Source organism: Pungitius pungitius, chromosome 7 (assembly GCF_949316345.1).
Source record: "Pungitius pungitius chromosome 7, fPunPun2.1, whole genome shotgun sequence".
Taxonomy (NCBI): Eukaryota; Metazoa; Chordata; class Actinopteri; order Perciformes; family Gasterosteidae; genus Pungitius; species Pungitius pungitius.
In genome coordinates, this window is record NC_084906.1 from 16302511 (window position 1) to 16424406 (window position 121896).

Genomic DNA, 121896 nt, shown 5'->3' on the forward strand with positions numbered 1-121896 from the left:
GAAATAAGATATGGAGGAACATTTAACTTTGATAAATGGCATCTTTACCTCTGGACAGCGTGTTCCTGTCTTCATATTTGATGTCTTTGTCCCACTTGGCCGCTTGTCATTTGTGTGTGGTGATGTTTAAAAAAAAAAATATATATATATATATATATATATATATAATAATAAAACTGTTACAGTATATCCATGAATAGAAATAGTTCTGACATGGTAGCATTGCCACAAAATTGAGTTATGTGTTAAATAAAAAATAATGAAATAATGAAATAAAAAAGTTGTCACTCAGTCCTCAACTCGGATCGTCTCTGATTATGCTGTTACTGCTTTTCTCACTGGTTTCATCACGCTTTCTTCATTTCCTGTGTGCAGCCATCAGCTGGATCTGGCTGTGGGTTACGGCCTCAGTGCGTTATCTGTGTGGAGCGAGAGAGGAGCCTTCTGGTAGCTTCAAAGCCAGCACGTTTTGAGCTTCCTTAACCCCCCCCCCCCCCCCCCCCGGAGAGCCCGTCTTCTCAGTCATGAGTACGGTTTGAAAGCCAACAGCAACATGTGGTTCGTGTTCCCGAGGAGAGATCAAGTTAGCGCCCCACACTGATATCGGATCTATTGATAAGCTGTGAGTCAGAGCTGAGGTATCTACAGAGGAAAAAGACAGCAACTGTCATTTCACACACGTCTGCAAACAGAGGCAGAAGGAAACCATTCACCCCCCCCCCCCCCGCCCCCCCCCCGCGAGCCCCGGTCCAGATTACTTCCTGAATGTTCACTAGAATTTCAATCACACACCTCCCCCCTCCGCAAACGCAAGCCGATGTTTATATTCATAACAAACGATAAATCCACAACGACAAGAGGGAATAGTAAAGAATAACTCAGGCAGCATGGCAGCAGCCACAGAGCCACCATGCTGTGATGGGTTGCTGGCATAATAAACCTGCTCATGAACCTCCACAAGCCGGCTGGACCTAAGAGAGCCGAGAAAACTGTTTGCTCAACCCCTCGGCATCATCCTTACAGCTGCTCGGCCAATTACAAACCAGATGTGGAAAGGCCGAAGGGATCAGGCCACCCTGATTGAAGCAGATCAGAAGCTCTCGTTTGCTTCTGGTTCTTGATTTGATCTGAGGCCCTTGGAAGGGACGAGAGATCCGGTCCTGGAGTTGTGCCCTGCTATGAATATTTTGGCCATGTTTGTTTGCGTTACAGCTTCTTTTTGATCAGTTGTATTGATCAATATAGAAACAGTTTAGCGAAGAGTGGTTAAGGTTAAGCAGCTAAAACAAGCTCGGCATAAACCAATCACCCCTTTTTACTGGTAACATAAGATTTAAAAAATACAGTGCAAATGTTAATAATTCAAGTTTAAATGACTGAGGGTGCATTTTTGCGATAAAGCCATGGGAAATGATGGTTATGTGGTTTTGAGTGGTTTTAAGTGGTTATGCTCTTTCTTGTTTATATTGATACAGTTAATATATATATATATATATATATATATATATATATATATATATATATATCTTTTTTTTAATCCGATCTAAGGAGAATATTTTCGGGACAATTAGGAGAAATGGTCTAGGTGAATAGCGACGGGACATAAAACATTGAGCTCTAGATACGTGACCGCACGCCACGCTCGTCTGTATCCCTGCTTCTTTATCGTCACCTGAACAACTCAAACCTGGCCGGCAATTAGCCGGCAATCAGGCCGGGCAAACAACCAAAAACAAACAGCAGGAGTGTGAGCGATGGTCGGAAAATGCTCCCCCCGGGCCCGGCGTGACCTCTGGAAGGGGCGGCCTCATGACTGATTGGTGTTTAAGCTCACTCACAGACAGCACACTTCCTACTCCTGTGGGCCGGCTAAATGGCTCTTTTCTCTCAGTTAAACCCCCATTTCTCTCCCTCTTTTTAGCCCCCCCCCCCCCCCACCCTTCCCTTTACGTCTGTCTGGGTTAGAGGGAGGCACCGTGGGAGTATAATTGCCTTGTATTTCCATGAAGCCAAGTTCATTACATTAACAGCTCCGTCCCACGCTGCATACTTCTAACCTGCTGCAATTAGTTTTTTGTGTTTATTAGGCTGACAGAGAGGCAGCTTCTCGCTCAGCTGGGGGAGGGAGAGAGGGAGAGAGAGAGAGAGAGAGAGAGAGAGAGAGCGACCGGGTGAGGGAGAAGGTCAGAAGCGGCTCTGCGGGCACAGGCGTCCTTTGTGATGCAGCAGCAGGGCGGACAACAACATGACGGGGAGGTGCAGACGAGCAATGCGGGGCTCCTCCGGTGGGGGTCGAAGACGTGACGCAGTGAAGGGACAATGGGCCCCCGCCCACTGACCAAGAGTACTTTTAGGGACACGCAATAACAAAGTGAATATTGGACTCACATTTGTCAGGTGGACAAAAGAAGAAAAAAAAACCTGGCTCCAAACGACGTTGTTGTCCTGCATCTGATGGGTGTGTAAATAGGCAAGTCCTTTATAGGCCATAACTACTTTATAAGGTGATGATAAGTCAATTTTTAACGTTTACAGCTTGTACCGATGCCCCTCGTGGCCAATAAAAAAGAACAACGAGCACCTACTACATTGGATATAAAGTTTAAAACCCTACGACTGGTTTTGGTTTACCGGATAAATAACCAACAACAACAATCAACAGACAGACAGACAGACAGAAAGGCAGATAGATAGATGGAGATAATGCACTTAAATGATGTAAATAAAATAGCATTTCGTAATGTCTGTTATGGGAACCAAAGAACACGACAGACTGACAGGAAAGCCTTGGACAAGCTACTCGTCCTGCTTGCTGCTTACATTCCCAGCATTATGTAGAAAGTTATTGCCACACTCACACACACACACACACACATGTCTCCATTCATGAATTCCGCTCTGTTCTGCCCACTACCCATGTGCACAGTACACACAGTTCAGACGGTCAGTCCATGACTCGTTCGTTCCTCTTTCTCAAGCCTGGAGTTCCTAGTTTGCCACACATACTACTGTGAGATGCTCGTAAAGCAAAACAACAGCAATTTGAGAAAAGGGCCCTCGAACAGTGTTAATCAACCGCAAATCCCCCGGTGCAGTGGTTTAGAGACAATATGTACTCTACTGCTGTTCAACCGCTGGGGTGATACCACCAACTAATCTGAAGCAGCCACACATAATGGATCTGCTCAAAGCCTCCCAGAAATCATGGAAATAAGAGATAAAGACAAAAAATACTGAGCGCGAGGGAGGACAGAGTGTAAAGGATATGCAGTAAGAAAGTAAGAGGGAGATAACTGTAAGACAACGGCGAGGTAGGACCATCCCAGTGGCGAGAATGAGTGAGCGTCTCTGAAAGTGGATACGAAGGCGGATGAGCCCCGCCAACCTCCTCTGACCGCATTAACGAAACCTAATGGAACGGCTGGCTCCACAAGGCCTCGTCATCCATTATCTGACTGTTGCCCCGCGCAACCAAATAGGCTCACGGTCTCAGTGGCTGCAGCTCAGTTGCCATACACTATGGTCTTCCTTTTTCTTTGTCTGATTTCCAATGGCCTTAACACAAATGATTGGAAAGTACATACGTAAAGGAGCCAGGGAAGTATTGCCCTACACCAGGACTGTGGCCGCAAATCGAATGCGAATCAGCAGGAAAAGTTAAGTATGGTGATATTTTGTGTTGAGTCAGCCATTATCGCAGACCCATCATTACCTCGTCCTGTTGAGGGATCGACCACGGCTTTATGCTTCAGACTGAATCCTCCAGTTACACTGTGACAATTAAGTCTTTTTCTGGTATTAGCGTAAATGATTGGTAACTCCATTGTTTCAGGTGGTATCTTCCTTTGCTGTGTTGACCAGTTGTCCAAATTTGGTGATACATCTTCATTCGGGGCGTCGCATACCAGTCAGTGTCAGATTTTTCTCCATATATTATTTGGGTATAGGATCTAGAGAACAGTACTAGATTTGTAAAGCTAAATATTACGCGTGAACTGGAACCCAGAAAAAGAGACAGCTTACTTTATGTTCAGGCAGGGACAAAACAGGGAGATCAGGCAAAAAAAATCCAAAAGGGACACAGAGAAAAATCCTGGTCCAAACGGGAAGGCTGATTACGGAAGTAAAAATACGCCGCAGCGCTTATCAGAGTAAGAAATCTGGCAGGGACCAAGTGCAGGTGGACCAATATAAATAGCGAGGGACTAAAGAGAGAAATGAGCAGCAGGTGAGACAGGCGTGGAATTCCAGGTCAGGGGAATGAGGGATTGTGCTGAGTGGAGGACCTGAATAAACAGGAGAGCCGCTGAAACCAACAGAACTGATGATCAAAACAAACTAAAAAATGGTGCGGTTTGTGAGAGGATTCTTTTCTGAATAGCAATAATCAGCGTAATGGGGCTTGTGCCTGATGACATGTGCTTACTTGCTCAAAAAGTGTGAAAGTAGTGTGAAGCATAGCCCCTTGTTTCCTTTTTTCCAGCTTCTGCCCATCAACAAGGGGATTACACGGCGGGTGGTGTGTTTTAAGGCGTAAATAACCTGCTCCGTGGGTCTTGGTTAGAAAGCCCACCCTTGTGTGCTGATGGTGGTGCCTGTGTGCAGCCAGTAATCACTCCTCCCTACGGTGTATCTTTGGGATTCTTTGATTGTGACCTTGCCGTTGAGCGGTTTGAACACTTCAGTGCGGCCAGTGTTTGAGCAGCCAGCAAAATGACAGCATCCTCGGAGAATGACAAGGGGCAAAAAGCTAAAGGGGTGGAGGGGCTACTTACATAGGCATCCTACACAGAAATTGCTTACTTACTGGTAGGTAGATAATCTCTCGTTAATCCGCCGTACGACACACACACACACACACACACACACACACACACACACACACACACACTGACTGCACCTTTTGTGTGGTTGCACAGAGAAAGTGTTTTTCCGTGGCCGGGGGTCCGGGAGCAAAGGCTGGTCTGATTCAGGACATTCCCAGGAGCACTGGAAAGAAAATGAGGACACGGAACAGCTCGTGCATTGTCTGTGTGTGTGTGTGTGTATGTGTGTGTGTGCTCTTGAGTCTACACTCTAGTGCGCACACAGTCATGTTTGGATTATTTTATTTTTTGGGGGATGAAACGACATCAAGTATAAAACAATGTGCCTTTTTTGCTGAGCTGGTGAGGATTTGGGGATAACGGGGATGCTACGAATTTTGAGGAATCGCATTCATGTGACTTACGGCGGCCATCCGCACAAGAGGGTTTTTTCTGTTGAAACAACTGTTCTCTTTTACCGTTGTCTTCATCGGTGTGTTTTCCTTCAGCCAGACTGCCGGTCATGTGAGCGGATCTCCAAATGATCATTTCTTCCGTAATGTGAAATCATTACAATGAGCTTCAGCGTCCACACCAAATTGGTTTTGTGCTTTGTTTGCTGCTTGGCCTCTCTCACCAGCCTGTGCACGGATTACTCATACAAAAGGAAATAACGACGCCAAGGTCCATTAAGTGGGATGGCAGGACATCATATCAGCATTAATCTGCCACTTAGCAGAGCAGCCTCAGGAGGGGGAGACGGGGAGAGGAGAGAGAGCGAGAATAGGATTTTGAACTCCAACTGGTTGCAGGCGTTACATTTGTATTGGTGTTTTTTTATGATATAAAACTTTAATGAAAGCTCTCGTTACATAGTTAAAGGATTTAATATATCTAAGTGTATTTTCAAATATTGACTACATAAGAAGATGCATATAAATATTCAGATATGTTTGTCTTTGCTTTATTTTGTTAGGTAAACTCAACAAATGTCACAAAGCCAGAGATGAAGTTTACCAAATCTGGAACGTTAAACTTTCTCTCGTTTTAAATAAAAATGTTATGACCATGCCAAAAGCAATTGTAACAACAAAGTATTACAAATGTGTTATGTTTCATACAAATCACCAAGTCAAAGCTCTGACTGGTTAAGGGGGGTATTGAATCAGTTAATAAAAAGACAGATGGTCGAGCGGTTATCTTGGTATTCTTGATGTTACCTGTGCTCTTGACTCGAAGCAGCGGGTCGTGTCAGGTCAGGTCAGGTCTTAACCATCTGCTAAATAGAGGGGCGTCCATGGGATGTGATGGACTTATTTTTCAAACATACATTTTTATAACGTAATTAAATGCACACTCGTGCCCTGAACAGGAAAATAGAAGGAAAAGAAAATATTTGCTTTGATTGCAAGACTGATTACAAAAAGAAGGTGTCCAGCGCCATCTAGCGTCAGTAAATAGCACACCCTTTCGATTATAGCTGCCCTGGATGACTCCTGGAGGACCGCTGATTCAACGCAACTCAATTTTAAATGTATATATGATTGTGGAATAAATAACATACATGAAAACGTATTTTTTTCACAGAAAATCTTCTTCTTCTCCATTTTCAGGAAGTAACAACGATGTTGCGTTTGCTCTGGTCCCAGCGCATGGGGAGAGTAGCTGGTCGCTATTTGCCTGATCAGAATGATCTGTCATACGCTGAGGTTGAGCATAGCGGTTGGTTAGCTAGCTAGCTAACGCTAAAACAAGGGTCCCTGCCTGTCAGTTGCTGAACGCAGTGACAGCTGAACATATTATTCTAACTCTAGCTGTTCGCACAATAACATCGCCACAATGTTTGAGGAGGCTAGTGAAGTTTTCGATAACATGTTTAAGTCTTCGTTCCCCTTAACCTTCATTGTGTTTATCCCCGCGGTGTTGATCCTGGTGTCGCCGCTCCCGGCCGAGGCGGCGCACGAGTTTACGGTGTACCGCATGCAGCAGTACGACCTCCAGGGACAGCCCTACGGTGAGTCTGCTGTTTCTTCACTTTTTTGTATTACGCGAACTTCACCAGAAGCTAAAGCGATCGCCAACGTCAAAACTCGTAGCTGTCTGGAGCTAACCTTAAGCAACAATTCAATGCAGGCTAGCAGCAGCTAGCTTGGTGCTAATGTAGCTTAGCCTTGCTAGTAATGAAAGACAAGCTAACGTAAGTTAGCTCATTCATTTGGAGACAGTTTGGGTCAATTATGTTACTCCTTAAAATGATATCTGAACATCCCTACTACGTGTACTCGGTAACGCATTCCAATTTACGAGTATCGGTCTAATAAATGCTGTAATACGTTAGCAACATTACAAACGCAGTCAGTCTTAAATTCCAACGCCAACAGCATTTGTAAAAGCAGAAGTACGAATGGCTCTTTCTATCTCACGTCTTAGAGGAGGATTCATGAAAGTTACCTGACTTGACAAAAGGGATCAAGCAAACCTCAGCTCCTTGGTGTGTCTACAGAATGGATCAGAACCGATTGGACCCAGTCGGTTCCTATCCATTCTGTTTTAGCCTCGGCAGCGCAGTGGCTTTTCATCTTCGTGTCTAACCGTCTTTGTGCTCTAATAGCAGGATAAGGCATCTTGCTCTGTTCTCAGTTCTTGTTTCCCAGCTGATGTTCGTCGTGTCTCCTGCCCTCAGGTACCAGGAATGCCATCCTGAACACGGAGGCTCGTACTGTGGAAGCAGAGGTACTAAGTCGCCGTTGTGTTATCATGCGGCTGGCAGAATTCTCCTTTGAGGAGTACCAGAAAGCCCTGCGCCAGTCAGCAGGAGCTGTGGTCATCATCCTGCCCAAGAACATGTCTGCTATGCCCCAGGACATAGTGCAGGTGAGGACACTGAGATCAAAGACCTTCAATCTTTGCTCTTTCCACTTTATGAGTAAAGTCAAGTGCAAAGGAGATGGTTGGTGCAGTCAGTCAATGGAACGTGAGCTACAATTAGAGCCCAACATGAAGGAATATTTAAGCTGTGCGTGTATTGTTATCACACTAAAATGCACGGTACAAGTAATCATTGCTTATTCCATTATTGCAGTATCCAAATGCATAACCGGCAGTTTGCCATATTTTCAGCTTTTTCTTTCACGTCCCCAAGCTTAGTGGGACTCAAACAAAGAAAGGGGTTTAGATGTTATGATGTTATCCCACAAAACCCACTGCCCAGTTGTATGGATGGGATTATTAGATTAGTCCTTCTGGGGAGCACAAGTAGTGGGCACTTTATTACTCTTTACGTGACTAAATTCAGTTTTTGGTGAGTAATGGTAGTAACAAAAGGTTAATTTGCAATGCTGCTTCTCTCCTGCTTCCCAATGAGCCTGTCCCAAAATATGTGCTGTGTTTAATTTGCAGAGTTTAAAATATTTATTAAATAAAATAAAATGTACCCTTTTTAAGTTTGATTGGATCCATCAGCATCTTGAGCTAACAAACTGAGGTGTATGCCGGCGCTGGTTAAAACACACGGTTCCCCTCCTGTTTACCCTGTGCAGCAGTTCATGGAGCTGGAGCCGGAGATGTTGGCCACGGAGACCATCGTCCCCGTCTACTTTGCCATGGAGGACGATGAGCTGCTGTCCATCTACACCCAGACCCTGACCTCCTCCTCCTCACAGGGCTCGTTATCAGCAGCAGAAGGTATTTGTTCTCTCTAGATCGGACATGTGGTCGGGCTCAATGTGTCTTCTAGTCTGCATTATACGCCTCATTTGTACATTTATAATGAAAAGGCCATCCATGATTGGAAAGTTGGTAATGTGGTATTGGCAAGTGAATTCTAATGCTTTTTTTCTGTTGGTTTTTGTAGTGCTGCTGCACACGGCCACAGCCAACGGCTTCCAGATGGTAACCAGTGGAGCTCAGAGTAAAGCTGTGAGTGACTGGGCCATCACCAGTCTAGAGGTGAGTCACTTAAGCATAATCCAAGACTAATGTGCCACAACTGGCTGATAGGAACACACACATTTAAATTTTGATCATTATCTAAAGTTGATCATCACCTCTGGAGAACAGTTTGAGTCAGCGCTTAAATTTGAACACACGGAAAAGGTGTCTCCCTTCAGGGAATTAGGAGCTCCTGAGGTTGAATGTGACTGTAAGCTAATGGCGGCCTTTCTTTTATTGACCAGGGTCGTCTGGCTGGAGTCGGAGGAGAAGACCTGCCGACTATTGTGGTGGTCGCCCACTACGACTCTTTCGGAGTTGCCCCCGTATGTTCACAGCCCCTTACAAATAAGCCCATTTTACAGTTTTCTGAAGCAAAACTTGAATGCAACGGGAGGGTAAACCACTGTTTGTGTGTCTGGTTTCCAGTGGCTGTCGTACGGAGCGGACTCAAACGGCAGCGGGGTGTCCATGTTGCTAGAGCTGGCTCGTCTCTTCTCAAAGCTTTACACCTACAAGAGGACACACGCTGGGTGAGTGATGAGGACACCTTTCAAAGCTCTAAGAGGATCGGACGGAAAAAAATCGTGGCAGACTCGGATGTGCAGTTTACCGGGGTCTAAATAAAAATGAGTTGCATTTAAAAAAAAAAAGCTTTGATTTCTATTTTGCAGTCATGTTAAAGACCCCCTCCGCTTGGACTCATTTTATGCATTATATATAAGATGAAACAAAGTGGTCTTGAGTGCTGACATCAGTGGTTCATGAACGTAAGATCAAACCAAACCTTTTTGGCCCTCACATTTGTCCGGGTTAGAGTCTTACTTTAAATGCTTTAAGTATCTTGAACATCATCGGTGCACTCTGCCGGCCGTGAGGACTTAAAGCGGTCAATAATATGGTGCAGGCTCATTCTTATGTCAAAATGTAATCAGCCGTAGCTGAGTGGAAGGACTTGTGACCGAGTGGTTTGTGAAGGAGTAATGGACTCTACTGTTTTAATGCCGTGTGGCCGAAGTTTAACGTCAGCACTTCCCACCTGATTCGTCCATTTATATTTAACATTGTTGTTGTCATTTATCATCACCCATCCATCAGGATATTTCCCTTTTTAGATTTGACCTGTGTGTGAATCACGTTGTGTGTGCAGGTACAACCTGCTGTTCTTTGTATCTGGGGGGGGGAAGTTCAACTACCAGGGCACCAAGCGTTGGCTGGAGGACAATCTGGACCATACAGGTACTGATGGATTTGGTTCAATATGAAATTTGTTTGAACTATGTGCGTATTGTATTACAATAGAACCCATCTGGAAAAATAACACTATTTTCATTTGGTTTCTTAGTTAGATATTACTAGTCTTCTTTTCACTAAATACAACATTTGGATATTGATCTGTGTTTTAATGTGCCCCTTTTTCTTTTTTACCCCCTCGTATTTTTGAATTCCATTGATATATTCTATTGTATTCCCTCTCGTGATAGACTCCAGTCTGCTGCAGGACAACGTAGCCTTTGTCTTGTGTCTGGACACTCTGGGGAACGGAGACTCTCTGCATCTCCACGTGTCCAAACCTCCTAAAGAAGGGTCTCCTCAGTTCTCTCTACTTAAAGAGCTGGAGCTGGTAAGAACCTCGAGGCTCGTTACACCTCAGTCGCATTATTTTCCCATTCATGTCATTGTCATATCTCACTTAACCCATGTCATGTATTAGATTCCAGTGTATCATTTGGAACTGCATCTCCTCTCAGGTGGCCGCCAGTCAGTACCCGGAGGTCAAGTTCTCCATGGTCCACAAGAAGATCAACCTGGCCGACGACATGCTGGCCTGGGAGCACGAGCGCTTCGGGATCCGCCGTCTGCCGGCCTTCACGCTGTCCCACCTGCCCTCCCACCGCCTGGCTCAGCGCTTCAGCATCATGGACGTGCGGTCAGTGTCCCCCTCCTCTCGCCACGGAGCGGGAGAGCCCCCTGCTGGGTGGGTTCACTACTGCGAGTCTCCCAATCACCCCCAGGGAAAAGCGTTTCCATCCCCGCTGCCAGTCACCTGTGTTCATGTCATAGGCGTTGTTGTCGGCCCATTCCTCCCCATCTCTACCCCCCAGACACCCCCTCCCCCCTCCCCCCGGGTACACCTTCCACCGAAAAGACCGCTGTGAGGCCGCAGCCAGTGCATATTATACACCATTCCTGACCGTATTTATGAGAGCGTGAAGTTGTTTAAGCTTGGCTGTGACATCTTTTGTCTCCCCCCCCCCCCTCATTTCTCTGGCTGTTCTAACAATTTGAAACTTGAAACCTTTCCTGTCAGTTTATTTGATGTGTACTCTTCTGTCAAACTTTTAGCGTATCGGCTTCCCTGGGTTAAAATGGATCCTCTTTAATTGGTGCCCCCCCCCTTCTTTTGCTCAGCTTTTTGTCTCTGGGGACTCGTTCCACCGTCTCTTAACTGCCTGCACACGTGTGTTTGTGTGTTCACAGGCCTCATGTAGACGTGAAGAAGCTCAGCAGGAACACCAAGCTGGTAGCAGAGGCGCTGGCCCGGGTCATCTACAACCTCACAGACAAGGTAACCGCGCAGGCCCAGGGCGCAGGACACTGTCCCCTGTTTCCTGCCCGTGTTTTGACATTTCTGTCGCTGTGTGCACCAATGCGTCGCAGGGGGCTCCCGGGGACCTGCAGATCTTCACTGAACAGATGGTGAGTCGCACAACTACAAGGGCAGGGGGGGGGGGTTACCACTAGAGAGCCCACCAGTAGTAACCTATTTTTCATTTTCAAGATTACTGACACCATTATTATGCTTTTCATAATAAGAATTTCCAACGCACAGCTTTGCTGTAACGCCGTCCGTCACGGACCCCGACGGTCACATCCGGTGTGTAGCTCGTAATGTGCGCCGCTGTTGTGATGCAGTTTGCGCGACGTGTTGCGTCAGCAGGTGCAGGACGAGCAGCAGTCGGCGGTGGTGGACTGGCTCACGGCGCAGCCCCGAGCCGCTCAGCTGGTGGACAAAGACAGCAGCGTGGTGTCCACTCTGGAGTATCACCTCGGACACTACCTCAAGGACGTCAAGAGACACTACGTCAAAGCGGACAAAAGGTAGAGGCGGGTGACCTAGAAGTTCTTGAATGCCTCATGAATGACGGCAGAAAGTTCATCAATAAATAAATATGTCGTCTCAGACCGTTTCCAAGTCTCTCTCGTATCTAACGGCGACTGAACGCTCTCTGTCTTGTCCTCAGGGATCCAGAGTTTGTTTTCTACGACCAGCTGAAGCAGACTATGAACGCTTACAGGTAACGGCCTCCTCACCGCTGTCCGGGAAGCCCCCAAGGCCTCACTTAATTTCACACGTTTCTTTTTGTCCATACTACTGAAAGGCAATATTATGGGCTCTTTCTCTTTTTTTGATAATCCCCCTGTATTCCACTCACTCTAGAGTGAAGCCGGCTATTTTCGACTTGCTGCTGGCGGTCTGCATCGCAGCCTACTTAGGAATGATGTACCTCGCCATCCAGGTAAGTCACTATGCTCATGCAGCAAGCACTCTCTATTGTCTTTCAGGCTGTAACCAATGTTTTACAATAATGCTGCATCAGATTGCTTGGTCAGATATTTCCTCTGAGGAGATCAATGTGAGACTTAAATGATGATGTCGACATTGTTGATGTTCCGTGTCAGCTAGTGTGCGTCTTGAATGGTCTCAAATATATCATGAACTTTTGTCTCCTGCTCCCTTTCTGCAGAACTTTGGAGTCTTCTACAGTGTTGTACGTAGAATCACCCAACCCAAGACCAAGGTTAACTAAGAAGCATGAGGGGTTTTTTTGTTTTTTTTCCTCTATCCTGATCCCTCATTTTTCTTTTAACAAATCAAGGAACTTTTAGCAGTAGGTTGGCAGCTGCTGTTCTCATTATGGTGTTCAAAGCCAGCAGAATCCCTTCCATATCCTTCATCCTGATCCACAGACTCCGACGTCAGAGCCTGTCCTGCTGTCAACTTAATCCATTTGGTCTCACGCACCAGAATAATCAGGAATCATTTTTCAATCTTCCTGTCATCGTGAACACCGATGTCTCGTCATCCATTTCTAATGATCCCTGCGCCGGACATATTTCATTATTTCACTCTTGTGTGAAGCATTTGTCAACAACTGTGAGATCTAGATGAGATAAACTGTCCTCATTCCTCCTCCTCGGTGTAAAGTTTGAGGGTTCGTTCTGCCAAAACTGATGTCATGTGTTGTCTCGGGCAGCTACAGGGAGAAACCGACCAAGCAGAGTTTAGCCAAGAACTTCTTTTCAGATCACCCAACCTGGTTGCCATGGAGAAGTTTGAATTTGAATACTCAAATTTTCATAAAGACGTTCAAAGGTATTGGTAATGGGTTGTTTCTTACTGTAGTGACTTCCTCTTAATTCCAGTCTGTAACAACACCTATTGCGCAGTGAAAGACGTTAACAAGATACAAAACAATGAATTGTTTTTCTGCACAGAAATGAAATGCTTCGATTAAAATAGTAAAGAATGACCAGCGCAGGTCATGAGAGTCCAAGTTGATTTTTAATCCAGAGGCAACAACACTTGGATATCTCGGCGGTTGTGCTTTGCTTAACAGCAATCAGATTACAAATGATTTCCTGTCAATGGGCTAATTATTTCATATAATGGTGTATATGAACATTACATCCAGACGGATTTGGAAAAAAACTTCATTTTTAAATGCACATATTAAGAAATAGCTTTTATGGATAATAAGTAATTGTTTACATTATCCTCATTCAATTGCCTTGGTAGTGCATTTATTAGAAACACTGAATTCAAAATAATTCTTTGCCAAATTATTGTATGTATTAATCCCCCTAATCCTGTTAAATTAACCATGTAGAAATCTACAACAGATTACACCTTTTTAAGATTTCCCCTTTTGTGCCACATTTTCTGTAGATGGTTTTCTGTTGCTGTGACTTATTTTTAACATGAATGGATAAAACAAATCATGCTAAAGTTGACTGACCTTAAGACTCGTGTCAAAAAAGGTCATGCGCATCAAACATGTTTGTCTAATCGAAGCACAGGTGTGTGTTGAGTGTCAGATTACATATCAACACATGAGATAAGACTCCACACCTTTTCATGAGTGAAAAACATGTTTTGTTCAACGTGACCTTTTGCTGCCTGCAGCAATAATGTGATTTGACCTTATCTGATTTTTTTGTTTTAAGCCATGTCAAAATGCTGGTCCAGCACTGCACTATTTGTACACTGGACGTCTTAAAAATGGGCAATAACACAAAGGGGGTCAGATTAGATGGGGTCATACATCTTTAGCGCACCGAGATTGTTCATTTCATGAGATGTGGGTGTCTGTAAAATGAGTCCTGCAGTGTTTCCTTGAACTTTTCTCTGCCATAGTCTTGTTGTGGGTGAACGTTGTGTTTTTTGCCTTTCGATATTTTCCACTTTTTACTGCATGACCAGTGTCCTGCCCCCTTTTTTTTCCTCCTGTTTTTTATATTACCAACGTGAGGGAAATACTGTGTGGTACATAAGAATTTTTAATTTATTGAAGCTAGATTTCATTTATGCACTGAACTGAACTCTCCTCTGATCTGAACTCCATTTGGCCTCATCCACAACACTTGATCTTCGCAATGAAAAGGACATTGGTTGTGATTTAAAAAATAAAAAAAATCACAAGGAAAGCGACTTATTTACTGACATGTTTGGTTTTATTATGGGAAAAAAATGAAACTAACATTGGCTGAATGGTATTAAAATAGCATTTCAAAAGAGAAAATAGGTCTTCGATCCTGTGGTCAGATTTGGAAAGGTCAATAACAAAGTTGTCAACTTGTGCCAATTACAATAATTAACAATCAAGAAAATGTCAGAAAATCCACTTTAAATGAACATGTCTAGTTACATTTCTTTGCAGAAAGTCATAAAAATTCCCCAATTCTCCTTTTCCGAATGTCCTAGAGAATACTAATATTAATAAATTACAGTGCAATTTAGAAGAAATACCGGCAGGGCTTTTTCAGCCCGTCACTCTACAAGCCCTCCTCTCTGCTCTTCACCAGCTCCCACGAACACTTACGTCTAGTAATTTTGGACGGACGTTTTGGCACAATCAAAGCACTCAATGAAAATACTTTGTCATAATGGAGGGAAGCCTGCAAGTCTGGTCAGGTGGAAAACTTGCAACGTCATAATACTCGTGCGCCAATGATCACGTCATCGTCACTCCCTGCTCTCCTCTCAGCCGACGTTAGTCCATTCAAATGGGAAAAGGAGGCGTTCAGACACTAGACAGCAGGTAATCGACTGTGCTCGAACAAACCGAGTCGTCCGACTGAGCTGGGCGACGTGTTTCCAACATTTTGGACGTTTAAATAAGAATCAGCGAAATAAATACAAAGAGAAAATGAATTCAATTTTGAGATGGGTCTAGGTAGCAGTTGGGGGTGTGTGACGCGGCTACGATGTAATTCACATGTGACCGATTGATTCGTATCTGATGCTGCGGCTGCTTCAAGTAAAAGTACTTGCGATGCCAATTTACAAAATCCAATTATCCGTAGAACCTCGTGTGGATTTACAGAATTGACCCCACGTTGTTTTAGAAACTAAATATTGTATTATGATGCATTTCATCACATCGCCCGCCCCCTCAAAGTTGCTTGTCCACACGTGGCATCGCGGGACAATGTGGCTCAGCAGCAGGACAGTTGGGGAGAAGCCGAAAGGTGCTCCTTTCGCACACAGACCCAAACCAGACTAGAGGTAGGAGTAGCATCGAATCCTAATCACAGGTCTCTATCATCCGTCACAGAATCACAGGACGATATCAGTGAGTCTGTTTCTAGTCGCAGGGCTTTAACTGTCTGATCCATTAAACACAGCAACCAGTAGTGCGGTACCTTGACCAGTAAAATGAAGGTGAGCCTGAACACAGGCTGAAACTGGAAGAGGGTTGAGAGCAAAGCCAGATGCTTGTAATGTAGAGGAACAAAACCCCACTCCCCCTCACCGACTTGTACACAGCAGGAAAAAAAAACAAAACAAGACAGGAATTCCAACAGTGTTCTCAGAGAAAAAAGAAACAAAAAAACAGCAGCAATTCCCAAAAAGAAAAAAAACAACGATGATAATCTAAAATACAGCAATAAAAGTTAATAGTTTAATATAAAATTTAAGAGTTATTTGTAACTCCCCTCATGTGCTGATTTGGGGATCGTGGAAGACAAACAGATTAACTAAAGCAGCGCGACATCTGCGGCCCGCTCCAGCAGCACAAGCATGCCGTTTCATCCAAACAGAGCTTAAAGTTGATCGAGAAGGTAGGAACAATAGAAATATCCCTTTTTTTGTACAGGTGCAACAGATGTTTCCACTGACACACACACAAACGAGTTGGATCCAGGGTAACACCTCAGTTAAAGGGAAAGCCTTTTGCTGTAGTCTAATATTTATATTGATTGTTTTGTAATGACAGATATTTCCCGGGATAACGTAGACTCATCAGATCTTTTGATGCGTGTCTAAAGTGTATCACACACTGGTTTGTGTGTGTGTGTGTGTGTGTCTGTCAGCCAACGTTATGTGTGCTCAGTGGTCACTGCTGCTTCAAAGAATGAGTTCATTAGGATGATTTTTAGACATTAATAAAGACATTATGATTACATTGCCAGAGGATTTTTTTTCTTCATTGTTTGGAGGACAACTTCATAGCATATTTCCAAAATCATTTGATGTCATGCAATCCTGAATACCACAATGTGTGCATACATTATTCTCCATCAAACTGATCTTCATCTTTACTTAAGTCCTGGGCTACAATTCAAATTTCCTATGAACCTGATAGTCGCCAAGACAAGCAAAATGGTTATAAATGTGATTTAAATCCATAATGTTTCCACAAATTAAATAATGAGGATGATACTAAAAACCCAGTCAATCAATTTCAGCTATTTGCTGTCATTAAACCAGCAACCAGCTTGTACGCCTTCATGTCAATGCAGCAACAGATGCTTTGCAACACACGTAGGAAAGACAAAATAATAAGAATAAAATGCTTTTTACATACAATTAAATATTTGCAATGCCTCTTGATCATCAGTGCAAGATAACATGTAAAAACAAAAAAAAACTAAACTAAGAGGTGAAATGTTGTGACGGATTTCAAAGATTCAGCTACATCCATCCTGGAACACCTAACGCACACATACCTACACACACCAATGTGGCTTTTTCGATTCATATCAATGGACGCCAGAGCTGTGCGGTCACCACCACTGATTTGTGCAATGATATGAAAATCAATACGTGTGGTCAAACGGCAGCTTGTAGTGCCAGAGAGGCTCTTATGCCTCTCTGCAGCCGTGGGAAAGGATACTGAGAAAGCTGACAGCGCGATGTGTCCCTTTGGAATCATGATTGTGTTTCTTGTGGTGGTTTAAAGGAGACGAGGAGTCAAACACACAGCTCCCTCTTATAGAACTAGCACGTTGCTTGTTCACCAGGTCGCTAAAGGTTGCTCTGGGACAATCACAGTCACCCAAACTGGTTTCCGTTCCTATCAAAAGTAAAGTTTGCAACAATAACACAAACCTGAAATAACATTCACAGCGCTCTAATAAAAACAAAACAAAGTGACAGCGATGAAATGAAATGTTCTAAAAACAAAATGCGTAAAAACCAATTGCAACGCAACTTGCAATCTTCCTCCCTTTTTTCTTTCCATGACGCTCTCGCCTTCAGCCACGGTTTTTTTTTTTAACGAGGGCGCCTGGTCTTGCTTGCACTTGTAGCCCAGTGCCAGGTGGTGGCAGCGGAGAGCCTGTTATAGGTGCTTCTCTTTGGTGACCCCGTTCTGCACCGGCTTCCTGGGAGGAGGGAGAGAGAGACACACGAGGGGGAGTCAACGAGCTGAGAGGGCGAAGGACAGGACAAGAGAATAAGCTTGTCAGGTAAGGTGATCGGGTTGGGAGGCATTAGCACGCAGAGAGGATATCGGCGGTAGTCAAGGCCCGGGCAGATAAGGAGTACCACATAATCACATCTCCATATGGCCCTCCGGCTCTTTGATCCTATCTACCAGGGAGGGCCGCTAGTTCAACCAGCTCAGGGGGGAGATCTGCTCTTTCCGCCTCCACAACTGAGCTTCAGCAGAGGAAAAGTGTCCGGGTGGGGTCATGGGTTCGCTGGGATTGCTCCGCGACACGACAGCTAACAGACCGTGGTTCTCTTTCCACAGAACACATGAGTGGATTTAATCGACGTCTTCAGAGCGTCAGTGGTCAAAGGTTGCCACAATAATCAGCATCAGATAATAAAAGTACAAATGACGATCAGGAGGGTAAAGGGGGGGTTGCCAGATAAAGACGGATCAACCAGGAAGTTCAGATGAAGGCACAAACAGATATACTTTAGTCAAGTTGACAAATTCTTGTAACTCACCATCGCTCCAGGTGTTGAGTCTGTATTCTTACATCAGAAGAGATTGTGATGGTTTCAAAAAGGACGCTAACAGTTATTTTTCCACTGACTACAAAATTGATCCAAAACCTAAATGAGTGTATAAGTTGTAATAAGTGGTAATAAAGGGGTATTCCTAAATGAATGCTATAACCCCTCGAAAAAGCTGCACCTATGGGGTGTTATGGCTTTTATATATTACAGAATATAATATATAGAGCTGATAAGTCCTTAAGAAAGAGCAAATATTAGCTTGCTGAAATACTAAGATGTCCCTGATCATCCCTTTAAGGAGGTAAAAATTATTCCTTCTAAACATTAGCATGTTAGCATTGTCATTTTGAGCTTTGCTGATGTTAGCATTAAGCAAAAGCAACATTCACAGCTGTTAGCAGAATACACCCGGCTACAAGTGTATACAGAAATGTTCAATATCCCAGTTCTCCGTCGGGTAGCATTACAGGCAACACTGATGTAAAAGTCTACACTGTATGAGGCCTTCGCTTTACAGTAGCTCAAGTCTTTCAAGTAAAGATTCATTGATGTGGAAGGCCCACAAATACAACCGTAAACCAGAGGTTTGGTGTCAAACTCAACCTTTACAGTAAAAAAAAACCTGCCATCCATTGTTATAAATCCACTCAGAGCCTCGGCCTCTGTCAGATTAAAAGACAAGGCGTAATGCAGTTAGCTCACCCCCGGGCAGAGATGTGATGTCCAGCATCTCCATCGTTGTTTTCTGCCTGAGGTTCTCTGTGCAGCCCGGATGCCGCCTTGCTGCCGTCCTCGTCCTCGTACTCCCTGACGTCGTTCACCTCTTTCACCTTTAGCACTTTCACTACAAAAACCACGATGAACTACACAAGGCAGGGGAGGAGGAACAAGAAACACACAGACATCAGAATATGCCATTGCAGTAATCACTTTACAATCAATTATTTCTGGGTTTGAATTGATAAACCTGTGTGTCCCTACCAAGAACCAGTAGATGTTCATGAGCAGCAGAGCCAGGAGAAGCGTGTTGAAGAAGAAGTAGAAGGGGATGTTGGGGACAGACTGAAGGCTGGACACACATGTGGCGTACAGCACTTTAAGAGGGAACCAGTACAGACGGAACCAGAACCTGAGAGAACACGATAGAAACCGGAGATAGAAATGCAGGTCAAGCCATCTTCATGTACCTTCATGAGCGAATGAGAAAAAGACAGGCAAATAATAATAGACCAACAGAGGGGGGGACTGTTGGTGTGTTTGTTGCGCCTCACCAGGTGATGCTGAAGCTGACGGAGCCCATGTTGGACAGCACGTCGTTGAGCAGGTGATAGCCTCCCTCTCTGGACTTCATGTAGATGTTGAGCTTGGTGAACTCCAGCTGGATGTCGTTGATGTCGTGGAGGAACAACACCAGAATGCCCACGTTGTGGTATCTGCGGGGGCAGGGGGGGTCACAGTGGGTGCACATTTTAGCTTAAGACCTACACAAGAGTCAAATCAGCAACCGGTCTAAAACGTGTCGTGTAAAGCTGCAACTGTCAGTCTGCCAAAGTATAAAGGAATGTGATACAGTCTCCTTTGCTGTTTACTTTCAGTTGATGTGCACTTATTTGATTTCATTTGAGTACAAAAGCAAATCCATGTCTAAAAATAGCTACATTATTGTCAATTTATGTTGATGGCCTACAGTGAGCGCCGTTTAATCCAGCTCAGGAAATACTCATTGCATCAGCCATCCGTCATAATGGCTTGATGATCGAACAACAAAGTGATCGCTAGGACGCTATTGGAAGATTCAGAAGATTTGCCGAGTACCTGAAGGCGTAGGAGAAGCTGATGAGTGCTAGGGTGATGATGTGGTGCACCACCATCACGGCGGAGTCCTTCCTCCACGCGTCCATGTAGAGTGTCGCGTAGATGGAGTGACCGTAGAAGCTGCCCTGGATCAGGTAGGCTATGGCGATGTCCGCAGGCACTGACATGCCGCTCTGCCAGTCTGGAGGTAGCAGGCGGGAAGGAGAGACAAGAGGTTACAGGCAGATTACGGATCTCTGCTATTTCATTAAAATGAACATTAGTCATAACTGAAGTCAAAATGACGAATGAAGGGGATACTTTATGCTTTACTTTATGTTTGATTACCAAAAGATGTGTTTCATTAAAAGAAACGCTGCGAAAAGAAACATTTTGGATGTTGAAGGCCTTTATTCCTGGAGGTTTCACAGCTGTCGCTGCTGCAAACAGGTCACGCCACAGATGACAGTGAGATAAAAATAGTTTTAAGGGAGGTTACTTGTCCACATTAGTCCATATCATGATTTTGTGACTCAATGATGAATCAATCTTGTTGAATACACTTTAAAAAAAAATTCACTATTTAATTAATTTCTCCATTTAACTATTAGGTCTGTGAAAACTTTAATCGAACGAATGTGCAAGTTTGAATGTGAAGGCGTCCAGAGGATTCCCGTCGTGTAGATGATGAATACTTCCGGTTACCAGACGTGAAGGGTCAGCTGGGTTAGTTAGCATGTGAAGCAGGCCGCAGGGATCAGGTTCAAACTCGGGGGAATAAGAGAGGGTTTCTAAAGTACCGCAGGCAAAACATCAGATGTTGGACGGAAACTTTCTCCTCTAACGTTTGAGTAAGGCTTGTCTCCGGTGGGATGGGGTTACATTTGGGCCGTAATGTTTATTGATCGGACCTTCTGTCATTAAACATTGAGGAGAAGGCTGTTAGATGGATCACATAGGAAGAGCTGCCAGAGGGAGGCATGGGAACTGAAAAGCCCACCCCCCCCCCTTTTGAATTCCGACCCCTCCTCGCTTCTGCCCCTGTGTTATTTCACCCTCATTCTACAAATACAATTCTTCTCTTTTTAGCTTTCACATATCTCTCGCTCTCTGTCTCTGGCAGTCACATGACAGCACAGTGCTTTAATGCACATCTCAGGCTGACGGCTATTGGAGGTGATGAACCTGGCACTGTCTGCCAGCCTTAGCTGTCTCCACTCAGTGGGATGGAGTTCGACCCGGACACCTCCACGTCTGATGGAGTACGCACAGAGACCATAAATGACCATTAGCAACGCAGTGATAGTCCTCCTTAAGTACAATTATACTGACAACAAGTGTTGGGCGACACCTACTGTGTTTTATCTTAAAGCTTTGCTCTATTTTCCATTAAATTATTATTATTTAATTTCTTTTGGGTTTTTTGCTGTGTCATTTCTCAATTGAATGTTTAGCTCCTTTGCAGGAAATACTTTTTTGAGGTTCACATTTAATATGGAATATTAGAAGCAGTCATTCAGTGAATCCCAAAGACATTCAAAAAACATTGGAATCTGTTCTAGCTGCTGCGCATCTTACTGTAGAAGACAGACGGCGGGTCATGGAAAAAGGAGTAGGAGGTGAAGAAGAGCAGGTAGGTGCTGTATGACCACGACATGGTGTAGAAGACCAGCTTCCACGCACTCTCCGGCATCTTGGCAGCATCTTTGGGCAGCAGCCTGCACCACTGTGCTAGAGGCTGCAGGGGCAGAGCAGAGGAAACCAGACCAGATTAATTCAGCCGCCTATCTGCACATGCAGCGGGGGTGAGCTGCCGCGAGGCCCTTTGTGCACCATTACTGGTTCATTTAGGTGGTGTCCTTTTACGGAATTGTGAAAGCCAATACACAGCTCTTAATTCAATAGACGCGCGGCGCAGAATTCACCGCACCGGATTCTGTTCGAAGCAAAGGCTGAAATACTTGCCCGGACCACAGATGTTTTTGAGGGATTGTAATTGATGCAACAATTTTAAGCACATTTTTCTAAACTAATAAACACTGACTGCAGGAAACAAATGGATGCATCACTTCAAATACGCTTCTATCGCTGTGGACACAGTTTAAACCAATTTGTGTCAGGCTGATAAGATCTGTGTTAGAAGATGAATAACATGATTCTTAGAAGCTCGTTTATTTAGTGGTATGTATGTGTAAGATGAACATTGGCCTGCTTGGATGTTAGATTACAAATATATCATGTGAGGTTTTTTACATTACTGAGCCAACACGTACACATACGCTCTCTTCCTCTCTTTGGGTCGCTCTCATGATACACACGCCTACAGCATCACCAGCAAACTATAGCACATGTCAGCCATGTGGCCGTCTACCCCAGCCACACGTCTGCTTTTGGTTCGGTACGCAAGCACAAATAGAGGAAGTGAAAAAAGGAGGCCCCCGACATGCTGATGCTGCCTGATAACATGAAAACTCCACCTACTCACACATGTCATCTACCACCCCCACCCCTGTCACCTCCCTTATCTCGCTGCTGCCTCACTCCCCACCTTCTGCCTCCCTTTCTTCAGCCCTTCATGTGTCCTGTGGCGGCAGAAACGCCGCCATAGGTGAGACAGGTGCATCAGCTAAGTAGTGAGACAGACAGGTGTTTCACGGTGTCTTTGCTCTGCCAAGACAGGAAACCAAACGCCTCATTTGCAGCATGCCATGCCCCACGCACACACACACACACACACACACACACACAACTGTGGAAGGCAATGAAATGGTGTAACAGGAGGCAGGAAAGTGAAAGTTGCCGGGGTCAGTGATACAGTACGTGTCAGTCCGTTGTTACTAAGCAGCCAGCCTCCAGCATGTGATACGACAGGGTTTAGTGACCAACTGCATCACAGACTAATAGAGATAGCTGTGTGTAAGCCGTGCCTTCTCAAAAAGTCAACTCTCTGTGTGACAGAAAAAGGAACACCTGTGACACACTTTCATTATAAGATAAAATTGCTAATCTTCCTTTGCTTCCTTTTCTCACAGTCTTCTCTTTCTCTCTGCCTCACTCTACTGGTCCCGTGCCGTCCTCTGTCGTTTCCTGCGTATTAGTCACTGCGTCGCACACTGCAGAGTTAAAACAAGACAGGGAAGGAAGCTGATGGGGCAACACTGATGTGAGATAAAAACGCAGCGGCAAAAAACTCCTCATGTCGCGACACATGGGCGACGGGATAGGCCGCCGCGGGGGCACGTGATCGCTGACGCGGCTGCTGATTGGCCGGGAGCCGGAGGCACATGTGGTACGTGCCTGGAAAATTCACGACCGGGTCTCAGAACACTCAGTACATCTCTATCAGCCCTCCCTCCCTCTGTCTCCCATCCCCCCCCCCCCTCCCTCCACTTTATTTCTTGCTATTCCCAGCTCACTCGCTCTTTCTTTCCCTACTCTTGTGTCTCCCCCCTGCCTGCAACATTTATTTGTAGAGGCCAGCTGTCAGCACACAGCCCCCCCCCCCCACCATCTTCCACCAAATCACCCCCTCCAAAAGACAACAAAGTACCTACGCACACTCATGCAGGCCGAGTCACACTAGTGGCGCATAAAGGTTACTGCAGTAACACCAGCCTCGACTCTGCAGCTCATACGTTGCTCGTAAATCAGTATTACTGCTCAGTTAATCCCTTACTAATGACCCCATAGCCATATGTATTCTATCCACCTCTATATTCCTCTATTCTTTCACTCCTGCTTGTACCACTGTGTCATTGTGATGTAGAACAGAATAATTGCATATCACTGTATGTGGCAATAATACAAGGATAAGGGTCCCGATAACTCTGTGGGGTTGTCGGGTCCTTCCTCGCAGTAACACACACCGCTCTTTTGGTGTCTGATGAGCTTTCAAACTCATGGATCCGTTACTCAAACTGCAGTCCCAGGATCACATTTCCTCTTCGAATCTGTAGCCACATGCATTTTTTAATGGTGCTGGTCCTGGGTTATCACCCAGCATACGCTACAGAGCTAAAACGTTCCAGATTACATCAAATTGTACTGTTTAAAACTTGTCTAGAACAGTTAATACTCCACAAACATGTACAAAGCCTTTGCCTGCAGTGACCCAACAATATGTGTTAGCGGTCTTTGAGGTCACTCAATTGTTTTTATTTACTGACTGATTTTTTCTGACTGGTCTCTCTGGCCACGGCCTTTAAACAACCAAAACCACACATCAGTGACAATTCTTTTTGTTTCAAAAGCAGATTTTGAGTGATTATACAACAGACTGCCCGTGGCTCCATCATAGTTGATCCGTACCAACCAGCCCACCAACACACAAGGTTCTGTCCACCCACTCCATGATATACCCTTTAGTTTTCTGTGCCAGCCTACAAAGTGGGACGATAGTGGAGCAAGGACAATGAGATAATCCACTCGTCCTCTGACGCATAAATGACAGGGCCTGAGTTACACTCAGCTGGGACCGGCGACCATTCAACAGCTTCCCCATCTCTCTCTTTCTCAGAAATACTGAACCTGTTATATTGCTACAGAAGAAGTATTTTTAAAACAGAAGAGAGAAAGGAAACGGAAGAAAAACAGAGAGCGTGTATGAAAGGAAAAGAGTCGGCATGAAAGAGACGACGACAAATAAGTGGTTTCCATAGCAACCATGCAGGGATGCTGGCAAAGGCCTCCAGTGTGGCATCCATCTCTCCTCCACTACAGCCCTCCCTCATCCACCCTTTTCCCTGCCTAACTGCAGCTGCACCCTATCGCCCTCCATTTCCCCCTCCACCCCCCCCCCCCCTCTGCCCTTCCCCAAAGCAAGTGATGAGAGAGGAGACGGGGCGAATGGACTCTACTGGCCTGTTGCGTAACGAGATAAACAGGGCCTGTGAGTGAGGATGCTGGTTTGTGTGAGGGTCTCTTCTATAAGGTCCACACTTCCACTCTCGTTGCCCCTCTTTCAGACCTTCTGATATCTTTGGTTAATCCGACGCCAGTGTGTCCGTCTCCGTGTGCCATCTCTGTCCCTGAGTCCCCCTGTTCTTTTTACATCTTTGACCACACTTAGGACCAATGGGATTAACAAAGACTAATACAATTGACGGGCAGAGTTTTAGACTATATTTATTTGTGGTGAATGATTTACCCAAAGCCATCAGTGGTGTCTTTCTGACATTTTATCTCCTTCATTACACATCTAGTGTATCGAAGAGAGGTCTAGAACTTGGTTTTATTACCATCAGTCAGAGGCCTTCAAGCAGTTAGTTCACTAGGGGAGAGCTTTCAATGAGAAGCAGTGACATGGAAGTCTTTGCATTATCGCCGTCTTGACACAGCAACAAACCTCATCATAGTGAGGCTGGAACAATGTGGGGGTTAAGTTACATAATGGTGTGGGCACGGTTAAGGCGCATAACACATTGCTCCAACGCCACTGATTCGACAGTCGGGTCTAGCCTGTCCAGGTGACTAATGTGTATGTGATGCAATAAAAGAAATTGACTGAGGACAAGAGACATTCTATGTGGCATAAGAGTGACTTGGAGACACTCGTTGATCTAATCACATCAAGAAGGAACAGACACACGTACACATATGAGAACATATACGTGCTCACAGAAATCATCCACAATGTACCTCCCCCTTCAGGTGCAGGTACCAGATGGTTTTAATGATTGACAACGATTGACTCACAGCTGCAGATGGCCCCCCGCTATGCTGGAATACTGGTGTTCAACCAAGAGCGCGGCTCAACTGGCTGCACCGCATTTGAATAAAAACACATGATTAGCTACTGAGCAAACTCATTTGCACAAACGTGACTGGACGTAGGAGATAGCGTCCACCAGTGAGTAAATTACCTCAATTTATGACATGAGTGGCGTTTATGTCTTTGGCTACGGATTTTTATTTAGGATTATTTTTATTTACTCAATAGAACAAAGCAGCAGAAACACTATTAAACCTCCTATTTAAAAAGGTTTATAGAAAGAATCTCACAACAGTAAGCATTATAAGCAGATAGAAAACATGGGATCAAAAGGCAAACATGAAGTAAGCAACATAAATATAGCAAAAACCTAAAATATTGTAGTGACAGTATGTCCGCGTTTACCTGTATATGTGTATGTGTGTGTGTCTGCGAGTAAGTTATAGTTATCTACATAGTTCAGCTGGAAAAAAGCTTTGAATGTCATGACAAGCTAAGCACCGTGATGCAAAATGATATGATGCAAATACGAGGTACAAGGGCAAAGCCGGATTTTTGCTTGATTGCAAAACATCTTCAATCCTATAAAAAAAAAAACACATTTAAGCTGTAGAATCTGCACTAAATTTATCGCTATGGCAACTTCTATTTACACTTACAGTAACTTATCTGAAACTCATTGCTATTTTAGTCTAAATTAAAGCCGCAGTGGTTTCAGTTCTTGTATCAGGAGATATAGATGCATTCAAATGATAAATGGTCTTTTTGTCTTGTGTGTGAGAGCCTGCATAGGATTTCCCTCTACATGTGTCCCAATGTAATTGAGTGTGTGGAGAGAGACAGAGAGAGAGAGAGAGAGAGAGAGAGAGAGAGAGAGAGAGAGAGAGAGAGAGAACAGGAGTACCTGTACGAAGGAGGTATCACCTATTAGTTGTTCCCAGTGGATAGCAGAGGTATTAGCGCCTTAATTGGTTCTTTAACTACTGTAACCTCTGAAGCATCGAGGTAAAATAAGAAATTAAGGTTAAACATATTTCCCCATACATTGTAAACTACTATTACATATTCTTTACATTATTTTAGATGAACAGCACCATGTTTTCCCCATAGCCTTTATAACCCAGTAATCCAGGTGTGTTTTTTGTGGAATTAATTTGCACATCCATTTATATTTGACCTGTTGTTTTACTTTCCTACAGAACTAATATTATGAAGCGTACCGTCTTTATCTAATGTTTTTATGATCTTTTGCATTGTAAATGAAGTCATCAACTAATCGTGCTGTGAGCCTTAAGAATGACACATATTGCTTAGAAGATATATAGCCTGTTTTATTTCTTCATTCAGCAGCTGCTCATGAATCTTTCCTCACATACTTCAGTGAACACTGCTGAGTCTTAATGCCAACCCCTTTCCCGTTTTCTATTTATTCTACATTGTATTATTGCGTTATACAGCAGTCAGTAAAAGGGGTATACATTATTTAGTGGGGTTACAGCAGTGACCAGAAAGCTACATTAGATGCATTAGAGCAGGAGGACAACAAGGAACGCTAGCTAGCCAGATTGAATCCACTTCATTCACACTGAACAAAAGTGAAAATGGAAGTTCCTAATCATTTTGCACACATGATAGGGAGCAGCTCTTTTGACATTCATTCACCAAACCTGCCATTACGTTTTGGCTGAAGACAGCACATTTGCATTCCCATTTACGTAACAAACACGTAAATCAACAGAATCACTGGGGCACTTACGTAGCACACAGTGAGCTTTTTATTAGATGCAATTGCACGTTCACTTCCTTTCATTTTCCTGTGCTCATGACGCTAGTGATATTTGGTCATATGGTTTTTATTTGTGTCTTCCAAACTTTTTTAACAACGTTTTATAAAGTTGCTGAAAAACATGATTGTGTACAATTTAACCCCAGTTATATTTCTGGATGAGTTGAAGCTACAGACAGAGAGTCTCAGAGAAGTGTTAAAATATTCACTCAAGCTGCTTCCTGTCCAAACTGACAGCTAGAGGACATATGGCTGACATTTATAATGCACTAACCGAACTGTAAGCAAACCACAGAGATGGTGTGTGTGTGTGGGGGGGGGGGGGGGGGGTTAAATGCATGTATCGAGGCCGAGCAACGTATGATTCAAGAGATTCGTGATTCATGAGGCGAACATTCACCCACAGACGCTATCTTAAAACACTCAGACAGACAGTTGATTGGTAAAGTCACAGATTTCCATAATGTGTCCAACAGAAAGACTTATCTTCCTTGACACCATATGGAGCGGATTAAAAAATATGAATCTGGCTGGCTGAGTCTGGAAACCTGCCACTGAGGTGTGTGTGTGTCTCTCTCTCAAACACACACACATAAACACACTTAAAGATGTTTATCACTCTTTGACTAAATGTAATTTCTGTAAGGGTATTTCAGGGTGTGACACTAAGGTCTGTGTGGGATCTCTGAGTCACACCTCGGCCTCAGTCATTGCTACTGTATTCGCTGCCATAAGTGAGCAAGTTCCCCTTAAAGTCATTCTCTCAACCCTCGAGTCCGGGCTTATTAGCAATGTGGTTATGCAGACAAAGTGGGTGGAGCTGAATACAACAGATGAAAGCTAGATCAGAAGTAAAAATGAAACACTGAATTAACGACGAACAAAGAAGAAAACTGTTCAGGAAACTGTTCACTGATCACTTTTAGCAAACGTATCTGATTGTGAGTTTCTGTGGATGTAGGACAGAGACAGAGAGACAGTGACTGAAAAACTCATTGTGTCCCATGAGTGCTTCAGGGATCCTAACCATTACCATTAAAAGAAAAACATCCAATTTTATGAACCGCACACACACATAAATACATACATACATACGCACACACGCACGACCCAAAATTGCATGGAGATGATGACAAAATGAACTCTCCTCCAAACCGCCGCGCTCCATCACACTGTTATAGAGCGGCCTTGTTCGAGGAGAGACATCTGCCACGGCCTTTGAGTGACAACGTGTTCTTGTCTAAGGGCAGCTTTGAGGGGCACTGTGCGGACCCGTCTGGAGGCGAAGGGGGAAGAGGAAAAGGATTCAGAGGCTGGACACAGCAGCTCTGTGGCGGCCAAGGCCTCACAACACATTCCAGTCGACCAGAGGACGGTCAGACTGTCAACAGTCAGCAAACAGAGCTGATTCATGATCCTACTTTGTTGCTGGTGGAACATATGGCTGATAGGACTGTGAGTCACCATGCAAGAGGGTATTCTGAGACTCCTGCTGCTTCCTACCTTCAGTGGAATCACGGACGGACCTGCTGTCTAACCAATGCAGGGCTCGTAATAAATTGTGGCGCGGGAAAGAGACGGCTCCAAGCGGTTTCATTAAATATGGAACGCATCAAATATGGAGGAGTTGTGGACACACAGGAAGGCTGCCACTTTTTCTCCTTCCCTGAGGGAGGACCATCAAACAACTCCATCTATTAATGAGTCTGTATGTCATACAGCTGAGTAAAAACCGTGCTGCTTCCTCACAGTGGCCAAGATGGCATCTTCAAATATCTTGAAATGCTAAACCACTGTCCACTGGCAGATAGGATGTGTGTGGGAACAGTGTTAAGAGTTGGGTGTCATTCAACAAACTTAAAGATTGTTAAACAATGTTTTTATCTATCTTAAAAAACAATAATATTCGTTAAAATGGCAAATATCATTTAAAATATTGTAAAATATCATTTAAAATATCATTAAATAAAATTTCCTGAGGCCACCCTACACGGCCACAAAAGCCATAAGACACATGAAACAGAAATATGATAGATGTAATTGTACTCATGTAAGCGCCTCCATCACGGCGACACATATTGATTCATTGAAAAACAACCTCCGAGTGTGGAAACCCCGGCGCTGACAGTTTTGTGAAGCCATAAGTGCTCATGACTAAAGTGCACAGAGCAATAGATCCCAAGTCAGGTGATAGCGAAAGTGCTGCTCGTGTAAAACACTATATTGATAAATTCCTAAATAGTAAATAGCTGAGTCACGAGAGGAGAGGAGGGGGGAGGATGTAACTAATAGGACTAATAACTACAACTTTCGAACAACTGTTGGCAATCAGTGTGAAAACTACGAGCAAGTTTCACCTGAGTGGGCACTTTTGGCTAAATGGGAAGCACTTCCCTTTCACCACAAATCCCGTATCAAGTTTCTCTACGCGTCCCTAATGCACAACAGAGAGTATGGGCCTTGTGTAAAGTGATCTGAGATCTGTGGTTTGGGGGACTATGTGGAATGAGGTGCTACTTTGCTCAGTGTGAAGAAAACGGGATGTGCAACACGGCGGGCATACTGTTGCTCTACTCTATGAGTGACTGCTCCCCTGTGTGTGTGTGTTTGTGATAGGAGGCATTTATGTGAGTGGTTATAATCTGCTGCAGCTAGGGTTCGACCAGGGCCTGGCTAATTGTCGGCACTGAGCAGCGAGTGCGTTGCCTCTGTCAAAACACCTCCTGCGCCTCTCTTGCTGCCGGATATAAAAGTTGGGAGGAAGTCGCATGTGCACGCGTGAGACAGCATATTTATCCTTATTTATTTTTCTCCGAGATATGCGCGGTTGTGAGAAATATTCTGTCACGGATTGGTTGCTGCCTGGTGAGTCAGCGAGCTCGTCCTCAGCTGCAATGCAAACCTCCTCTCCATTGCCTCTTTCCCTCTCGCTGTCTCCTACATCAGTGCTAATTTCCCCAACCCCCCCCCCAAGTCATTTAAAAAATGTAAAAGGATTTTTGTTTCACCCCCCCACCACACACACACACACACAAGCAAAGAGAGACTAACATGGTGTGTGCCGAGTGAAGTGCAAAAGACAAAGAGGAAGGAGCACAGCTGCTATCACACTATCACATGACATTTAGAAGACTACGGGGGACGTTTTCTTTGGGGGACAGCTCACAAGAGCAGACTGAAGAATTTTGTTGTTTCACGGAGGCAAGGAGACATTCTGAGGCCAGTGTCACCAGGTCCAATAGCAGAGTGAGGGGACTATGATGGAACACAATGTTTATGTAAAACTGTGGAGCTCAAGTGGCTTATCAACGAGCTGTGCTAAATTAAACCTCAGTAGGTGCCGTGTACACTCCAGAGTCAAACCAAAACCTAATGAAAACCACGCCCGCCACCACGCAGTACTTGTGCACGGGCACCATCTTTGCATCCAACACACAGAAAGGTCTGTCATTCGGGAGAGGAGTTTTTCCATTTAACCTAATTTCCTAGCTTATGAGAGCCTAAGTTCAGTGGACCCAATGAGCATGTGTCCGCAGTCTTACGTCTAGTGGTGTGCTCGAGGACACTGAGGATTAAATATCTCTTGATCCTTTTCTTTAGCTTTCGAAGGTGATTGGGTTCAACCGGAAGGTCAGAGTCTCACACTTGTGTGTAACAAGGTTTGGCTGTGGCCCATACGGTAAAACTGACTGAGCGCAGCATACAAAACCAAGCGGCATTCTTCAAAGAAGACAGCGAGTGCTGCAGGTCACAAAACAGGAAACAGCAACTTCTACACCCACGGTTTCAATTCATTCAAGAAACTATTTTCACTTCATTTGCTAGTAATACATTTGATTCATTGTTTGGTTAATGGAATATCAGAAAAACAGTAAATATTTGGCATTTCTGTCAAGGATGACCATTCCTGTTCAATTGATTTTCATTAATACTAAAGAACACAAAAACATTCAACCAACATGTACCATCACTTGACAAATAAATGTCCTTCTTAGTGACAATTATTCTATATTTGATGTATTTGCAAAAGGAGCCAGCAAACGTGCCTCTCAAGTCTGTCAAATCGCATCACAGCCTCCACATGTCAACAGCGTGAGGTTACATAGCGCTTTGTCCACAATCGATGTGTGTAAGCTTTCATTAGCTCTGAACTTTTGATTCTAATAAAGGGTGTGTACTCAGGTCATTCATTGTGCTCACGTTGCATACACATTAGAGCCCATGAATACTGTGTACTTCAACACTATGATACCATACTACTCAGTCATTACTGACCGGTCCTGTATTAAATGCATTATGTGTCTTAACAAGACTAAACAAGTGGGACAGCAGCATCCTGTATTGTTGTAGTTGGTGGAATCAGCTGTGCTGTGATACATTAAATGTAGTTGTACTCTCAGACAACCCCACATTTTTGTGAGGCACCACTGACCTAACACCGAACCCATCCTCTTCATCCCTAATGCATGCCCTGTAAAGGAGGTGGTACAAATGTACTAAACAACCAAAGGGAACTCTGACTGATGCTTCATTTCCCTGAAAAATCTCACCTCATCTTTCACAGCCCTGATAGTAGCCATCCCGCATTCCACATTGTTCTATAGGTGTCATTAAGTCACATGCAGACACAGCGAGACACACATAAAGTGGAAAACAGGCCTCATTCTTAGGTCACATCTGGCTACACACACACACACACACACACGAGGCTCTGAGCTACAGGATACTCCATCGTTGCTGCAGCATCTACCACGTGCAGACTCTCCAGCTCCCCCACTATCATGGCCAAATGACGACCCACATCCTAACTGGATGTGGAGAAGGCTTCTCTCAGGCAGCAACGACCGTGTGGAGGAACTCGGATTATCAATATATTGTGGTTAGAGATAATTGTAATGCTGCTATAAGAGACTGATGTTTATGATGTCTGCATATGATTTATATGCAACGGTTGTTGTATCATTTAAAGCCGGGACTAGCCATCTGTTACTGAACATCTCTAGGTGTTTTGGCCAACCACGTTGCAAATCAATGAGCACCACGACTGATGGAATTTAATTCTAATAGGATTTTTCCATTGATGTAATTTAAAACAGGCATTCCTATCTTCATATTGTACTGTACTTAAAACTGTTTATTATCATTTCCGTAAAATGTACCATTAACGCTGTATATCTTGCATATATAATGGCTATAACTGAAAATCATCCCCACCAATCATTTCTGGATTGTCTGTGTTTCAGCATCAGTTGCAATTTGATATAATTGCAGTTAATAACCTTGCTGCCAGATTCCAAAGGGACTAATTGATATCAGCAGGTATATGACGACTTTGCACATATTTACCCCCAAAAAAGAGTAGCGAGTGCTTGCTGTCTAACAAACTCACATTCTGTTACTCGTCATTAGCTCCTTTATCTTAACCCTACCACTAGATCGAATATTTGTTACCCCCCCCTGCTACCTCACATTCAGTCAGCCTCAAGTCCCCCCTGAGATAAGGGGGGGGGGGGGGCGCAGAGGGGCCATACTTCTGCCGCTCTGAGGCTCTAATTAGAGAAATTAGCTGCTAAACTCATTCATTAAGGGTGTCGGGAAGTTAACCTTAGGGAGCTGGATGGGGGAGGGGGGCGGTGGAGATTGGTACGTGTTGTGATTGCGTGTCACCCACCTGAAACAGACTTTCTGTCAGTCCCCGTCTGACCTGCGTCCACAAAAAGGCGCTAAAGAGGAACAGGGCGATTTCGGTCCAGGTGATGTACGCGTTATCCAGGAGAGTCCGTTTGGAGAGCTCCAGGCCGCAGGAACTACAGTCTCTCCATGCGCCCAGCATCACGGTGGAGGCTCTGCTCATCAGGTCCAAGTATCCCGGCATGGGCTCCACTTCGGCGGCCGGCGCGGCGTCCATGCTTTGGCCGCTCATTGTGTCGCGGCGCAGAGAGAGAGAGAGAGAGAGAGAGAGAGAGAAAGAGGGAGGCTAACAGAGAGCGCTCTTTAGAGAGAGAAGAGCGCGCAGACAACGCGCAACCCGAAAATAGAGACGGAAAAAAAATAGAAAATACTCCAATTGAGGGGCAGAGGGAGGTGCGGGGAGCAGTACGGTCCAGTCACTGCAACTAATCTTCAAACCAGCTTGCTAGCTCGCATAAAAAACACCTAAAACGAGCTTATCTAACCAGCTTACGCTCTTCAGTAGCTTAATTCCCCCATTCTTCGCGTGCAGGGCAGTTTTTATAATTAATAGAAGGGCCCGCCGCGTATTACCAGCGACGAGGCTGTATTTGATAATTACCACCAAAAAAAAAGCAATAATCAAATATTCTTTCGATAATTAATGTGAGCCATTAGACCCTCTCTGGTGGTGGTTTCCTCTAATCATCATCATTCCGCTACGCACACACGCACAGCGGCTCATCAGCGCGCCCCGGTTAGCCGCCTAGCTAACCCTAAATCAAAAGCGCACGAGAGCGAAAGCGCCAGCATCGGATGCGGCTTCCGCGCTAAGCTAGCCAGTTGAAAAAAAAAAAAGAAAAAAAAAAAGACACCCCTCAAATGTGATGGACGGACTCGCGCGGTCTGCGGTTCGTGTCGCTCTCTCCAGCGCCGGGCCCCGAGCCAGCACATGCGATTAGAGCGCCGCTACGCCGTAACGTCTCATCGCTGTCCCGTTACTCGCCTTTATGTGACGTCTCTGTGGCCCGCGTCGTGAGTCGCAAAAAACGGGCGGACGCCTCGCAAGAAGCCGCCGCGCGCGGGGCCGAGTGATTCCAGCGAGTGGGCTCGCGAGATGCGTCACACAGACCTCGTCCCGTGAGAGAGGCCGCCGTCGCTTGTTCGTCTCCTTTTCTTTTCTCCTCCGCGGTCACCGCGCCGGGTCTGCTGTCTGCTCAATGTGTTCGGTGGGGAGGGGGGGGGGCGGCAGCAGGGGGTGGGGGGAGAGGGGAGGGGGGGGGGCGATTCGCCCTGATAAGCCGCACGCTTCGCTTTCAATGACTATCAACGGGTACGTTGAAAACAGGGCAGCGTCCGTTTATGCCAAAAGGGAAGAGAAGGGGGGGGTAAAAGGGTGCGTGACGTGATTAGGGCCCGCTATCTTCCTTTATAAAAGGTCTGTTTGAGGACTCATTAAGGGGGACTTAAAGGGACAGTGTAGACACGACCACACGCAGAAGACAGTTCAAATCTGTCATGTGAAAATGAATTAATTAGTGCATGCAAACAAAACCACACGTCAAACTCAGCAATGGTGTTACACATTTATTATCGTTTCAGATGAACACTTACATTAAAACAGACGTGTTGATTGTGTTGAAATTCAAATTAATAAAGGATGGACATGTTTTAAATACACACAGTGTGGGGGGGGGGGATCATGACTTCTGGTCAGCTTTATATAATACAGCCAACGTTTTTTTCCTGACAAGTATCAAAACAAATAAAGGAATGCAAATTAGAAGGAAAACTATGGTGTCATACTGAAGTCCATTGTTGAGGTGTATCCTGTGAAGGCAGGTGACCTACGCTGTGGCGATGGGAGCGTACTGCATCACTAGTCGGTCGAACTCATTCTCCTGCAGGGGAGCAAAGCGCACAGGACACACTTATTCAATGGTTCAACCCAGTTGAAGCATGTTTATGTACATCTCCAGCTTTGTGTAATTACAACAGTGTGTGACAAAGGCAAAAGGTTCAGGGTTTAGTGCTCTCATTGACGCTGCTTCAAGGACACATGCTGCACAGCATTGAAAACAAACAAGCTGGGTAATTAAATTATAACAGAGAAAAGGTTACAAAAGCTTGTCACCAACCGAGGATGGATCCTGTAAACGTAGATAGCCCTGGTTATAGGTCAGCAGCCTCCCCCCACAAAAACAAGCTTTAAACAACAAATAAAGACCCCATCAAGTTACCTTGGCCAAGTAGTCTTTGAGGAATGGGTGGGCTTTGTGTGCATCTTTCAGCTGAGAGAGGTATCTATTGGTTACCTGAGGATAAATGTAAAACAAATGTGGCAACGGGTGAGAAAGTGGACTTAAAGACCTTAAAAGGGACTTTAAAACTGCTAAAAAAGGTAAATGTTATGGCCGCTTGTTAACAACGAAGCCCGTTTTTTAGGGTGGTTGTCTGTGGTCTTGTCACTAGTTTGAAGTGGATAAGATCCAGTTTGAAAAAGTTGACGTTACACAAAAAATCTTAAAGACAGTCGTGGGTTTGATTGAATGTCGATGGGCCACAATCCAAGAGTTCAAACTATTACTTTGCTCTTGGATGATTGCCAGACCTCATTTGAGTAATGACGTGAGCAAGAGGAGACCAATCCAAACGCTTTTCCCTTCGCAGAGCACAGGAGCAGCCGAATAAAACGAAACAATATTTGGAGACCTATCATTAGTCAGGAGCCTACAAGAACCGACAAAGTTCAATATTACTCAGATTTAAACAAATGCAGTCCATTTATAAACTACACGGTTACCGTAAGGTTTAAGCTTATTTGCAGAACTTGCTGACATAATTCCAGTAAACCTTGAGTGCGATGTGCTAATCAGTGGTTATCTCAGTTTGAAAACGCTTAAGTGATATTTGTCGACTATCAACGATATATTGCATTACTATCAAGTTCAAACTAAAGACAGATAATTCTTAGTCTTTATCTTATGAACTCCGTTCCAGAGCGTCTTATTCACACAGCACTAAACCATTGGAAATGCTGAGATGACACGTTTCACGATAGAGGACAAATGCAATCAAGAAATCACTTGGATGAATGCTTTTCACATGCTTCAATCAAAGCAAACACACACAAAACTGCTGAGAAGACCATCGTGCTGCCTAAGCGCAGCGCTATCGGACAAAGATATTTAGAGTCCTCTTTGACTCAGGACAGGTTTGTAAAATGCTAAACTGAAGACTGTTAAAATGTTGCCAGAGTTAACAGTTTTTGGTTCAAAGTCTCACCTCGGGAGCTTTGCCCAGGTGCTGCGTCAGCACTATGAGGTTGATCAACGTCTCAGGGTGACTGCTGTCCTAAAAGGAGACAGAAAGGAAGACAAAAAGGGTTAGGGTTCTTCAAAAGGCACACGGGACAGCAAAATAATCAAGAGAGGAGACAAGACATTAAAAAGAGAAGATTCTCGTCACTTACTATGATGAATGAATGAATGATATAACTTTACTCTCCTAAATCACAACTTTCACACTTGTGGTGCCAATTCAGTAAATTGTCATGAATGGAATTATGGTTCAAGTATCAATTTCTCAATGACCTTTAACCTTTATATTTTAAATTTATTCAGTCCACTTATCACCATGAAACATTTTGTCTGGTTTTGCAGGGCAGAACAATGAGCTTCAACATTCATGCAAAGCTACATGCTAAACCTACTTTATTTTATGCTTTGTGTGTTTAGTGAAAGATAAAATCACAGGATAACGATATCCTTCTAGTAGTTTAACCGGTAAAGAAACGAAGGGAGAAAAGGTCCCGAAAAACTTCGTATTTGTGAAAAGCTTCACTTCAGTTTACCTAAACTGATCTGAATTTCCAGTCATAACAGAAAGCAGTCTCATAGTCTGACTGGTCCTAATTGTCAACATGGCTGAGCTTTTATAACATTAAAGTGAATAATCTGTTGTAGTTTGTGGAAAAGAAAAGCAGTGTGTACCGGTTGACCTCAATGTTGTTAAGGATACGGTAACTGAAGACTACAAAAGAATATGTGGTGCCATCTGCTGTTAAAGCGCAAACACTGCATATGAGGCCTCAACTGAACAGAAAATATTTAATCTTATTTCTGAGAATTGTGATATAGGAGTTATACTAAGAATAACAACCTTATTACTAACCTTTAAATGTTAAGTTAGTGTGGCTAACACTTTTGGTTTCACTAAAATATCTAATAATATTCTTCTTTTTTTTAAAAAATTTTTTAATTTTCTTACAGTATAAATTTCACACAGACTGTCATACCAGTAAGTCGAAACAACTATTTTTCACCGCTGAAGGCGCAGCGGTCAACACTTCGTGCCTTACGTGTATTGAGATTGAGTCATGGTTATAACTTCAATGAATAACCCACAACTAACTCTTTAACCAACACAATAGTTTGTGACATTAATATAATTGTACATTTATAAAGTTACACCGAACTGCATGCTGGGTACAGCTCGGCTGCTATCACTACAAGAAACTCCATCGCTACATAAAAACACGGAAAAGAGTGATGCAGGGGAACGAACGACAGACCAGAGCTGCACCAACATGTGTGCAGGTGTGCTGTTGGAGTTTTTTTGTTTTTTAAAAATCTGACTGAAGTTAGATCAGAAAACGATTTACTGCAGTTTGTTGAGCCACTGGTGGCAACACTGGCAGCCACAACAGCTAACACGCTAACAAGCTGGCTAGCGAGCATTAAACAACGAGCGGTGAACAGATGTTCAGGTGGCCGGCAGTCCTTTTACGGGATCAATCGATGAATGTGTTTACTTGATGAAAAATAATAATCGGGATATACCGAATACCGCCAAATTCCATATGAATTTTTGTCTCACCTTGTCCAGGGCCTCCTGTAGCACTCCCTCTGCTTCCTCCCACTTGTTCTGAGCCATGTAACAGGCTGCTTGCCCGTTGAGGAGCAGCAGTGTAGAAGAGTACTTGTCTGACATCTCCTGGAAAATGTAGTAGGCATCCTGAAGCTTCTCTCCACCCTGGAACAGCACGCAGGATGTGATCAAATGTATGCAAGAAGAAATGCTCTGCAGTGAACGCTTGAAAAGCCAAAAAAAGTCAACAATCCCTGCCGAGTCGGTTTAGTTTTTAATGGTGCCGTGGTACTCAATGCACCTGAAGAACTGGACGAAATGTGTTTAATGGAACACAGTCCTTTTAGACCCAAACAGCACAGACAGCACAGATACAATACAGTATGACAAACACATTAAAACAAATGGCTAAAAACAACATGGTTAAACTAATAAACACTATGTACAAAAAAAGGCAAGATTACTGAAAGTTCTTTGTAAGAATAGAAGAGAGAGAAGTGAGGACTGATCAGCAAGTACAACAGTCAACTATGGCTTGTTACAGCTTTTGTTTGAATATGTGAGGGCTGTTAGTTTGAGCGTGTTTTGTACTGAGTTCCAATCATTTGCAGCAATAAAATAAATGCAGTTATGAACAAACACAGAATGGACTTTGTTAAGTTTAGATTCATGCTGCCCTCAGAACTGCTGAATACAACCCTGCCTGCTAATCATTTCGAACACGATTGCCGCTTCAGTCATTAACAATTGATGCAAAGATGCAATGCACATAATTATATGAATATGGTTTACAAGTTATGATAGAACATTTATCTATAAATAAAACATGTGTATTGATAAGTAAATATTAGCCTCCTCACCACTGCGATATTAACCCAGGCTGTGGCCAGCTGGGTGAGAGTAGCGTCCTCATCCTGCTCCTGCATCTTCTTTAGCTCTTTCCTGTCAATGAGAAGAATTTAAGGCCATAGTTATGATAAACTCGTCACGGTTTATTTATAATTATGTGTATGCAAAGTGTAGACTTACTGTCTAATTACATTAATAAACTCATAACAAATCTAAGATAACAATTCAATGAAATCATCCACTATTTACGCATTATGCCACACCTTGCCAGGTCAACACGATCCAGGCTCAGCAACACCTGGATGTTCATGGCCATGCTGAAAAATGGACAAATGTTGAGGTCAGTTTCAGGTTGTGGCTTGTGACTTGTGGCCACAATCTTCATTTTCAACCCAAATTGTCTAAAGACACCTTTCTGTTTTTTCCTGAGCTTGCTTATCTCATTGACAGTATGATGCAGTAGAATGTGAGTTGTTCAGTAATTCTTATACTTGCGTTTACATTACTTCATTTATACAACAAGTTCTGTCATCTTTATCCTAGTTTAAATAGAAGGAGCATGATGTTTGAGGAAACTCAAATATTTCATTTCCTCTTATTACCTGAAATCAGTTTCTAACGTGAGCAATATCTTTCTGACACTTTTAAAAAGAAAACCTCGATCATTTCTCACCATTCAAGGCTTTCTCCTTGGTGCAGAGTCCTAAGAGCAGCATCCGTGTTCAACTCATGGTAGTAGATGGAGGCAGCCATGAGGAGGAAGGTGGTATTGGCAGCATCCATGCTCTTCGCCATTTTCTTGTCAAGATCATCAACAATAGCATCTCTGCGAAAAAAAAAGTAGCAATAATAGACGCAAGATTGTTCGGGCAATGAGGACTTTAAAATAAAGAGAAGAGGTATCTCCAAACACAATTGGAATTAAACTTGAAAGGACTACCTTTGGGGGATATATTGAATATTTGGGGGATATAATCTATAAATCTGTCAAGTATATCGTGGTTATTCTTATGCAATTTGGATGCAACTAGTTGCCACCAAAAAAAGGAGAAGAAAACAGTGATATTAAGATAGTTTGATAGACGACCGAAACATCTGGAAAGAGCACTACTAAGAGAACTACTGCAGCAACAGATCAAACTGCAAAACATGGTTTGCATCATTACCGTGTTGAGAATTAGGTTCTAGTGTACCCTCGAGAAATTCCAACAAAATTAACCAGAGAAAGTCAAGGTTACGAGAGCCCGCCAGGAAACAATGCATTCAAGTGTAACGACATGACTGACTGTAATACTTGTTATTTTGTCCAACTTGATACTGATTGAATAATTCCTTAGCTAAAAATGGTAGTAGTATATTAAGCTTAACCTGAATACTGTCACAGCGTAGCCACATAAGACTCATGAACCTTCCACGTTTCAGCCAAGAGTCAAATACAAGCCCTTACCTCTTGCTTTCACTGGACAGATACTCAGCAAGCATCTTGACAGCTTGAAGCTCTGGTGGAGAGTTGCTCTTGATGTCATCCAGGACAACAGCATACTTCCTCTGCAGGAGAACAAAACACAACGTGTCATGGGGAGCGATTTTCAATCTGCGTGTGTAACACTGACTGGATATTAAGTAGCTTTCGGCTGATGACAAGAGACTGAGCTCCGTGTGACACATCATTTCTAACGTTGGCCTACACGAGCAAAAGAGTGTGGAGGAAAGGTTTACCTGCGCAATGTATGCCCTGTACAAGAACATGTCTCTTTCAATCTCCTTTTCTGGCGTTGGTGGCTTTAAATAAAAGAAAACAAAGGCAGAATTTTACAAGAAAATATTTGCTAACATGTTTAGCATCGATGCTCAAAACGCTGTTGGCTACATTAAGGTTAGAGATGTAACGTGAACTAACAGAACAAATAGTTTACTTTTTCACATCCAACTGTTGCCATTTAGGTACTCACCTTCACTTTCTGAGCCTCGTTGATACACTGTTGATAACTGCCAATATAATAGGCATTTTTTACATCGAAGAGTTCATCAACATCACCCTGCTGCGCCGCCATGTTTGTCTACTGAACTTCCCGACACGTAGCAAAAATACGTCACCATCCGGTTTGTCGCTGAGAGTTGTGGGTAGTTGAGTTCAACAAAAGCACAGGTGAATGGTGCGAATGCCAGGTATGTATTGTACCTGTATTGTAAATTAATACAACATGAAAAAGATGCAATATAATCTATATGTTATTTTGTCTGAAAAGGGGGAATATCTTTATACATACAAACCACAGCTGTTTGACATAGAAAATGAATGTCCACCACTGTACCAATGTACACAGAACATTTCAATCTCATTTTATAGAAATAATGATCGTGTAAAACATTTTTTCACCTATTTTAAAATACTAGATAATATTTTTTTTAAATATTTTTTCATTAAGGCTTGCTTTGACACACTTACTTACTGTCCCCGATTATCACATTATACCACTAGAGGACGCCTCAGATCAAGTGCAGGTGTCTTCCTTTTATTATAAAGGAGATTTGCAGCGACACACTACTCAAACCTAAAGTACAAGATAAAAAATATTGATAGACCACGTTTATGGGGTTGTATAAATGACACCAATTACACCAAGGTTTCAACTGAGGCTGCTTTAGCAATATAGGGCCTAAACCTGTAATCTATGATATCAAGAGTTTAAGATTATCTCAGCGTTAAAAAAGGCTATTTTGACCTCGGAAATTCCCATTGCCTCATTTCACAGATGACAAACTTCCTGTATCCTCGAAAACATCCGCTGACAAAATGTATTTGTGTGCTTGTACGCGTGGGTGCACTTGTATATGTGTGTTTGTTGTCATTATTAATGAAATGTTACAAACCTGTGAAAATTGTGATTCAACTAAAATGTAAATTGTTTTAAACTTAACAAGGATGTATATAATTTAGTATATGACAGAAAACTGGCCCCTTGATTTCCTGCTCATTGTTCCCATAACACCACTTCCTCTGGAAATCGTGGACTGGATAAGGATAATTCCTGGAAACCCTAATAGGGGCAGGTAGTGTCCTAGGTGTGAGTGGTCCAGTCCCAGGGCAAAGATAGGCGGGTCCACTCCCCATGCTGCTCCCCCATTGGCCCAGGCCAACATCAATCTGATGATTTCCAGGTCCCCCTCAAGTTTTTAAACTTTTTTTTTTCTTTACGAGGAGGCGGACTCGGGTTACAACCAACACCCGTAACCGATCCCACAGCAGCCGAGAGAAGAAAACGCTCTTTCAATAATTCACACATCTGTGCATGATACGCGGGTTACAGAACAAGAAGGAGCAGCGAAAGGGAGGACGTGTTTCTTTCGTGCGCGGAGCTCCAACAAAACAAACAGACAAAAAAAAGAGCAAAATGCTGTAAGGCAACTTCCCCCCCCCCCCCCCTGCGCTGCCGGGATGAAGACTTGAGAGGTTTAACGTTGGTTTTGAATTAACTTGTCATATTGCCGGCTGACTTCTCCTGTTGTGCCACTGAGGTGAGTTCACGTCGCTGGCGACTTTTCTCTTTTTTTTCCATCCCATAAACAAAAAATAACGGTCAGCTATTATCAGCGGCCTGCGGTCGAAATCACATCCAAGTTATTAGGCCGTTAAAGTGTTGACTGTTGTCGGCGTAGAGCTGTTTGTTCACGGTCACCGGACTAATGGAGGGAGTGGACTTAATGAGAGCCGCTTGTCTCTCCCGCACGGGCTGTATTTTGGTTTTACTACGAGGTGTAGCGAAAGTAACGGTCAAGCGTGTCAGTTGGGGCGTGATTCTAATATAGCATTTTGATTATTAAGCTAGCAACGACACAACCCGGCTTCAACCTAGTTTTGGGGTGGTGATTATTTTAACCATGAAGTAAATGTGCTTTTTTCCTTTTTTTTGAAAGGCAATTGATAGAGACGCCTCACAGTTAACTTTTAGCTAACTAATCAGTTAACGTTAATCAGCTTCATTGCCCAATTACCAAGCCTCTCTGGTGTCACGTGAACTCAATCATTCTAAAATTGGCTGTAACTTACATTATTATGAAATCTAATTTTCTTTTGACCATGTTTGCAATCATTATTAAAAAATGTGGATTGCATCTTTATGTGGCCAGTTAAGACAGTATTCTGACAAGGCTCTTGTGACATTTACCTTGAGTGAGTACACTTTTCACACTGGCAAGAAATTCTGTTAATGTGGAGGAACATTGAAAAAGAAGAGATCTGTGCTTTCATCCCTGCTGGAGTAAATAACCTCTCTACACGCCTCTTGGTAATCTACTGCGTGTCCAGGCCCAGACTGCAATGGGCGAAGACATATGTTTCGCAAACACTGATATGTTTTAGTAACATATTGCTGTGTTTACGTTGTAAAGCCTCGCTGCAGAACACGGTTAGAGTGTGGATGAATAGCTCCACTGTGCAGCCGGGGCTCTGGCAAGTAGCAGTACACATTATCATGCACAGCGTCAACAGACGTCAAATTAATTATGGCTTTGGATCAAGACTTGGAGTTGCCTTTCTCATTGTATTAGCTGTATCAGTAGAGGGGGAACATATAGTTATATATATATATTTCTATATCTGATGTACAGTATAAGCTAATGTATGTAAATGTTTAGACCAAATAACTTGGAACTGTCACGATTAATTGATCAATCTAAAAGTATATAGACAGTAAATTAAGCAGCAAATTTGATTATCAACGAATTAACCACTTCCCTGTTTCAGATTTTCAGTTGTAAGGATTTGCCAATCTGTGATATCATTTTACTTTGCGTATCTTTGGTTTTTGGACTGTTTAGTAGCTGATTGGCAACGTAAAGTTGTCTCTCTGTGCTCTTACAAAAGGCATTTTCTGCCATCTTATCTGTTTGGTGTTTGACCACCGGTCAGGTAAAGCAAACATGCTTTCGGAAAGTGACCCTCTTCTTTTGTTGTTGCCTGCTTTTTTTTCTAGTATGTTCTGACATTTGATGTAGATAAGATTGATGAGTTTATTAATATGATGACTGACAATGAAAATAATCGTGAGTTACAGAATAGCCAAGTTGATGTGCGTCGCTTTTGTGGGCTTTAACATATTGTGAAAATGAAATACAGTACAATATAAGTACGATCAAAGTCCCTTTTCATTTAGATTTCACGCATGACCGGTTTTAATGAGTATTTGCTTTACCATTAATCATAGCTTTGTGCTTCACAACAGCTTTATTATTGTTTCAGCACAATGCGATTCTGAAAGACAAGAAATAATAATGATGCACGATAATTGCCAGTCAATAGCAGGATTAAGCGAATGCTGGTAAGCCTCCACTATGTATATGTCAGTGTAACTGTAGCTGTGCAGTCCCTCCTCGGCGTGTCTCTTAAAGCAGGACAATAGAGTCACGTTGCCATGCATTCCCAATGCGGCGTTATTAAAAGCACAGCTTGAAATTGCAGCAGTAATGCTAGAGTCTTCCGAGGGGGAATCAATGGTAACTTGCTGACAAGACAAGGGGTGTTTGACCTGTTTTTTTTTTGTTTTTTTTTACTAGGCTGCAAAGTTCAGCCGAGCACGCGTTTGGCCTCCAGTTTCCGCGGAAACCCAGAAAGATTTCGTAATACGGGGGGACTGGTCGAAGAAAGAGCCTCATGACCTGCAAACAGCTGGGCTCTGCTTGAAGCGGACCCGCTGCTCTCACCGATCTGCCTTCCTGCTGTTCTTACAGACGAGCTCTCTGCTATTTGCCACTCCATTGACATACCAAGTTAACAAATGATGCTCTTGAGGCTTGAGGTGAAGAAAATTACTCATAATGTGACCGGCTCTTATGGTGGCCTTAATTAAAATGTCCCCGGCCCGGACATCATTCATAACTCAAGCACCAGTTAGCACCTTGATTATGGCTTGCATTACGCGCAACACTGTTAGGATGCTAATTATATTGTGAGTAATATGTAATTTAAAACTGAGACATAGCAATCCAAGTGAAGTCATGCGGTAGCTTAACTCTCTTTAAAAAAAATAAAAATAAAGATATCTTATATTAGCTTAACTTTTTTTTTCCTCTCAGATGTGTTAGCTGTACCCATAAAACAACCAGCCGCTCCAGAATTGAATGCTAGAGCAAATGTTGTCTGAGTGTTGTGTTGGTCCCTCAGGCAGCGCATCAGCTACTGTATTCTCAGCCTTATTATACATGCGTACCGCTCACTGATGTTCCTAAATTAAGAACATAAGCTCCCAGTCACTGTTTCTCCCGCTGAATGTGCTGGCAGTCCCCCCCCGCCCCCCCCCCCCCTCTCCAAGTCCCTTATCGCAGGCCCAACCTGTTGCACCGCGGCAGTCTCCTCTTAGCCTCCGGCCTATTTTAGTCCAAATCGGCTGGCTGAATTATTAATCCCCTATCCATTCTACGCCGATGTGTTAATTATTAATTGTTCAGACGGCTCTGGCAGATCTGAGAAAACTGTTAAAAAATTAAAAAATAAAAGTGAAAAAGGAGTGGGATTGGGGCCTCGTGTCTCAGGCACTGATTGCCTCCCCGTCTCAGCAGATCTGCACCAACGACGGCGACTGCGTGGGAGGATGAGAAAGTGACGGCACACAACCGTCACACAAAGGACTCCTTCAAGCAAAGCATGAATGTGGTCCGTTGGCGTGTGTGTGTGTGTGTGTGCGCGTCGGTTTGGATGTAATTACGGCTCTCATGCCAGACGCTGAACCAGATGTGTGTGCGTGAGACCACTGCGCACCGGTTGTGTTGCGTAACGTAACTTGGTGAAAGATGAAATTGCAGCGTTCTCTTGTCCTGAAATCCGGCCGTTGATTTCCTCCAACAGTGGAGTGGTTCCAGTAGCTCATTTGAGTGGTGGTTACTTGTCCTCTCTGAGCACAAAGCACGGATGTACCTTATATAACAAACAGGATTGTCTATTGTTTCTCAAAGTGGAGATGGATTATTTCAAACAGCTGGGGGAGAATCTGCAGAGAGACGCGATTTGAAGATTTCCAGATAACAACTCCTTTTATTGACATCCGTAGTGCTTTTGGTCATGTTGAAGGAGTTTTTTTTTTTTTCCAACTTCCTCCCAGGGGTCCACAGTTCTCTTGTTATTTTGTGCAGTGTAGTTTGGCTTTTATGTAATCTCACGCAGGAAAAGATAAGCTAATGCTTGTGTCGATTTCACACGTCGCCTGGTGTTTTATTCACCTTTGCTCGTGGGAGTTCAACCATGAGGCAGCAAAGCAAATACAATGTGCTCAGAGTATGTACACAGTACAACATCCTCCTCCCTGCCAGTTCAACTGCCCCCTCATAAATGCTACCTTTATTGTGTTTGGGTGTCGTTGCTACGATTTCAGAGAGGCCTTTGTTCAATGCTCCCTCTTGTGGAAGTATTCATATTAAAGCCGAAACGTTGAAATACGCTGCTTTCCTTTTAACTGAAAATGGTCGGTTGTTTGACTTTTGCTGCAATTAAACGAGCATCTTTACCCTGGGCTCCGGGAAACCGATTCTGTGTTCACCACTCATAGTATTTAGTTCTTTTACACGCATTTTAAAGTGTTCTATTCATGGCATTCTCTGCTTTTATGGAGCGGTGGACGGAAACGGGAACACGGCGCGGCCCGTTGAGAAATGGAGGGGGGGGGGGGGAGGAGGAGATATGGTAAAGGGCATCGGCTGGTCACAAACTGTGATGTGTGTCGTGAACTTCTGTTTAAGAAGAAGTTGCAAACAAGATTAATGCAATCAAAAGACAAAAATATGGCAAAACTCTAAATGCGTGGTTGGCGTCAGAGGAAATCACGGACATGCATTACGTCCGGGCAGATTATGGGGTTGTTTGTGTTGTGCGGTGCGTGATTGTGATGTGATTTATGTCCGTACACAAAGTTTACAGAGCAGTTAATCCCTACAAATTCAGAGCTATTCTCTGTAATCTGTTCCACTTCCGTGCCACGGCAGTGAAGATTTTCTCTGCTGATGGAGTCCTATTCGTCTGGGTCGCGGTGCCCCAATCGCCGTGACTGCTCATCCCTGAAGAATATGAAAGTCGTGACATTTTCTGCTGCCATCGACCAATCAGTTGTGGGATGAAGTGTCATGAAAAGTTCTGCAATATCGGCCAAAGCTTCTTTTATTTTATTTTATTTTAGCAATTTGTGGTGGTCAAATAGAACAGAAACCCATTTTTTATTGGTTTCCATGCCGGCTGTTATCGGCACTCGGCAAGCTGTCTAGATTAGCAGCAGGCATTGAGCGCGGAGATATTTTAGGTGCTGTGGCCTCTTCTCCCTCAAGAGGCATGGTGGCATGCGTTGGTGTGGGCGGGAGCTAAAGGTGAATCCAATATCTGGCTCTTTCTCACCTGTCACACCTCAAGTTTAGTTTGACTGACAATTGATGCCCCGCTTTTGGAAATAGCACTGCCACGGGACGCATTGTTATATTTTGACTGGAAATAGCATGTATGGAATGTGAATACTATTGAGTTGCTTTTTCCTGTTCTGTTAATTGGTAAGTGAGCCCACGCAGGCAAAAATACCGCAGCTAGTTCAGGCCAACGTTCACTTTACAACTTCTAAAATATGATGATTTTCAGTTGTTTTTGTGTCTAGTATAATTTTAATAACCCATCATTGGCTTTAGGGCTCAGGGTAATTGTCTCCTTACGACCACCGAGTAGAAATGTCGAATCAAAATCCTTTGTCACAGTTTGTAGTTTTATTGTGACGAGCTGCGAAGACCGGAGTCATTTTCCCTTTTTGGGTTGTTTTCGCCCTTTGACATAATTCAGGATTAAACGGGGCAAACTAGTCGAGGAGTGTACACCTCTGCTGCTTGCTGATGCCGCACTAAGTCACAGTGCGGCGTGGATGCTCACACTGACATTTCCAACGTGCTGACGTTCAGCAGGTATGTTTATTATTTACGAATCAATTAGTTGCAACCATAATGTGGATAATGCTTATAATCAGTGCTAGTTTTAATCGTGATACACTCCGGTCCTGAAAGTGTTGCAACAGGAGGTGGAAGTAATTATTTACAGTCCTTGTTCACACAACGCCTGCACAGAACGTAGTAGAAGTAGAAGTTGCCTTCCCACCTTTTCTCTTCCGCAAAAATCAATTGGGAAAAGCTGTTTTGCTGTGGTTGCCCCCAGAGGCAGACATCAAGTCGACCTGCCCGGAAAACTCAAAGAGGCAAAGCAAATTAAAGCCAGATAATGAAGTGCCCGTCGCATTCCCACCAGAGCCCGCTTCAGAAATCCCCCGAGGACCAGAAGGGGAGGGGGGGGGGTGGGGGTGGGGGGGGGCAGCGGGGTCATTTTCTTCAGTCGAGGCTGACGTACCGGGCCGAAGGAGCATCACCCGGACTCCCTCGCTGACACCAGACGTCCAACCCTGCGTAGGATCCGGTTTCAGCTCCAGGGGTCGTGTTTGCTTGGCTCTCGCCTGCATGTCTGTTGTGAGTGAATGAATGTATGCTGGCTTGTTGGAGGCAGGTTGACTGTTTTGTGGCTTGTTTAACCGGTGTAACGAGGCCTCGGGAGCCGTAGGCTGCCGCAATCTGTCTTTGTTTTTGTTTTGTCATTGTTTTTCTCATCATGCATGTGGGCGCATAAGTGTGCCCAGATGTTTTTTTGTTTTTGTCTGATTTGTGCTAGCGGCCCAGGGTGAGGCTCGTGCATTTTTTACAACGACTCTCAGCAGTTTTTGCTGCTGCCATATCTCGTTCGGCCTTAAATCAGTTAACATTTTGCCTCCTATAAATACTATGGAGAGTGTTGGGCTGTCCCTGGGCACCGGACATCACAGGCCATTTAGACCTGGCACTAAACGCTGGCGTTCAGCTGAGTCACCCTAAAAAAAATAATTTAAAAAACAGGATTCCTTGATTTAAAACCACTCCGAGCGCTTATTCCCCAGGGCTTTCTTTTTAGTTTTCTCAATTGTTTTCTTTTCTGGAACTATACAGGGGGGGGGGGGAGTGAAAGGACCGAATGTCTCCCTCCATCTTTAAGATAAGAGTGCCGGGGGTCTTTCATGTCACTCTTGAAAGAAATGGAGTTCCACCCTCCAAAAAAAACATCCCAATTGCGGCCACTTGCCCAAGTGTTTGTTTTCGTGGGTATTAAAGACAAACACCCCTCCTTTTTGTCTGTGGTTCGTCGGCAGGCTGCGCGGCGATGCGATTGGCGCCGGTCCCCCGACGACGGGGGAATTTATTGAGCAATATGGAGGCACCCTGCAATCGGACAAAGAGGATGCTTTTTCTTAATGTGGCCGTTATTACTTTTTCTCAACTCTTAATCGCTATCAGCAAGGGCGCCCAGGAGAAGCGAGGGAGGTAAACGTAGAATTCCACGATAAGTCGCTGTCCCCCTGAGGCTGGCCGCTGTGATTGGACTGTGACCGCGTAGATGGAAATAAGGCTCTTTTTTTTTTCTTCTTTTTTTTCTTTTCAGGCGGTTCATTAGTCTTTCTCCTCTGTTATCCGTTTCACACACATTGCATCAGAGCCGGGTTTTCTGTAACAAGTGCAGCGTGTCAAGTTTAGAGTTCTGTCAATGATCCTTGATCAGCACAGCGAGAGGCCGGATTACATGTCCAGCTCCTGCAAAAGAGGGAGGGAGTGAAACTAAATGCAGCATGAGACAGTATCTAAATGTCCCCCGATGTTTCAGGATTGTGTCTATATATTTTATATATATATATATACCCCCCCGTCCATCTCTATGCTGCTGCCTTTTCACTTCCTCTCCTCTTGTCTCCTCCCTGGGAAGCATCCTGCTGACACTCACTCCAAGGAGTCTTATTGATATTCTTGGAGAAGCATTGCGAGAGAGGAGAGCGAGGAGAAAGGGGGAGGGAGAGAGAGAGAGAAAAGTTATACACTGTAGCAGCAGAGGCAGTTCCTTCTAATACCAAGCCTAAAAATCCAGAGTCACACAGCAGGAACGTGTCACTATTCATTTTATCTGCTGCGTTAATGGATTTGTAAAACTCTTGAGCACGTGGAAAGGCAATTGGCCATTAATGCGGGATTTCAGTTAAGCTTTAGGGTACTTTCATGTGGAGGGCATTAAAGTCACATTGTGATGTGAATGGGATACTACGCTTGAATATAATTACATATAATTGTTTTCACTTTGGCAGTCACCTGGAGAGTTGTAATGAAGTCAGATCTGGCGGTTTTTGCCCCTCAGGTTGATAAATGTTTGACTTATTTGCATGAATGAATCCTTAATTCCTGACATGGTATTGTTTAAATGGTTTTCAATCTTCTTGTAGAAAGGGTTAGTTTATTTATAGCCAATTCAAACAACAGAACATGTGAGAGCGGGCCTAACTATCTAATTCATTTTCAGTTAATGGTTTTAAAAGGCAAACTTTCTCTGGTTCCCGCCTGCAAATGTGAGGATTTTCTGCTCTTTGTTTTCATTGAAATAAGTGACATGTCATTTTCCTAATAAAAAAAAAAAAAAAAAAAGTTTCAAGATCCCTTAAATCAATTTTTGAAATATGATACATTTTTATTTCTGCCTTATTGATGATTCAGAGCAGTGGGGCGGTGGCCCCCGTGGACCCCGCTATTCATGAGGGGCAGTCTTTGGCTGAGCTACACACACACACACACACACACACACACACACACACGCCTTGTTCTCTGAATGCAGATGAAACATTGAGATTCCATTTCCCGCCTTGCCGGGTCGGGGCTGTACCCAACTTTACTCCCGCACGCGTAACGAGCCGCCGCGCCCTGACGCCTCGCGAGCTCGCAGCCAGAGGGGTTGCAGGGACCAATTTGACAGCCGCCACTGCTCATTGTCTGATGAAGTGCACCGTTGTCTGCCCTGCAGTTTAAACGGTATTAGTGTAGATGCTATTTGCAATAACTCACGTAGCAGTCCGTCTGGTCCACTGTAAAAGATGTAAATATGTCCATTCATTAGAATTGTTACAGTTGATCTGAACCGTTCTTTTGTCTCTCTGACTCTCCCAGACCCGACCATGGACTCCTTCAGCACCAAGAGCTTGGCCCTGCAGGCGCAGAAGAAGCTGATGAGCAAGATGGCCACCAAGAGCGTGGCCAACCTCTTCATCGACGACACCAGCAGCGAGGTACTGGACGACTTGTACCGCGTCACAAAGGAGTACACCCGCAACCGCAAGGAGTCGCAGAAGATCATCAAGAACTTGATCAAGATGGTGGTGAAGCTGGGCGTCCTCTACCGAAACAACCAGTTCAACAGCGAGGAGCTGATCCTGGTGGATAACTTCAGGTACGCTGCGAGAGACATTTTTAGGAATATTTTGACATTTTTCCCCTTTTTTTTTCTTGTCGCCGAGCCGGAGCCACGTAGCGATTAGCTTAGCCAGGCATGAAGATGGGAAGCAACAGCTGGCCCAGCGCTCTTCATAGTTCAGCTACTCGCCTGCAAACCATAAAGCCTGTTTGAGCTGCCAACAGTCACAATGACAAATGTGGTTTAAGGAAGTTACATGCTGGGACTATTGCTTGACGGATAGCAGGTTTTCAATCGGCTCCGCATTTATGTCCCCCGTCTAGATATAAAAGAAGGGTCAGTCTTTACTCAATACGTTTTTATTTCCAAAGAATTAAGCACATCAGTGACACCATATGTTGAATTATTGTTACATTGTTCATTAAAAGGTGACGAACCTTGAGAAACTATGTTCATCTGGTTCTTGTTAAGAACTTCAAGTGATGGAGACGTTGCATCACATTACATTACACGCCCCAATTATATTCTTGAATGCTGATGGAAGCAAATTAGTGAAATTGACTCTTGCATCGGTTTATATGTTTAACACTAAAATAGAAAAACTGAGCTGGGAGGCATGCGAATCTGAAATAAAAGAACGGCACGGAGAATGGGGATAATATTTGCACAGAGATGCATCGACGCCAAGGACAACACTGACTGATAGAGGTGGGGAGGGGGGGGGGGTTTGTGAAACTTTTCTGAAGGGAAAATCACAAGACAGCAGTTTCTATTTTTACTTCTTTCTGCTGCTCTGGTCAGAATTAGAAACTGACAGCGTCTCCTCTCTTCTTACAGGAAGAAGGTCCACACTCTGGCCATGACGGCGGTCAGCTTCCACCAGATTGAGTTCACCTTTGACCGCCGCGTCATGAGCGCCATTTTGAATGATTGCCGTGAGCTTCTGCACCAGGCCATCAAACGCCACCTGACAGCCAAGAGCCACTCGAGAGTCAACCACGTGTTCAATCATTTCGCCGACTGTGACTTCCTGGCGTCGCTCTACGGGCCCTCCGAGGTGTACCGCGCCCACCTGCAGAGGATCTGCAACGGGATCAACAAGATGCTTGATGAAGGGAACCTCTGACCTCCTCCTCATCAGGCACCTGTACCTCATTAGCAAATTTCAGCCAGGACCGTAACACTGAATTTTTTATCTTGTCTAGTTAGTCCAATGTCTGTCTTTTCTTCTTCTTCTTCTTCTTTTTTTCTCATCCACAGTAAACAAAACCACAGAAAACAACTCAGAAGCGAATGTAAAACCTTTCGCTCTTATCAGTATATTCAGGGATTGGAGCCTTGACAACTGTGCCTTGACCAAACAATAACACCATATTTGTGTCTTCCATCCAAGGGCACTCTGCTTTCTTACTTACTTAATCAAAAAGACACAGCCAGCACAAGCCTTCACTCATAACTCAACAAGGAGCTTTAATGGACCCAAATGGTTTTGAGTCCACCAGGAGCGGAAAGAAAGTGAATTTTTGTATATTCCAAATACCGACAGATAAAGAAGTGAATTTTTGTATATTCCAAATACCCATGGATAAAGAAGTGAATTTTTTTTTGTTGACATTTTTTAAAAGTAGTATTGCACTCAATCCTGAAGAAGCGCTGGACTGTACTTTCCTGCAATAATGAAACCATGTGAAACACTTCAGTTAATTAATCCTGCTTATCCCGAATATTACAGCTTTCACCATCGTGCACTGAACTTCACTTTGTAGAGGCCAGGCCTTTTTAAAAAAACATATATATATTTTTATAGAAGGCACCTCTAAACCAAAATCTTTTTCTTTTAATAGTCTGAATTACAGCTACCACAACAAAGATGAGGTATTTGGGTCACAGAGGGACCATAAACGTGTAGGAATTTGACTGTGCTGCATACTGTTGAATGGGAGCGCGAAATAATCACGACAGGGAAGCGGCACAATGGCCGCGGACTTAACTAATCGCCGTGAGAGACGTTGGAGCCCCGGGTCAGCTGTGTTTCAGATTTATCGCCCGTTGCCTCGGGTTTATCCGAAAAGCACTGAAACTCTGGTTAGAATTCTGACCGATTTGAACTAAAAAGGCTCCCCGAGAGCAGCCGGATGAAAGGATGGATGGGGAAACCGCTGCTCTGTGTTTATGAAAAGGGCCAGGCGTGGTACAGAGATTAGAGCAGAGACAAACACAGTACCTGATTGTACTCTCCCACTGCAATTACAGCCCCCTGTTCTGGGGCGGCATAATGGCCCCGCAGCCTGTCTCTGTCGAGCAGCCTCTCCATTTCGCCTGACAGCAGCCTGGTGTAATGTGACGGAGATAGCCATCGCTGTCCGCGCCGTGCGCGTCATGTTAATGGAGTGAAAGATGTTGTTGCGTTTCTTCCTTAAAATGAGAATATGAATAGCCAGCATCCCTCCCCAACGCTCTCATAATGGCTGTCTTCCCTTTTTTTGTCTGTGTGTTTTGTATCACCGAGTCTGTCTGGGAGATTGTTTTGTGCTGCGGCCTCATTTTGTATTCTGTTTATGTGTGTGTGTGTGTGTGTGTGAGAGTGTGTGTTTTGGGGTGCGTACCTGTGAGAGAATTGGAAATTGAGCCGTGTAATAAGCGCTGCGCTTTTCCAGATAGGATTGCTGAAACTTTAACTTCATCCACAGCAGCTCTGCCAAAGAAACGAAGACTGATGTTTCTCCAGATGCAGTCCCTCTCTTTTTTTTTTTTCTTCGAGAGGAACATTTCAGGAAACTGTATGCACTTGGTAATTATATCGCTGATAACGGAGATAATGAAGACATAGATGGTGGCCCTTGTGGTTTGGCCTTTTTACTTCTCTGATGACTCCCTGGTGCATAATCCTTGTCTGTTTTAAACCCATTTCACTTTCACCGCATTATTTCCAGAGGCTTCTCTGCTAGTAAAGTCCCCCCCCCCTTAAACAGTTGACTTTAATTGTGTTTTGTCGCCATTTCCTCCAATCCCTCTACATCTCAGGGTTCGTTTAAATCTCCGTTGGTTTAAAATCCACGACCCACTAAGTAGAAATCACCCAAATCTCTGCAACAGCCCCACTTATTTTACTCCAGCCCTCAATCTAAGCATACTTATCATGTTGCATTTTTGCTATTGTGGACTGTGAAATGTTTTTAATTTCACTCATGTATATATGATGTTTTTGTGTCCCCGTATTGTATCGAGACGCAACAAATATAATACATCTCACTATTTTTAAATAATAAAGTTGTCTTTTTTTTTGTTTACCCTCAATCAAGCGCTGAGCATCTTCCCATTAGTCTGTTGGATTGTGGAGTTTCAGAGGGGGCAAATCAGAGGTTAATCTGGCTATGTCTGGCCTGGATTTAGATGGGCAAATCCCTTTTTTCCTGCTCCCTTCATTGTCGGGTGGCCTTGAAACCAAACACGAACCCATCCGCCTGACAAACAATTCCACTCGGGGTGGGTTCTTTCCACTTCCTGCAGGCCTTCTCCACGGCCAAAGGAAGGAACAGGAAATTAGTCAAATGGAAAAGACTTCTTGCTTCTGTTTGGGGGAAATGAAAATGAAACAATCAGCTGCAGTTTAATTTCAAGTGTAGCCTGAGTAGCACTGAAATCAGTGTTGAGTTTAATCCATCATTGACTTTGCCACTTTTCCTGTAGCACGTCTGCACCTCCTCCCTGCAGCACACTTGAAAGGCAACTGCAGCACCAAGAGCCCAATTATCATCTTAATGGTTGTGAATAATGTTTCTTTTTTTTTCTGGTGAATGCACCCTCAAGTTCAGGGAGTGTTGTGACTAAACTGGGACGTCTCATCGCCTCTGTGTACTTCTTCCCTTTTTCTTATTTGACTTAACCGTTATGTCAAGCCAAAACATCCTGCCTGTCTTCCATTAAAGGCTAAAATCAGAATAGAAACCGAATAAAAGCTTATTTAATTTTTCTTTCCAAAACCTCCGTGTGTCTCTCTCAAACAAATATCACATCCCTGGATGTGACTGAGGGCAATAACACATTTTGGTGAAGCTCTCTTCCACTGGGGCGTAATTATCATTTCCACATAATGAAGTGACTACAAAGGAGCCGCCCGGCATCCTAAGAAGGACACAGCTGAGAGAGAGAGAGACGAGGCGTGCAGAGGACCCATTACTCTTTCCACTCGCGTTCGAGAGCGCAGATTAGTTGAGTTGAGCCTCTGCAGCTTCGTACCTGACTCTCTAGGATGGACGATGACGGAGGGGAAGGCTTCACCTGCACGTCTAGGAAAAGGACAAAACCCCCGAGGCGGGGGACTTTCGTGGGCCTGGTCCCCGCGGAGGAGACAGGGGGGCAGTTGGTTTTTGGCACAACGCTGCGCAGTCTGGCCGTCCGTCAACGTGGCGGCAAACAGCCTAATGTTTGAGTTCTGGGTGGCGCTGCAAAACAAACGGCGGCCGGGGGCATTGTGTTCAAACAGCGGGCAGCGCTCTGCGCCCGTATGACGTCCCTCGGCCCTCGCGTTCCTGGCTTTTCTATCGTGGGCCAATGCAAACAGGAAACGCCTCCCGGGGACTAATGAGTGAACCTGTGCTGGGGGGGGCTGCGAGCTGAAAGAGAGAAATGATTTGACCATTTCAACGATGGCCGCTTTATTGTACTTCACAAACTAAACCGTAAGAGAAATATGCGTTTCCTTGAGTTGTGTCGCAGAATAAACAAAAATCAGATTTATATCCCGAAAGCAGCGCGACTGAGTGTAACCGAGGGGGCCTGCAGTATGTAAACTGCCACTAACCCTTGATCCAGTCAAACTGTCTGCTTTTGTTCCCTCGTTTCTATGGCAATCCACATGTCGAGGCCAACGTCCCAATCCAACAGCTATGCCCATGCTTTCTAAATCCTATTTAGAATGTGTGCAGTGTGTTAAAGGACAGGCCCATTGTACACCAGGCCCTCGCTGACCTTTCATGCACTTTCCCGAATTTTCTCGCAACACCAATCTCCCCCAGGTTAGCCGGCAGAGGAGCGGAGCAAGAGCGAGCGCTGCTTATTATGTATTGCTTGGCTTTTGTAGTCCCTCCACATCGTTACTCATCCGGTATGCTTAAAGGTGCTCTCCCCTCTGGCAAGCACAGCTATGACAGTCAGCTTGGAAGTTAGAAGTCTTTCAAAACTCCCCGTCTTCCTCCTCTTTTTTTTTTCTGTCTGTCTTTCACTCTTTCTTGGTGTCCCCGTGTGTGTCTCTCTCTCTCTCTCTCTTCCTCTGGTCCTCAGAGAGCACCTGACTGACGCGATGTTCAAGGATGAAAAGCGCAGCGGAGGGGAATCCAAAAGCAAACAACACGATAATATACATGAGAGGCTGGGAAAGACACTGCTGCGCGCACACACACACACACACACGCACGCACACTTGCATACACGACTCATTGCCGAAGCCCCGAGGATTATCAACAGCGTGGCACTGGACACTTCGGGGAAGACAGCATCTGCTGGCTTCTATATTTTATAATGCAAAAAAAAAAAAAAAAAAGAACACTGTGTTCTCGGGGAACTTCTCATTTTAACTTCAAGTGAATACTTTGCCCGATACAGGAATGCAAATCACACAATTCTCTCCCACAATATGCATGGGTGACGTCCAGGTGGCTAAAGAAAGTTGCCAGACGCATTTACTGAAAGCCCTTTTCCCACTGGAGATGTTGACAGACGATGTGGTGCTGCGTCTATCAAAGCTCTGCTATCTTTTCCACCGAGTTATGTCAGACCCTCTGTGCTTCTGTCTGTCCAGGCTCGAAGGAATTCGACCGGCAGTCGGCCTGTTAAGAGGCCCTTGAGCAGCCGACGGGCGAGGTGACAGTGAGGCTGCGTATTCCCCCCCCCCCCCCCCCCCCCCAGCTCACAACTGGGCGACATAAAACAGCGTTTTAGCGCTTTCGGTGGAGGCCGTGAAACACTGCAGCAAACTCAAAAGGGAGAATTCTTTTTGCAGCTTTGGTTATAAAGCTTTTTACTTTGGATTTATTTATTTTTCATTCCATCACACGAATCACATTAATTTAATGGATGGTATGAAGGCAAACGGACTCAAGGGGCTGCGCAGCCAGACTGCAAATGGACAGCAACTGTGACAGCTGCTTATTATTCCACACGGACTTTAAAATGAGCAATGATTGTGGGTAGCGCTGCCATGATATTTATGGGCCTCACTACGTGGGTGGCTGATTGGAGGGAAACGTAGACTTTTAAGAGACATGAAACAAGGTCTTTAACATATGCAAAGACAAACACACACACACACATATATGTATAAGCAGAAACACATTCAAGGATGTGTATTTGTTTTCAACAGTAATCAATGAAATATTAAAGGTTGTGTAAACACTCACTTTAACAATCACTTTGCTTCCGGAGCGTCCAATCACCTGTTTCCACATTTCATGAACTAAGAAATGCTTCTTCGCAGCATACAAAGTACTTTTTGGAGTTTAGATGTGAGATCCTCAGTTTAAACAAATAAACACACAACATCTTGAGCAAGATATGCATCAACGCTCAATGGACTCAAAAGGGATTTGTGCACTCAAGGTTTTATATTTCCTTCATGTGTGTGTGTGTGTGTGTGTGTGTAATTTGTCATGAAAGTTTTATTTCATGGTCTGTACATCATTACTTTTGTATGAGACTGCTCTTGAATTATACCTAAATGATTAACCATCATTTCAAAGTTAAATTCAGCAAAATCTTCATTAGAAAACCTTTATGCACCCTCACACGGTGAAATCTTTAAATGCAAAAGCAATCCCCATTCGGCATAGAAACCGACTTTGTGTTCATGCCACGAGGGAGAAAAAAGCAGTAGGATTAATAGTAGCCGCTCTATTATTTCCCCTCTTTATTGCTTGAATATCTAGACTTGAGGTCATTACTGACTGACAGCTGCCTGATGCAGGCAGAAAGCTTCTTAGTCTGCAGATTACACCAGACCTGTGTCGGTTTTCTCCCCCTCCTTACGTACCTGTATAGTAGAATATGTCAGTGATTGAAGTCACATTTTAACAGGGCACTACCTGAGGAATAAATTGCTCTGCTGACTAACAGAATGACAGATGCTTTGAGTGCCTCACTGCAGAGTGACAGCAAACTGTCAGAGCTTTTTTTTGTGTTGGATGTGCTGCCGTCTTTTTTTTTTCTTTTTCGGATGTCTCCAGAAACGGAGGGACCCATCCATGCAGCCGCCGACGAGTGAAAAAGTCACCTAGGAGGCATCTTTGGGCTTGTCAGACACAAGAAATCTAATCCAGACAGCAAAGAATGGGAATTTGAGTGAGACACACAGAAATAGCAGCTGTCTCTGCATAATTGGAACAAATGGAAGTTGGATATGCGGCAGAAAATGAAACAAGAAAACAACTGGGATGTAGCGTGACACTATTTGCTGACAGTTGCAATAATCTGGGGAGAGCCGTGCCACAGGCAGCCTGTCGTTTAGATCCGCCGAGCTTATAGTTTCTGTCGAACTGCTGCTGATCTCTGATCTTGGAGGGTCGCAATTATGTGCCCCCCCCCTCCACCCCCCGCCCTTGTTATTATTTCTCCTCCATCCCTTCCCTCCTGCCATTCTCCACAACCCCTTTAAACCCCCTCTGGTATCCTAAGCAGCATTTAATTGTACGGGGCTGAGCTGGGGAAGGAGTAATCAGATGAGAACAGAGGCAGGCGGAGTCACGTGGCTGTACGCCGGCTAACGGGGGGATTAATAACATTGCCGTCTTGATTGAAGTTCAGCTGCACTCCCTGGCAAATGGGAGGTGGGGACGCAGGGGCGGTCTGAGAGTGACAGAAAAGGGAGGAGAAGAGAGAGAAAAAGAGAGTTGCAAAGTCGGAGGACGAACGGGATTCTCAGATGAGACCAGAGAGTAACATGGGGAGGAGGGAGAAATGGGGAGAGGGGAGGGAAAAAGAGAAAGGGAGTTAGAGCAGTCAGAGGAAGTGGGAGGAAGAAAGAGCGAGGATAGGAGACAGCGCAGCGCAGTGTGCGGGGGGGGGGGGGGGTTGGAGGTAGAGAGAGACAGACAGAGAGGGAGAGAGAGAGAGAGAGAGAGAGAGAGAGAGAGAGAGAGAGAGATGTAGAGACAGGAAGCCTCCACTGCTACTGAGCCAGTGAGACGCAGGCAGGCAGAGAGAGAAGACGGAGGGAGAGGAGGCCCTCGGCATCTCCCGGGCCGGTCCAATGAGGGGGTGAGGGGCTCGAGAGCCATACAACAGGGAGGATAGTGGGAGGAGAAGCAGATACGGAGGGGAAAAAAGACAGGGCAATAAAATCAGAAAGAGATTTCAGCAGGAAAAGGAAGAGTGGGCGGGTGGGTCCTGAGATATGGATGGAAAAAAGCAGATAAAAGTTTTGTAGACAGAGGCAGAGAGAGAGAGAGAGAGGGGAGGGGGGGGGGGGCAGAGGAACAGCGGCTGAACGTAGAGCGGATTGAGACTGTGTTAATGGCAAAGGTAGTGGAGGATTCATGGAAAAAGAAGAGGAAGCACTCTGTCTCAGGAGTCCTCCTGTTCGTCTTCTGCTTCTCCCTCTCTCCCTGAGGCTGCTGGACATCATCCATCACCATGTTCTCTGACAGCAGGGCTCCGGCGCCGGGGGAGCAGAAAGGCTTCAAGCCCCACGCCCCCAACTTCATCCCTTGGCTGCGCAATAGTCTGAAGCCCCACCACGGTGGCAGTGACATGGGCCTCAACGGACCGTACAAATCCGGCGCCGAGGCGCGGAACAACCTGACCCCGCTGGAGAGAGCCAAAGGCATCGGGTTCTTCTCCATCCAGGGAAAGGACCGGGCAAAGAAGGGGGAGGCTCGCTGCAAAAGCGTGGGGATGGCGAGAATGCTCTGGGGTCACCACATTCTGCCGGGGGGTCACCAGAGGGAGGACCGTCCCGCCTTTTGGACGCAGCCCCCGAAGCCGGAGCCGCTCCCCAACACGCGGAGCGCTCCGGAGGACGGGCGGCGGGGCGCGAGCGACACCTCCTCCGCGTCGGCCCGGGACAACCACGCCTTTGTCAGGAACCCGAGCGGCCACCTTGAGTCGCAGGGCGACGGGGCGAGCACCTTGGTCAGGAAATACGGGCCACTGGTGAGGCCCGCTCCTGTCCCCGTTCCCGCACTGCTCATTGAGGAGCCCGTCGCGGTGCACACGGAGGACAGGGGGGGGAAGGTGTGGGACTACGCCAGCAGGACCACCCGCCGCAAGAGAGACCTCCACTCGTCCAGCTGGGTGAGCTCAGACACTCAGGGAACGGAACGGCAGCACGGCTTCAGGAACTCCCAGAGCCAGAGAGACCTGAGGGAACCCTACGTTGAGCATTTCAACAGGCCCCTCAACGGGGTCCTCTTCTCCACCGAGGTTCCTCTGAGGGGCCTGGGCTGCGCCGCGACCCTGCGAGGTCCCAGGAAACCCAGAGCAAGCTTTGAGCACAGCGCGGGGGCCCAGGGCCAGAACCAGACCAGGGTGCAACACAGGCCGGCCAAGGGAGGGGAGCTGCAGAGGGAGGAATCGGGCTGCAGCAGGAAGGTGGTGCGAAACCAGATCAAACGGGTGGTGGATAACCTGGAGCAAGTTCTCGCGGCGCTGAGGGACGTTCACCAGGAAATGAAAGAGGTAACGTGTGGTGAATGTGTTGATTCTGCCTAACATGATCACGTCTTTTCTGTACTGTCTCTGTGGAGAAAAGCGAAAATTAGGAGCAGACAAGTTACTGCTTCCTCACACGTTCATGTAGTTGTTTCCTGACGCAGGAGATATTCACGGCTCGTTCTCTTACAGACATCAAAGCAGGCTACAAACACACGACCTCAGCAGAATTGAACATGCCTTAAAAAGTCAGCAGCGGCGGGGTTGGATGTTTCTACAACTCCTCTCTGGCGTCCGTCTCCAAGCACACGCGATGGGCTCAACGTGTGCCTACGCGTTGGCGGGGGGGGGGGTGAATGAGACTTATCGCTATGCTCCATTTACACGACGCGTTCCAAGGCTGCCGAGATGTGACATGAGCTGAAGCAGCCGCCCCTTTCCCTCCCACCCTCGGCTCTTCCTCCACTCTCTCCCTCCTCGTGGACAGATGCTGCTCAAGGCGCAGCTGGATAGCATTTTATAATCCATTTATGTCCCAGCATCTCTGCCTCCGTAGTCCTCGTTCCTGTAAAAGTGATCTCGCCTCTTGGCATTTGATCTGCATCCGCGAGGGCCGCGGCTCAACCCGAAAGGTAGTAACTTCATCATTCTGGCTGCGAGGCTTTAGTGTGTGAGAGACAGCCTTAATATAACTCTGATGAAAAAGCATATAAGCCACACATGAAACGAGGGGAAAGGAGGTGGGGGAAGAAGCAAGCAAGACACTGTGATAGAAAAGCCCAAATTTTTCACAACAGAGACGACAGATCAAAGGAAGATAAGTCACCAGAGAAGACTTTGGTCGCATATTTATTTCAAAGCCCCGTTTTATCATTCTGTTGCATGAGTAGCAACCCTCAGTTTTATTTAATAATCAATCACGGCCATGAAAAAATGAACTGGAGTGAGTCTTTAAAGCATTTTAGACCGAGACTACATACAAATATTACAGCAATACTAAAGACCTCTGTCTCAGAGAAAATAAATTACACAAAAACAATCTGGCATATGGTCTTCGACTAAAACATTTTTGACAGATCAAAAACAGCCCTGTGATTCAAACTATAAACTTAGAAAACAGCACTATTTAAACTGAATCCGCTTTAGCATGACCGAGCTTTAAAGCAAACCTCATCCGCATTATATGTGAGAACCAAAGGGGACAAAAAAAAAAAAACGTTGTTTTTAATAAACACACTGGGAGCAGCAGGCGAGGGTCCTTTTCTCTTTTATCTCCTTTGGTTTCCGACATTAACAAGCAGCCCACAGTCACATATACACGCTGTACTTCAAAGCAAAGCGGAATTCCTCTCCCAAAAAGCTTCAGCGTGAAAAAAAAAAGGAAAAACCAGGCCATCTTTTGACATCAGCGAGAGGATGTTGTTGAACACAGAGAACAAAACAATAATTCATTTGTTCCAGCCGGGCCGAGGATTTATCCGAGCACACAGAGCAGGTGGACAGATAGGTCAAACATTTTTTCCCCAGTGTAATTTTCTACAACCTCTCCTGCCTCCATCATTGTGCGTGTGGTTGTGTGTGTGTGTGTGTGTGTGTGTGTCTTTATGTCTGTGTGTGTTTGTTACATGCCCTAAATGCATTACTTACATCCCTGTGTGTACAGTGCACTGTTCACTACAGGTATTAGAAGGTAAATCCACCTAAATTTAGCCTACACATTTCCCGTAATCCATCGTTTGCAGGCTGAAGTTGTGGCGTGTGTGACACACTTAGAGATTGGAGCTGTACACCTGGTGAGAATCCACACTGAGCGAGTCTCAAAAGCTCTAGATTATAGATGCAGAAATGCAAGTGCCGAGGAAAATAATTTATTGGCCTCACCAAAGAGAGGCAAACGCTGAGATTGGTTTTGTACGAAATCGGTGCAGATGCTCAGTTACAATCTGAAGATCTGGAATCTTCAGGGGTGTGTTGGATCTCTTCCCTCTTTCCCTTAATTGTGTCACCTCGGTACTATACAAATAAAGACTATAACGTTGAAGTGATGAGTTTCTCAATTGACGAGAGGTCTCTTGAAGATTTATCGAGTTATCAAAAACATGATTTGGCAAAAATGTCAGATATTCTCTCATTTCAGCTTCTCATTTGTGAGCGATTTGTTGACAGAATGATCAAAACAAAAAATAGAAAAATCAGCCGCTTGCAAAAAGCGGTGAAATAGATTTTCATAAAGTTTACTCCATTGATCGTAATGACCTTAATAAAAGTAGAAACCCTGGATCATTCATTTCCCATGATGCAACTCATCACATAAACAAGCGGACATAACCTTGATGTCATACAACATCATCTAGATCATTTTTTCTCAAACGAGAAAGCTCCCTTCAGAGTCACGGGAGACATTATGCATCTCACAGCCCTCACTATGAGTTCGACCGATCTACATCTGCAACATCAGCGGCGTGCTTCTCTCTGCATCTACTCAATGGCCACCGTGCTTCATGTACCCTTCATAGGTGGTGCAGCAGATCGACAACCTAACCTCAGCTATCGACCTGAATGCGGTGGAGCCCGAGAGAGGCGACAGCAGCTCCAGTTCGGGTTCGACCTGCAGCGTGGTGACGGTGGGCAGCGTTCAGCGGAGGCCCTCGGCGCCCGAAGAGCCGCCCGGAACCTGCGACTCAGCGGGCAGCCTCAGGGGGGGTCCTCACGGCCGGAGCCAGTCTCCACCGCCGTGCCCGGTGGCCTCTGGGTTTCCGACGGCGCGGGGTCGAACTCTTCGACTCGCCTCCAGTCTGGGGTCTTCTCCGGGACGCGGTGGGACGCCGCGGCACGACGTGGCTCTGTCTCCCCGGCGAAGCCTCCCCGTTCGGCCTCCCACCCCCGGTCTCTCCCCCTTAACTGTAAACCTCCACCAGCTCAACAGCCCCGGGTCACGAACTCACTCCCCCGGGCCTTCCTCCTCGGGCAGGGTCAGCCCCGTCTCCCCGCTGTCTCCAAAGCCTCACCCGCCCCCCACGTTGAGCCCTTCTGTCACCGCAGAGAACCAAATCGGGGCGTTTCAGACCCCACAAAGTGGCCCCCCATCTGCCGGCCTGCTCTCTCCGTCGTCCGCCCTGCGTCCGTCTGTCAGCTGCCCACCGACCGACTGGACTCAGACTGCGTCCAGCGCCGAGGGAGCGAGGCGAGTGTCCTCCGCAGGAGCCGCTCACACACCTCCGAGGGTGCGCTCGGCCCCCGTGGACCGCAGAGGCCGCAAGCCTCCCCCGTACCCCCACCGGGGGCCGCCTGAGCCCGCGAAGAAAGTGAAGGAGCCCCGCGAAGCTCCTCCGTACCCTGAGAAAAGGAGGCTGCTCTCTACCACCGTGTGAGACGATGCGGCAAGAAAGGGGGAGGGGGGCAGGGGGAGGGGCGGGGGGGGGTAGACGCTGATCGGAAAAAAACGGGCCACAATCACAGCAGGAGACGAGTTGAGCCCAGACCAAGTTTCCAAGGTGACGGAGTCGCAAGCGCGTACTTGGGGTGAGTATGTCGGGGGAGAACAGCTTGGCTCTGCGGACGCCCTCGTACCGCTCCTCCTTTAATGCCAATCTCCTGAGTATATATGCAGAACATACATAAGGCTTCACAACATCTGTCTGGGTTACTGCTATGGTAACAAGAGCTCTCTATACAGATGCTCAGTCCTCCCCCTCCAGCTCTCAGACAGATTGCACAGTTAAAGGGCAAAAAGGAGAAGGCCTAATTAGACCGAAATATAATGGAAGGTGTAATTATTGCAGGATAACAAGACAAAGTAAGAACTTATTACTTTAGTGCATTTGGACCTAAGCAGCCAGACATTCCCACTCACATGCGTCAGCATCGCCTGGGTTGGATGATTGCTGTCGAGAGTCGTGACGGTTTAACGAGAAAGGCACTTTGGCTCGGCGGTGTGAAAAGCACCCGCCGGGGAGGATAGGCTGCAGACCCTGCGATGGATCACATGATGTGAGGAAATAAGACGGGAACGGGCCGAGTGGCTCGCAGGCTGACTGGGTCACCGGCCCGGCGCCTTTGGTGCGCATCGGGGGAGACAGGGGGCAGCTGGCCATTCGTTGTACCCTTCATCGGGCCCCTGGTGTTACTGAAAGCCTCTGGTTTGACCGACCAGGTCACAATCTCCATCTGTTCCCCTCTAAATGTCAAGAGAGGCAAAAAGGGAGAGAGAAATAGAAGTCAGGTTTATGCGTGTGTGTGTGTGTGTGTGTGAGAGAGTGGGAAGAGAGAAAAACAAGCACTGGAATGTCGGCCGCATTGATTACACGCACAAACACAGCAAATCAATGGCTTATTCATTTAGGCCTTCTCATGTCGTCTTTTGTTTCAATGCCTTATGTGCCTCTTTTTCTTTTCTTTTTTTTAAAGAGTATATCTTCTCATGTTTCGTTCATCGTCAACAAATCAAATGAACGGACCAAAGACAACAAACGTGTTGGAACGTCTCTCGATGCTTTCTGACTTTCTGACGCACTAAGCCCCCCCCAATTACTGACATAAATGAAGTATGAAGCTACATGGGCCCTGATCAAACAGGAGGCGTGGATGAATACACACATTTGCTTTCACCAGTGCCTGTGTGCGAGTGCTAGTGAAAGAACGGGTCATGCAGTGCAACACTGTGGTTCATTGATGTATTTTTGAGGTTCGTGGCAGAGAGGCGTTAGCCGTAGATCCAGCAGCAGTCGCTGCACACACACACACATACACACACACCGGAGATCAGTGCACCTTTGGATTGACACGTACTTGGTTAAACGAGACCAACTGAAATTGTCTTACCCGATGATGCCGTGATGTTGGTAAAAGTAAGATGTATCCTCTGGAGACCGTAAATGTAAACGTGTGAAATGACTTGGAATAGTCGTAAAGATATTATTTAAGTCTGGATTACAATGTTAGGGCCAACTGATCCCCGGAGCCATTTTGCGAACGTAGCTATGAAAATGTTTCTGATTTATCTCTTAATGCACGCCATTATAATCTGAGCCAGTTCTTGCCAGCATTATGTGTACATGATTCCCTGATGGTAGCACTGTAGGGGGAGAGTAGAAAGTTGAAAGTAAACATCTCTCCTGGTACCAGATGGTAAACAGTAGTGATATGAGTTCAGGGCTTTGATGGCAGCATAGAAGCAATTTTGTGTCTCAGACACACTGCGAACTAGACAGTAATCAAAGAGATATTGTGCTGCAGAGATTTACCACCGAACGAAACTACCTTTGCAACAAAGTGTAACTTTTTTTTTTATCCACAACGCAACAACATTGTAAATCAGAGCCTGAAATGGACACATCTATGAGATGCTTTGCATTTAAGTATTGGATTATGTGGGGGATGCTTGGCAAAGCTCGACAAAAGCTCTATTGTACAATATATCTCCTCTAAGTGAAATTCTGATGTTTTATAGTTCCTGTCATGGGTGGATTTTGCATTAAAGCGCTGCACTGCGTGGTCGCAGTATAAACGTGAATCTCTCGTATCACCGATTTCTAAACCTTGCTGATGCCAATTTGACGACAATCAACATGACTGATTTCCTCTTGGCTTCACATAAAATGAATAAACCCCTCCTGACCCGGCACAAAGAGCAACGCTCTATACATTCCCATATGGGACCGTGGATTTATCAAATCCTGCCTGCAAAGCTTTTTTCTCTCCCAGAAATGAAGAAGAAACAATGGAAGCTCTTTATCTCACGGAACCATTTATCCGAGGAAACCTTACATTATTAACAGAGTAAACTTACAGAATCCATTTTTCTCATTTTAAACCACAGTCTCATTTCTTTGGCTTAAAACCTATCTGCGGCACACGAGCGAGTTTGAATTAGGGGAAAACATTAGTGCTGGTGCTAAAATGACTGTTATTATAGAGAGATGACGGGGGCATAGAAGCGCTCTCCGCCGCGTTCACTCGGTGGCCCCGGCCCCGGCAGCGCTGAGAATATTTAACGCGTCTACGCTGGCACTCAAATTTCTTCTCTCTTTTCATGTTTACCCATTTTACGAGCCCGTGGGAGGTTCAATCAGATCATGACTGACATAACAAGACAAAGAAAATTGAGTTATCTCCAGCACACTGGCAACACGTCTTTATTCAAACATCCATCACATTTCATCATGAATCAGAACAAACAAGATGTAGACAAAGGAAAGAGAGACCATGTAAGAAGAAAAAAAAAGTAACAAGTGTTTTTGATCTATTCCGGAACAGCATCTGGACGTGGTTGCTTCCTTTTGCCACCCCACGGGGAGCATCAAGACGTGCCGAGCCCGAGCATTACCTCAACACCAGCGGATGGACGGCAGGGTGCGAGCCCCGACCCAACAAGGTACGGATCTCAGCGGTAATGCCACCCCAGAATCAAATCAGCACAATCCTCCAATCTCGTGCACGCTTGTGTGGACCCAAGAAGATTGCATCAATGTAAGGAAGATAAAGGCAAGGCGGCTGGACGCATAAGAGAGCATGTGCTTTAGAAACGTGCACGGTACCTCCGCACTGTTCCACACGTGTAACGGTACAGGATGAAAGCAGATGGTTCAAAAGCCGCTCAGGATTATGTGAAACAAGGAAACGCTTGTATAAACATTTCTTCTCTAGGATGAGGTCACGCTCACACCGTTGAGGATGTATCCGCAAACATCATCTAGCGACTCTATTACAAGTCCCCCTCTCTGCCCAATAATACCAACATGACAAAAAGGGATCACCAGTGGTACCCATTGGTGATTCAGGGGATAAAATGTGTCGTTCCAGTCATGTACAGTTATCTAATGGGAACAGAGAAACAGAAGGCGAGGAGCTCAGCTCAGAACGGAAAAAAATTTAATTGTTTATGGGAGTGCGATGCATTGGAGATTATTCCCTTTCCTCTTAGGATTACACAAGAAAGATGAATCCCTCTCTACTTGTGTCTAAACGTGTTAACTATACCCCACAAGCCCCCAGACACCCATCCTCTATACATTCAGATACGTCCCCAGTGAATCAGAACAGTAAATGTTAGAGCTTCAGAAGATACAAAATAACTTTGGAAGCACTTCATTTTATGGCATAATTTAAACTAGGACATTATGTAGAGAAAAAATGGAATACTAAACTGATACCCTGTTTTTTTTGTCCAAACTGCATTTTTAAATCCATTGTAATAACATACCAGGTCATTTATTCACTGACATACGGCATCAGTATCATCCCACTTCAGTTTTTGGTTGTTTCTTCCGCAAATGGGTCCTTCAATGACTGCCGAGCCGGAACACGGGGGCCAGACTCACAGCTCGACACACGGGAGCCAGATCGGACACCCGGGCCAATTACAGCTCGTCGTGACGCGTGCGCCCAATGGCGGTCAGTTTGGAGAGTTGAGCGTTGAATTTTCCATCTCGGTGGGTCACTGGAGGCCGGGGACGAGAGCAAATTACGGTCAGAGATGAAATTGAAACACAAACAAGGACACGTACAGATGGCAGATGTGCGCCGTCTAAAGTAAAGCAACAGCTGCTGCAATTTAGAAACCAATGACTCTTTCCTGTGGGTGGCGCACGTGTGGAACTAATTAAATAGTTCTTAAAAAGTCCCCCCAGTTTTTGGTAAGTCGGCAGCCTGCTCAATGTGGACATACAAGTTTGAGAGTGAGAAGCATGTTCGTTTACAATATTTTGCATCCAAAAGCTCAACGTCCCCACTTTACTAGTACCTAGGAGTTCATTTATAACACATGACTGCAAGCTATTCCCGGAGTTGTCACGGAGATGGGATTAAATCCTAAAGTCTGTGATAGTTGCAGGAAAGGGAGTATTTAAGCCTCTCTACTGTTGTGACTAATCTGCTGTTGTGCGATTTGTCATATCCTGCTAATCACCAGCCAGAACTGGAGATTTATTTTTTGCAAAAAAAAACGACAACAAACAATGCTACAGGGACAAATTGCAACCCACTCACAGCTGGATCATATTCTTTAGAGGGAAATCAGCAGGGATCTCGCAACGTGATGAGGGCAGGGAGGGGAGCGAGGGATTGACACGTCAAACGGAGGGAGTTGATTGAACCCTTGGAAATACAATCAATTCCTCACCTGTTGAGTCTCCTACGGTAAATTCCTCCGGCTTCAAAGGCACGTCACTCCGTCCCGCGGCCGCCGTCTGGGACTGGGGACAAATGCAGAAGCAGCGAGGAAAAGGGGAAAAGGAGTAGGAGGAGATAAATAAATAAAATACACAAAAACCAGATGAGAGGCGGTTACAGGAGACAATTTCTTTGCACCAGACGGGCCCGGAGAGAAAGAGGATGGGACGACAAGGTCAAGGAGACGCTGTGCGTGGGCGGCAGGTGTGGGCTTGTGCATGCGAGGTTATTTCCGTCCCATCGTTTAGTGAGTTATCCTCTGGTGTGTTTGTCTTCTGCTTGCAGGCCACGGAGCCAGAGCAGGAGGAGGGAACATGTGCTCTCGCTAATGACACAATGTCAGGACTGCCCTTGCTGGGGGAAGGAGGCGTGTCGAAGGCGCGCGCCTCCCTTCAGCGACGACCACATCAGACGCCGGGCAGGAGCTCCGGAGAAGAGTCCGCGCATTAACCTTCGCCGAGACGTCACGTGCAAAAGACACGGAGACTTTGAGAATGAAAGCTTTTCCTGTGACTTGGCCTGTGTCAGGTTTGACACAGGCGGTCCGAGCTGGGGATGGAGCTCGAACAATCATCAAAAGGACACTGGACCAAAGAAAATGTCACGGACATGGTCACGCATGTGATGGGTTGCCATGGATACACGAGTGGAGGGGGATGCGCAGCGGAGCAATAGGCAGGTGCAAAGTGCAAGTGACAGCGTGTTTTATTCAATTCTACTCAGGACTGTGTGGTCAGGTGCATTCAGCGACGCGGTGTTCGGCGACGTGTAATCTGGCAGAACCAGAACGTTGTAAACCTCATTTGGATGATATGAGGGAGGCGAAAACATGTCCATTGCATTACTTCTTTTCTCAGAGTAATAAAATTGAAAAATAAAAAAAGCTTTTTCTAAACTTTTTTTGCTCTAGATCATTATAAATTAAATATATTTGGGATTTTATAGGCTATTTTATACAATAGATTTATCAAATGAAAAAAAGATTAATAATTGAATTTCTTATTAAAAAAAATATTTTGAAGCAGATGCATTAACGCAGCAAAAAAGGTGGAACCTTTTCCGTTTATGATTTTTAAAATTCTTCCAACCAGATGAGTACAGAAATGTGTCATCTCTTTCACACACACACACACACACGCATATTGAGGAAAGCCTTATTCTTCGCATATTGCTGGTGTATAGGTGGATGTATTATTATTTGCAGGCTACGCAAAAAGAATCAACTGTGTTTTGCCTCAATTTTCTGACATTTGTGCAAACACTGTATAATCCAACCATCAGGGTTGGGACGAAGGTATGAGAAGCTGTAATCTCAACACTGACAGGATGCATTAAAAGGGTGCAGCACAATCAATTTCAAACTTTTTACTCCTCTCTGTCTTCGCTCTGCAGCAAAGTCCTGGGCGCTTCTTGCTCTCCAACACACTAATCACTCTGAAGGTCATGTGCTGCACACAGACAGCGTCATCACTATATTCTGCAGGATGTGCTGCTATTTGGCTGCTAAAAGGGTTACAATATTCAGGGCAAGAGCTTTGCAACTCCTTTTTTGTTCTTCAAAAGTGTTTTTTTTTAGTCTGAATCAACATTAATATGAATGTGAAAGTTCTATTTCTGAACTGTTGCGTTTAGGTTTTATAAAGAATGAATTGTTTTACGATGACTGACTGAGCCGCACAACAAACTGACAACGTCTCGGACATATCGAGAAGCAACCGATATGATACATTTTGTGTGTGATTGCCGTTGCTGTGTTAGACAGATGGAAGCCATGATTGAGTCCATTACATGAAACGTTGTGCATCCCTTTTCAAGAACAGGATCGGTTTACAACAACAAAATGTATGTGAACCGGACATTGGTGGGAATTGTGTTTCTATTATACTTACATAAGCATTAGCATATTCAATTTTGGTTCCTTTGAGTTCAGCTTTGAACTGAGTGAAAAACAGGTAGGATATTCCTTGAGGCCTGACAGAAAGAAAAATAAACATTATTATTATTATATGGTTCACATTCAAATTACATTTCATTGTTTTTCCTCTACTGCGGCTGATGCGATAAAACTACAATTAAAGAGTGACTCAGTGTAAAGAGACGGGACAAATTCTCACTGAAGACACATTGAACAACAAGGTCAGAGTCGCACAGTGTGTGTGTGTGTTTGTGTGTGTGTGTGTGTGTGTGTGTGTCTCACCTCCACACAGAGCAGGAAAACAATTTGTCGTCGTCACTCAAACCCACACTCATCAGCCATTGCTGTTTGGCACAGAAACAGAAAAGTATTATGCATAAAACTTGCTGTAATTAAAACTCAATAATCAATGATAAACATGATGAGAGAGACAGACTCACCTCATTGGTTCCCCCTTGTGAAGCATAAGTGAATGAGCACTCATAATCCCTCTGAAAAAAGAAAGTGGAAAATAATGCAATTAGTGCATGAATTCTATTTATTGAGCTTTGAATTACTTTAATGATTTATTGTTTTTTGTCAAACATACATTATTTTAAAACCAACCTTTAGCACTAAGGCCCTGCATGCAGTTATTGCCAGTCTCACTGGCATGAACAGATGTGTGGATGGCCAACACTTTTTAATGCTCAGTTTAAATGAACCCAAATCAATCAACAGTGGGTTATCGAAAAACGTCCATAATAAAACTACTACTGTACTACAGCTAAAACAGTGAGTCTTAACTAAAAACACGGAAAATGATCCCATAACCCTACTCCACTGGTTTTATGTATTATGCATAATTTAGAATTGATTTGAACTTATTTAGAAATAGTTCAATGACCTTGTTCAAACTTATATCAGACGTGTTGTTTCATTTCATGTTACAGCGACATCACTTAGGTCTTTAATTGCTTTCTTTTTAAATGTTCCCTGTGATTCCAATAAAATTACCAGTGGGTGTGTTTTTAGCCCCTAAACGGCAGGACACATAACCTCTGGGTTTAGAACAAGATACTCTCTCTTTAGCTTTTTAATCTGACTTTTAATTTATTTAAGGTAATGTCATAGCTTTGCTTTTTTAAGCTTAGATCATTTGTTATTACATTATTTTTTGAATGGTTTTATTTATTCATTTTAAAGATTTGGCTATCGTTTTTCTTCTCCAACTATTACTAGTTTTTGTTAATTTTTCACCCCTTTAACTTGCATTTATAGTGTATACAAAAGTCACTATATCATTTTCAAACGACACAAGAATGTAGTTCAACGTCATTAAAACTGACGACCAATGAATGGAGCCGTTGTGGCACAGAGTCAGCGACGTGTCAGCTGCTCACAGGCTGTGTCGTCATCACGCAGTACCCCCCCCCCCCCCCCCAAAAAAAATGTCATTAGATATCATTACATGTCTTTTAACCAAAGCGACTTACATTGCATCATGACACAAAGAAACACACTTTTAATTCACACACAATATAGTGCCTGATGTATTCAACCCTGTCCTTATGTCGCCTTACGTTTCTTATATTCAATAACAAAGAAGCTTATCTCCATTTCACACACGATAGATGAGTCTACATTCCAATTTGCACGCTTGGATTTGAGCGTAACTGTGCCTTTGGGTCCGGGTGTTATGTTAAATCATCATAAACATGAGATGGACGTGTATAATATAGGAAAATACAAAAGAGAGTCACTTACAATCGCCTCGGTGAAAGTGTGCACCACTCCTCCCGGTTTGACGTTGAACTCCACCGTCTTCGTCCCTTCCGAAGAAGCATCAACTGAGACGAACGCTGCGATCCACACGAATATGAGCAGAAACGACAAAGTCGCAGCACTGAAGTTATTTTGGGTGGCCATCTCTTCCTCCTCAGATGCGTGTGCGTGTGTGTGTGTGTGTCGCTCCGAATGGTACCAGGGAAACCGGTATTCCAGTCGCGTGTTGATGTCGTCACATCAAGCGTCAAATACCATTTGCCACCTCAACCACAGCGGAAGAAAACGTGTGAACGATGAATATCTCGACAGCATAGTAGTCAAAATATACAATACTGCAATTTAGAGATCAATCTATTGCAATATCGACAAACAAACGTATGAGTACTTAAATTGGATGTAACGCTACCTCTTATGGCCGCACGATGCCGCCCTTGTTCAATCAACAGCATCCAAGTGCACGTGAAATAACATAATACAGCAATTTTAAGAATCTACCCCAACCCAAACTAACTTCTAATGATCTGTCTCCATGGCAACTGGGGATTCACTCCATTCAAGCCATTTGATGTCAAACCCTATGCTTTATGACATGCCTAAGAGATTGAAAACATGCTTACTTAAAGCACACAATAGGGCCATGTGTCTCTTTTTTACTGCTGCAGGATGTCATGTGCAGGTGCAAAAGGGAGAGGGCAGAGCATACATCTCATCCTCATAAACGTATGAGTTGAATTAACATGTTAATGACGTTTCTAGTCCAAAGCTTGGTCTTGTCCAATCTTATCGCTCCTTTCATTATTTCTCCTTGATAATACAAACTATAGCAATCAACATAATTTATTAAAATGTGGAGATAATATCAGACTGTATTCATCCAAGACAAATGATCGTTACTAATAATTGCATATGGTTTATGGCTTGGTTTGTAATGTTCTGTAGTGGATTGAGCTAAACGTAGTTTATATGCAGTGCTTACAGCAATGAACAAAAACGATAGGAAGGCTTTACTGTTTGGTCTTCTGCAAAAATATATTGTTATGTACGATGTTATGTACGAGTGACATACTGTGAAACCATCTATAAAATACTCTCGCTTACAAATGCTGTACGTCTACATTCCTTCCTCTCCTTTTCGCAGCAGAACAACATTTTGTGTAACAGGAGACAAAAACAGTCTCATGTCTGTTCCTACATGTCTGTGTGTTCTCATACATACGTCTCTGGAGCCAAAAGACGCCCTGTCGTGACAGTTGAACAAATGTCTGGTACGAGGGGAGACAACCTGACGTTGTTTGACGCTCATGTGCAAAAACCCATAAAAAAAATACGAGCATTTAGAAGCAAATTCAGACTGAAAATAACAGGAGCCCTTCAGCTGAATGACCTGTACGACCTCTTCCCCTCCTCCTGTTCGTAGCCCCATCCGGCCTGTTCCCCCCCCCCCGTCCAAATCCCCAAAATAATACAATAACAGGATTAACAACACGCATCCACTCGGACAGCCCGTCGAGTGTGTGGATATTTACACGGCAGCTCCGGGAGGAAAAGTACAGCTGTCCTGAGGCATATTCTCCTATTTCAAATAGGGGGGGAATTTAATGATGTGTAAATGGTGGAACTTACGCAGACCTTGTCCTGCCCAGGTAAACATTGTCTTCCTTCTTCTAGGATGTCAGACGGTCGGCCCGAGGAGACATTTCCCCTGAGACTCTTTGCTATAAACAAACAATCAACCTACAAAGGCAAACATACAGACCAGACAGAAAAATGGAACATTAGAACCGGAGGTCGGCGTCGAGTTATTTCTCTAATGATGCAGGCTCATACTACATCTGTTAGGAAGTATTAGAAATCGACACTTCAGCACGTCATCGATTACGCATAAACACCAGAGTTAATTCATCTGTTACAGCGCGGAATCACTTCTTATAAGAACGCTTTATGCGTTTTATTATTTGTCCTTCAATGCTGCTGACGTGTGAGTTCATAGTTGTCTGAATGGGTTCAACGAATTCTGAAGACGATGACGATTTGCTATGGAGACTGGCATGGTGTTGATTCATGTCACATTAATCTCCTCATCCTCAAAGCATGAGAACAAGCTTCGCTGAAAGCCACATGGATTTATCTCAAAATCTCCTGGTTGGGGACAAGTAAGTGAGCCTCCTGGGCCCAGTCAGTATCCATCCATCACCTTGTTTCCATGTATCCACAAATGTGTGACTCAAGGGAGGCCATTAGACAATGTGAAAGTCTAACTTTTAACCCAGGAACAAATAGAAATAGAGACATCAGCCGCATCGAGGCTGACGGAGTCGGTATTGATCGTTTCTCTGACGCTCGTTGACCGGGACTCTCAGACGGCCGGGCCTCCGGGGGGGGCCGGGCCTCCGGGGGGGGCCTCACGGAGCTCCAGCCCGCGGTGAGAATGGTTTGGCCGCGGTGCTGCTGGTGTCAGCATTTGGGCGTTTTTTTTTTCCTGGCCGTCTGCAGATCTGTGGAATGTCTCTCCTCCTTGCCATCTCCAACGAGAGGGGGGAGGGGGCGATGATCAGCTCGGGCCCATCCTGCTAGGCCCTGCGTGCTTAGCACACCGACCTGCCCTGAGCCAACAGCACCTGGCCCCGACCCTCCGTCACACTCGCATGCACATCTGGGGATCACAGCGACGGCTCACTGACCAAAGATGGTTTGGTGGCTCCATAGAGACGCCATATTTGGGAAGGAGGGTGAGTGAAATCTGGAGTTTATGAAATAGGTTTCAATCCCAATGTGAGGTGGATATGTGCAGCCGATACGAATGAGACTCCCACCCCCCCCTCGTCCCTGGTACTTTCTTCTGTCTCACCAGCCTTTTGCATCCAGGCACCTCGATCACAAACAACAATGTGACGTCAGCAAATACAGTTACAGAGTAACGCGCCATTGTATAAACTGGAGTAGAAGCGTGTGTCGTGTTAATGTTGTGCAGTGCAGCGTGTAAACCAAAGCAGAACTGAAGATGCAAACACAACTCAAAGAGACCAAGAGAACCAAGAAAGGTCGGGTACATTTTATTCTGTTACATTGTTTAGCAACAGATATAACAGCAGTTATACTTTTTAGATTAATATTTCACCAACAATCAAAACCAAACCACCATACAGTAAAATAACACTTTGATTATGTCATACATAATAATATATCTGTGACAGGAGGCATTATGCTGCAGGGCCAGTACTCTTATGGTTGAAGTACATTTTGATGATAATACGTTCCTTGGGTGTACTTTTACAGTGTTGTATCAGTACTTTAACTTAAAGTAAGTAAAGGATGTGAATACGTGTATTGGTGCGTTCCAGCGATGAATAATCACTAATGTGATAAGTTCTTTGAAACTTCCCTCTGGATCTGTTGGCGCCTTCATACCGTGCGTGAGTGAACTGATGGAGACCTGCAGAGGGCCCACAGACGTCGGTGACCTGCTGTGGCCTTGATGTTGCTGTAAGACAGACTGTTAAATTGAGTCAGGGAGTTGCCCCCCCCCCCTCCCCTCCCTCCCTCCCTCCCTCCCTCCTCCCCGAACAGCGACAGATGCTGAGAGAAATTCACTCCATGATCTCAGCATCCGCCTGCTTGCGTATTCACCTCACGAACATCGTGGAACTGTTTTCTCTCTTTCAACATAAGGCTTCACATAAAAGCTGCTGATATCTGCCGCCGTACAGGGACTTTATCAGACTTTACAAGTTGACGCAGTCAAAGGCTTCCAGCCTTCCTCTATTTATTTTTTTACGTTAAAAGACGATGAAGGTATGTGTTTGTGCTGCATTTCCAAGCCCCAGCCAGACAGGGTCCCCCGAACAAATCTGGTGACAAAGTGTAAACAGAGCGTACACAGGCGCCTTCACACAGCCCTTGCCAGTTGAATAAATGTTTTCTCCATCACTCATCTACTGTAACACGACATGACAAACATCGCAGCAACGGGCGTGTGGTGTGAAGCTGACGTGCTAAGTGGAAGCCTTTCTGGTATTTCCCCGAGGGTGTGTTATTCCCAAATCTACCACTCCTCATTCTAACGGCCCTCGGCTCGTGTTAAACCGGTGGTGATGGTAAATGGTCAGTGCGATGACTTTGTGATGTCAAATATTTGTTCAAGTCATTCCATCAACAGTGACTATTACCAAGTCTTTCGTTCCCTTGCACAGTCAATATAATAAGGGTGTTTGTTCTCTCTGACAAATTGCTAATGGCTTTCAGGGGAGAAGAGCATCACGTAAATGCACAGCCAAATTCATTTACACAGCTTGAATAGCTCGTTCATATTTGTTGAGTCACAGACTTTTCCTCATTTTTTTTTTTTTTTTGCACACAATCGGCCAACAGTGAAGTCTTGCATGGCAGTGTACACAGCGTACCATGCCACATAAATAGGAACAGATTATAAAACATGAAAGTAAGAAATGCTGCATCCAAAAAGTCCCCACACTGCACGCTCAGAACAACGCTCCAGAGGGTGTTGGGTACATCTTTCTGTGGGGGAGGGGGGGGGGGGTTCCTCGTCTTCAGTCAGGTCCGCTTCTGCAGGGAACAAAGAGAAGGTGCATCAGGGACGATGGCTTTTGAATCCCCCGCCATCAGGAGTGAGAACCACCACGCTGACCTACACGGTGATCCTGCAGTTCCTCGCCCGGACGTAGCTCCCCGTGTACGTGATGTCGCAGCGCGCCTCGTTGTTGGAGAAGTCCGACTCCCGAACCATTCGCGACGGGTTCACCGTCACCTGAGGGGCAGCGGAGACGGCCATGAGACGCAGATGTGTCTCCCCCCGTGGACTCCGGTGACATGAAAACACGGATAACCAATCTGCTCTCATCCACCACGTGCTATTTCGCGAACTCCCCACCTTGAGCACGTAGTTTCCAGGCGGCACGTCGGTGATGTCGATCCACTGGCAGTCGATGTTGGCGTGATACGTGTCATAGCAACCGGGACCCAGCCCCTGAGACGAAAAGCAACAACAACGCGGGCATCGCTTAGGGCTCAGGAGGAGGGTGGGTGGGGGGGGTCATCCAAATCCTCATCTAATTAATTCAATAAAAGATGGATCACTGAGTCTTGGAGCGGGAGGCCGAACCTGCGTGTGGGAGGTGCAGGCGAAGCGCCGTCTCACGCCGGGGTCACATGACGTGTCCTCCAGACAGAAACTGGCCTTGTGTCCCTCCGCCACCTTCTGTCCGGTGGAGACGTCCAACAGGTCGTAGTTACTGAAGGCATCCATACTGTGGTAGTGCCTGGAGAGAAGAGTCCGAATGATGTTATATTTAAAATACTCATTTATTCTTTTGCTTTTATCACAGCTCATACTGAGAAAACTTTTTTTTGCACATCCAACAGATGGTTTTGATCACACGCATTTGCACCGCCACCGAGCGCAGCTGCTGAAGGTGACTGAAGGCTCACGCCGTTCAATTCGGTAGAATCCGACACACTCACTTGCGCGTGCATTTGATTTGACACCACGGAACTCACTCACTGGTGACAGCTGTGCCATTCCCACTCGTGCCTGGGCCTCGCCGGGAGAAAGTCTGCTGTTCCTTGGTTCTTCACTCGCTGCGGGAAACGCAGCAGGACTCTGTAGTCGAGGTCTTTCACGCTGGGATGACTCGCAGACCTGAAAGAAAAGGAAGCAAAAGGGGAAATCTTTAAAGTCAGAGACCTCTGCGATGAGAGGAAATGACACCGCTGTGGTGGATTTCTTTATGTCACATTATCGTGGACGCACCCTGAGCTTCTTCTCTATTCTTCACTATGGGGCATTAGTCTGTAAGTGACAGGGCGGGCTCTCTGGTCTTTCCCTCAGTAGTTTTTTTTTTTTTTTGCGTGCACCTCAGGAATCCTTTGCCTTTGACTTCAGAGCTTCTTCTACTTGGCAAAAGGGTCCTGAGATCAGAGGAGGGAATCTCGGGCGGCTGCCAGGTGGGTGTCCAGCCGCTGCGTCACTGGCCTTCAGCTTCCAAATGGGACACAGGCCAATACACATATTGTGGGAACCGAGAGGATGCCTCAAAGATTATCACTATTTCTTTAGCAGTGCCGATTGGTATCGTGTCACACTGCGTAACGATATGTTAAGGATGAAGGGCAATACAAATAATCACTCCTATCTTCAGTAACTAAAGGATTTCATTTGATCTTGACTGCAAATAAATAAGTGCACCTGGAAAGACAGTTTTCCTCAGCTGCACAGCGAAGTGCGTACATCTGCACTCTCTGGATGTAGGAGGCAGCTTGGATGTAGTACGGGTCAGGAACCAAGTCTGGGAGACCTGCAGAAACAAAAAAACACGACGAAGCACTGATTCAAAAGAATTCAATGTGTCTTTTGGACTTTCAAGCAGGGCTTTTAACTTTTCTTTTCTGATAAACTTATATTCTCCAAGGAAATAGGGAGAGAAAACATGTGAATTATTGATGTGGCAGCAGAAATGTTTGTGGGGATTGGAATTTACAGGTCATCCAAACATCTCACCTGAAGTAGAAAATCTAATAATATTCACTGAAACATATTTCAGAAATATAGTAAATTAAACAACTTGTTGCTTTGCTTACCAGAGTACATTTTATATGATATGTTTCAGCAGATTATCAAGTGAAACTTTGGATAATTTACTCTGATAATTTATACTCTGACACCTGTTTCCCTTTAATTTCGCTCATGGTGCATTAACTCTCACTCCTATCAAAAATACATCTAAAAAGAGATTTGAGAATGAGCATTAGGCATCATTGAGACGATCATCGTTCCACAATTTGATCATAGGTTGTCATCAATTAATAAATATACAATTCCTCCCCCTCACCGTTGTGGAAGAACCTGGTGCCATAGCCCGGACCCGGTGGAGGATGAACGTCGAATCTGTTTCTACGGTCCGGTTGGTAGACATCATAGAAGACCGAGTTCCTGTGGTGAATACTGTGCGGATCCCGGGGGTCCCCCGTGTCCGTGGTCCTTGTCGTGCCCGGCCTCGGGCGATGGAAGTAAATTTCTACGGCGTTACTGGACAGCGCAGTGGGAGAGACGTCTGTCTCCGGTGTGATTCCGGTCAGGAGGTGCGCTCTTTGCGCACTGTGCGCGTCCCTGACACGTGTCTGCTGCGGGACTCTACGTGCGCTCCCTCCACCCTCGGCCACCAGGACCCGTCCAGCTGTGGCGGATGACCGGCCAGTTGATTCTGAGCTCTCGGGTGTCCTCGCGCCGGCTTGGCTGTGCGTAAAGTCCCGGGATCTTTCCGGTGGCGCTGTGGCTTGTTGTGAGCCCTCTCCCGGTGCACTCGGGCCTCCCCGCGGGACTCCGCTGCCGGAGAACTCCTGGCTGGGGGTGGGAGAGGCGGCGCTGCCGTTGGACGTTGCCTGTTGTGAACGGACAACTACACCCTCTCCGGCGGTCGCTGGGCTCGATGGGGACCCGCCGAGCGTCCCCGGTCGTCCCGAGGCGAGCAGATACTGACCCGCATCAACACCGAGGACCGACGCATCCATTTGATGGAGGTCGTTTTGTTGAATGTGACCCCCTGCCGCCTCCTCGAGGCTTCCGTGCTTGGTTCTAGTGGATCTCCTGAGTGCAAAAGGGGGCTGAAGTCGATTATAACCTTTTTTCGTGGTCAATACGAGGTGAGTGCGTCTTCTGCTGTGCGCAGGGGATCGATACTGAGTCCCCGTGCTCAGCAGACTATACACCTGGCCGTTGTTCTCCCACTGAATCCGGTGTCTCCACGGTCCGACGAGTGCGCGTAAATGGTGCTGACCGGTACCAAAGCAAACCAACACACCGAGCAGGCATATAAGTCCAAGCATTAACTTCTCCATGGCTCAACGTGACTGTGCCTACACGTGAAGAGGTTCCACACTGAGACATCAACGACGAACTCTTGAGTTGGACCTGGGCGATGGGGTGGTGTTCTGAACGCACTCAACTCACGTCACGCAGTTACGCACCACATCCCCAGCGAGGGAGACTGAGAGACTGTGTAGAGACGTCTCACACGTGCCCCAAGGACTTCAACTATAGTCCCAGTTTAACTGTTTCAATACCCCAAAGTACATCTCCACGGTGCGCGTAAAGCGTTGGGGCGGCCAATGCGGTCAGGGGAGGCAGGTGCAGCTTCACCTGTCATCGAGAAACGTAAAAATATTGTATTTCTCTGTGCTGTGTATGTTATTTCTGTTTGGTTCCAATAGTTCCAAGCATTTTTATAATACAAATATCTGAATTCGCGCATGAGTTTGTATAAAACAAAAACATGTCTTCTCCCTGATATATCAATTATATAAACTATATAATTGTTAAATATACAAAAAAATCATCAGGTTTTGGATTGAGAAACTGGTATTCATTAATAAGAATAATCCTCATTCCTCTTGTTGATTGTTAAGCTTAAGCTTAAGAAAACGTGTTTTTTCATAGGATATCGAGCTGTTTTTCTGTAGGACAACAAGTGGTCCAAGATACTGAGAAAGTTTTTTCATTTTCAAAACATAAAAAACGTTATTATATATTTCTTAAACATTCACGGCCTGAAGAAATCCATGTGTGAACAAAACAAACAATAAAAAGCAACACCCCTAGAGGACAGTTACAGGTAGTACAGGCTTATGTGGTTCATTTATATTAATATTTACACGCATGATGCAGCTCTGAGAGTTCCTCACTCTTCCTTCCGTCATCTTTCACATGGTTACCTATTTTGGTTGCTTAGAATCGCGGACTGACTGTAGTTGTGGTGCCAATCACGAGTGCATGGTGACAAGTCAACGGGGGTCAGAGTACCCCTTTATCTGCACCAACACTACAATAACCCTCCACTAAATATACTCACACACCCTGGCAAGCACTCAGAAGCTTCTACGAACCTGTGCACGTATAAAACCATGAGAGAAACAGGAGCACGGTGTGCGTGTCGTGGGACATGGTCACAAGGTCTATTTGAAGTGATCAGAATAAGCTGAGAAATATGGTGAGGAAAGTGAAGGAAATGGTTTTTTTCCCAAATAACAGTGGTTGTCAGTCCGGTAGGCTACTTGCACTCCTTACGTCCAGTTTTGAAAAGAAACGATATACTTAAATAACCATAAACCTTGGTGTGTGTGATATGGAAAGTGCAGACCTTGCAGTGGGCATTATGGGGCGATTTTTGTACATCTCCCGCCTACGTCATCGTTGGTTGTTGATAAACAGACCTGCATGCGCGCACGTTCTTAGTCGTTAAACGTTCTGATGTCATTTTTAGCACCGGGTGCTCAGGCCGGTGTGCTTCGCTCCACGTCCACCTGCTAGAGTGTCACAACAATCACCTTGTCACTCAAATCCCGTCAGACAACCGCATGACAGATGACACGTAGCTACAGCTGATGTCATTAGGGATGGAAAGACTGCTTGCTGTTTTAATACACTCAATAGAACGAAGGGGAAGATACACATGCACTGAAAGGCCAATGAGTCCTATTCAGAAGGTCAGAATGATTGTCCCATACGACTCCAATTATTCCCAAGACCACCTATTAATATAACAGAATGAACAGGTATGTCCCAAACCAAACCTCAGAGGAATCATCATTAGAGTACCTACGCTTCTATAAATAAGAACTTTATTGTAATAAAAAAAACACAAGATGAAACCGTGAAAACCACCAATAGTTTGTTTCTACAATATGTTGTTTTTATTTGATATAAATAAATGGGCTAATGTCAGTTAGTTACACCATTAAATTTGGCAAATCTCTCTGAAGCCAAATCAGTGACCACCTGACATGAAGCGCTGCAGCACTAACGCTTTTTTAAAAATCTGTTAAAAGCTGCTCAAGTCATTAAAGCAATTACGGTTTTTACCAGTTATTTTTACTGTGCTGCTATGTATCGTGTTCTGGTCACCACTTGTATCTTTTTATTATGTATTCTGCCATGTAGTTTGTAATTGTTATAACCTGTCAAAGGACTATGATGCAAATTGGCTAAAGCTAAAGCCTTATGCAGTGCATCAAATCGTGACATTTTTTTTATTTAACGGCAGAGAGTAGCTTTAATAAAAAGAGAAAAAACAAATATTGCAAGTCTAAAGAAAATAGATTCTTGAAAGTTCTTTAAAAACTGCAAGTAATGCATTTATTGTAGGAGTAGGAGTTTGACAAATGGTCCAGTAAAAGTCAGTAGTGTAACATAGTAATGTTTTGGTTCAATAATAACAAAAAGTTATTTAAATAAACACAACCATCTGAGGATGATAAAAAAATATAAGTTACCTTTGCATGGTTTCATTCATAAACAATGAATAAAATGAGAAAAAACATCATCAAAGAATCCACAGGAGTATTTACAAGCTCTGTACAGGGATCAGTGGAGTCTTCCTGCTGCAAGAAAGCCAGAGAATAACAATACCATTAGAAGGTTGTACACATTTAACATACTTTACTTGTAACATTCTCTTCCCCTCCCCCCCCCTGCTTTCCTTCAAACTGGAAAGTCATGCACTTAATCTTCTTACCTATAAACGATTGAGCAGATTGTTCTGAATCTCCGCGTACACCTGGTTGTAGATCTCCTCTTTGGACTTCAAACCATCCAGGCACTCTGCAGCAGTTCAAAAGATGACCAGTTAATCGTTGAAAAATAAAAAAAGAAGAAAAGGTTAAAAAACAATCTATGGAAAGTTTAAATAATTTCCTCGTGGAACCTACGGATATTCAAGCCGCTGCTCTCCATCTCGCTCCTGTGCTTCAGGTACATCGGCCACACGTGGCCATCAAACAGGCCGGGGGGATCGGGGACGGTATACTGCCGTGTACTGAAAGCAATATCAAAATGTTAGTCCTTTTTATGGTAAGTGCACGTACACTATCGGGGGCGGGGGTACAGCTAAAGTCAGTAATTACAAAAGAGTAAATGTGTGATTGGAAACATTAAAATGCAATAAACAATTCTCATTTTTGTGTACGCTCACCTTCTCCTTCTCTTGCACTCCTCGTAGGGAATCGTGATGCAATAGCTCATGTCGAAAACGTCCTGCAGAGGCCTAGAGGGGACATCAATAAGGCTTGTAATGATTATTCAAGTGTTAAACCAACTAGAGAAAAGGACAATCATGCAACTGCGCATACTGTCTCTTATCTCCCTGCAGCATGTTTGATATTCATTCCTAGTGACGACCAACGAGCATAGTTTAAGGACAACTGCCCGCGTCCACTGAGACCCTTATCTCCAACTGCAGGACCTGCCCAAAGGGTTCCATGTATGCGTACCAATAGCTAGTACGCAAAATCAACATGTGACAATGAAACACATCCAATCTTTGTAGTCATGCATCAGAATTCACGAGAACAGACTCTTCCCCTCAATTTAAAATTGTGTATTAGGATTGACAAAAGTGAGGCATCATTCCTTTAGAGCCAGATTAGGAAAAAACAGACACTATTTTCCCCAAAAATACATTTTACATTGTGCATATAGAAACAAGACAAATGCACCAATTATAATCCATGCAGAACAACTAAAAACAAGTATTTGAAGTGGTTCATAAGTCAATCCAAATTAACACAGTAAAGAGGGATTGAATGAACATCTACTTGCAGGTAGTTGAAGAGCAGGAAGCCCTCCACGATGAGAATGTGGGTCTGCTCGTCTGCGTTGGCCACGTCAGATGCAGAAGACAGAGAGACTCCGTGGGAACGAGCAAACTTCACTGGGTTCTCAATCCAGCCTTTGACCGTGTTGGTCATGGCCTCCATATCCATAGCTGTGATGACTACAGAACAAGGGTTGATAGAAGAGGAAGACGATGGAAAGGATAGATGAAATAAATTTGACGTTAGTCAAGGATGTAAAAATGAGGAAACACTAAAGGCTGTGAGCTGAATGTTATACGACATTAAAGTGTAAACAACCAGTCATATGCAGTCTTCAGTGAAGGCTTACCATCCCATTGTCTAAAGCCGTCCTCCCCGACTTCTATCTGATCGGGTTTCTGAAATAACATTCACCAATAAAACACCGCTGCAACCTCACAGCTCTGAACACAAGTTACAGATTCTACTCGCATCGTCAATTAAAGGATTTTTATATGATAAAATGCATCAATGTACTCACTCACTACTTTGCTTACATGCAGTTAAATGAAAATTTGGCAATAAAACAAATGAAACACTTTTTTGTTGTTGCTAAAACTCACCTTGAAAAAGTCATCTTGGTGCACAACACAGCAGTTGGGCAGAGTCTTGATCAACCTCTTCGTCAGGGTGGTTTTGCCACTATTAGTGACCCTGTGGACAAAAATGATTCATTTCAATAAATGGAAAACAAATGAATGCGTTGCACGCTATTCTGATTAAGGATATAATGCAGCCGTACAACAGAGTTCAGTCTTTATAAGACAGACTCAACAACGCGGATTGAAAACAGCGTGGTTGCCTCATAGAACGGTTTAACGCTGGATGACTTGGACACGATTAGGTCACGTTCAATCTCCCTCCACTTTGGAATGACTCTCGCGGTGAATTTCAAATGTCCCGCTCGATCTTAACAAACCAGTCACACCGTACGTGACCACAAACTGGGGTGATACGGTGTGTGTGTGTGTGTGCGAGAAGTTGATGGTTAAACGTGTTGCCCAAAAAGGATGACCTCCATCAACCAGAAGCTAACGGGAGGCGCTTGAGAGAACGAATTTAAGTGAAACACCGGTGCAAGTATAACAAGAGATACCTCGAACCGTAACAGAACAGACGGTCTACAAACGAATACGCGTCATTTTACGAATATCTTCAGCTTATTCTGTCAGAAAGTAACGTTCATGTTAAGATGTACACACAAATTAACAATATGATACAATGTTACCGAATCTCAAGAAAACGTTATTTGATACAAATAGTAAACTCACCCGCCAATTCCTATAATGTATTTCATCTTTCCGTCTCTTCTCGACAGTCCTGTTAAACGTCCGCTGAAGAAACAGTCAAAAGCGCGTTTACGATAAGTAAAGAGAGTAAAAACCCAACAAATCGACCGACTCAAAAGGTCGTAAATTTAACTCTTAGCGCCAACTCTCTTCATCTCTACTGCTCCATTGAGAGAGCACGCGAGGCACTGCACGTTATATCCAGCCTGCTTCATACTACGTCACCACGCACGCAAGCACAGAGCGTCCTCGTGGTCGGTGCTACGTCCTTCTCCGCAGCAACCAATCAGTGCACACATAGCTCCCGTTGCCAGCCAATCACAGCCCCTCGAACTTTCATATATTTAAATATTTCCATGCACCTGCTCCCCTTCCAAAACAGCAATGATGAGCGAGCCTGTCCTTTCACCTGATCACCTGATCACCTGACGTGGAGAACTACCATCGACGCTGTGGTATAATATAACAGCTGTTTTGTTCTAATCTAATCGTTACCAGCATGCTTGAGGTTAAATGTCCGTGCTGACAGGGCTAATATAAGTAATTGTCATTTATTATATAAGTCAACAATCAATACATAAAGTTGTTAAGATGATAAAATTATAAAAGTAATAAGCCACGTAACTGCGTGCCTCTATTCACACAGTGGAACTTTAGATTACAGTGTTTCCCCTAGGGTTACATTTAGAGAGGCAGATACAACCACATCCAAAATGCATTAAAACAAAATACAGAAAAAAAACATCAACTCGGCTGCAGTATCTTTACAAATCTATCTTTGCCTTGGACTGCTTCATTGTACTGGAAGGAGTGTCTCTTATGTGTTAAGTAAAGTGTGTTGGGAGAGTGAGGGCGGTGCCGAGGCAGAAAAAGAGGTGCCAAAATTCAAAGCAAAAGTAAAGAATTTGCGGCAAATATCATTGGTTCAGACGTCGGCTAGAGCATGCCAGCAACACAATATTAATCGTGGGTTATAGGATGTGACTTATAAATGCTACTGCTATGTGCATCGACGCCTTTCCCTTACTGTAGGAGCCAGGTCTAATGTCAATGTGTGGAAGGTACCAAATTGGGCCGGTAGGTGTTCTCATGGTGTTGGGTGTACATTTCTGTATAGGTGGGAACTTTCTGACATGTGGGAGGTGTTGCTAGGGAGGAGCACACAGTTTTCCAAACGCTCCAGGCTCCGTCACGTTTGTTTTGCTGTATGTGACACAGCTGAATGGACTTCACATGCACAGGCAATGGATACCTGCTTGTTATTGAATATCCTTGAAACGGTGAGAAATAAAATACGCATCAAATCACGAAGCAAAGCCGCAAGCTGTTTGTTCACTAGACACAAGTTATAGTCGTGCAGTAGCCAGCGCGTCAACTACTTTTAGCCTGTCTATGCAGCCCCCTCAGTGGCTTTAAGTTTAGCCGCTACACTTACAGCGTGACAATCACTTGTGTGTATGCATCTCTTAAGGGTCAGGGGGTCAACATCCCGGGTCTCTCACTGTCAGTCGTCTGTCATGGAGAAGGGTGTAATGGGTGACTCGTGTCATTAAGACAGGTGAAGGTTAGGGTTACTGGGGAATCACACGACTGTCTTGCTTTAAGAAAAGACTGAGACATTTACCGCGATCACAGACACGTGCGACGTCCCCGGGGAGCTGTGACGAACATGACGAATATGACAAACTGGTCAGGACATCCGCCAAATAACACATCCAGGTATAAAACTGAATACAAGGCTTTTAAGTTTTTGTTTCCAATAGGATGAAGTTATTCAAAATAAAACATATTCACACAGTGTGTTGGTACAGAGTGTGTGTCTGTACGTCTAGTTTTTCGTGGCTAAACTCTAACTGAAGCCCATTGATGAGCTTCTCCGTGAGAAAAATGAAAAACATTGTGAAAAAACTTTCTTGGGAGGAAGTTTATTCAATTTAACAGCAGACTAAAGGGCAGCAAAGTATTTGTAATAATATATAAATGTTGTGCTTTTTGTCTAAATGAACATTTAGATTTTGGAGAAAAAAAACTCTGCATTAACTTATAATACTGTGACATTTGATGAAATCAACCTGAAAACTTGAAGATGGAAGACATTCTGTCAGTTTTTCCTGATTTTTAAAAACCATGTGGTGAAAAAAGTAGGCCCCTCAGTGCAAACAATGCTCAAACACAAAGAATGACGAGATGCAGCAACGCAGCTGTTCCATCAGACAGGACCAATATTTCATGGAACCGCTCATGTTTGGTTGACATCCAAACAGGACTGAACATAATAGAAAAGGCAAAAGAACTGAGATGGCACTTTAACAGAAGAAATTTCATGAGACCATTTTTCTGTAACAGAGAAGCATAAAAATGTTCATTCTTTCATGATAGCAGCAGAACTGCAGCAATCTGCTATGCTAACGTAACAGATGCTTTAGGAGAACCAAAAATCTCCCATTAGACATAACCAAAATCCAATAGTGCAAAAAAGGTCGGCATTACAATTGATGCAGTTCTTTACAAAAATAAAAGTTTCTTACTCCTCTGCCCTCCTGCTACAATAAGTTTAACGGATGGAAGACGCAAGAGAAAATCAACGTAACCCCCGAAAACGTCCGATGCATTCGGATATTTGAGAAACGTTAAACCTTCAGCAGAATATGGGAATGTGCTGACATCGTCCCGAATGTTCGTCAGACACAATCACATAGAAACTGGAGGGGATTTTGCTTGCCTGAAATCAACAAAGAATTGAAATCACAAAACTACATTTTCACATAAGCTACAAAAAATTCATGAAAGTGCACAAAATCTCATCAGGCCATTTTATGCTTCTTTAAGTTAGTCAGTGGTCATGCATATGTTTCATAGTCTAGCCTGACAGAGAATGTTTCCTTTAACAAAAATCAATAAGAATTATAGATGCACAATTCATGATATTAGTATGCAATCATATATACAATGTTTGTGTATTGTGTCTTGGTTATTGCCACTTTCATACAAAATTATTGCAGATTTTCTTTCTATTGTGGGTTGAAATTCAACTCTTCTTATATATGTCATACATTTGATCCCAGTCTAACTGTTGATGTAAAGCACATGTGTCTATTTATGTGGCCAAACCATGTTATACAAAATAAACAAGCATTGTATTTTACAGCACATAGATGTCTCTTAAAGATTTTGTCAGATGGGTTTTTCAGGCCACAAATGCAAATAATGATCATGTTCCTGTATTTCTACACAGTGAGGCACACAATGAACAAAAAGTCACAGTACAGACGTTTGCACATTTGGACATTTTCCACAGCAAAAGGGAGAGCTTGAGAAGGCCTGATGATACAGCCGCTACGAGGCAGACGATTAAGATGAAGGCATCTGATGCATTACTATTTACGTCTAACAGACATTACAAACAAGCATGAATATAAATGTTTGATCTGCTACATCATGTATGTTTCTGTTATGCAACTCCTGACCTTTTTTTTGTGTATATTTATTTAGTTATCAACGAACACATTTTGAAGTCAATTGTCGTTTCTTTAGTCTAATTTAAATTTGTGTTGCGTGTGAGTTTGTGTCATTGACCTGTTCCTCCACAGCATCGCGATGATGTAGTATTACAATTTGGGCTAGACAAGCAGGTCCGACCACGCAGCAGGGGAGCCGACGCAATGGTTTCCATCATAAAAGCCTTCCCTGCAGCGACCTCCTTTGAACATTCCCGAGGTGCAACGTGAAACCCTGCGGCGGAGGGGAAGGAGGAGGCTCCACAGGAGGGGTGAATGAGACGAAGCGTTCACCATCTTCAGGGCACACATCTGCAGCTGGATGTCGGTGGAACAAGGAAGCACAGAGACTTGTTGGGACAGCTGCTTCGTACGGGAATAAATCCAAAGGTTCATGCTCGGCCCGTCTGTCCCACTGAGGGAGGAGAAACAAACGCTTGTGGTGAAAACACGAGATGAAGATAAAAACATTTCACCTGCTCACATGGTTGAATCAAAAGAAGTATTTATGTAATTACTATGTTTCTGATCCTTCGGAGCAATAAATTGCCTTTTGTACAAAACCTTTCAAATATAGCCTTCTCGAAGAAGTATTATTTCATTAGATTTGAAAGAAAATACTTTTTTCAATCAATCACTTGTTGCAATGTAAACATCTGTACTGAAGACGTGCTTGATCTACTTTAACAGTTAAAGTATCCATCTAATATATTGACATTTAGAAATTAAATTAAAATGTCCCGGCTCCAGTCTCATTGTAACTAATTGTAAGAAACACTTTGCTACTATCTGCTTCATTTTTTAATATTTTTTTTATTACTTTATTTTTTTCAGCTCTATATCTTTCATAATTTGTTTTTTTATGGATTTAAGGGATAAGCACTGCCTCTGACTCTGGACCATGTGTTGAATGTCTTAAATAGGTTAAATTAATGTTGGAAGGCAGGTATTATTTAGTTTGAATGAGTCCAAGGACCTTGAACAACAATATGAAGACTAACTCTTACTGGAGGAAAAGGGCTCTCCAGAGAAGCTACTTAAAAAGACCTTAACGAATAACAAACAAGCATGCAGGTAAAGAATAGCAACACATCACAAACTAGCTATTCCCCTGATACTGGAATAGCTAATAGCAACTTGTGAATTGGAAAAGATAATTATCTTCACCCATTGTTGCACACGGTTTCTTTTCTAAATACAACATCAGGGGGTTATTATTAATAGTTATTTACCTTCACCTGAAAAGTTCTCCTTTCATTACTCTTTATCTACAATCATCGACTTCACCCTAAAAATGAGTGGGAAAAAAAGAGTCAGAAAGTTGTGTGGATGACACAACACCCAAAACAGAGTGACTGACCCCACTATTTAAATGTCCGATGTGAAAATATGATGTGTAAAATCCAGGGGCGACCGATACCTTTCAGATTTTTTCATTGGCTGCTGTGGGACCGGCTGCTGCTTTTCCTGTTGTCTGTGTTCCTGCTCCATCCTACAGAGAGAGAGAGAATGATCCTGGTGCACATTCGGTTGTGAATCTAAAGACATTTCTTCTGCAGCCAGAATTCATTCATCCGCTTTAGATTCAAGTGCAATTCTGTATGAGCAATGTATGAGAGGCTGATGTGATCAAATGTATTTCACCTTTCCGTCCTTGCTTTCATCTTCTCCTCATCAAATCTGAAATTAAGTAACACTGTCAGATCCTTGGATAAAGTCCATTTAAAGAGTTCAAGTTATTTTACTTTGATGCAAACACATTCTTCATGTTCTCCTCCCTGCTACGGCTCGTTTTCTCCCCCCAGTGGCCACAGATACTTACTGCACCACACACTCGGGTACATGGACATGCTCCATGGGGACGAGCTCTGCCAGTTCATCCAGGCTGTGGACGTACTGGATCTTATTCATGAACTTCACACTGCAGAGAGAGAAAAACAACACGTACACCGTTACAGTCGCTGTATCACTGATATCTCAGTTACCTCAGGATCAAAAGCACGGCCTTTATTTCAGTTCTAGAAAAAACATTTTAACTTTTGTGGATTTCCCTCTTTTTCTGATATAATTGTTCACTTGTGCGTGTGTGTGTTTGTGTGTGTGTATTACCTGATAAAAGGCCTGGATATGGCCAGGACGGTGCGTATGAACCATGTGGGATGAGCAATGACCAAAGATTTCAGGTTCTTCCTCAATCTGCCGTCACAACACAAAGAATACGTGCATTTGGTTAACACAGTTCAGTTGGTGTTTGAACCAAAAATATTCATCTTCAGAATCCTCAGATCCAGAGAACTTCCATTAAGCTCCAATTATCCAGTGCTAATGCCATGCATTTCTGTGTATTGATGGTAAACAATACTCAGCAGCTAATAAAAGCAGGTTGGTTGTGCCTAAATCATATTTCAGTTCAGAAACATTGTGCTTTTAAATAAAAAAGTCTACCACAAACATAATATTTGAGTAGTTTCTCTTTTTTTTCACCTTCTGTCGATCATTTGGTAGCATTTCTTAAGCCAACTGATCCCCGGCATTTTATTCCGAGGAGTGGCTCCGTTCATGTAGATGATCAGGTAATCTTCAGCCACCAGCATCTCCAGACTGCTCACCACGTACCTGGAGGAGAGGCAAGGCTGTCAAGCGTCAGGAAAAAAAGACGGAATAATCTCAAGACGGTTGAATGAGAGGGCACAGCCTCGTGGATGGGTTCTGAGATAACGCACAGATTGAGGAATTCAAATAGAATCAATGAAAGCAAGGCAAGGCCCTCACAGGAAGAGGTTCTCCATGATGTAGTGGTAGTCTGCACAGCTGCTGTCGGGCAGGTAACAGGCCGAGAAAACAATGATGGCATTAAGCCCCTCGCCATAATAACCTGATGGGAGAGAGTTTCAGTCGTTGGGGACTTAATGCTTCTCCGCATGTGAGTTAAATGTCAATGACTCAAAGTATAACACTCTAATGAAATAATTTATTTACCTCCATGTGTAATGACCCGTAAGTAGGGCCTGATGACCTGCATGTCGATGCGATGCTCCTGTTCTCCGATGATCACCGTCCTCCACAGGCGTCCGTTGTTCACGTTCCCCTCCTCATCCACGTTCCCCGACCCGCCAGCGGGACCTGCTTTGGCCGACGCCACCGCCGTGTCATCTGGACGGACACAGAGCCAGATGTGGTCCTAAAACATCTGCGAGGCTAATCTTAAATTAGTGTTGAATATTAGATTTTCTTTTATGTAGTTTTTGTTTAACAAAACTTCAGTGACAAAAATTGTGTACAGGGGTGGAAAAAGATTCTTCACTTAAGTCAGAAATACTCCATTGAAAGTCCTGAATTAAAGATGTAAATGTAAAATGTATAAGTGTCAATTAAAACTTATTATGCTGGGATGGGTCATTTTATTTCATTTTTATGGATTGCAATATTATATTTCTTTAATTGAAAAACAAATGGAAGAGCATCTCAGGTTTATCATTTTTCATATATCCTCAACAGTAGTGTCAAAGAAATGTATACGCGTGTGTTTTGAAGCACTTTTACCTTCCCACTCCAGCTCGTTGCCATTGGTGATGAACTCCAGCGAGTCGGTCTCGTCAGGCGTATCAATGTCATCGACGTTGATGTCCAGGTCATCCGGTGTATCCAGGAAGTCATCTGACAGCAAAGAGCCCTCGCTTTGGTCCAGTGAAAGGTTCATCTCCGGGGCAACCAACGTACGTCGTTTGCGGTGGGATGAGGACATGCCTCCTCCTCCTCCTCCTCCTCCGGATGGGCTTACATTCAGGGAGTTAGGGGGAACTACAGCAAGCAGAGGAAACGGGAGACAGACATTTTAGTGATGTCAAATCTCAGAGTTATTGCTTTTATATTTCCATTATTGATCAATCTGTGAGCCCAGGTATTACTTACAGGCTCTGTCATCTGTGAGGCCACAAGAGGGATCCATGTCTCCGTATTCTGGTAGTGGTCTGGAGAGAAGCGTGCACGAGTAAACAACCAGCACTGAGCTTATTTAGTATAATAAAACATATCATATAAAGCCAGTTGTAATGCTGCTGAGAACAGAGGTTCAGCAGAACAATCATGACTCTCACTGGGTCTTTATCAAATAAGCAAACTGAACTTTTAAATGTACACCGTGAAAAAAAATCTGTTGAAAATCTGTTGAAATACCGGCAGCTCTGGTTGCCAGAACGTGGCCGTAAAAACTTACAATGTCCATGTGTAAGACTTTACGGTATGTTTTTTGGCGTTTGTAAATTTAAAATTTTGATTAAATGTATTTATTACAATGTATAAATGCCAAAATAACTTTCTGAGCTGACAGTGTTTCATTGTCAAATAAACTGAATTTAACCAATTTCAATTTAACAGTCTGTTACTATAGGGATTTGACAGTTTTTCACCGTAAATTTTACTGACTTTTTTACAGTGTAGTAAACGTATCAGCAGTCTCAATAGATTGTACCACTGCAATTAGGATTGTGTTCAGTGGCACAGTAAGGGCGTGGGTGTTGTCATTGATCGGCCTAAGCACTAAAAACAGCAGCCAGCAGATGATGATAGAGATGGTCATTTACCATGCATATGTTTGTGTAGCACCGTCCCAACTCTGTGTTTTTTGAGTCAGCAAAACTATGCATTAGGACAGTCGTTGTGTTTTGCAAATGAGCAACAACACTCGCCGCAATCAGGGACCCGGAAACAGGGTTTGACAACAAAGTGGTTCCAACACGAGAGATGCAGAGAGTTAACACGCAGTGAAAGTTTAGCAGGTAGGATCTCGGCCTCTTCCTCCCATCTAGAGAAGGACAGAGTGTGCCCCCCTTGAGCTAACAGCCCTGGCTTTAGCCCAAAAGAACAGGCAATGATAAACAGTTCGACCCTTTTCCCTCACGGACCCCTGCAGTGATCACTAGTCGATGTTTCCATTGTCAGAAACGAAGCCAATTCAATGAACAGATTTATGGGTATTTCTTCTTTTGACAAAAGCTTGATAATCTCGTTTGTTCCACTTCACCGCTGCATTGTCCTTGAGCTACAAACAAACAATAATAGGACGGATCCATGATGCTTACCTTCTGGGAATAGCACGCGGCTGCTGTTGCCAAGAGTGAATCAAATAGCTTCAAGCTGACACACCTTGAGGTTTAGTTTGCTTAATCATTCCCCGTTTTTCTCAGATAATAACAGACAATGTAGATCAGAGAATCTCTCAGAGGATGCCTTGGTAATAAAATAGCTGCTGGCTATTCCTCCGTGTCTGTCTGGCTTTAACCAAAACCTGCTACCATTTTCCCAGGGACGCTGTGTTGTTGATCAGCGAGTGCTCTTGCGTCAAATGACGTAGCACAAGACCATACAGACAGAGCTGCACCTGCTCCCTCTCTTCCTGCATCCCCTTCTGACGGAGGAGGGGGGAGAAGTGAGGAGGGAGGAGGGAGGAGGGAGGAGGGAGGAGGGAGGAGGGAGGAGGGAGGAGGGAGGAGGGAGGAGGGAGGAGGGAGTCCATACTCACTGTCATTACACATTCTCCCTGCTCTTTTTATGCCCATGGGCTCTGCATAAAACTTCACATGTGTTTTATATTTCTCTCTGTTTCTCTATCTTACTGTGAGCATGTCCCCCATGAAATGGCCGCAAACCGTACACACAAAAAAATAGTAAATATTACAAATATTTAGATTAATAGGAACAGCACCGCCTCTAATCCAAAGGAGCAATACTGCAAGTGATGTGACGCAGTAATCCGCAATGAATCTTAGATAATTACATTCCCATCCATGAATTAAAAGGTGCTTAAAGGCACACACACAGCTCTAAGAGATGCCGTAACAACAGCTATTTTGCTTGGCTGCTTTTCCACTTTCAACATCATCCGATTAACATCAAACAAACGGGTAATCATGACGATGCTTAGTAGAAGTTAAAGGGATCCCACCTGGGGAAGTCTTCATCCTGCCACTCGTCTTTCACCTCTAAGTTCTCCATTCGTAGAGTTGCTTCTGCAGTGCTCATTCCCCCTGGGAACACAGCAGGGGCACGGAGGTGTGAGGAAAACTGTTTATGAGCAAACTCCCTTTACAACAACAAGAAAAAATCTGTCACATGTGTACTTACTACACAGTCAGCTTCATGGCTGCACTGCAGGAACACGTGTCTGAGTTAGATGACAAAGGGAAAAGTCAGCATTGTTGCTGTAACCAATCTTTAGTCAGATGGGGGGTTTTATATCCCGACCCCGGAGGAGCACGTGAGAGAGGCATGTGACTGACTCGAACAGAGCCCACTTTGAGCTCAGCTCTCTTCAAAGTCAAATATCACGTAGAAATTTCTTTCCGGGGTGGAATTCAAGGGGCCACTGAGGAGGACGACATGCACATTTAATCCTCCCTCTCAGCTTCTTAATCCTGCTGCGTTGATGTGAGTGCTGCTTTTTACGCTCAGACGTCATGTTGCCAATAGTATTAACAGAAATAAAGTTATCTTAAGATATAATATTCATTTGTTTGTGCTTGAGAGTGCCTCTATAATGATTAAACACTGACTGTATAATGAACAGTGGATATAAGATGCATTGGAGTGTTTTTAATATAATAACATTAATAACAGAAGCACGGGTCAGTTATAGCTGGGCAACCGCATGAGATATTTAATTGGACCTTGTGTCCAGTTCTCTTTGTAATCTTACTCTCAAGTATGAAATCCACATGTCTGAGTAGGTTCTGAGTGCCAGCAGATTGCCAGGTTTGTGTTGTTATTCTTAGAAACATAGGAAAGGATCATTAAAAGTGCTTGTCAGAGTCGCATTAATGCAGTTCAGAGTGTGCTAGGAGCCCTATTCAAACCCTGTTCGATCCTGACATCCAAGTCAGCAGTACATAATCTCGCTTTGATAAAATGTATTAAAAGGAGTGATGTGGTTTTGGCAGCTTGAATTGTTTCCAAGGATCTATTAAATGCTGTAAGGACACAATTTCCCGTCATCTTTAAATACATGCATAGCTGCAGTATGCTGTACATGTTAAATCATTGCGCTTACAAAGTCCCATTTTGCAACAAAAAAAGGATTTGTTACCAACAAATGTGCAAAACATCACAAAGTAACGAGCCCCCACAGCCTTTATGGGTCATCCCAAATGTAACAGCCAAAATGGAAAATACCCATGTGGATTTCATGTGTGGACACAAAATGCATGCAGTCACTGTAAGGGGTCGGATTTGTGCAGCGAGCAGAATAGAATTGCATAGACGCAAATTGATCAACTATACTCACATGAGCGGTGTGCGATCCCCTCGAAACCTCTCAATGGTCGGTGTGTCCTTCCTCCCCCTCAGTCACAGACGCAAAGATTCAAGGGGAGAAAGTCCTGATCCTCCTCATCAACGGAGAAGCTGAGGTCATGCTGAATTCCTCTTCTCACGCTCCCTGTCTCCCATTCACTTGCGCCCTAACACACACTGGTGCACAGACACAGTCCTAGTGTCCTCGATGTCAGCCGCTAAGCCAGCAGCAGGTGTTTGAAGACAGGGGGCACCTCTGTGGTGAACCCCCCCCCTCTTCTCCTCCGCCTCTGGCCACCTTTGTTGGGGAAAGACTGGCCGTGAAGAGCGAGCCGACAGCCTACCCCTCAGCTCCACACCACCGAGACACAAAATTCCTTTAATCAGAATGCATCTGCTCTGGCATCACGATATCCCTACCGACGGCCTTCTTTTCCCTACTTGTGAGTCCAAATACATTTTGCCACTACCAAATATCAATTCAAACCCTCTCCGGGAGGGAAAAATGAGCACCGGTCTCTGTGTGCCTTTAGCCCATCAGATAATTCCCCTGTCATTTTTCATTGGTCCTATATGTGGCTGCTGTTGCCAGGCAACTGCATCTCTCCCCATCCATAGCTTCTCCCCTCCTCCTCTGTCTCCTTGCCCCACTCTCCTTCATACACCCCAACTCTCCCCCACACATAAATTATTCATCCCCTTACCTCACTTGCACCCAACCAATCATATCACTCTTGCCAGTTGGCCTGCAAAAGTGTGTTGCTGTGACAATCCTCGCTCTATGACAAGGACATTTTGTTTATTGGTTGTGCTACAAATCACACCATGTATATATTTGTGTTTTATTCTGACATTCAGATTCCTCTACAGATTCAGGCCACGTCTGTCCCCAATATTTTGTGGCGTTCACGAAGGGACGCGTTTAAAACCCAAGGTCGTCTTAATTAGCCGGAAGATAATTGTTCGTTCGTTGTTTTGTCGACAAACTCAGTGCCTAGTAGTTTATATTAGATAGATATTATTTCCAGCATGACTGGCAGGCACACGCAGCCGCAGCAGAATGAGATGATTCCTCTACGCTACTTCCGCCTTCGCGTTAACCCCGTTATTATTGTAGGGTTCATACATTTAATGTTTAGAAGACATTAAAGGATACATATCTATTTCTTTTCTGCTTTTCAACTTTCAACATGGCTTCTTAGAGATAAGCTTTCAAATGTATTAGTCAGCATGGCTGACTTAGTTACGTTGAATACCAGGCATAAATCATCATCAATCACCATCGAGTTATGCCTTAACTGTTGGTGTATATTAACAGAAACTATACATTGAAACAACCTTTTACGCTGAGTTGTTTGCATTATGTCTGTAAGATTTGTTGTTTTCCCACGCAGTTCCGGTGAAACACGGCGCCGTTACCAATGGCAGCAGAGGGGGGGGGGGAACTATCTTGACAGCTTCGGTCTCACGCTTTTACTGCTGGCTGCCAAACACTGTAACCTTACTGTACGGGAGATGCCAAGATGGCTGCAAGCAATTATTTCGGCTTCACGCATGCTGCCGGCCCGCAGTACAGGTAATTCCGAAGACGCAGGTTGATGTCACTGTGTCTTTCGTGTCACATTCACCCGCCGCTGGTGTGCAACGGTCGTGGGTGGGATTGACGAGAGCGGACGACACGGCTAGCTAGCGTCGCTTGACCCGCTAGTTCGGTTAGCCTCCGTTGGCTAGCTGAGTTTTTATTTCGCAGGCCAGCCCTTACCGACACCCCGCTTGAACTCGGTGAACTCCGGCCCGGTCATCTTTTGACATTTTACACCCAGCAATGCTTTGACTTGTCACTAAACGTCAGTTATAGAAAGCGTCACGAAGCCGAGTTTCAGTTGATCGCCGTGACGGGGGATATTTGGGATGGTGTTTGGGATTAACGGACCCTGGTCGAGCAGCACAGAAGGTCCCCTGGATAACGAACCATGGGACTTGAACTTGTTGTAGTCCGACGTGAAGCTACAAAGAGACAGTAAAACAGGTCACGTTGACTATGTTAAGGTAGAACATACTGATCACTTGCGTGGCATATTTGCTGTTTGGCATCTTTGATTGACAGGTATACCCGTTACCTGTTATCTTGATAGAGATTCAGATGCAATTAGGATGTCATGTAATCATCATTCACTGCCGCAGGGTTTCCTGTGTCGTGTCGGGTCGGGTCGTGTTTTGATTTATTCATATTTCACTAGGATTATAGGACACACACCTGTCAAACAGTGGTAGACCGGTCTCTTTTTAAAGCAGAGAGCTGCTGGATTATTTTTCTACAAACCTGTTGCATTGGTGTATTCATGTCCTCACACCATCCATTCAGCCTTTTACCTTTGGGATAAGTACTGTGCAGTATCAAGACTTGCCCAAGACCTATCAGCATGCTAAAAGCTTCCCGGGTTGTACAAACAAGCATGTTTAGTCTAACATTTCTCTTTAAGGACGTGAGCCATCTGGTCTTTATTGTATGGTTACAGATCGGTGTAGGAATGATGTGTTTTTATAGGGCAACCGGGGAAGTTAGTGTTGCACTGGTTCCCTCTGCAAGAAGCCAACGGGATTTTGGACTATTTCAGAAAATCAATTCAATCAAAACACAAACTTATGATGAATGTTATGTTCAGCAAGAAAACTCACAAATCAACACCAATGTCAAGAATTATGAACCGGAAATGCAATTGGCTGAAGTAAAAAGCTGATGTTATGGCTGATTGGAGTATACACAACAATGACTACTTGTTAACAACTACTAAAAAAAATAATTTAAGCTGGTTTGATTTCAAGCATTTGCATTTTATTCTGGTGTGTATCGCAGTGTGTTGTGTGCGTTTTGTGTATCTGTAGAACACATCAAAGATGTGCCTGGGCGTATAATTATTTAGGTTTATTTAACTTTTTAGAAAATCCGTATCATTTTTTGGGGAGATTATATGATGTTACAATGACTCCCACGGCGTTTTGAGTCTACGCTTTCATGACCTTAAGGTGTCCTTTGAATTGAGTGCACGTCTGTCTTGTTCATCTTGACACTGAAAGCTTAATAAAATGCTGATACCTTCAGTTGCTGATGCTGTCGCCAACAACAAAAAGGCTACTAGGGAGCTGTCAGACTAAAGTGTCCTTCCCCCTCCTCTCCTTCAGTGCCCAGCCTCCCCCGGCATATTCCCATCCCTCCACAGCCAGCTACAGTGTCCAGCAGGCTCCGGCTGTGGCTCACGCAGTGACTGCGTCCTACTCTCCTGCTCCGGTCCAGGCAGCCAGGCCTGTGGTCACTGCTCCTTACCCCACCTATCAGAGCCACCAGGCTCCCCCTGACTACGCTTACAGGCAGCCAGACCTCCCGGCACCCCCACAGCCCACCACCACCCCACAGACGTACCAAGTGTATCCGGAAACGGTACGTCGCCTTTTTGCTTCCTTCATTATCGCAGGCTCTTATCCTCTTAGTTTCTTATAGCATTGCGTAATCATTTTGATTTTTCTTGTTAGCCTATACAGGCAGAACGCCAAAAAAAGTCTATGTCTATAACCAACTTTACTTTGATTGTGTGATTATTATTAGAACAGAAATACATGGCATAAGAACAGTTAACAGTGCTTCCATTTGACACATAGTGGCTTTAATGCAGTAATATTAAATCTGTTTTTAGTTTTTTTTCAAATCTTGCTGCTGTCCAATTTGATTCAACACTTTTTTGCAAACCGCTGCAGGACAACTACAGCTACGGGCGTCCTGCAGCTGTGACTACCTACGACAACAAACAGTACTACCAGACGAGTATAGCTCCAGCTCAGCGGACACACACAGATAATTACTACCAGACAGGTGAGTCCATTCATTTCCTTTCTTTCATGTTTCCTCCATATTTCCAATTATTGTCAGCTTTTCTTGTTCTACTGCGTATGTGAAGAAAGTTGTGAAAACCATTTCTTGACTGTGCATAGAAGCTTATGAATTTCCTGTGCAGATCCTCGGTCCTCAACTGTAAATTCCTATTCACCTTTGAAGATGATATGGAATGATATACCAAATGTGCCAGTTGTTAATTTGCCTGTGAAATGAGCTTGATGACCTTCCTCTAATGCAAAAAACTATCTGACAGGGGGTCCCAAAGCACTGCCTGAAACGGATGTCTCATATTTCTTTTGCTATGCGCTTTTCTCACTCTTAATACCCTTGCTGTCGACCTCTAACCCGCTTTTCTCCCCTTTGCCTCCCCTCCCACCCTCCCTCCTGTATTCGTAGGGGTAAAGAGCGCTTACAGTCCAGCACCCTCCACTGTGTACAGCCAGCCTCCTCCTCCCCAGCGGCAAGTAACGGCCTTGAAGCCTCTGGCCCCCTCTGTGTCCACCAGCTACAACATCTACCCCGTGTCCACCAGTGTGCAGCAGCCACCAACACCCATTTCCTCCTACACCCTCGGCTCCTCCTTTGGCTCCACTGTTGCGCCCACTACTTACTCGGGTAAGAAAGACAAGATAAGAGATAACTTCATTTATTCCACAGAATGGTCTCTCGTTGTTCCTCCTGTATCGCTCTTTTTTGTGTTTTCATGTAGCAACAAAGTTACTTCTTGTTGTGAGCTGGACCCAGAATATAGTTTCGCAGTGTAATTTTCATAAATGTACAACTATTAGTTGAGCTGATTCTGAGGCGGAAAGTGGTGTAAACAAACATTAATACCGTGCTAATTCATGCTTAAGTTTTCACATTTTCTTAAGAAGAATTTGGGACTTTGGGGTCTGGATATTGGTGGTATTGCAGTGCCACTAATTGCTTGCTTGGCCACTGACCGATAAGTGACCCACATATTGAATACCTCCCTTCTCTCCAAAAACTCTCTGTCCTCACTGTCTTCCTCGCGCCCTCAGGCATTAGCTACTCCAGTTATGACTCAACCGGCTACACCTCCACTCCCACCCCATCCTATTACCAGCCGGCCCAGCAGACTCTCACCCAGTCGCAGCCTCCTCCTCCTCAGCAGCAGCAGCTGCAACAACAACCGCAGCCCCCCATGCAGTCACCACCCAAGCAGCTGACGAGCTCTTCCTGGAGCAACTCTGGCAGCAACATGGTGACGGCCCCCACTGTAAACGCCTACAAGAAGCCCATGTTTCACCAGAGCAAGCTGCAAAGGCCCAAAGGGCCTCCGAAGCAGCCCCAGCTCCATTACTGTGACATTTGCAAGATCAGCTGTGCAGGCCCGCAGGTAGGAGATTATAATGGGCTTTATAGAAAACGCTTAAGGGGAAAAACTTTGCATATAGTTTCAAAGCTGGTTAAGTATCAGCAGTTCTCCCATTTGATGGTGTTGTACTGCGTTTCTCAAGTGTTCTTTATGTATATTTGCAAGTTACCTCTTGCTTACTGTTGATTTACTGCACCAGACGTACCGGGAGCATCTAGAGGGCCAGAAACATAAGAAAAAGGAGGCAGCCCTGAAATCCGGGGCCAACAACGGGCCGAGGGGCGTCCAGACTCAGTTACGCTGTGAGCTATGTGACGTCGCCTGCACCGGCGTGGATGCCTACGCCGCGCATATCCGTGGGGCCAAACACCAGAAGGTTAGCACGGCTGTGGTACATTTGTCTTAAATATCGGAGTCACAAGTAGATGTTGACGTGACTGTGGTGTACTCATGTGATGTTCTTTCTTTGCTGCCAAGTCTCGGAGCAGGACCTGCCTTTGGGGATCAGGGATGGGATTAAGTAGCAGCAGGCTTTAATTGGTTGTTTCTTCCTCTATCCCTTTTGTCCTTTTTGGAAAGGTGGTGAAACTTCACACCAAGTTGGGTAAACCTATACCTTCCACTGAGCCAGTGTTGGTGAATTCAGCTGCAGTCGTCACAACATCAACAGCCGGGAAACCTACCGTCTGTACTTCCACTCCTGCTTCTGCCTCAATCACTTCAACTCCTATTGTGACACCCAAACAGGTGGCCGTAAACGTCGCCGCCAAAACGGCACCAGTCAAGAAACCAGCTCCCTCCAAGATAACTGTTATTTGTAAGTCTGCTCATTTGTTGCGGTAATTATCAGATCTGACTCACTTATTAATCAATAACTTCCAACCTGATGTTAATATCTACCGCCATAATACAGCTGCACAGTATACATTTAGCCAAATGAACATTTCAAATGAAAAAGGGACATTTTGACAGCTAGAGCCTGCACTTCTTTTTTCTGACCATGCAGCTCATGAATAGAACAGGTGTTCAGTCATTTTATTAACTCTGTAATTTGTAATATTTGTCGCATAGCCCATAAGCCAGTCAGCGCTCCAGCAGCCACAGTGGCGGCGCCTGCCAAGGTGGAGGAGCCCATGCAACAGCCGGCTCAGAGAATGGACCCTCAGAGTGACGATGAGGACTGTGACAGAGCTGGAGGCCAAGGAGACATCCAGCCAGTGGGACACGACTACGTCGAGGAGGTAAGCAGAGAATGTCTAACAGCATTTCAGTATATCGGAGAGACATTTGCTGGTTGATGTGCAAATTGGGGAAAAAGAAAAGTTTGATATATTTTCAGGAACAGTTTGATTTGGACTGCGGTTCCTCAGTTTGGTACCTTTTGAGTGTGAATACTTTCTCTTTTTTCTTCTTTTTAAATCTTTTATATATTCTACTACTACTAATATTCTTCTAAAAAATGAGAAAAATTCTCAAGCTTTTTTTAAATTTATTATTTGAATAATATTTTCTCATATTTCAAATGTCAAATATTGTCAAATATTTTGTGTTCCTTTATGAGTAAAACATCATCTGCATGATATGAATCTACTTGAACCGTTTCAGGTCCGTAACGATGACGGAAAAGTGATTCGGTTCCACTGCAAACTGTGTGAGTGCAGTTTCAACGACCCTAACGCCAAAGACATGCACCTGAAAGGCAGAAGGCACAGACTCCAGTACAAGGTGAGAGAGTCTGAGCATCACAGAGTCGATTCCGGTCTGACTGGTTGTACAGAGACACACTGAGCCGGGTTCCGATTATTTCCCAGAAAATTCCAATCACTTCTCTCCTCTTTGGGTTGAACAGGGTTTTAATATCCATACCACATAGGACCAGGAGTAAGAAGGGACGTACAGAGACTTTCTTTCTCTTGGTTATTTTGCGTGATCAGTAAAGTCAGAAATCCGCGTTTTGGTGACATTAGTTCTACCATGTCAGCTTGGTGTGGCTGGAAGCCCAAAGGAGGAAATGAAATATTATTTTACATTTAATCTGAGCTATTCTGAGTCCCATGCATGCAGGCATTCATTACATTCTTGCTCCGTTCCCTTTCAAAATTCTGTCCTTGTGTCTCTAGAAGAAAGTCAACCCAGAGCTTCCTGTGGAGATCAAGCCCAGTAACCGGGCCAGGAAGCTGCAGGAGAGCAAGCTGAAGAAGCAGAAGCAGAAAGCGGTGCTGAAGAGACAGAGAGACGATGAGCAGCGCTGGCACATGGAGATGAGGTCAGACTCGTGGCCAAAGTTAGTAACCTTAATTTCCTCCACGGATGTTAAATTGGAAAATGTCTCATGTTGGCGCGGAATAGACAAAAAGGTGGGAAAAAAACATTCATACAGGCAACATCAGCAAAGGGAAAGCCATAAAAAAATAGCTGTGTGTTGAGCATAAACTCAAGGGGGAAAAAGGAATTTCTTGCCTCATTTTGTAGATTTTACCGTTTTCTTGTCAATCACATCAGCTTTCTACCATGAATAGTAAAATATATTCTCTCAACAGCCAGACCGTGTCATGTTATTCAAATAATTAAGAAGATTTCATCATAACAATTGTCAGATTGAGGTCAATTTTAATGCAAAATGAAAGGTTTTACATGCCAGTCCCATGCTTGAGGAAATGGTGATTTAACGTTTACCTTCGATGACGCAATGCTTTTGAGAAAATCCTCTGCGTAATCCTGTACAAAAAAAACCCTTGTTCAAATGTACCGTTAGTGGCAGCCATTACAACCCCTTGATGGACTAAATGACTTTGGATGAATGCCAATTAAAAACGTTGCCTCCCGCAGACGCTATGAGGAGGACATGTACTGGAGGAGGATGGAGGAGGAGCAGATGTACTGGGGGGAGCAAAGACGCAGGATGGCTCCTCCGCCCCTCATGAGCCGCCCTGGCATGCCAGTCCCACCTCTGCTGGTGAGCGCCGCAATGGCTGCAAAATGTTCATTCGAACTTAATTCCAAGTATACAAATCTCCATGTTTTCCTCCTCCCTCGCAAGACGTGTGTGCGTCGGCCAGACTCGCCCGATGACCGTCACATCATGGCCAAGCACTCGACCATTTACCCGGTGGAGGAAGAGCTGCAGGCTGTTCAGAGGATTGTCTCCCACTCTGAGAGAGCCCTGAAACTGGTCTCGGACTTCCTGCTGGAGAAGGAGACTCCGGCTGTTGATACCGCTGCTGATGAGGGAGAAGATGAAAAAGGGTAAAAATAATGATCTCTGGCAAATAATGCACCTTTTATCTTTTGGCAAACGGAGTGAAAATAAGGATAACGGTACCTGTGCAAACTGCCCTCAAACGCTGAGCCGGGGTCATCTCACCCGAGGTACTGCTCTGTTATATTCAATTAACAAATAATTTTGCTGATTTACAAGACTAGTTATTTATTATAATCTTAATTTTTATAAATGTAAAAGGCATAATTTCTTAAATTGTTTTGTTTAAATATACTTTCAGCTCAAGAAAAACATTTTTCTTTTTTTTTTTTTACAAAAAGTGGATGTTGGAGACGTTTGACACTCAAAGTATGTAGAGAGGAAATCTGACCCTGAATACATTGGATTTTACAGGCAGTGATGGGTGGGGGACAACGACATTGCTTTTTTTTCGTTGTTAGAGGTGATAGTGGCATCAAATATTACGTTTCTGTTTTTAATATCCTGGAAGGTGGTCCTTGAAATATCTTATTTTATTGTGTTATGAAAGGTTGAGCGGTCGAAGCCAAAGCTATTGCACCTCTTTGCCCTTTTGTTTTGATGTAGCTTTTCTGTCTGGTAGAGAATGCAACACCTATCATTGAGTTCTAACCTCACTGCCTTTTATAATTGACAAATGAAACACTATTGTAGGTACCCCATGGCATTCACAATACACAGGCATGCATTAGACCTACAGATTCCCCCTCAAATGAAATGAAATGTCTCATCCGTCAAACTGCCACGAATCACTTCGGCTGAATTGTTTGTTCTCCTGACAGCGCTGAGAACTCAGGGCGGCTTCTAAAAGGAGTGATGAGGGTGGGTATCCTGGCCAAAGGCCTGCTGCTACGTGGAGACCGAAATGTTGAGCTCATCCTACTGACGGCTAAGAAACCCACCGTCTCTTTACTGAAGAATATCGCCAAGCATTTGCCCAAAGAGCTAGAGGTAAGAAAACGTGACGGGTTCATTTAGGACGTCGGTTGAGGTCGAGGGAGGGAAGAATTGTGGTAAACTTGGAGTTCACAACACCGGCAATCTTACATTTCAAGTTTTCTAGGCAATTATTTCACACACATCTGGGTGCACACATGTGTAAGGGAAGTCTGTCTAGCCAGATGTAATTTTTAACAAACTAATGATACATCAGATTCAGTAGATTTTTGAAATCCACCTCTTTGTGACTTGTGTCCCAAGAGGTGGATGGTGAAGCACTGAGTGGTTGAAATGTTTTGTAAGAATAGGAACAGGAAATGATGCAACGTGATGTTGTACTTGTGGTACTCCCACGTGTGGAAGAAATTCCACTGAAAAATCGCTTCATTCTAAGACTGGATTCTCTCGTATGCTGGAGCAGCTTATTGACCGTTGGTGAACATGGACAGCTGTCCCCCGCAGCTGGAAACAAACACAGAGGTCTGTCCGACCACTCTCAAGGATTAGGATTAACATCTTAACAGTTCAAGTAAAATCAATAAAGGTCATTTAAGCTCTCGAGTTGAGAACTGCCATTTGGTAAAGGTACTTGTGTTTTTATCAATCAGGTCTGTCGGATGAATTCAGCTGAGAGACACTGTGCGGCTTCCAGCTTCGCGACAGATGTTTACGTGTACACAAACGGTCAAACTGCTCGCAGCCTAAAGAGAACTTTTTATTTTTATTTTTGGTTTACTGGCCATCTAAGACTGGATTAGTGGCAAAGACAAGGTTGTGATGTGTTGTAATTCCACACTGTTCCTCCCTCCTGCTTTAGCTGTGATAAGTGTTTCATTAAAGGTGCTTTTGACTGATCTTTAGATTCACTGCCTGGTTATGACACCTGAATCCTACAGAGTGAGATGGGGCTTTTTCTTCTAAAAATGGCTCCGTTGCCTTTTAATCCAAAAATATATTGGTGTTAATATCACAGACCCTGTTTAAAAATAAGGGTACTACCTGCGAAAAAAACAAACAATTGCACAGCCCCGGGCATCAATACCTAACAGTGTTGCCCTGTGACCTCGCCGATAGAGGCAACTCTCTGCCCCTACACCCCTCCTCCTCTGTAGTGAGTAATCCCAAGTGTCCTTTTAACCGGCAGACATTTTCTGAAGATCAGTATGAGGTGCAGGCTCACCCCGAGGAGGCGAACATCGTGATATTTTCAAGCAAGGAGCCCAAAATGCAGGTGACCATTTCTCTCACCTCGCCGCTGATGAGGGAGGACCCTGCTACTGAGAAGGACAAGCAGGCAGGAGGAAAAACGGCTGAGAAAGGTTAGAGAAGCCAAAGCTTTCAGTACCACGACCAAATGTAAGCGATGTGTGTAACACACTTATATATATACATATATATATATATATATAAAAATATAGACACCCCTTGCTCCACCCTTCCACCCATAAGTAGCCTAAATGTTTAGGCCGAAAAGCTCCTAAATTACATAAAATGACAAGTGGGACTTTTAACCAAGCCCACGTTTTAGTTTTTTCCCCCCTCGTTTACCCCTTAAATAAATAATAATGTTTATTCATTTGTCCCAGTTTTTTCATTTTTCCCCCGTTGTTTGCAGTTAACAACTGTCCCCACTTTTTTATTTCTTTTCCCCAACATGGGAATCAAAAGCCGGGCTCTCCGACCTTTCTGTGCCTCTGGGGGGGGGGGGGGGGGGGGGGGGGGTTTATCTCTTACATGCTCAGATGAGACCGTTGGGACATCATAGCGACTGAATTGTTCAGATAATGCCTCAGGATGAAAATACTTCAAATGGTGACACTATTTTCACAAATATCTTCATTTTCAAACTCGAAAGCGCTTGTTGCTGCATTTTGGTCACAGTTGGGGATTTTGAGGTCCAGCAACTTCCCCTTCCCCTGTCTCACATCCCTGGATCATACTGTGGCATTATCAGTGACGAGGTGTTGGAGTGTCATTTTACCGCCCCACAACGATCCGTGTTGGAATACCAAGATGACTTCAGTACACACGTTGTCAATGCGTCACTCAACAGTAAAGATAATAAGATCATTGTGTTGCAAACGCTCTGCCGCCTGCGCAAATAATGTGGGTTTTTTAAAAAATTTTATTTATGTGTTTCTTTCATGTTTGTAAAACAATGTAGAAATGTTTTCTGTTGCTGTTTTTTTATTTATTTTTTCCTTTTTAATTTTGTTTGGGTTTGTTGATCAGTGCACCTACTTCTGTATCAGCAGACCTAGGCAAGCCAATGGCTGATCTGAAGACCACACTTGTTCACATACCACTAAGAATAGAAACATTGAAGGAACAAAGTTGCCCATGTTCATTAAGCTTTTTAGAGGAAACCCTTCTTGTTCTTGATTATCAGAGAGGCTCAATGATACTAAATCACCCCCCACCCCCTGTCTAAGAGGCATGATGAATATGGGTCTTTGGTTCTAAGTGGTATGGAAGTGTAGACTTCAAAAGAAAGAAAAATAAGCTTTTTTTGTGATGTATTTTCCCATTAAGGGAGCTAATGTCCTGTGTTGTTGCTACAGTTTGAGTAAACATAGTGTGGAAAGCCCCGAGGCTGCTGTGAAATATTACCTCATCGCAGCCATCAGTAATCCAGGTGAATGGCAACAAACATGTCATTTGTGGTTAGTATTTCTTCAAACAATTTCATTAACATCTAATTCCAGCACACCTCTCTTTTTTTTGTTCAACTAATGAAGTTAAACTGGGCTTTTTCACATTATGTTGTTAAAATATGGCAGCAGAAGTTTCCCTTTTAACGTAGGTGAGTAATAGAAACGCGTGCTATCAATGCAAAGTACGGGCAATTGAAAACAATGATCACATTCAAGCTATAGAAAATATATTTTGGGATCTAAAATTCAATAAACTCGAGTTGGAGTAAAGAGAAAATTCTACAATGTGGACAGCTTAAATGATAAGCTAATAATTACTTACAACTTTTTTTTAAATAGTGGGGAATTATGTCAAAAGATGACCATGAGAGTGATAAGACTCCATTGACGTAGGAAGAAGACATGGGAGGAAGATGGAAATGATCGTCTTATGATAAAACGCTCTTCATGCGTACATGATGTCTTTGACGTAGCGGGGAAAGCGGTTAACGTCAACTTCCTATTCAGGGTCCAGTGAAGCGTCGTGGCACAGATACACCTAGACAACATTAGTAAAGGCAATCGTACCTTTCTAGGAGAAAGTGTCATTATAAAATAAATAGGTGTGCTATGTTTTAGTCATCTTAAACTAAGAAACATCTCTCTAAACATCTTTCTTTTTTGCATGCCTCTCTAAAACATTCACTCCTAAAAATATATAACACAGAAACACTGTAGACTGCCTTCTTTTTGATTTAAAGATCAAATGCTTTCACTTTCAATCGTATCTTCCCCTCGTGTTCTTTTCACAACACAAACCGTTGCGTATTTATGGACTCAAGGACATGTCTGGACACATGATCTACATGAACTCCCCCGCGACCGGCTACTGTGCGTCAACGCGTGCTATGTACTGCATAGTCGTCATTTGGGGCGTGCGTTAGTTTGACCGTAAGTGCACGTTATCTTTACCAGGCGTGGCTGAAAAGGACCCGACTGACCTCCTGAACAAGAGGAAGTGTCTGGAGTACCTGGCTGCTCTCCGTCACGCCAAATGGTTTCAGGTAAACGCATCAGAGGCCTGTCAACAAGTCCCAAAAAAGGTGTCATTTGTGATGAGATATTCAATCAAATTATTTGCATGAGTGGAGGAAACTGTAGTCACTTCTTTCAAGGCTATAAAGCAAACTGTGTGTGTTAAAGCAATACCAATGGGGATGTCATTTTTAAGACGACATTACTAAGAAGTCTTTCTTCACGAAACAGTCCGAAAAAAGAAGCACCACAAATATGATTTAAAGGGCATGCAAGCCATTTTATATATAAACATAAATGCTTCAATCAAATGCACAAACATAGTAAAACGTTAAACTGAGCCCTGTCCCTATACATCTATCTAAAAGTAAATCCCCGTGTCTTGTTAATTTATCTTTTCCTTCTTATTTCTAAAGGCTCGGGCCAACGGGCTGCAATCCTGTGTGATCATCATTCGGGTGCTGAGAGATTTATGTCAGCGGGTTCCCACGTGGGGAAAGATTCCCTGCTGGGTAAGAGGCCTTCACTTTCTGCTGGGTTTTAACCTCTAGTCAGGTTCTATAATACTATGTGTCATTTCGGCCAGCATGAGCATTGTTCCACGCTCCGGTTGAGCTTTTCTGACCTCTTTGTTTGTACATGTGTCTCGTCTGATGTTGCCTATGAGAGAGCGATACAAAGAAATGCTATATTTATATATATATTAGGGCTGTCAAATGATTAAAAATTTTAATCAAATTAATCAGAATTTTCAGTGGATTAATCATGATTAATCACACCTGAATCCTAACCATTTTTTCTTTCTGAAATGCATACTAAAGATAAATAACAGGACACAGATACATAATTATCATTATTATCATCATTATTATTTTTTACATAAATACATGTTATTGATATTTGATTTTTTAATTCATTTCAGAAAATAATCAAAGCAATGTTATTTGACAAGTCACAGACTGATTTCCCTGCATGGCTCTAGAAGGGTCTCGAGCCTCTGCAGTTTATCCCACTCTGCTGTGAGTTTGTGCTCCTGATGGTTCAGGGCTGCGATGACCAGACATGACCAGACATGTCAACCCTCCCGATGTTTCAAAGCCCCTCCCGAAAATCTCCCGGACCGACCTTTCTCCCGATTTCCACCCGAACAACAATATTGCTGCACCACCCGTCACTGGGCGCGCCGTTTCAGACCGAACAATAATAAAGGTTACACCTTGAAGTCGAGCGCGGCAATTAGAACGACTGGCGCTGCAAAGAAATCCACTACCACCCCCATTTCAGTGTGAAATATCCCCATACCCGGGAGGATTTAGATCGCATTGGCTTCCCTTCCTCCGCATGTTTCAGAACAGTATTACGGGTCTCTCCGATGGTCCTCTACCTCAGCGCTGCTCTTAGCCAAGCTCTGCTGGGCGGAGCTTTTTTTCTCTGTTCTGCTGCGCGAGAACGGGGAGGGGGGGGGGGGAGGGGTGCAGGTCTCTGGCGCAAACGACTTGCTGAACCTGACGTCCTGACATATGCCTGCAGGTGGCAGTAATGTGTTGTATAGGATGAAGTGCATTCCCTAGAGGAAGAGGCACTTTACTGACCTGAATAATTTGTCACACTGCGCATGCGTGAAATGCGTCAAAAAAATTGACGTAATTAACAACAAACAGCTGATTAACGCCGTTAACGCGCTATTTTTGACAGCCCTAATATATATATATATATAGGCATTCATCAATGTTGTACTAGTGACTTGCGGGAGGAGATTACCAACCAAACCAAATGTCTCGACCAGGTGTTTCATGCAGAGACTGTTCGAGGAATACCTAATAGGTATTTTTCCATTCAGTGTGTCTGCTTCCCTCCTTTCCTCGCTCCCTTCAGGCGATGGAGCTGTTGGTGGAGAAAGTGATCAGCAGTGCTGCGGGCCCGCTGAGCCCGGGAGAGGCCATGCGCCGAGTCCTGGAGTGCATCTCCACAGGCATCCTGCTACCAGGTCAGACGTGATGTTAGTGTGATGGGAAAAGGTAGATTGTTTTGTAACTTCTGTTGTTAACTTGTATCCTTTTATTTAGAAGGTCCAGGTTTGATGGACCCTTGTGAGAAAGAGACTACAGATGCCTTGGGAAGCATGATGCTGCAAGCCAGAGAGGACGTCACTGCCAGCGCACAGGTACCCAGACAGTATTAAAGCCATGCACATTACTTTGTTTTCAGGACAGAAACCTCTCCTCCTGTGTCCTCCATTCCATCAGTTTACTAAATCTCAGTACAATTATCTCATAGAAACCTCTACAAATCTACATTTCTTCTTCCCGTTGTCTCTGGTTCCAGCATGCCCTGCGGCTGCTTGCTTTCCGTCAGATCCACAAGGTTCTGGGCATGGACTCCCTGCCGGCGTCCAAGGCCAGCGCCCGCAACCGGAAGCGCAGGCGTGACGGCAGCGACTCGGGCGACGGGGAGGGGGAGGGCAAAAAAGACAAGAAGGAAGAAGCCGAGAGCGCTTAACCTCTGCCCCCCCAAAGCGGAGGCCTGTGCCAGTTCAGAGGCTGGTAGAATGTCACGAGTTTCAACCTTTTTCTTATTTTGAAAACAAATCTTAACACGCAGCTACACACATATGAATATAACTGACTGTACACCTGTACATGTCTACTGTTGAAGTAAAAGTCTTGTTTGAGGAGGTGACTGAAGCTTTAGAATCTGTACTATTAATCCTTCTCTTGCATAGCAATTCTTTTTACATTTAAACAGGACTATAATTGCACACTAACTACTGACCCTCCCTACTATTTATTCATAATAGCTAAACCACTACCGTCACGTCAAAAACAGTTATATTGCTTCCCAGCTTGAGTCAGGACTCTAAACGAACGTCGGTGCATGACATTTGTTTACTGTTTTTTTTTTTTTTTCTATCCGTGTTCAACAGAAGATGGAGGTTTAAGTTTATAAGCTTTGGAGCTGTGGGAAAAGTCCCAGAAGACGGTACTGTGATGTTAAATGTGCCTAAGATGACACAGTAATAAAACTGTGACGCTGTTGAACTCGCGTTACACTAAAAATTACTTTGCCTGGAAAGTATGTCGCCATTAAGGGGTTTTTGCTAGAAGCGTACAAGTAACAGAAGTTATGCTTTTTGTTTTTTTTCCACACTGGAGAGTAAACCGAAAGCGAGCGAGAGAGAGAGAGAGGTCTTATGTTGCACAGTCTGTGGCATGCTGAGGACATTAAGCACTTAAATAATGACAATGTTACGGAATGCAGCAATTTTATCATTTGAACAATACGCCTAGTAATCTTTTTTCTTCCAGAGTACGATTAGCAGAAGAGAGAAGCTTTAATCTGAGAAATAAGACTGTATATCTACTGTAATGATCAAGTAGTCCTTTGACTTTCTTCCTTTGTGCCTGCATTGCGTTGTGTTTTACAGAGAAAGGGGAACATGTATGTGTTGTAATTTGATATCGTATTGATATAGTTTTGCAAAGATGTGGGTCAGAGAAGGGACAGCTGTAAAACTATGGCTTAAAAAATGACCTGAGCGAATAAATGTGCCGTTTTTAGTTATATTTTCATTTATCCAGAGTATTATATAAGTATTGCTTATTTTATTTCAGACGGAAATTATATTTTGTGTAAAGAAAGTGACCATTTCTGTCCTTTTATTATTTGACTGTCTTTGTAGTGTTGCCTAAAAATAAACGAGAGATATTAAAACAGTTTTAAGCCATTTTGTGTCTTGGCTGTTTTGTCGAACCAAATCAACGTTTTCTATATTTGTGAGACAAGTTTTTTTTTTTTTCTTGTGTCTGTTCATGAAATATAAACCACGTTACTTCTAAATATAAACTGAGGAAGTGGTCCGAAGGTGTGATGTCAGCGCTCACTGCATCCGCCCCTGCTAGAAGACGTCTGACGGACGACAACGTCGACGCGAAGCGCTTCAAAGTCGCGTTCACGGACCCAGATGTGCTGAGGAGGGACTCTCAACATCTGCCCGCAGAGCCGCAGGTACTGAAACATTCATGTCGTCAAGTACCCAGACCGAACGAGCCTTGAATGCGACGCGAGCGGAGACAATAGTCCCGCTGACGTCTGCGGGTCCGCGCGTTCCGATTCAACGCTTTACCCTCAAAATCTCTACTTGTGCGCGTTCGAGACCTTTTTTCTTTCTTTTTTTCTTCTCCTCGACAGGTGTTCAGGAGGGAATTATTTAACACTCCTGCCCTGCTGACGCCAAAGGTAAGACTGTAGTGTGTGTGTGTGCGCGCGCGTGTGTGTGTGTGTGTGTGTGTGTGTGTGTGTGTATGTGTGTGTGTGTGAGTATGTGGTTTGGATGTAAACATCAGTCTGAAGTCTCCTTCAATACCTCCTGCTGGTGTTTTGGTAAAAACAGTGTGGATGTTGAAAAGAGGTGTCCAACAATAGAAAAGGGGAAAATACATTTGATAAATTCAGAAGTCTGAACTGCTGTGTGACGTCAACAAAAAAGGTTGCACATTGTATTTTTATATACCATGTGAAGATATCTTTGGTTAACATATCAGAGAGTATTCAGTTAGTTTGCTAAGGTAACTCCTAGAAAGATCCATGTAATTGGCAGTGATTATAGGTAAATAAAGACATTAAACCTCAGGAAGTCTTTGTTTTCAAATAAACTTCAAACTTGAAAATGAACAGAAAAGAATAGAGCTGTCTTCCTTATTAACTATTCCAAATTGCGTAGTTATTTGAAAAAAAATGCAACTGTTTGCTAATAATGGTCTTGTAAAATGAATATGGGATTTTAATGTTTTTAAAACGGCCAGCCAGTACGTGAAGTTCTAATTATTAATGTTCTTCTGCTGTAGAAGATGAGCTGGGCTGCCGGCACACAGTGTGTGGCCAAGGGGGACCAAAAGAAACAAAAAGCTGGAGAACTGGCTTATCACAAAGGAGACATCCTCACTATTGTCGAGGCCAGCACGGTACTTTAAAGCAGCTACAATCCGTTTGTCCAGTTCATTTTTGTCCAGTTCAATATTTTCTCTATTTTTTTTCTAGAAGAAGGGCTTTTACAAAGCCAGACTCAACACCACGGGAGAGGAAGGACTCATAAACTCCACCAATGTGCGTACAAGAGAGGCTCTGCGCGTTGACCCCAGCCTCAGCCTCATGCCGTAGGTCTCCTCTTCTTTTGCACGCTTCTCCTTCTGGCTGCGCCAGAGGAGCCCGAGCGGGTGCAATGACTGTCCCACATCAACAGGATGCAGCCGCGTTTACGTGCGGTCGACAAAAGCCATGCGACCGTGACGGAGGGACATTTGACATTTTCTAACTTTAGCTGCCAGCTTGGATGATGAAAACCATGTGACCGAATGTTGTTGTGGTTTGGACGTGATCACTAATGCCCATTGTCTCTGTATTAATCGCTACCTCTCCCGAGTTTGTAGAAAACCGTTTTTATATATCATTTTGATCGTATCGAGACTGGCGCTTTGTTTGACTTGCGTGCTTGTCTTTCCCCAGTTGGTTCCACGGGAAGATCTCGGGTCCAGAGGCGGTGTGCAAGCTGCAGCCGGCCGAGGACGGGCTGTATCTGGTTCGAGAGTCCATCCGCCATCCCGGCGACTACGTCCTATGTGTCAGCGTCTCTGGAGTTGTTGTCCACTACCGGGTGATTTACCGGGACAAGCAGCTGACCATTGATAACGCACAGTATTTCTACAACCTCATTGACATGATAGAGGTAAGCACTTCGTTAGATTCCCTTCAAATTGTGTAGTTGAAGTAGAATATGTGTAATAAAGAAAAGTGTGCATTACTGACTGTCCCACATCAACAGTACTCAATCGACTCTTTAATCAATTTCTGAATCTCACGACCTGAAACACAACCGGTCTCATACTGAGATGTTTTTTCTACTTCAAGTTTTGACCCTTCAAACCTTGGAGAACCTTGCTGTCGGGGTCTCGTTCAACAGCGAGGATTTTATTGAACATGCGAAAACACGGATACAACAACAATGTGGCCTAGAGACGCTCCACACCCCCACACAGTGCACCGCTGAACCAATCGAGTAGTTCTAATGTCAATCTCTCTCCACAGATGTGTGATAAATGACGGTTAGCTTACATTTTAACACGTACATCGTGTCAACGCTTGCTCTTTTCAGTGAATGGTCGGCCTTGGTTTTTGTTCAGTTCACATCTAGGGGCTAAGGATTTGAGATTTGAAAATCCCTCACCGGTCCCGTCGAGATCAACGAGATCCACAATGCCACGGCTTTGAAATACTCAGTCAGTGAAATTTAACCTTGAATGAGAAAAGGGCATATTTCATTATCCGGATCCTTCTGGTCCAGATTAGAAGTTTTGAAACACCGGATCCCTCGGGATCATGATTGTTTTTTTTCCGAATTTGCACGGCAATTTATCTAGAAGTTGGTGACATACTTCGGGCTCTACTTAAGAAGTTGAATGAAGTCATCTAGCGCGGCTAAAAATTCACACTTAGGGCACAAATTATGAAAGGGGACTTGAATAGACTCAACGAGTCAGTGTTTGTCATGTCAGGGGGGGGGGGGGGGGGTGTGTTGGCTGCTGTATTTATGGCCGAACCCAACAATCGGCATGACTGAGGCCAGATAAAATACACCTTCAATGTGTCAAAATAAAGCTGAGACAGGAAAACACTTGAAGCCCTTTGAAGGCTGATCTGTTTTAGGGCCTGTGTTTGTGCGACGTTGCATTGAGCGCGTGCAGCGAGGTGCGCCGATGGACTCCTCAGCGACGGCCAGCTCTTATCACAGAGCCACAGATGGCCTCAGGCTTGATTCAGAGCGGCTGACTTACTCCCGCCATGAAATATTTGGGCTGAATCATGGTGTCAATGCTCTTTTGTCTCAGTGCTGGCAGACCGCTGACGATGTGTCGCTGTGTCAGAGGTCTCTTGTGTAATTTATTACACCGTAGCTTCGTGTTGTGTTGTTAGGGAACCTTACACTGAAGTGCATCCGCGGGCAAACTGCGTTGTGTCGTTTTTAAGAATGACTTCTAAAGATAAATACGGGTCATACTTATTTTTTGCTTCTGTTACCAAATGGCTTTCTGAGTATTTTTGAGGTGTTCATTTCTCCGAGGTTATTAATGTCTTTTGAGCCAGAAAAGGTAATGATGTACTCTTCATAAGACTTGACTATACATACATATATATGTGTGTGTATATATGTATATATTTACATTTAATAATATCTGTGTATGTGTGTTTTCATCTTTGCAGTTCTACTCAAAGAACAAAGGCTCCCTCGCCACCACGCTTCTGACACCCAAACAGAAACAAGGAACCAAGTCAGCTGAGTTGGAGCTCTCTAAAAGTAAGCCTGAGGTCATGAGGACTATATCTATGCAGAGCTGATGTAATAGCGATAACGGTTTGTAAGGGTAAAGGTGTGATGTTCACAGTCCATCGCTCTCTGCAGATGGATGGCTGCTGGACATCACAAAGCTCAAACTGGGAGAGAACATAGGAGAAGGGGAGTTTGGTGGTGAGCTTTTAATTTGATTTGATTCAATTAGCTCCTTTTATTATCTTTGTATCCGATAACATCGCAACATTTACGAGGAAAGAAAGATTCTGTCTACTCAATGTGTGTGATTCTGGACCTCAGCTGTTTATGAAGGAGACTACATGGGCCAGAGGGTGGCAGTAAAGATCATTAAATGTGATGTCACAGCTCAGGCCTTCCTGCAGGAGACCACAGTCATGACGTAAGTCTGGAGACTTCCCCAATTTAACGCTTTTCACATTTTGAGAAAAAGACCTTGACTAGCTGTGAATTGTCATAAAAGTGGTAGAATGAGGTTTTATTGATTTAGCTAAGTGAATAGCTTAATCATGTTTTCTTATTCTACCAGTGATCATATCATTTCTAATGAAATTAAACCTGTTGCTCCATTTATTTCCGCCGTCATTGTCATTAATGTGAATTCACTTCTCACAGGAAGCTCCAGCATAAAAACATGGTGCGATTGTTGGGGGTCATTCTTCACAAAGGGCTTCATATTGTCACAGAACTCATGACTAAGGTACAATTAACACTCTCCCTGTAGCTGAAATACGATCATAATTACCTCAAAAAAATTAAAAAGTAACATAGTAACTAGAAATTAAGTGTGAGTTGAAGGTGCTTTGTTATTTCCCATAATAAAGCAGATAATATAATCACATTTAGTGAGTGATGAATAATGATATCAAAATAAGTAATGGGTGGGAAGCCCGTTTTCTAAACAGAAAGCTGGACTATGAAAATATCTACTTAGTCATGTGTTTTCCTTTGAGCTTTCCCCTGAATCGAGACAAAAAAAGTAACCTTCAGTCCAGAAATCCCTTTAATTACGTACTGCTGACGCAATGGCTCTCCTATGATGCGTCTTTAAGGGGTCAGAGTCTGACCTCCTCTTGTGTGCAGAGGCAGTAGGACGAAATACAGAAGCTCATTTTACTACAGTCATGAAATAACTTCAGGTGACAGATTATGTCACCTATGTTCAAATATCTGCTATACCCTGCTTGTTATATGTCTGTCTCCATGTAATATTCCTCTTAATTCTAACCTTCTTTGAGTATTTTCTATATGTTATATATATATATGTTTTTGTGTTGCAGGGGAACCTTGTCAACTTTCTCAGGACAAGAGGCCGCTCAGTGATAAGCTCAGCTCAGCTGCTCCGCTTTGCTCTGTGAGTTCAAACGTCAGCAACAAATCTTTATGAATAAAAATAAACCCAACAGAAGCTGCAGTGTTTGCAGGGTAGTACAACCTCTGACCACTGGTTCCACACATGCAAAAGCTGCACGTGACCGCGCACGCCTCACACTGTGTGAACGACCTTTGTTTGGCCGTGTGTGCGGGCAGAGACGTGTGCGAGGGGATGGAGTACCTGGAGGCCAAGAAGTTGGTCCACAGAGATCTGGCAGCTCGCAACGTGTTGGTCTCTGACGACGGCCTGGCCAAGATCAGCGACTTCGGCCTGACCAAAGTGGACTCGAAGGCGTCTGATAACGCCAAACTGCCGGTCAAATGGACGGCCCCCGAAGCTCTGAAGAAAGAGGTCGGTTTGAAGAGTGTCACTTGTGTTCGACCTGTTGTTTTCCTCTTTTCATTGCTCCTTCTGCCCCACCGGGTGAATCTCTCTAATAGTACTAAAATGTATCATATTTGCATATTAAAGCAGTCTTTATCTTTGATTCACCAGACTTTGTAGTTGCTGGCAGATTAGGTCCAGATTAGAAATGTTTTGCATGATTCTATATTTGCTCCCATGCTGCAGAAGTTCTCCACAAAATCGGATGTTTGGAGCTACGGTGTTCTGCTGTGGGAGATCTTCTCTTACGGTCGCCAACCTTACCCTAAGATGGTAAGTAGCATCAGGACGTGTCACTATCATACTGTCGTGGTATCTGTGTGTGTGTGTGTTTATATATGGTTCATATCAATCTACACACAGGTGAATTTTAGGCTTGTCAGTAATAAACTCAACATGAAACATATTTAATAGTTTGGGGAATAAACTTCACGTTCAATGCACCTCTCAAGTTGGTCCGTTGAAGCGACGTTACTTCCAGGCCTTTAGCTTAGTTCAGCAAAAAGAAGGCTAAGCTAACATGGCTCTTTCGAAAGCATCTGCCCAAAAGTAATGAACTTAAATCCATATCTCAAAAGACAAAGTCAATCTTCCACCAGTAAAGGATTCTGACATCTGTGGAATATTTTGTGGCTGATATTTGACAATCTGTTCTTCCTGTAACAGGAAAGAGCATCAAGCTGTTAAAACAAGTCATAGGTGTGTCAGTGGAAAGTCACCAGGACTAGTGTTCAAATTAGTCTCCAGGCCGTCGTTTTCTAGATCGACTTACTGCGTCTGAGCAGGAAGCCACTTAAGGTCCTTAAGATCATACTAGTGCGTCAGCAAGGATAAAGGTTTAATGTAAATTGTGTGGGACAATTTGAAAAGGTAATCTTGTTGTTCTCAGCCAAAACTAATCTACTTTATGAGGTATTTGGGAATGGAGGAAGAGGGAGCCACGTCGTGAACTTCATAGCAGAAGGTAAAAGGGGAAAAACAGACAGGTTGACCTCTTATTAGTCCGGATCATGTCAACACTGAAATATAGAGGGACTTTGGAGAAGTAGACTCAACGATACTTAAACATAGATCTGTGTGTAATACCAGGCGCACTCAGGTAATCCGCACTCAACGACTGGCAAGGCCGGCGAGTCATTGAGGACGTCGAGATCAGGCAGCATTAATGGAATGGACAAAAGGAGTGCGCCGTTTGCACCTCACGCCAGGCGGTGTCCTTTTAAACGCCGATGATTACCTCCCCAATCACAGCCTGTTGGTAGACATATAAGGAGGTTTATTTAGTTGGGTCAAGTTTGTGCTCCCTTTAATCAAACTCTTCAATTGGTAATTTGTTAACTGCTGGCACGAGGACAGGGAACATGAGAAAAGGTGTTTGTGTGTGTGTGTGTGTGTGTGTTTTGTATCTATGGTTTTAACATGGACAATAAAACAAGGCAATGACAGAAATAATTGAGACGCATAGTACCGATAACAACCTTTTTTTAATGTAGCGATTGGGCCGTAAGTACGTCACAATTTACGACTCCTTCACCTGCTTCCCGTCGCTCCCGTTCATTCAGTCTCTGAAGGAGGTGAAGGAGTCGGTGGAGGGGGGCTATCGCATGGAGGCTCCGGACGACTGCCCCGCCGCCGTTTACTCGCTGATGAAGATCTGCTGGGAGCAGGAGCCGCGCAGGAGGCCCGCCTTTCACAAGCTGAGAGAGAAGCTGGAGCGCGAGGTGGGCAAACAGGGCCCGGGTGACGGGATGGGATCTGCTACTGGGAGCTGATCGCGGAAGCTGGTGGGAATACACCTGCCTCTGGTGGTGCGCATAGGACAAGATGGCCGTGTGGATTACCGGCTGGATCTGCTTTAGCGGATGAGACAAGACTGATCATTATGGAACTCCGCTTGAAGTGGTTTAGCCGCTCGGGCCATTAATACACAAAACTTTGCTCTGGTGGCTCTTTTGACTTTGGTCCGTTGCCATGGAACTTTGCACCGGCAGTCATGGTCCCCACAGGATAGATCCTACTGTCTTCTGGTGATCCGTCCACAGGAGGCGTCAAGTCTTAGTGTTCTCTATTCTCAATTGATATAATGTAAGAACAAGGTCTGAAAAGAAGTAGTGTCAGTGTATCCACAGTGAAATCAATACTGTGTTGGAAATACTGTGTATTAAGTTGGAATCTCCAGAATGACAAAACTTAAGATCAACTGGGACACCGTGTCTGTTTTTTGTCTATAAATATGGTACCTTTATGATCAAAGACAGCATGCCAAGTAAACACACGTTATATGTATTTAATGTCAGAGGATCAAACGTACATATGGGGAAGAAAAATAAAAAAGGTTTAGCTTGGATTTATTTATTATAAGTCACCCAAATCTGCTTGTGTCTGCAGTCATGTTTGGTAATATGCCATGGATTCAGGGCTTAATATATAGAATATTTAATATGTAATGTTATTTTGGGGATTTACATGCATTTACATGCAAAGGCCTTTGGTTAATTTAGCAGCTTTGTCCCTTTGGAGATGAACTTTAAACTTTTACTTTCCTGGAAATGTGTTTTAGAAACCACATCTCATACTATTTTTGACACTTTGTCCATCACGCCCCACCAGACAGCATGCAGCGGCGGCTTTGATTCAATTCATTCAAATTTAATTTATTCCTTAGGACTAAATCAATGGGAACTATGACATCTATCACTACTTTCTCTTCCCTCTTTGTGAGGATTTAGAGATTATAAGAGTGACTTTGTGTTATCCAACATCCTCTTGGGATATCTTATTCCTCATTTACAGAATGTTTTATGTATTCCTAATCTTTGAACATAACCTCATCATTTTATATATACCTTGATACATATGTATCCTATTTATACATTTGTAACTATTTTCAACATATGTGATTATCGGCTTCTTTTTGATAGGAGATGCAATTAAATATGAATATTTCCACTATTGCGCATTTGGTTCAAAACTCACTACAAAATGAAGCCTCTTTTGTTTGGATTGTCGTGTCACAAGACCAAATTAAAGATGTCATTTGACTTAAGGTTACGTAAGCGTGGTATTTGTCCCTGGAGTCGAACCCCAAATTGAGTCTTTATCCTGCGTCTCTCCTTATCGTACGGTGCAATCGAGGGTCCACAACGATTTGTTCAATCTGCTCCATGTTTTCCTGCAGCTTTCTAATGGGATGAGCAGCAATTTTTTGTACAAGGATTTATAAAAGGAACCAAATGGTTTTTTTTTTTTAAAACAGATGATAAAGGATTTGATGGCAGATGAATTATATATTATCGGGTAAAGGATTTTCTTTCTCTATTCCAGTGGTTATTTTCTTTCTCT

The 121896-nt window shown here is 44.2% G+C and overlaps 11 protein-coding genes across 23 annotated transcripts; 5 read left to right on the forward strand and 6 right to left on the reverse strand.

The window, feature by feature from the left end:
- Window positions 1-6477: 6477 nt before the first annotated feature.
- Window positions 6478-14448, forward strand: ncln (nicalin). 4 transcript variants are annotated; one of them, XM_037468785.2, is made up of 15 exons: window positions 6478-6819; window positions 7489-7679; window positions 8345-8489; window positions 8659-8753; window positions 8981-9061; window positions 9165-9268; window positions 9886-9974; window positions 10220-10359; window positions 10487-10713; window positions 11217-11304; window positions 11397-11435; window positions 11674-11837; window positions 11981-12034; window positions 12178-12256; window positions 12485-14448. In XM_037468785.2, exons 1-15 carry the CDS (start codon window positions 6645-6647, stop codon window positions 12545-12547), a joined length of 1734 nt encoding a protein of 577 aa, XP_037324682.1. In that variant the 5' UTR covers window positions 6478-6644; the 3' UTR covers window positions 12548-14448. The 4 variants fall into 4 exon arrangements, with proteins under 4 accessions (XP_037324682.1, XP_037324683.1, XP_037324684.1 ...); XM_037468786.2 differs by having other exon boundaries at window positions 11677-11837; XM_037468787.2 differs by having other exon boundaries at window positions 10487-10665.
- A 2702-nt stretch (window positions 14449-17150) lies between these two features.
- cers1 (ceramide synthase 1) lies at window positions 17151-34379 on the reverse strand. Its single transcript, XM_037468789.2, has 7 exons — window positions 33175-34379; window positions 21586-21745; window positions 20029-20209; window positions 19485-19646; window positions 19195-19342; window positions 18916-19076; window positions 17151-17627 (listed from the first exon to the last, which is right to left on the reverse strand). Exons 1-7 carry the CDS (start codon window positions 33424-33426, stop codon window positions 17585-17587), a joined length of 1107 nt encoding a protein of 368 aa, XP_037324686.1. The 5' UTR covers window positions 33427-34379; the 3' UTR covers window positions 17151-17584.
- Window positions 34380-34745: 366 nt separating this feature from the next.
- On the reverse strand, window positions 34746-40992 carry cope (COPI coat complex subunit epsilon). Its single transcript, XM_037470394.2, has 10 exons — window positions 40844-40992; window positions 40611-40673; window positions 40339-40439; window positions 39565-39717; window positions 39155-39208; window positions 38903-38984; window positions 38052-38207; window positions 36459-36527; window positions 35414-35488; window positions 34746-35074 (listed from the first exon to the last, which is right to left on the reverse strand). The coding sequence occupies exons 1-10, from the start codon at window positions 40943-40945 to the stop codon at window positions 35021-35023; spliced, it is 909 nt and encodes a 302-aa protein (XP_037326291.1). The 5' UTR covers window positions 40946-40992; the 3' UTR covers window positions 34746-35020.
- Window positions 40993-42096: 1104 nt separating this feature from the next.
- On the forward strand, window positions 42097-53910 carry tnfaip8l1 (tumor necrosis factor, alpha-induced protein 8-like 1). Its single transcript, XM_037470114.2, has 3 exons — window positions 42097-42410; window positions 50910-51189; window positions 51991-53910. Exons 2-3 carry the CDS (start codon window positions 50918-50920, stop codon window positions 52277-52279), a joined length of 561 nt encoding a protein of 186 aa, XP_037326011.1. The 5' UTR covers window positions 42097-42410; window positions 50910-50917; the 3' UTR covers window positions 52280-53910.
- A 5334-nt stretch (window positions 53911-59244) lies between these two features.
- On the forward strand, window positions 59245-64171 carry LOC119216136 (uncharacterized). The gene is made up of 2 exons (XM_037468595.2): window positions 59245-60822; window positions 63312-64171. The coding sequence occupies exons 1-2, from the start codon at window positions 59779-59781 to the stop codon at window positions 64164-64166; spliced, it is 1899 nt and encodes a 632-aa protein (XP_037324492.2). The 5' UTR covers window positions 59245-59778; the 3' UTR covers window positions 64167-64171.
- Window positions 64172-67634: 3463 nt separating this feature from the next.
- On the reverse strand, window positions 67635-72866 carry mydgf (myeloid-derived growth factor). Its single transcript, XM_037470017.2, has 6 exons — window positions 72626-72866; window positions 71320-71370; window positions 71162-71223; window positions 70854-70935; window positions 68915-68987; window positions 67635-68233 (listed from the first exon to the last, which is right to left on the reverse strand). The coding sequence occupies exons 1-6, from the start codon at window positions 72785-72787 to the stop codon at window positions 68154-68156; spliced, it is 510 nt and encodes a 169-aa protein (XP_037325914.2). The 5' UTR covers window positions 72788-72866; the 3' UTR covers window positions 67635-68153.
- A 3343-nt stretch (window positions 72867-76209) lies between these two features.
- On the reverse strand, window positions 76210-80848 carry loxl5a (lysyl oxidase-like 5a). 2 transcript variants are annotated; one of them, XM_062563689.1, is made up of 7 exons: window positions 79492-80848; window positions 78849-78957; window positions 78165-78302; window positions 77766-77922; window positions 77535-77630; window positions 77292-77411; window positions 76210-77209 (listed from the first exon to the last, which is right to left on the reverse strand). In XM_062563689.1, exons 1-6 carry the CDS (start codon window positions 80495-80497, stop codon window positions 77292-77294), a joined length of 1626 nt encoding a protein of 541 aa, XP_062419673.1. In that variant the 5' UTR covers window positions 80498-80848; the 3' UTR covers window positions 76210-77209. The 2 variants fall into 2 exon arrangements, with proteins under 2 accessions (XP_062419673.1, XP_062419674.1); XM_062563690.1 differs by lacking the exon at window positions 79492-80848 and having other exon boundaries at window positions 77296-77411; window positions 78849-79137.
- A 1436-nt stretch (window positions 80849-82284) lies between these two features.
- On the reverse strand, window positions 82285-85883 carry mibp (muscle-specific beta 1 integrin binding protein). The gene is made up of 8 exons (XM_037470673.2): window positions 85558-85883; window positions 84850-84940; window positions 84597-84645; window positions 84252-84426; window positions 83626-83697; window positions 83363-83469; window positions 83170-83255; window positions 82285-83035 (listed from the first exon to the last, which is right to left on the reverse strand). The coding sequence occupies exons 1-7, from the start codon at window positions 85581-85583 to the stop codon at window positions 83170-83172; spliced, it is 606 nt and encodes a 201-aa protein (XP_037326570.2). The 5' UTR covers window positions 85584-85883; the 3' UTR covers window positions 82285-83035.
- Window positions 85884-86168: 285 nt separating this feature from the next.
- On the reverse strand, window positions 86169-97013 carry atcaya (ATCAY kinesin light chain interacting caytaxin a). Of its 5 annotated transcripts, none has more exons than XM_037470671.2 (14): window positions 96352-97013; window positions 95196-95235; window positions 95017-95098; window positions 92985-93043; window positions 92616-92873; window positions 92052-92225; window positions 91845-91947; window positions 91557-91688; window positions 91182-91268; window positions 90895-90993; window positions 90717-90752; window positions 90493-90564; window positions 90305-90360; window positions 86169-89390 (listed from the first exon to the last, which is right to left on the reverse strand). In XM_037470671.2, exons 3-13 carry the CDS (start codon window positions 95091-95093, stop codon window positions 90330-90332), a joined length of 1128 nt encoding a protein of 375 aa, XP_037326568.2. In that variant the 5' UTR covers window positions 95094-95098; window positions 95196-95235; window positions 96352-97013; the 3' UTR covers window positions 86169-89390; window positions 90305-90329. The 5 variants fall into 5 exon arrangements, with proteins under 5 accessions (XP_037326568.2, XP_037326567.2, XP_037326566.2 ...); XM_037470670.2 differs by having other exon boundaries at window positions 86170-89487; window positions 90311-90360; XM_037470669.2 differs by having other exon boundaries at window positions 86172-89487; window positions 96352-97012.
- Window positions 97014-97819: 806 nt separating this feature from the next.
- zfr2 (zinc finger RNA binding protein 2) lies at window positions 97820-113159 on the forward strand. 4 transcript variants are annotated; one of them, XM_037470658.2, is made up of 19 exons: window positions 97820-97935; window positions 99543-99798; window positions 100113-100227; window positions 100648-100866; window positions 101274-101611; window positions 101790-101966; window positions 102170-102407; window positions 102662-102831; window positions 103196-103315; window positions 103711-103874; window positions 104420-104546; window positions 104631-104836; window positions 105611-105779; window positions 106912-107086; window positions 109376-109464; window positions 109852-109947; window positions 111311-111422; window positions 111502-111599; window positions 111761-113159. In XM_037470658.2, the coding sequence occupies exons 1-19, from the start codon at window positions 97883-97885 to the stop codon at window positions 111932-111934; spliced, it is 3096 nt and encodes a 1031-aa protein (XP_037326555.2). In that variant the 5' UTR covers window positions 97820-97882; the 3' UTR covers window positions 111935-113159. The 4 variants fall into 4 exon arrangements, with proteins under 4 accessions (XP_037326555.2, XP_037326557.2, XP_037326558.2 ...); XM_037470660.2 differs by having other exon boundaries at window positions 111505-111599; XM_037470661.2 differs by having other exon boundaries at window positions 103711-103856.
- Window positions 113160-113292: 133 nt separating this feature from the next.
- Window positions 113293-121600, forward strand: matk (megakaryocyte-associated tyrosine kinase). Of its 2 annotated transcripts, none has more exons than XM_037470665.2 (13): window positions 113293-113440; window positions 113624-113671; window positions 114280-114396; window positions 114473-114588; window positions 114938-115157; window positions 116690-116783; window positions 116889-116954; window positions 117078-117177; window positions 117411-117495; window positions 118076-118149; window positions 118326-118521; window positions 118741-118827; window positions 120048-121600. In XM_037470665.2, exons 1-13 carry the CDS (start codon window positions 113303-113305, stop codon window positions 120324-120326), a joined length of 1620 nt encoding a protein of 539 aa, XP_037326562.2. In that variant the 5' UTR covers window positions 113293-113302; the 3' UTR covers window positions 120327-121600. The 2 variants fall into 2 exon arrangements, with proteins under 2 accessions (XP_037326562.2, XP_037326565.2); XM_037470668.2 differs by having other exon boundaries at window positions 120117-121600.
- Window positions 121601-121896: the final 296 nt, after the last annotated feature.

Excerpts from the sequence above, each read along its gene's own strand:
- ncln (XM_037468785.2), top strand. The coding sequence starts at position 6,645 with ATGTTTGAGGAGGCTAGTGAAGTTTTCGATAACATGTTTAAGTCTTCG. Across the intron at positions 7,680-8,344 it reads TGCCCCAGGACATAGTGCAG|CAGTTCATGGAGCTGGAGCC; the intron begins GTGAGGACACTG and ends TACCCTGTGCAG. Across the intron at positions 9,269-9,885 it reads TACAAGAGGACACACGCTGG|GTACAACCTGCTGTTCTTTG; the intron begins GTGAGTGATGAG and ends TTGTGTGTGCAG.
- cers1 (XM_037468789.2), bottom strand. The coding sequence starts at position 33,426 with ATGAGCGGCCAAAGCATGGACGCCGCGCCGGCCGCCGAAGTGGAGCCC. Across the intron at positions 21,746-33,174 it reads TGACAGAAAGTCTGTTTCAG|CCTCTAGCACAGTGGTGCAG; the intron begins GTGGGTGACACG and ends CTGCCCCTGCAG. Across the intron at positions 19,647-20,028 it reads AGCTTCTCCTACGCCTTCAG|ATACCACAACGTGGGCATTC; the intron begins GTACTCGGCAAA and ends CTGCCCCCGCAG.
- cope (XM_037470394.2), bottom strand. The coding sequence starts at position 40,945 with ATGGCGGCGCAGCAGGGTGATGTTGATGAACTCTTCGATGTAAAAAAT. Across the intron at positions 39,718-40,338 it reads CTGTCCAGTGAAAGCAAGAG|AGATGCTATTGTTGATGATC; the intron begins GTAAGGGCTTGT and ends TTTTTTTCGCAG. Across the intron at positions 35,489-36,458 it reads ACCTGGGCAAAGCTCCCGAG|GTAACCAATAGATACCTCTC; the intron begins GTGAGACTTTGA and ends ATTTATCCTCAG.
- tnfaip8l1 (XM_037470114.2), top strand. The coding sequence starts at position 50,918 with ATGGACTCCTTCAGCACCAAGAGCTTGGCCCTGCAGGCGCAGAAGAAG. Across the intron at positions 51,190-51,990 it reads ATCCTGGTGGATAACTTCAG|GAAGAAGGTCCACACTCTGG; the intron begins GTACGCTGCGAG and ends CTCTTCTTACAG.
- LOC119216136 (XM_037468595.2), top strand. The coding sequence starts at position 59,779 with ATGTTCTCTGACAGCAGGGCTCCGGCGCCGGGGGAGCAGAAAGGCTTC. Across the intron at positions 60,823-63,311 it reads TTCACCAGGAAATGAAAGAG|GTGGTGCAGCAGATCGACAA; the intron begins GTAACGTGTGGT and ends TACCCTTCATAG.
- mydgf (XM_037470017.2), bottom strand. The coding sequence starts at position 72,787 with ATGGCCACCCAAAATAACTTCAGTGCTGCGACTTTGTCGTTTCTGCTC. Across the intron at positions 71,371-72,625 it reads ACACTTTCACCGAGGCGATT|AGGGATTATGAGTGCTCATT; the intron begins GTAAGTGACTCT and ends TTCTTTTTTCAG. Across the intron at positions 68,988-70,853 it reads TTGAATATGCTAATGCTTAT|TCCCAGACGGCGGCCGCGGG; the intron begins GTAAGTATAATA and ends ATTTGTCCCCAG.
- loxl5a (XM_062563689.1), bottom strand. The coding sequence starts at position 80,497 with ATGGAGAAGTTAATGCTTGGACTTATATGCCTGCTCGGTGTGTTGGTT. Across the intron at positions 78,303-78,848 it reads GAGGAAAACTGTCTTTCCAG|GTCTGCGAGTCATCCCAGCG; the intron begins GTGCACTTATTT and ends CTTTTCTTTCAG. Across the intron at positions 77,631-77,765 it reads CCTGCACCTCCCACACGCAG|GGGCTGGGTCCCGGTTGCTA; the intron begins GTTCGGCCTCCC and ends TTTTCGTCTCAG.
- mibp (XM_037470673.2), bottom strand. The coding sequence starts at position 85,583 with ATGAAATACATTATAGGAATTGGCGG. Across the intron at positions 84,427-84,596 it reads CGGCTTTAGACAATGGGATG|TCATCACAGCTATGGATATG; the intron begins GTAAGCCTTCAC and ends CTTGTTCTGTAG. Across the intron at positions 83,256-83,362 it reads GAGCAGCGGCTTGAATATCC|AGTGCCTGGATGGTTTGAAG; the intron begins GTAGGTTCCACG and ends GAACTGCTGCAG.
- atcaya (XM_037470671.2), bottom strand. The coding sequence starts at position 95,093 with ATGAGCACTGCAGAAGCAACTCTACGAATGGAGAACTTAGAGGTGAAA. Across the intron at positions 92,874-92,984 it reads CCTCACAGATGACAGAGCCT|TTCCCCCTAACTCCCTGAAT; the intron begins GTAAGTAATACC and ends TGCTTGCTGTAG. Across the intron at positions 90,994-91,181 it reads ATATCCAGGCCTTTTATCAG|TGTGAAGTTCATGAATAAGA; the intron begins GTAATACACACA and ends CTCTCTCTGCAG.
- zfr2 (XM_037470658.2), top strand. The coding sequence starts at position 97,883 with ATGGCTGCAAGCAATTATTTCGGCTTCACGCATGCTGCCGGCCCGCAG. Across the intron at positions 103,316-103,710 it reads GGCACAGACTCCAGTACAAG|AAGAAAGTCAACCCAGAGCT; the intron begins GTGAGAGAGTCT and ends TTGTGTCTCTAG. Across the intron at positions 111,423-111,501 it reads CACAGGCATCCTGCTACCAG|AAGGTCCAGGTTTGATGGAC; the intron begins GTCAGACGTGAT and ends CCTTTTATTTAG.
- matk (XM_037470665.2), top strand. The coding sequence starts at position 113,303 with ATGTCAGCGCTCACTGCATCCGCCCCTGCTAGAAGACGTCTGACGGAC. Across the intron at positions 117,178-117,410 it reads CAGGAGACCACAGTCATGAC|GAAGCTCCAGCATAAAAACA; the intron begins GTAAGTCTGGAG and ends CACTTCTCACAG. Across the intron at positions 118,522-118,740 it reads CCGAAGCTCTGAAGAAAGAG|AAGTTCTCCACAAAATCGGA; the intron begins GTCGGTTTGAAG and ends CCCATGCTGCAG.